The sequence below is a fragment of the Coregonus lavaretus genome (assembly GCF_964263955.1).
Source record: "Coregonus lavaretus genome assembly, chromosome: 13".
NCBI classification, from domain to species: Eukaryota; Metazoa; Chordata; class Actinopteri; order Salmoniformes; family Salmonidae; genus Coregonus; species Coregonus lavaretus.
In genome coordinates, this window is record NC_140000.1 from 36,709,880 (window position 1) to 36,853,459 (window position 143,580).

Here is a 143,580-nt window from a genome sequence, read left to right on the forward strand (position 1 = left end):
ACGAATGAGTTCTGTCATTTCAGCCACCCATGCAGGCTTTTCCGGCTCCGGGCTGCTCTGCCCCCCAGCTCGCACAGAGGGTCTGTCTCCCTGCACCCCCACCAAAGCCCCAGCTGAAGCCCCAGCCCACACCAGCTCCCTCTCCAAAGCCATCTCCAAGGCTACCTGCAATGACTCAGGATGAGCCAGCTGGGTCTGTATGTGCAGCTCCGTAGGAGAGAGCGCCTGTATGAACTGGTCCCATGCTAGCTCGCTCTGCACGGAGGGGGGCATGTGAGCATATGCCCGCCGAGAGAGGCTCTCAATGTCATTAGCTAGCACCCGTAGAGGCTCTCCAGGCTGCCTGCGTCTATTACTCAGTTCGGAGCGCAGTAGCCCGGGCTGTACACACTGTCCACAGCGCCTCCTCAGTGCTCCCACTAAAGCACCATAATCACGTCTGTCCTCGGGGCTAATCAATATCAAACAGGCCAGAGCTTCATCCGTGAGGCATAAAGCCAACTGCAGTGCCCTATCTTCATCCGACCACCCCCTAAAATGAGCTAACAGTTCAAACTGAGCATGAAAAGCTTCCCAATCCGCCTTACCGGAATACTTCGGGGTCTTAACGGATACGGACGCAGCCGGGAACTGGGCGCCGCCATGTTTGTTTACATCCTGAGCCCCAGATTCCTCGTCCCGCCGCGTCGACGTCACCCCTTCGGTCCGCCCACCAGAATCCGCGCGAAACACAGTCGACGAAGCACTCATGCCCGCTTCTGCCGCCATCACTCTAACGTCCTCCCTCAAGCGGCCTCTGGGCTCCGATGCCCTGGCGATCTCCTCAGCGAGAACCCCCGACGTCCATGCACACGCACCTCCTTGGCCATAATCGTCCCCTACCTCCACCTTCACTTTCGGATTCCCTCGAAGCATCTTCAACCCCCGTTCTCACCTACGGTAGCTAGCCACAGAAGTCAGCTAGCTAGCTGGCTAACTTTTATCAACGTTTTTACTTCTGACACCAATGTGATGACCTGACTAGATCATAAAAGAACAACTGTCCAGACAGAGGATTGAGTTTACGAATGGACGGTTTATTAAACCAACTTTACACAGGCTACTGTTTGGCCGTAGCCCACGCCAAATAAATGAAAGATAACCCACAAGCCAATCGTGACCTTCTCTTGTGAAGCCCAGACGTAAAAAGAGAGAGAACAAAGGCTGAACCTGGTCTTAACTTCCAATGCTCCATCCCCCTGCCCAACCCCCCTCCACGCCACTCCGCCAACCGCCAGGATGCCCGGCATCAGAACATTCCAGGCATTCCCGTGATTGGCAGATAGCAGGTTGATTGACATGTCGGACCCCGCGAACACTGGGTACTGGTAGGTACAACACAACCATCTACTAGCCTAACACATAACACACAGCTGTCTGTGCGGGTCGCTACAATACCAACAATTGTTTAATATAATTTCAAAATGGTCTGAGAAGAACAACATTGGCAGGGCAATTCAAGCATAGCGAATATTGAATGTTGTGAAAATTCTGTGCAACTTCCAGCTCGCTTTTACTGTGAGCACTGAGGCTATACCCACTCTAAGTTACAGTTTTAACAGTGACCAAGTAGGTTACTGTGGCTATTTGATCATAATGTAGGCCTACCAGAGTGGCCTACCATCAAAAACAATGGAGAAAATGTATCCCATAACATTTTAACATGGAAATAGCTGTTCTATCATTCAGCCTACATGAGACTTTTGAAAAAAAACATTCAGGGCTTGACATTAACCTGTTTATCCACTTCTCCTTCAGACAAGGTGACTGATTTTTTTGTTTGATGCAAGAAACCACTTTACAAAATACAATGCATTATTATTCCCATACCATTATTACAGAGAATCAAACAAATTATGCTACCCTCTGCCTATTGGCTACTTAGCTTATTCAATCCAGTCTCCAAATACAACACTGCCCCTTTAAGACAAAAAAAAAGCTATTTACCTGACTTGCTTTTCAAAGATAGAAATGTCTAGAAGTCTAGAAATGTACACGTCTTGTGCTCTTGTAAGACGCAATCACTCCCCTATTTCTGACTACAAATTATCTATAACTGGGCTGATAACTCACTAACTAGCAAAGGATATGAACAAAATGTGCACATGTGGCTACATGCAGCTCTTGCTTTGATCTCAAAACAAGCACATCTACTCAAAGCTATAAACACAGTCCAGTTCAAAGTAAATGGCACAGATCCATATATGGCTATGGTCTATTTGCATAAGGCCTACTGCAACTCTGATTGGTTATGCCGCACAGGTCTAGGTAGAGTATGGGCTGTCATGCGCAATAGAATCCTACTCTGATGAGTTCTGCCTACAACAAAATCTCTTGTGTAGTTTGTTTTATTTCGGTATGTTGCATTGAAAGTGACTAATATTGTGTTGATTAGATCACAATTGCCACAGTAAAGGGAAACGTTGATAGTGTTAACTAACAGGCAAAACTCTAGAAAGTTCAATCTTGTGCTTCTCTCCATGGACTGATAGTTCTTCTGCGCTCTGCGCGTAGTCCTGGGGAGCTTCGCAGCAGTCTCGGGACTACTGCGCACCACAGCTTAGAGGGAACATTGGTGACCACTGCCATAGAGCTTTGGCTGTGGAGGCATTGCCAATCAGTATAGGGCCTGTGATTCTTTGAACATTTTGGGGGGCGATTAAACATCAGAGCCATATTCAATGAAGAGAAGCGATGTGGGCAGAGGGGATTTGCACATGGAGCTTGGCAAAAGGGGGCATGATTTGTTGACAAAATTATAATCCTAACCCAACCTTCATTTACATTGGCTATGTTGTAAAAATGTATGGGAAAAAACGTAGTTTTTGGTCTTAATTTAAGGTTAGGGTTAAGCATTAGGGTTAGCAGTGGGGTTAAGGTTCGGGTTAGGTTTAATCAGATTTGTACATCTTTGTGGCTGTGCCAGCTAGTGACCACTCCTCATAGCTGCCTCCAGAACCATGATAAAAAACGCTAACCTGCTTTTGACCACGGCCCATAGGACTGCAGACCGAGAATGGCTATTTTCAAGACTCCTGAGACAAAGGGGACTGATCCAACCTAGAGGGAGAGGGTCATAGAAAGAACTGGAGGTCTAGTTTTTATGTTTCAGCCAGTTGAAATGCCTTCATGGAGATTTCAGCCTATTGTCAGCTTCCTGGAAAAACCTTGCATTGAAAGTAATAATTTCCCTGCATAGGCTGCAAAAGTTTCTTGGCTCTAGGATAAATTGGTCATTCAAAACACCATGTGACCTTTCAAGACTATATGGCATTAGATCTTGTCGTGTATTGAGATTATGACGTTGTTAATGTTTTAAGTGGAACCAGAGAGGACGTTAATTTTAGTATCAAGAGGGAATGTTTTAGTGTAACGCCACATACAACAGACAGGAAGTGTGTTGTGGACAGGGGAGACTGGTGATTGGCCAGAAGAGGGAGCCCATCTTTTTGCATTGTTTATAAGTAGGGGTTAAACGATGAAAGGGCAGAGCGGCCATTCTGAGGCGTCGCTCTCCGGATGTCATGACATCTGTCACTTATGCTGTAACCGTGGGATATTAATAAAAGCCTCTAAAACACGGTGCAGCCTAAGCGGACTCTTTGTTGACAGCAATAATTGCCACCATTCACCCGATACGACAAATGGCGCCCAACGTGGGGCTGGTCTGCATCTCCCCTTTGTTTCATTCAGCCGCCAGGCTAACTCACTTTGAAGCCATGGCCAGACAAGGGTGAGTTTTTCTTACCGCTTTGGAGCTTGTTAGATTGGATCCTGCTTGTGTACACTGGAGGGGTGTACCATACGACCGTGCCTCGTGTGGCGTTATTGCGGTCGACTAGAGTCTGTTATAATATATTCCATGGGTAAACGGCAGGTAATTGGAATTTTAGAGCATAAAACGGTAGGAATTAAGTATTGAAGGTGTACAATTAAGGCAGATATGCGCATTCATTAGGGCACTGTACCGCTTAAAGACCCCAGGGGGGCCATTTTAGATAATGGGCCGACAAATCCGCTTACACGATAGAATGTGCAAGACGGTGGGTTTTTTAAAGGAAAACTCGGATTAATGAAATGTATCTGATTGTGATTATTGCTTGACTTTCGTCCGACGGGGGGTTTGCATGGGTGTAATTTCTCGGTGAATTGTCATTAAGTCCACGGTAGCACAAAATGGTAGGGAAATATGTTAAAAGGAATAAGGGCAGTGCAGGATGTTTATTTGTGTGGTAGGCCGCAGTTAGCTAAAGGCTAAGGCTAATGTTAATGCTAAATGCTGGAGTGTGGGTCATGCCACATTATACATAGCGGCTAATGCTAAATGCTAATGCTAATTGTGTTGCGTGCTACATGCTAACGTATCCTTAGAGGTCCTATTGCAATAGGATAAGCCTCTTAAACTTGTTTGTGTGTGTGTAGAATTCAAAGTTCTACGCAAATGTGAGCTCTGTTATGTGTAATTGTGTGAGTATAAGGTATAAAATAGTGAAGCTGTAGCGTAATGCTATCGTTCTATTGTTTGGGAATCGTATCATTGGATGCATTTGCGCATGCGTTTAATTTTATGACACTACACTACAAAACATGGGAGTTGTAGTTTATGGCACGAGATTAGGACACGTTTTGGGTTACGGTACTAAACTACAACACGTTTTTGCTAATGGGTCATATTTCTGTTGGGGGCTGCAGGAAGACAGAGAAACACACAGACAAAGATATATTTGGACACGAGTCTTCTAGTTGTAAAGCGGCGGTTGGTTAAAGATGAAACTTGGTTTGTGACGTATTGAATTGATAAATGAGAGAGATATATTGACGGATTATAATAAATTGAATTTGAAGACGATTAAAATTAAATAAAATGTTTTTGAGCGATCGATAATTAGTTCTGAGTTTAGTCTTAGAGTGAATAATGGGTGAACGAAGGAATGTTGAATATGGTTGAGATAACTCAGTGATTGCATTAACTACTAAAATCTTTTCCTGTGTCTCTGTTCTTCTGTCATATGAGAGGAACGATAAGCGAGAGGAGAGAGAGAGGAGATACAGGAAGTGCGTGATGTAGCGTCTCGTGACGCGGCAGAGGATCAAGTCAAAAAGGTTTTGAGACTGGTCTGGTTACAAAATATTTGATGTTATGACAATTTCACATAAGCTTGGCAAACTGATTCATTAAAAATTGCATTTTGGAGGCTATGTGCATCACTTGGGTTAATTACAGATGTGTTGGGAATCAAGGACTGACATTATTCTGTAAAATTAAAATAAGGGTTTATGGGAATTGTAGTGTTGAAGGGTTAGAGGCTTTGTTTTTGGGATTGCTTTGAAGTTGACTAACTTACATTTGCATTTGATGGGTTGTGGTAAGATAGCCACCACTAATTGATAAATTGGTGACATAGGATATAGGAATAAAAATTGGTTTTAATTATTCATGATTTTTAATTGATTTATTAAAAAAAAAAAAAATGGGTTATATTAATAATTGAAGGGGGGAAGCCATAGGCTATATAGTCTAAAATAAAATAATTCACGATAAAGGAATATAAAAGGGTTGTTACAATGGGGAGAAAGGACAGCAAGGCTATAAAAGTCAGTACACCGGTTGATATAGTACAAAATGGTAATCCTTTAGTTAAGAGTAGTGCTAGGTTATCCGGCAAATGAAACAAAAGTTGCCCTTCATTCTCAAACAAAAACTGATAAAAGATTCCAGCGATAAGATAAACAACGGTATAGAGAAGGCGACAGAAAAACTAATGGCAGAAGTTAGTACACCTTTCTCACATACGGATTCAGCGAAAAGACACCCACCTTACGAGAAGAAAGTAGAGCTTAGGGATGTTTATCCTCAGCTTCCAGGGATCATCCAGGAGGGTGATTGTTGCATCAGAGATGAAGATGAATAATAGATAGAGGACAAGCAGAAACGACAATGAAGATGAATCCAAAACTCCAGAAGGAAGAAAATGAGATGTCTGAAAGAGAAGAGTGAGGTTAAGGAAGAAGATGATGAAGATCAGAGTGATTGAGAAGAGATCATGGGTGGATATGACTCTGTGATCAGAAGGAAGTTGGCAAGAGAGGAAAGAAGAAGGATACTAGAGATTTGATCTCTGATGGAAGTTGAAGGAAGAAGGATACAAGAGATTCGAGTTCAGATGAAGACAGCGAGAAAGAGGAGACTGAAGGTGCTGTGTATTTAAAAGGAGTTTATCCTACAAGGACTGGCACAGAGGAAAAGTAAGAAGATGATGGAAGATGATATTTCGAGGACAGAACTTAGAATATAAGCTGTTGAAGAATCCTGATATGTCAACAACAAAGAACAGGACGAAGAAACTCTCAGAAAACTCAATCATACAACTGGTGGAGAAGAGAAGCTTTGGTTATGACGAATCAGAGTGAACCAAATCAACAATCACTGTTACAGCTTCAACTGAACAATATCAAATACAATTGTACCAGCCAAGGGGGGTACCAGGTGTTCCATATCCACAGACAGTTTCTGGACAGACACAGAATTGGAGAGGAAGAGGACGAGAAGGCTTAGAAGGAGGAGGAAGATTTCAGCTACACTTCCAGCAACTTTCAGAAGACTGTTATAATTATGGACAGGTTGGTTACTTTACCTGTGATTGCAATGGGCCAGGAGGAAACAACAGAGAACATTTTTAAGGAAGATACAGGGGCCAGTCAAGATCACCTGTTCTCAGGTGAACCCTAAGGATTCTAGAGCCTAGAAGATACGAAGGGGGGTGTCAGCTGATAGCACCGATTTAGAGAAGAAGATAAAATATCTAACAGTTGAAGTAAAACCAGAGGACTATGAGAAGTGATGGTGAATAGTGGAAAAACTTATCTGTGTTCAGCCTAAAGAGGTTAAACATCTCACTATGTAAAATGAACTAATTAGGATAGGGATTTGAGGTAGTAAAACAGTTAATTACTCTTAGGGAACCAATTGAGCTATGCTATAAAAAATCAAGGAGAAATTAAAATAGACATACTAATATTAGAAGATACTGTTATTGCAGTGTTGGGAAGAGATGCATTGTTTAAATTGAATTGTACAATAAGATGTACACTAAACGGATGTCTGGTAGAAGATTTTAAAAATTAGGGTTTTTGGGAATCATATTTGCTTAAAAAGATAATATCATAGGAAGGATGATAATCTATTAGACTGCCTATTAGACAATCTGTCTGGAAAATAAAGTTAAAAGGGGTGACTGTTATTCTGGGTTACATTCTTACACCAAGAGATTTCAGGCTAGGAATAAAAGGTGTTTAGTCGTTTGCCAAGTCTGTGTGTAAAGAAGTCAGAAGCAGGGGGACTTTCCCAATCACATATCCTAAAAATTGGTGGTAAAGGGATTTTGTGAATAAATCAGTGGGAAAAGGTTTTTAAAGGTTAGGAGAAAAGATTAGATTAAAATAAGTTAGGAGAACTAGGTTGAAGGAACTCTAAGACAGTAAGCTAAGTTTCAAAGTTAGTAGTAAGAGAGAGAACAATGGTGAAGGACACTTTAGAGTAGGAAGATCAAGGTAATTGTAGGTGTATTTTTTATAATCAAAAGTTTGAAAGTTAGGGTTTAGAGTAGGAAGAGAGAGTGAATGTAAGTTACATTTACGTCATTTGACACTAGTGGTGATAGATGGAAGTACAAGCAAAGAGTTCACCAATTTTAGGGAAAATACTTATTGGGGTTAGGATGGGGACGTTCCTCCCACATGGAGAGATAATTATGGAGAAGAAGTATTGTTATCAGGACCAAGAGTAGAAGCTGTTGCACCTAATCAAAGGAGGTATAGTTTGGAAAAGGGTTATGAGTGACTGTTCACTTATGTTGCGTAATGATAAGAGAAGATTAGGGAGAATATGTGTACTTATCTAGTGCAAGCATTAAAATTTGTTCCGGTTAAGAATTATTGGTTAAAAGGCTATGTAATTCATAAAGTAACGCTTATAATGGAAGAGTTGAGGTCTGTTGTAGCCTCCACAGTCATTGAGGGAGTTCAGGAGGAGTAGATTACAGTAGCCACTCCAACAGTAAATAATACACAGAGGATATCGGGAACTTTCGCACTAGAAGTAGTTAAGAGTGTTAATACATCAACTAAGTCAACTACTTTAATGGTAACTGTGGAAAGGGATTAATGATACGATGGCAATAGCAAATGTAGGAAGTATGACACCGACAACAACTTTTCTGAAATTAAAGGGGGTAGCAAGAAGGACTCGGGTTTATGGTACGAATTGGAGAGTGCTGTCAATGATAGTACGAATAGGGTTAAAATAGGAGAGCAGATAGTAGTAGAGAGAATATAGATTCATCTGAAATAGTGAAGGATACTATCATGGTGGTACAGGATGAGGTCTTTGATTTTAATGACAGACAAGGAGAGGTATCTGATCAGTACCGCTCGTTAGGGAAGAGAGAAACTAAATGCATGTGGTTTGATTCTTCTGTTGTGAAAATTAAAGATAGCAGGTAGGAATCTTTGGTTCCAACAGCTCATTCTGTAATATCAGTGAGGAATCTTGAGGGTCCATGTCTGTTGAGAATTCCAGCAACAAACATGTTAGAGACGGTCGCTCGACCTCTATCAAGTGTGTGTGTCAGTATTATGCTTTGTCATGACTGTGGTATCAGCAACAATCAGTAACAGATAAAATAATGTCGTTGTCAAAACATTTGTTTAAGCCTAGGTTTAAGTGTTCTTGGGTTAAGTGAATGAACTTGTGTGCATTTGTTAGATGGGAAGAAAAATCAGGTAACAGCGAGCCCTGAAGCGTTTGAGGTGTAACCATTGAGGGCTAAAAGTTGTTTGGTTCTAATAAAACATATGAGGTAAGGGGTATGTTTATGGGAATATCAGATTGTGATGATTATATGATGACTTTAGATAAGCACGAACATAAGGTTAGAGAGGACAAATATAATGTAACGTTTTATGTACCAGGTAGTAGGAACAGCAGGACTTTGATGGTTAAAAGATCAGCTTTTGCCTGTCAATATAACTATTGGGAATTTTAGAGATATTTTGAGGGTTTGTGGTGATAAAGCATATATATTCTTACCCTATGGATGGATAGGATGTTGTTACATGTCAACGTTGAAGCTTCCATATGAGGCTTTTACCATTAAAATAGGGGTAGCACCGGACACAGAAATCTGAAGCTAGGTTTGAAATTGGATGAAAAGAGGCATGGCTACATGTCATAGTCTTCAAGCCTATCATTGAAGGATAAATCTAAGGGAGAAGGGGGGACTTTTTCCATGGTATGGTGTAACATTTGGGAAGATCCTATTGATAATGTTAGTTATACTTTGAGTCCAGATAGTTCAGATATTATCACTAGGGTTATATATGCATTAAAGAATATAAGGGATGCATTTGGTATATCTGAAGGAGCTGGAAGTCAGCGAAGACTTGGTTGCAAGATCAGGTAGGCCAGTAGGGGCAGTGATGGGTTACATTTTAATTGCAGCTTTGATAGCACTGTGTGTGAGGTTTGTAATTTGTTACTGACCTTTGAGAAAGCTATGATATTGAGATAGGTTGGAGAGTGATGCCTGGAGACAACACTCAGATGCCGGTGTTGACTGTTCCTGATCTGGATGAAGATGGACAAGTGGAACTGAATGGATAAATATCATTTTTGATCATTTGATCATTTTTCATTTTTTTTTTTTTTTTCAATATTAGGGTGATTTTGGTATGATTTTATGAATCAAAGGGGGGAAAGGGTTAATGTGATTCATACATCATTTATATATCATTTTTATATTCTTAGTTGATATTGATGGTCAATTTGAAAGTGTTGTTTTGCAAAAGATACTGTTTGGTCTTTCCTTTTCTTCCAGAAGCATTTGGGGGAACATGTGGAGATTGAAATACTCAAACAAGGACAATATGAAGGGACAATATGACTGGAGGAGATGAAACAAGGAGGGGTGGAAAGATTCCGATTCCATCATCAACAGTCCATTGGAAGAGGAGACTACGGGGAGATGAAGTGTAGTGGACTACATTCCAGTGTCTGCAATGAAATATAGACATGTGTAATACATAATTTGTGTCATAGCCTTAGGGATAAATTTTTGTAGAAGGATATTTGATGTTATTGAATACATGTGGGGATCTTAGATGTTTTTGTTTATTTCGGTGATGCTTAGGGACAGGGAGTCTAGGCAGGGAGAGGTCCACTATAGGGTCCAATGGGTTGACCAGCCTTAGAGTGGATATTTTTTGGATAGGATTTTGTTTGCAGGGGCTTACATGTGTATTTAATTGCATCATAGTTTCAAATGCATTTACATTGTTTATGAGTTTATCAGGAGTACCGAGGTGGTTGCCTGGGGCAGAGGGACCGTGAGAGAATTTTACTGTCTTGATTGATGGATGGATATCTGAAAAGATGGCTGCCGGACAGTTTTTCGCTCTTACACTCCATAAAGATTTGTTCATATTTCATAGTAATGTATTCACACTCCATAAAGATTTGTTCATATTTCATAGTAATGTATTCACACTTCATAAACAGTTATTCATATTTCATAGAAAGGTATTTACACTCTAGAGAATAATGTTTTTTGGTTTAATGTTAAAGATACTCAATAAGATAAATTGTTACTTGTCATAATCCTATTCTGTTTGTTTTCGAGACTTTTAGTTCGTCTCGAAGGGGGGATATGTCGTGTATTGAGATTATGACGTTGTTAATGTTTTAAGTGGAACCAGAGAGGACGTTAATTTTAGTATCAAGAGGGAATGTTTTAGTGTAACGCCACATACAACAGACAGGAAGTGTGTTGTGGACAGGGGAGACTGGTGATTGGCCAGAAGAGGGAGCCCATCTTTTTGCATTGTTTATAAGTAGGGGTTAAACGATGAAAGGGCAGAGCGGCCATTCTGAGGCGTCGCTCTCCGGATGTCATGACATCTGTCACTTATGCTGTAACCGTGGGATATTAATAAAAGCCTCTAAAACACGGTGCAGCCTAAGCGGACTCTTTGTTGACAGCAATAATTGCCACCATTCACCCGATACGACAATCTGAAAACATTATTATTCGTATTATTTTGAGAAAAACATATTTTTCCATGAAGCCGACTCTATGTTGTGAGTTATTTCTATAGATTGTTATTCTCAGAGCTTTGTTAGTGGAATGGACTAGGTTCAATAGGTTCAAATTACTGTCCGCATGTGATATTATCAATTAGATCCAGTTAGCATGGTAATCAAAGGATGACATGCGCTCCATACTGCCCACAGGAGTATGCTTATACATCTACATATTTACACATGTCATCCTCCCACACTCGGTGAAGGGTCACACACTGACAATGTTATTCCTCACACACTTGCATGCACACATACACACTCACTCACTCTCTCTCTCTCGCTCTCTCCCTCTTTCTCTCACACAAACACACACAGAAATGTACAGGAGCCCCTTTCACCCACACACCCACGGGTGCTAGGATAGTCCACGATAGTGACATGCGAGCTTGATCACAGTGTACTTTGTAATTTACAGGTAGGAAGCCGTCCCTGGCAGTGAGAGGTGAGAGGAGACTCGGTGAAGGGTGAAAGTCAGCGTAACTCGGCCAGAAGACAAAAACAAAACATGATAAAAGAACATAATTTCTCAGTGTTGCATTTGTGTTGCTTCTCTGTCGATGCTGAATGAATGCTTAGTAGAGACACAATTAGAAGCCCAGAGGCTCTTTCAATAGCCACAATGCCTATGGGGTCTGGCACCATAGCCTACCATAATGGTTTGGAGATTAATGTGAATCAATGAAAGGTAATAAGGTAACAGCAACCCCCCAGTCTCCCCTGTTTTTAATTCATTATACTCCGTCAACATATCTCTCTCATTTATTTAAATTGTGACGTCACACCAAAACATTCCCTTTTGATACTAACATAAACAACATTCCATTTCTTCATGAAAAACATTTAACAAAGACATAATCTTCATATACGATATTCCCCCCTTCGAGACGAACTAAGTCTCGAAAACAAACAGAATAGGATTATGACCAGTAACAATTTATCTTATTGAGTATCTTTAACATTAAACCAAAAACATTCTCCTCTAGAGTGTAAATACCTTTCTATGAAATATGAACAACTGTTTATGAAGTGTGAATACATTACTATGAAATATGAACAAATCTCTATGGAGTGTAAGAGCGAAAAACTGTCCGGCAACCTTCCATCCATCAATCAAGACAGTAAAATTCTCTCACGGTCCCTCTGCCCCAGGCAACCACCTCGGTACTCCAGATAACCTCATAAACAATGTAAATGCATTTGAAACTATGATGCAATTAAATACACATGTAAGCCCCTGCAAACAAAATCCTATCCAAAAACATCCACTTGTAAGGCTGGTCAACCCATTGGACCCTACAGTGAACCTCTCCCTGCCTAAATTCCCTGTCCCTAAACATCACCGAAATAAACAAAAACATCTAAGATCCTCACATGTATTCAATAACATCAAATATCCTTCTACAAAAATTAATCCCTAAGAATATGACACAATTATGTATTACACATGTCTATATTTCATTGCAGACACTGGAATGTAGTCCACTACACTTCATCTCCCCGTAGTCTCCTCTTCCAATGGATTTGTTGATGATGGAATCGGAATCTTTCCACACCCTCCTTGTTTCATCTCCTCCAGTCATATTGTCCCTTCATATTGTCCCTGTTTGAGTATTTCAATCTCCATATGTTCCCCAAATGCTTCTGAAAGAAAAGGAAAGACCAAACAGTATCTTTTGCAAAACAACACTTTCAAATTGACCATCAATATCAACTAAGAATATAAAAATGATATATAAATGATGTATGAATCACATTAACCTCTTCCCCCCTTGATTCATAAAATCATACCAACATCACCCTAATATTGAAAAAAAAAAAAAAAAAAAAATTTGAAAAATCATCAAATAATCAAAAATGATATTTATCCATTCCATCTTCATCCAGATCAGGAACAGTCAACACCAGCATCTGAGTGTTGTCTCCAGGCATCACTCTCCAACCTATCTCAATATCATAGCTTTCTCAAAGGTCAGTAACAAATTACAAACATCACACACAGTGTTATCAAAGCTGCCATTAAATGTAACCCATCACTGCCCCTACTGGCCTACCTGATCTTGCAACCAAGTCTTCTCAGATCTCCCAAACGCATCCCTTATATTCTTCAATGCATATATAACCCTAGTGATAATATCTGAACTATCTGGACTCAAAGTATAACTAACCTTATGTTACACCATACCATGGAAAAAGTCCCCCCTTCTCCCTTAGATTTATCCTTCAATGATAGGCTTGAAGACTATGACATGTAGCCATGTCTCTTTTCATCCAATTTCAAATATAGCTTCAGATTTCTGTGTCCGGTGCTACCCCTCTTATAATGGTAAAAACCTCATATGGAAGCTTCAACGTTGACATGTAACAACATCCTGTCTATCCATAGGGTAAGAATATATATGCTTTATCACCACAAACCCTCCAAATATCTCTAAAATTCCCCATAGTCACATTGTCAGGCAAAAGCTAATCTTTTAACCATCAAAGTCCTGCTGTTCTTACTACCTGGTACATAAAAAGTAACATATTTCTCATTACTACCCTTAAGATCATGCATACCCAAAGTTATCATATAACATCACAATCTGATATTCCCATAAACATACCCCTTACCTCATATGTTTTATTAGAACAAAACAACTTTTAGCCCTCAATGGTTACACCTCAAATGCTTCAGTTACGCTGTTACCTGATTTTTCTTTACCATCCAACAAATTCACACAAGTTAATTCACTTAACCTAATAACACCTAACCCTAGGCTTAAACAAATGTTTTGACAACGACATTATTTTATCTGTTACTGATTGTTGTTGCTACCACAGTCATGACAAAGCATAAGATCGACACATACTTGATAGAGGTCGAGCGACCGTCTCTAACATGTTTGACTGGAATTCTCAACAGACATGGACCCTCAAGATTCCTCACTGATCTTACAAAATGAGTTAACCGCTGGAACCAAAGATTCCTACCTGGCCATCTATCTCTAATTTTCACAACAGAAGAATCAAACTACATGCATTTAGTTTTTCTCCTCCCTACATTAAAATCAAAGACCTCATCCTGTACCTCCATGATAGTATCATTCACTATTTCAGATGAATCTATATTGTCTCTACCACTATCTGCTCTCCTATTTTAACCCTATTCGTACTATCCTTGACAGCACTCTCCAACCGTAACATAACCCCTGAGTCCTTCTTGCTACCCCCTTTAATTTCAGAAAAGTTGTTGTCGGTGTCATACTTCCTACATTTGCTATTGCCATCGTATCATTAATCCCTTCCAAAGTTACCATTAAAGTATTTGATGTAGTTGATGTATTAACACTCTTCACTACCGATATCCTCTGTGTATTATTCACTGTTGGAGTGGCTACTGTAATCTACTCCTCCTGAACTCCCTCAATGACTGTGGAGGCTACAACAGACCTCAACTCTTCCATTATAAGCGTTACTTTATGAATTACATAGCCTTTTAACCAATAATTCTTAACCGGAACAAATTCTAATGCTTGCACTAGATAAGTACACATATATTCTCCCTGACCTTTCTCTGTAACATTACGCAACATAAGTGAACAGTCACTCCTAACCCTCTTCCAAACTATACCTCCTTTGATTAGGTGCAACAGCTTCTACTCTTGGTCCTGATAACAATACTTCTTCTCCATAATTATCTCTCCATGTGGGAGGAACGTCCCCATCCTAACCCTAATAAGTATTTTTCCTAAAATTGGTGAGCTATTGGTTCCCTTATAATCAAATGCGATATATTTCTGGCTTTAATAACTATCAATGTTGAAAGAGTTAAATTGCTTCTCACTGTTGTTTTAATAGACTGACGTGTTAATGTCCTTATTGTTACTTAATCCATTTTCCAAAGATTTGAAGTCTTTGCTTGTACTTCCATCTATCACCACTAGTGTCACTTTTTCCCAACTCTCAGTCCTATCTCTAATCCCTGACTTTCAAACTTTTGATTATAAAAAATACACCTATAATTACCTTGATCTCCCTGCTGGAACTGTAAATATAGATACTCAATCTTCTCTTATCATTCAGCAACACATACTTTCTCAATGCATCTGCTCCTAACAGATCTAAACTCCTACCATATCTTCCCACTAAACTCTAAAATGTCCTTCCCCACTGTTCTCTCTCTCTTACTACTAACTTTGAAACTTAGCTTACTGTCTTAGAGTTCCTTCAACCTAGTTCTCCTAACTTATTTTAATCTAATCTTTTTCTCCTAACCTTTAAAAACCTTTTCCACTGATTTATTCACAAAATCCCTTTACCACCAAATTTTTAGAATATGTGATTGGGAAAGTCCCCACCTGCTTCTGACTTTTTTTACACAGACTTGGCAAACGACTAAACACCTTTTAGCCTAGCCTGAAATCTCTTGGTGTAAGAATGTAACCCAGAATAACAGTCACCCCTTTTAACTTTTTTCAGACAGATTGTCTAATAGGCAGTCTAATAGATTATCATCCTTCCTATGATATTATCTTTTTAAGCAAATGATTCCCAAAAACCCTACTTTTTTAAAAATCTTCTACCAGACAGTCGTCTAGTGTACATCTTATTGTACAGTTCACTTTACACAATGCATCTCTTCCCAATAATGCAATAGGTACTAATATTAGTATGTCTATTTTGATTTCTCTTTGAGTTCTATAGCAGAGCTCAATTGGTTCCTTAAGAGTAATTAGCTGTTTACTACCTCCAATCCCTATCCTAATTAGTTAATTTTACATAGTGAGATGTTTAACCTCTTTAGGCTGAACACAGATACGTTTTTACACTATTCACTATCACTTCTCATAGTCCTCTGGTTTTACTTCAATTGTTAGCTATTTTCTCTTCTTCTCTAATCGATGCTATCAGCTGACACCCCCCTCGTATCTTCTAGGCACTCTAGAATCTTTAGGGTTCACCTGGAGAACAGGTGATCTTGAATTGCCCCTGTATCTTCATTAAAAATGTTCTCTGTTTTTCCTCCTGACTTGTTGCACTCACAGGTAAAGTACCCAATCTGTCCACAATTATAACAGTCTTCTGAAAGTTGCTGGAAGTGTAGCTGAAATCTTCCTCCTCCTTCTAAGCCTTCTCGTCCTCTTCCTCTCCAATTCTGTGTCTGTCCAGAAACTGGCTGTGGATATGGAACATTTGGTACCCCCCTTGGCTGGTACAATTGCATTTGATATTGTTCAGTTGAAGCTGTAACAGTGATTGTTGATTTGGTTCACTCTGATTCTTCATAACCAAAGCTTCTCTTCTCCACCAGTTGTATGATTGAGTTTTCTCAGAGTTTCTTCGTCCTGTTCTTTCTTGCTGTTGACATATCAGGATTCTTCAAAAGCTTATATTCTAAGTTCTGTCCTCAAAATATCATCTTCCATCATCTTCTTCAGCATCTTTGCCTCAATGTATTCTTCTTCTCCTCCAATTCTTGGGATTAAAAATGTTCTCAGCAGGTTTTCTCCTTCTCTCTTCAACGTCTCGAGCTGTTCCTCTAGCTCTCTTACCTCTCCCAAAGTCCTCGCTTCCTCCAGGCCTGATAAGCCTCGGTCTATATCTCCTTCTATTTCTTCTGTGCCAGTCCTTGTAGGATAAAATCCTCTTGAACATAAAGCACCTTTAATCTCCAAATCTTCATCGCTTTCTTCATCTTTGCTTTCATCAGAGATCAAATCTCGTGTATCCTTCTTCCTTCAACTTCCATCAGAGATCAAATCTCTAGTATCCTTCTTCTTTCCTCTCTTGCCAACTTCCTTCTGATCACAGAGTCATATCCACCCATGCATGACCTCTTCTCAATCACTCTCATCTTCATCATCCTCGTCTTTTTTAACCTCACTCTTCTCTTCCAGACATCTAATTTCCTTCCTTCTGGAGTTTTGGATTCATCTTTATCGTCGTTTCTGCTTGTCCTCTATCTATTAATCGTTCATCTCCATCTCTGATGCAACAATCACCCTCCTGGATGATCCCTGGAAGCTGAGGATAAACATCCCTAAGCTCTCCTTCCCTTCTCATAAGATGGGTGTCATTTTGCTGAATCCGTATGTGAGAAAGGTGTACTAACTTCTGCCATTAGTTTTCCTAACACTACTTTCTAACACTACTTTAGTTAAAGGATTACTATTTTTTTTCCCTATATCAATCGGTGTAATCACCTTCATCTAGCCTTGCTGTCCTTTCTCCCCATTGTAACAACCCTTTTATATTCCTTTATTATGAATTATCTTATTTTAGACTATATAGCCTATGGCTTCCCCCCTCTAATTATTAATATAAACCTAACAACTCCGTTGTTTATCTTATCGCTGGAATCTTTTATCAGTTTTTGTTTGAGAATGAAGGGCAACTTTTGTTTCATTTGCCGGATAACCTAGCACTACTCTTAACTAAAGGATTACCATTTTGTACTATATCAACCGGTGTACTGACTTTTATAGCCTTGCTGTCCTTTCTCCCCATTGTAACAACCCTTTTATATTCCTTTATCGTGAATTATTTTATTTTAGACTATATAGCCTATGGCTTCCCCCCTTCAATTATTAATATAACCCTTTTTTTTTTTTTTTTATAAATCAATTAAAAATCATGAATAATTAAAACCAATTTTTATTCCTATATCCTATGTCACCAATTTATCAATTAGTGTTGTCTATCTTACCACAACCCATCAAATGCAAATGTAAGTTAGTCAACTTCAAAGCAATCCCCAAAAACAAAGCCTTCTAACCTTACAACCCTTTGATTTTTATAAATCCCATTGTTTAATATGCACCCAAATATCTTAAATTTACAGAATAATGTCAGTCCTTGATTCCCAACACAATTCCAATCAAACCCCAGTGATGCACAGAGCCTCCAAAATGCAATTTTTAATGAAATAGTATTTGCCAAGCCTATGTGAAATGGTCATAACATCAAATATTTTGTAAGGGATGATTTTGTGAACTAGCCTGATATCTGATCCTCTGCCGCGTCACGTGATGTCACGTCAGCACTTCCTGTATCTCCTCTCTCTCTCTCTCCTGTCTCTCATATGACAAGGGAACAAAGACACAGAAACAGATTTTAGTAGTTAATGCAATCACTGAGTATTTCCAACCATTCAATATTCATTCGTTCTACATTATTCACTCTAAGACTAAACTCAGAACTAAATAGATCGCTCAAAAACATTTTTATTTTATTTTAATCCGTCTTTAATTTAATTCATTATACTCCGTCAACATATCTCTCTCATTTATCAATTCAATAGGTCACAAAACAAGTTTCATCTTTAACCAACCGCCGTTTAAACTAGAATACTCGTGTCAAAATATATCTTCTCTTTGTTTCCTCGTCTGTGTCTATTTCTCTCCCTGCGACACGCAGCCCCCCAGAAATATGACACGTTACCCACAATCCCGTTTTTGTAGTTTTACTATACCCTCGTGTTGTAGTTTAGTGCCGTAAACCAAAACGTGTCCTAATCTCGTGCCATAAACTCCCTCTTTCTGTAGTGTAGTGTCGCAAAATTAAACGCATGCGCAAATGCATTCAATGATACGATTCCCAAACACTAGACCGATAGCATTACGCTACAGCTTCACTATTTTATACCTTATACTCAGACAATTACACATAACAGAACTCACATTTGCGTAGAACTCTGAATTCCACCCACATACAAACAAATTTAAGAGGCTTTAATCCATCGCAATGGCCCTCTAAGGATATCCGTTAGCATGTAGCACGCAACACAATTAGCCTTAGCATTTAGCATTAGCCGCTATGTACCATGTAGCATGAAACCCAATCCCATTTAGCATTAACATTAGCCTTAGCCTTTAGCTAACTGCGGCCTACCACACAAACAAACATCCTGCACTGCCCTATTTATTTTAACATATTTATCCTACCGTTTTTGCTACCGTGGATTAATGACCATTACACCGAGAAATCAAACCCAATCAAACCCCCCGTCGGACGAGAGTCGAGTCATAATCACAATCAGATAAATCCCATCAAACCGAGTTTTCTTTAAAACCCACCGAATGCACATTCTATCGTGCACGCGGATTTGCCGGCCCATCATTTTCTAAATGGCCCCCCCGGGGTCTTAAGCGGTACAGTGCCCTAATGAATGCGCATATCTGTTTTAATTGTACACCTTCAATACTTAATTCCTACCGTTTTATGCTCTAAAATTCCAATTATCTGCCGTTTCCAATGGAATAACATTTTAGGCAGCCTCCTAGTCGACAGCAACAACGCCACCCGAGGCACGGTCGTATGGTACATCTCTCCAGTGTACACAAGTCGTATCCAATCTAACAAGCTCCAAAGCGGTAAGGAAAACTCACCCTTATCTGGCCATGCTTCAAAGCGAGTTAGCCTGGCGGCTGAATGAAACACAGGAGAGGTGCAGACCAGCCCCACGCTGGGCGCCATTTGTCGTATCGGGTGAATGGTGGCAATTATTGCTGTCAACAAAGAGTCCGCTCAAGCTGCACCGTGTTAGAGGCTTTTATTAAAATCACGAGGTTACAGCATAAGTTACAGACCCGCGGTGCCTGGAGAACGGCGTCCCAGTTTGTCATGGCCGTTCTGCCCTTTCTGTAGTCTAGCCCCTATTTATAAACAATGCAAAAAGATGCTCCCTCTTCTGGCCAATCACCAGTCTCCCCTGTCTACAACACACTTCCTGTCTGTTGTATGTGACGTCACACCAAAACATTCCCTTTTGATACTAACATAAACAACATTCCATTTCTTCATGAAAAACATTTAACAAAGACATAATCTTCATATACGATACAACAATTCTCTGCAGCATTGAAGGTCCCCAAGAACCAAATGGAAGTAGTTTGGAACCACCTAGACTTTTCCTAGAGCTGGCCGCCCGGCCAAACTGAGCAATCGGGGGAGAAGGGCCTTGGTCAGAGAGGTGACCAAGAACCCGATGGTCACTCTGACAGAGCTCCAGAGTTCCTCTGTGGAGATGAGATGGGAAAACCTTTGTAGTATCTGAGGAATTATGACTTTGCTAACGTTTTCAAAATGGTATCTGAGAGGATGTTTATTCAGCTTGGAGGGAGCATCTGGGGAGCAGTTTTGTGGGGACACCCCATAGAACAGAGGAAGTCTGTTGTGTGGAGACAGGTCATTGGTCTGTATGGGAAACCACCCACAGCATGGTAAAGATTATAAATACTTGGTTGAGACAAAGGAGATCAGAACAAACATATTATTTTGGGTCGCTGTTTTTCAGATGCTGCAGACGTCTGTAAACTTATGCTGAAATCTTGTGATATAAATAAAACTTTATAATCAAAGTACAGTGTAAGCGGACTCCTTGGTCTCACAGCAAAGATTAGCATTATTCTTTATAAACAACAGAAATGGCGGCGAGGAACGTTTGGGACGTGATGCGTCTCTCTAGTGTTCCATTCATGTGCTGCGAAGTGACTCCCGCTCAAGACGCCGGCTCATAAGGTGAGATTTCTCACAATTTTGTGCGCGGGTTGATTCGCTTGCTTATGGGTGTGTGCGCTGGAGAGATGTACCGTTTAAAGGACTTATGTGTGCAGATGTTGCTGTTATTTGCTGTGGGATAGGAGTCTGTTCTAAAAATTCTAAATTTGTTTGCGCTGGTAAAACAACGCAAACAGGGGGGGAGTGTCTATAACTATTGAAGAATAGAGGGAATAAGGTCAGGAACTAGGGTAAATGTGTACAAATTAGAACTGTTGCGAATCTATGGAAAGCCCTCTTAAGGAGGCGATCCTTAGGATGGGCCAAAAATCCTAAAAACACGTTAGGTGTATTTAGGTGAGTCCAGGGGACTTGAGGCTGTGGTATATATATTCGGTTGTAAGTTACCTCTCAACATGTGGTTGACGAATTATATGATTGATGTGACCGCTCATTGAATTTCCGCGGACCTCGTGGTAGCACAAATTTAGAACAAAGGAATTATACGGCGCAATGGAGGTAACATGCTACATGCTACATGCTACATGCTACATGCTGCATGCTACCTTAGGGGTCCATAGGAATGGATTAAGCCTCTTAAACTGTGTGTAGAATAGAGTAGGATTTGTGTCCTATGGTTTGTGAGCTCTGTTAAGTGTTATTGTTTGTCTATGAGGGGTAAAAGAGAGGAGGTATAGCGGGATTGTTAACTTTCTGTTGTCTGGCTTGGAGAGAGCTGGGAGAGAGCTCCATCCACCCTGAACTCGTATTGGTGTATGAACTACGCATGCGCGTGATTTTATGACTCTAGAGTTACGTAAGGGCAAATGTGCCACTCCTCTGCGGGTGTCACGGTTTCGGCCAAGGCTGCTCCTCCTCCTTGTTCGGGCAGGCTTCGGCGGTCGTCGTCTCCGGAGTACTAGCTGCCACCGTTCTATGTTTCGATGTTCGTTTGGTTTGGTCTGTTTGTACACCTGTTCCTTGTTAGTGTTGATTATGTGCCCTATAAGTTCTCTTAGGTTTTGTCATGTGTTGTGTGTAATTGTTTCGTGTCAGCTAGGCATCAGTTTGTTCTCTCTCGTTTTGTTTTTGTTTTGAGAGAGTGTCCGCACTGTGTGCGCAGTTTGGGTTACGCACTGTTCCCTGTGTGCGTAATTGTTTCGCTTGCCCTCCGGCTGGGATTTTGCCGTGTGTCACGCCCTGGCTCTGGGGACTATGTTATGTTGAGCCAGGGTATGTAAGTCTATGTTTGTATATCTATGTGGGCCTGAGTGACTCCCAATCAGAGGCAACGAGTGTCAGCTGGTTGTCTCTGATTGGGAGCCATATTTAACTATCGGTCTTTTCACTTTGTGTTGTGGTTTCTTGTTCCGTTAAGGTTTGTACGTGTTGTAACCTTAGATGTCACGCATCGTTGGTTATTGTTTTGATCGTGTGATCAGTTAATAAATATATATTATGTTCACCTTCAACGCTGCGCATTGGTCCTCTCTCGTAGACGAGCGTGACAGAAGAAACCACCAGAACTGGACCAAGCAGCCTAGTGAGGAGCAGAGTAGGTGGACTTGGCAACAGTGGAGGCAGAGCTTCGACTGGGTCAAGCCGAATGAGGAGCTGAATGACGGAGATTGGAAGCAGAGGAGCGAGAGGTGGGCGAGAATTATCGAGGCCTGGCCCACGGGGAAGAGAGACTCCCAGAAATTTTTTAGGGGGGGGCTCACGACGTCGGACCAGCAGGAGGCCGCGATAGAGCGGCCCAGTGGGTTGCCAGAGGAGGCCGCCAGGTTACGGGGGCCACTGGTCGAAGAGGGGATGGAGGATGTAGAGGCACGGCGAGAGGTACTGGCGTGTGTTGCCAGTCCGGTCCGGCCCGTTCCAGATCCCGGTGTAGGGCCAGTGGTGTGTGTCCCCAGTACGGTCCGGTCTATTCCTGCTCCCCACACCAAGTCTGTGGTGCGCGTCGCCAGCCCAGTCCGGCCCATCCAAGCTCCCCGCACCAAGCCAGTGGTGTGCGTCGTCAGTCCGGCACGGCCCGTGCCTGCTCTCCGCACCAAGTCTGTGGTGCGTTTCGTCAGCCCTGTCCGGCCCGTTCCTGCTCTCCGCACCAAGTCTGTGGTGCGCGTCGCCAGCCCAGTCCGGCCCATCCAAGCTCCCCGCACCAAGTCAGGGGTGCGCTTCGTCAGCCCGGTCCGGCCCGTTCCTGCTCCCCGCACCAAGTCAGTGGTGTGCTTCGTCAGCCCAGTCCGGCCTGTCCCTGCTCCACGCACCAAGCCTACGGTGTGCGTCGTCAGCCTGGTAAGGCCCGTTCCTCCTCCACGCACCAAGCCAGGGGTGCGCGTCGTCAGTCCAGCACAACCCGTGCCTGGGTCATGTCCGGAGCCGGATCCGCCGCCGAGGCGGAGTGCCCACCCGGTCCCTCCCCTGTTGTGGTTGTTTGGCGCGGTCGGAGTCCGCGCCTTTGGGGGGGGGTACTGTCACGCCCTGGCTCTGGGGACTATGTTATGTTGAGCCAGGGTATGTAAGTCTATGTTTGTATATCTATGTGGGCCTGAGTGACTCCCAATCAGAGGCAACGAGTGTCAGCTGGTTGTCTCTGATTGGGAGCCATATTTAACTATCGGTCTTTTCACTTTGTGTTGTGGTTTCTTGTTCCGTTAAGGTTTGTTCGTGTTGTAACCTTAGACGTCACGCATCGTTGGTTATTGTTTTGATCGTGTGATCAGTTAATAAATATATATTATGTTCACCTTCAACGCTGCGCATTGGTCCTCTCTTGTAGACGAGCGTGACACCGTGAGTCTTTTGTATTTGTTTGATCCTCACTAAAGACTGTTGAAGAGCCTCTGCACCACATCTACGCTCAGCCCTTGACAGCGGGGAGACGCAGACAAAGAGAGAGAAGATTTAGAGACTAATAGTGTATTCTGGTTGTTAAATCGGCTGTTGTTTGAAGATTAAACTGTTTTCTTGAGACCTATCGAATTGATAAACTAGAGATATGTCGACGGATTAAAAATAAATAAAATAAAATGTTATTGAGCTATTTATAATATTCCTGAGTTAAGTTGTTTGCTTATTTCTTAGCGCGAATGTGAACGGAGGAGTATTGAATGGTTGAAATAACTCAGTGTGTGCATAAAATACTAAATTCTTGTCTGTTCTTTGTTATTCTGTCATATGAGAGACGAGAGGGAGGAGACAGAGAGAGAGCGGAAGTGCTGACGTGTACATCACGCGACAGAGTCTGCTGCAACAGGATCCAGTCAAACTGAGGCCAGGACTGTTCTATTTACAAAACTTACCTTCCCTTATAGGATATTTTGTGTGCCTAGCATATTTGATGTTATGACAATTTGACAAGGACTTGGCAACAGACTGATCAATTGATGTAATTGCATATTGGAGTTTTTGTGAATGAGTTGGTTTGATTAGAGTTGTGTTGGGAATCGAGTACTGACATTATTCTGTAAAATTAAGGTCATTGGGTGCTTATTAAGCAATTGGTTTATGAGTACTGTAGTGTTGCTGGATTATAGGTATTTTCTTTTTTGGATTGCTCTGAAGTTGACTACTTTCCTTTACTTTTCCTGATCGGATGTGGTAAGATTGCCACTAATTAATAAATTGGTAAAATAAATAAAAATAAATAAATAAATATTGATTGATTAATTGTTTAATAAAAATATATATATATATATATATATATTATTTAATATTTTTTTGATTATTCATAAATTGATTAATTAATTGTTTAATTTCAATAAATAAAAGATAATTGATAAACTAGAGATATTAATAATTAAAGGAAGGAAACTATAAGCTATATAGTCTAAAATAATAAAATAATTCACAATAAAGGAATATAAAACAGTTGTTACAATGGGGAAAAAGGACATCAGGACTATGAAGGTAATTACACCTGTTGATATAGTACAAAATAGTAATCCTCTAGTTAATGGTAATGCAAGGTTATATGGAAAATGGAATAAACGTTGGCCTGACATTGAACAACCATGGCCAGTGGAAGGGACTCTTAACCCTGACGTCATCAACATAATGAAAGTGCTTCTGTCAATTCATAAAGCAGAACAAAAGAAAGGGAAAAAAGGGAACAACGTAAAGAAAAGAGACAAAGAGAGCAGGGTGTTCTTAAGTTGTTTGAAAATGAAGGATAAAAACTGATAAAAGATACCAACGATAAAAGAAACAAAGGTATATAGAAAATTGTAAATGCAGTGAAGGTGACAGAAAAACTAATGACAGAAGTCAGTACACCTTTCTCACATACGGATTCAGCAAAAAGACCCCCACCTTATGAGAAAGAAGTAGAGTTTAAGGACGTCTATCCTCAGCTTCCAGTGATCATTCAGGAGGGTGATTATTGCATCAGAGATGAAGATGAACGAATAATAGAGAGAGGACAAGCAGAAACGACCATAAAAATGAATCCAAACTCCAGAAGTAAGAAAAAACCGAGATGTCTGGAAACTAAGGGTGGAATGAGGTTCAGGAGGATGGAACTTGATGATGATGATGATGATGATCAGAGTGATTCAGAAGAGATCATGGGTGGATATGACCCTGTGATCAGACTGAGGTTGGCCAGAGCGGAAAGAAGGGCTGATGGATGTTTGAAGAAGAAGAATACAAGAGATTCGAGTTCTGATGAAAGAAAAGATGGAGACAGCGATGAAGATTTGGAGATTAAAGGTGCTTCATATTCAAGAGGATTTTATCCTACAATGACTAGCACAGAAGAAATAGAACGAGATATAGACCGATGCGTATCATGCCTGGATAAAGCGAATAATTTAGAAGAAGTAAGAGAACTGGAAGAACAACTCAAGAACCTGAAGATACAGAAGAAAAAACTGCTGAAAAAAGGATCCCAAGAATTGGAGAAGAGGTATACATTAAGGCCAAGACAAGGGAGCACCAGTAAGAAGATGATGCCAGTGATCATTCGAGGACAAAACTTAGAATATAAGCCTTTGCAAAATACCTATATGTCAGATATACTTGAGAAGCTGCCTACTCTTCAAGATGGAGCCTATCCTTGGATTTCAAAATTGGAAGAAATTACGGTGGGAACACAGTCTGCCATAGGAGACATTAAGAGACTTTTGGCTAATCTCCTTGGGATTCCAGGTATGGAAGACATTTTTCAGAGAGCGGGACTCAATAGATATGTGGGGACTGCAGTGAATGATCCTGAATTGTTGGCTGCAAGTAGGAATCGTCTGTGGAGAGCACTGAAAGATACGTTTCCAACAAATGTGCATCTTGATAACATTCTGATTGACCCACTAGGACAACAAGAAAATCCGAGAGCCTATGTGTCAAGAGTCCATCAAGTGTGGAGAAATATTACTGGAAATGATCCAGATGTGAGTCAAATTGAGCAGTCAATTTTGAGAGCTAAACTGCAGATGGGACTGCCCTCACCAGTAAGGAGCAAACTGGCAGAGGTGGTTGGACTTGGAAGCATGACAAAAGGCGTCTATACAGATCATATAGCGTGTTATAATTGTGGACAGGTTGGTCACTTTGCCCGTGAGTGCAATGGGCCAGGAGGAAACATCAGAGGGAATTTCAGAGGAAGATACAGGGGTCAGTCAAGATCATCTGGAGGACCGGTGAACCCCTATAGGGGCCCGGAGCAAGGATTCTAGGGGTGCCCAGAAGATCCGAAAGGGGGGTGTCAGCTGGTAGCATCAGGACCGGAAAAATATCCAACAATTGAGGTGAAAATAAACAACCGACCATTGGAAGTGATGGCGGATAGCGGAGCTGCTTTTACCTGTGTTCGGCCTGAAGATGCTACACATCTCCCTATGTCCAATTAACTCATTAGGACAATCGGATTCGAGGGAGTAAAACAGCTGATTCCTCTTACTGAACCAATTGAGCTCTGCTATAAAAATCAAAAAAATTACAATACCCATACTGGTATCAGAACATACACCTATTGCATTGTTGGGAAGAGATGCATTGTGTAAGTTGAACTGTACAATAAGATGTACACCAGACGGCTGTCTGGTAGAAGTGCCAAAGGAAAAGGTTTACCAATTGTTGATGATGACAGAGATGGATTCGTCTTCAGTATTCTGGATTGGAAATCTCAGTGAAGATTTTTTGAAGCAGGCTAAGATATGGGAGAAATTTATTGTGGCAAATATGCCAGATGCGAGGCTTCCGGAATATCCATTTCATTGTACGCTCAAGTATTTTAAGAATGCTGCCCAACCAGACTCAGAGGAATGGTTGAGTCATCAACCAAATAATGTTCAACTTAGCTCATGTTGCATTATTTTAGGACCACAAGGAGCAGCTATGAAGATAAACACAGACGATTATCTGAATAAAGAATTTGAGATTGAGAAGAGTGTGCCACATGTGACCTTGTTGGTTTTGGAAGGCTATGAGCAGAAGCAAATAGGAGAAATGATGACAGAAGCAGATAAAGCTGTTTTCAGACCGATGAAAGAGAATTTGGCGATTTGGAGGAGTGAAGATCAACGATTTCTCAAAATAATGATTTCGGCTCAAGGACAAGGAGAGGCACAAGCTGTAAGGATGACACATGAATCTATTTGCAGTGTGCAGATGAATTCAGACCCTATGAAAGAGAAGATGTTGGAACAAGTTCCTGAATGTTTGTGGTCTCAACACAGTACCGATATTGGACTTGTGAAATCAGCTCAACCGGTGAAAGTTGAACTTCGACCAGGAGCCAGACCTCCTTGGAAGAATCAGTATCCATTGAAAGATGAAGCAATCCAAGGGATTGAACCACAAATTGAAGGACTTTTGAAAGCAGGTGTTTTAAGGACAACAAAAAATCCTCAGAGTAACACACCTTTGTTGCCTGTGGAAAAACCAGATGGAATTTATCGTGTGGTTCATGATTTGAGAGCGGTGAATGAGGTAGTTACTGACTTTCCAGCAGAAGTGCCAGACCTGCATACCTTGTTAGCCCAAATTCCTCCTGATGCGACACATTTTACGGTGTTAGACTTATGCGGTGCATTTTTTAGTGTTCCACTTAGTGTAGAAAGTCAGGGTTTATTTGGGTTCACATATAAGGGACAATTCTATGAGTATAGTCGTTTGGCACAGAGGTACAAGCATAGTCATATCTTCAATAAAGTACTGAAGGATGATTTGGTAGGGATAGATCAGATATTGCAAAGCATTGTCATTCAGTACGTAGATGATATAATAATTTGCTCACAAAATAAAGAAACATGTCATAGAGACTCAATTAAATTGCTACAGGTATTGGCAGAAAAGGGGCATAAGGTTTCACAGAAAAAGTTGCAATATTGCCAGGAGAGGGTTGTTTATTTGGGTCAGAAAATAACGCATGGACACAGAAGCATTTCGGAAAGTCAATTGGAAGCTATTCGTAAGGCTCCGAAGCCTAGAACTGTCAGGGAGATGATGACATTTCTTGGTATTGCTGGTTATTCCTCAGCTTGGGTGGAGAGCTATACTAGTTTGATGGGACCTTTGAGAGCTATGGTTAAGGATACTGGAAGTGGACAACTCCATAGCAATCTTTCCTGGACACCGGAAGGCCATGTGGCATTTGAAACGATCAAACAGAGGTTGCAGGAGGCACCTGCACTTACACTACCAGACTACTCTAATAACTTTTTGCTATATGTGTCTACTTCTACTGGAGGTAGATATGCATGTGCAGTTCTTTGTCAGCCGACAGGCACAGGGACGAATCCTCAGCCTATTTCCTACTACTCTACTGCCTATTCAGAAGTAGAACTAGGGCTACCACTGTGCTACAGAGCAATGGTGGGAGTATATTTAATGTATGACAAAGCATCATCGGTTACGATGGGTTACCCAGTAACAATTCTTACCCATCATAGTCTCAGAAATCTTCTGAACTATGGGAAATATACATTGACTATGCCTAGGCTCAGAGACTATCATAGGCTCTTAGAGCAGGAAGATGTCACCCTAGTGAGGTGTGATACGGTAAATCCAGCTGAGAATTTGCCAACTTCAGAGGATGGTGAGTCACATGATTGTGTCCAAGAAGCAGAGAAATACTCAAGGCTTAGATCAGATTTGCAAGCCTTTCCATTACGTGAGGCAGACCTGGAGTATTGGACTGATGGGTCTTGTTAGCGTGTGGGAGATAAATTGTGTGCTGGCTATGCAGTAGTTAAAGCCCAAGGAACTGGATTTGTTGTTGAAAAGGCTGAAGTAATACCACAGCCTGCGTCTGCACAACTTGCTGAACTTGTGGGGCTAACAGAAGCATGTTTGTTAGCAGAAGGAAAGCGAGTGACGATATACACTGATTCAGCATATGCACATAGTGTATGTCATTTGTTTGGGGCAGTATGGAAAGGTTGAGGGTTTAAGAAAGCGGATGGTTCTCCGATACAACATCAGGCGCAAATAATGGAACTGTTGCAGGCTATGATGAAGCCTAAAGAGATAGCGATAGCTAAGTGCGCAGCTCATAAAACAGATGTGTCAAAAGTCACACAAGGGAACAAAGCTGCTGATGAAGCTGCAAAAGCCGTCACAGGAGCGGACAAATTGGGCAAGGTTTTTCTGGTCACTCATGGAGTGGACTTGGAAGACAAAATTACGCTTAAGGATGTGATTTTGATGCAGGAAGCTGCTTCTATGATTGACAAACAGTTGTGGCTAGACCGAGGGGCGGTCAAAGATGCTACTGGTCTTTAGAGAAACCATGAGGGGTTGATAGTAGCGCCTCTAGACCTCTTAGGTCTGATGATTCAGGAAGCACATGGGTTAGCGCATGTTGCAAGTGGGGAGGTTAGGAGAAAGATCACAAAGGAGTATGGTTTTTGGGCACCATATTTGCTTGAACAGATTGACTATATAATAGGAAGGTGCACAATCTGTCTGAAAAATAATGTTCGCAGGGGTGTGACTGTTCTTCCTGGTTACATTCCTACACTAGAGGTCCTATGCGTGAGTTGGTTATTGACTTTGTTGATATGATAAAACCAGTTGATTCGGAAAAGATACATGTTGGTGGTTGTAGATAGATTTTCACGATGGCCGGAGGCCTGTCCAACCAAGCGAAAGGATGCTCAATCGGTTGCCAAGTTCTTGTGTAAAGAAGTCATAAGCAGGTGGGGATTACCCGATCGAATATCCTCAGATAATGGGAAGGAATTTGTGGATAAATCAGTGAAATTGATGTTGCAAAAATTGGGAATTAAGCAACGTCTTGGAGCAGTTTATCACCCACAAAGTCAAGGGATTTGTGAAAAAATGAACGGTGTCTTGAAAAATCGCATAGTCAAAATTTGTCAGCATACGGGTCTAAACTGGATAGCGGCGCTTCCTTTAGCATTAATGGTGTGTCGCTCAAGTGAGTTGCGTGATCTACGTATGACACCCCATGAATTGGTAACAGGAAGAAGGATGCCTACGCCTTATGCGTTGCTGAATGATGAGAGAAGAATGAAGATTGAGGGTGATTGCAGTATCTATGTTTACAATTCCCAGCAGGAAGATCAAGGTGATTATAAGTGTATTTTTTATAATCAACAGTTTGAAAGTGAGGGATTAGAGGTGGGACTGAGAGTTAATGTAGTGACACTAGTGGTGATGGATGGAAATACAAGTAAAGAGTTCAAAGCCTTAGGGAGAATGGATGAATTAACAACAATGACATCAACACTTCAGCCTATTATAACAACAGTGAGAAGCAATTTAACTCTTTCAACATTGACAATTATTAAAGCTATAAATATATCACATTTGATTACAAGGGAGCCAATCGCTCCAGCACCAATTTTAGAGGAAAAGACTGCCATTAGGGTTAGGATGGGTGGTACAGCTCATCTTCCTTGTAGATGTGAGAGATGGAGTGGGGGTGGTGACGTTCCTCCCACATGGAGAGATAAATATGGAGATGAAGTGTTGTTATCAGGACCAGAAGTAGAAGCTGTGCCCCCTAGTCAAAGGAAGTATATTTTGTACAACGATATGAAGTGGAAGAGGGTTATAAGTGATTGCTCACTTCTTTTGCGTAATGTTACATGGAAAGATCAGGGAGAATATATGTGTACTTATTTAGTGCAAGCATTAAAGTTTGTTCCGGCTAAGAATTATTGGTTAAAAGGCAATGTAACTCGTAAGGTGACGCTTATGATGGAAGATTTGAAGTCTGTTGAAGCTTCCACAGTCACCAAAGGAGTTCAGGAGAAGTATATTACAGTAGCCACTCCAACAGTAAATACTACACAGAGGATATCTGTAACTTTCCCACTGGAAATAGTTAAGAGTGTTAATACATCAACTAAAGCAACTATTTTAATAGTAACTTTGAAAGAGATTAATGGTACGACGGCAATAACAAATGTAGGAAATATGACACAGACACCAACAACAACTTTTCTGAAACTAAAGGATGTAGCAAGAGTGACTCAGGAGTTTATGATACGGATGGAGAGTGCTGTCAATGGTAGTAAGGATAGTGTTGAGATAGGAGAGCAGATGGTAGTCGAGAATGATGCAGATTCATCTGAAATAGTGCAGGATACTATCATGGAGGTACAGGATGAGTTCTTTGATTTTAATGAAAGACAAGAAGATATATTTGATCAGTACCGCTCGTTAGGGAAGAGAGAAACTAAATGGAAGGCATATGGATTTGATTCTTCTGTTTTGCAAATTAAAGATGGATGGGCAGGTAGGAATCTTTGGTTCCAGCAGTTAACTCATTCTGTAAGATCAGTGAGGAATCTTGAGGGTCCATGTCTGTTGAGAATTCCAGCACCAGGCACATGGGGTTCTATTTTAGAGACGGTTGCTAAACCTTTATCAAGTACGTGTCAATCTTATGCTTTATCATGGCTGTTGTATCAGCAACAATCATTAACAGATACAATAATGTCGTTGTCGAAACATTTGTTTAGGCCTAGGTTTAAGTGTTCTTGGTTAAATGAAATACCCTATGTGAATTTGTTAGATGGGAAGGAAAATCAGTTAACAGCGACTCCTGAAGCATTGGAGGTGAAACCAGTGAGGGCTAAAAGCTGTTTTTGTTCTAATAAAACATATGATGGAAAGGGTATGTTTATGGGAATATCAGATTGTGATGATTATATGATGACTTTGGGTAAGCATGAACATAAGGTTAGTAATGAGAACTATAATGTAACTTTTTATGTTCCAGTTAGTAAGAAGAGCAGGACTTTGATGGTGAAAGATCAGCTTTTGCCTGGTAATGTGACTATTGGGAATTTTAGAGATATTTGGTGGGTTTGTGGTGATAAAGCGTATATATTCTTACCCTATGGATGGACAGGATGTTGTTACATGTCGACGTTGAAGCTTCCATATGAGGTTTTTACCATTGAAAGAGGGGAAGCACCGGACACAGATAAATCTGAGTCTAGGTTTGGAAATAGGGTGAAAAGGGACATGGCGGAATTTCATAGTCTGGAAGCCTACCATTGGAGGATAAGTCTAGGAGAGAAGTGGGGACTGGGACTTTTTCCATGGTATGGTGTAACATTTTTGGCAGATCATATTGATAACATTACCTATACTTTGCAGGGTTTTGCAAATGAAACGATAAGAGTGTTTAACCTTCTGTCGAATACTCAAAGAAGTCACAGACTGACGCTGTTGAAACATGACATGGCTCTTGACTATATTTTAGCAAAACAAGGTGACTTATGTTTGGCTATGAATTTGACGGGGGATGATTGTTATACTTTGATCCCAGATAGTTCCGATAATATCACTAGTGTTATAGATGCATTGAAGAATATAAGGGATGCGTTTGGTAGATCTGAAGGAGCTGGATGGTCAGCAAAGGCTTGGTTGCAAGATCAGTTAGGCCCAGTGGGAGCAGTGATGGTTCAGATTTTAGTAGCAGCTCTGATAGCGTTGTGTGTGATGTTTTGCTTTTGTACTTTGTTACTGACCTTTGCGAAGGCTATGATATTGAGATGGGTTGGAGTTGTGATGCCTGGAGACAACACTCAGATGCCGTTGTTGACTGTTACTGATCTAACACATCGTCGAAGACCGAACCAACTACTCGAACACAACTACTCTAACAGAGTCGGAGTTCTTGTCTATGACCATGCTTGTAGATGAGCTAGCTAAACAAATAAGTAGCCTAAAAGAGTATATGGCTTCTCTCATCAGTACTTCACTGGCATCTCTCCAAACTTCCATTGACGACTTTCGAGAAACAGTCAACACGTTTGGGCGAAGCCTCACTACACTAGAAGGTTTCTCTACTGACAACACCGAGACGATTGCCGAGCTAGAAGCAGCTGTATCTCATATGAAAACAGCCAACACAGCTCTACTTTCCAAGGTAGATTCGTTGGAGAATTATACCAGAAGGGAAAACATTCGGATCGTTGGCGTCATGGAGTGAATTGAGACTGGAGTCAACCCTGTGACACAGTTGTGCGGTGCGGGAGCGTGGCGTGGAGCGTGCCCCTAACACAACCCATGGGCGAAGTCTTGACTAACAGAAGCATTTTATTTGGCTATTTGCGTTTGTTAAAGCCAATGGAGGATGTACAGTGTGGGAAAAAAGTATTTGATCCCCTGCTGATTTTGTACGTTTGCCCATTGAGAAATAAATAATCAGTCTATAATTTTAATAGTAGGTTTATTTGAACAGTGAGAGACGGAATAACAACAAAAAAAATCCAGAAAAACGCATGGCATAAATTGTATAAATTGATTAGCATTTTAATGAGGGAAATAAGTATTTGACCCCCTCTCAATCAGAAAGATTTCTGGCTCCCAGGTGTCTTTTATACAGGTAACGAGCTGAGATTAGGAGCACACTCTTAAAGGGAGTGCTCCTAATCTCAGCTTGTTACCTGTATAAAAGACACCTGTCCACAGAAGCAATCCATCAATCAGATTCCAAACTCTCCACCATGGCCAAGACCAAAGAGCTCTCCAAGGATGTCAGGGACAAGATTGTAGACCTACACAAGGCTGGAATGGGCTACAAGACCATCGCCAAGCAGCTTGGTGAGAAGAACTGTCAATCTCCCTCGGCCTGGGGCTCCATGCAAGATCTCACCTCGTGGAGTTGCAATGATCATGAGAACAGTGAGGAATCAACCCAGAACTACACAGGATGATCTTGTCAATGATCTCAAGGCAGCTGGGACCATAGTCACCAAGAAAACAATTGGTAACACACTACGCCGTGAAGGACTGAAATCCTGCAGCACCCGCAAGGTCCCCCTGCTCAAGAAAGCACATATACAGGACAATCTGAAGTTTGCCAATGAACATCTGAATGATTCAGAGGAGAACTGGGTGAAAGTGTTGTGGTCAGATGAGACCAAAATCGAGCTCTTTGACATCAACTCAACTCACCGTGTTTGGAGGAGGAGGAATGCTGCCTATGACCCCAAGAACACCATCCCCACCGTCAAACATGGAGGTGGAAACATTATGCTTTGGGGGTGTTTTTCTGCTAAGGGGACAGGACAACTTCACCACATCAAAGGGACGATGGACGGGGCCATGTATCGTCAAATCTTGGGTGAGAACCTCCTTCCCTCAGCCAGGGCATTGAAAATGGGTCGTGGATGGGTATTCCAGCATGACACTGACCCAAAACACACGGCCAAGGCAACAAAGGAGTGGCTCAAGAAGAAGCACATTAAGGTCCTGGTGTGGCCTAGCCAGTCTCCAGACCTTAATCCCATAGAAAATCTGTGGAGGGAGCTGAAGGTTCGAGTTGCCAAACGTCAGCCTCAAAACCTTAATGACTTGGAGAAGATCTGCAAAGAGGAGTGGGACAAAATCCCTCCTGAGATGTGTGCAAACCTGGTGGCCAACTACAAGAAACGTCTGACCTCTGTGATTGCCAACAAGGGTTTTGCCACCAAGTACTAAGTCATGTTTTGCAGAGGGGTCAAATACTTATTTCCATCATTAAAATGCAAATCAATTTATAACATTTTTTACATGCGTTTTTCTGGATTTTTGTTGTTGTTATTCTGTCTCTCACTGTTCAAATAAACCTACCATAAAAATTATAGACTGATCATGTCTTTGTCAGTGGGCAAACGTACAAAATCAGCAGGGGATCAATTACTTAATTCCCTCACTGTAACTAATCGACTATTGAGTGACACTGTTCATATTTGAGTACAAACAATTTTAAACTGGCATTGTAAATAATTATGTTATTAATTGGGAGCCCTCTTGTGTAGGGTAAGTTAACCGGGAGTTTGACCCTATTTGGGGAAGCCTGCAGTCCACCCTAGAGGCGAGCATAGGACAGTGTTATTTTGTACTGTGTTTATTTTGTTGTGTTATTTTTAGGGTTTTATGTCAGGGGGAGTGGGGACGTTGTTTGCCTTCAGTATTTTGCCCAACTTTTCGGTACATGCTTTTTCTTTTGTCACAGGATATGATTGGTGGTCTTATACAGGGTTTTCATCTCTATTCCAGTAATAATTTAGTAATCTCAACTTTTAATGACTGACAATTCAGATATTGGGGTGGTAGTTGGGGGGTCAGCTATTAGGTTTACAAGCTGGAACGTCAAGACAATGAACGGCCCGGTTAAACGGGCTAGAGTATTTGCTCATCTTCAGAATAAAAAAACTGATATAGCATTCTTTCAAGAAACACATCTGTGTACAGCAGATCATGGTAGACTCCGTAAAGCTTGGGTAGGACAAATGTTCCATTCAAAATTCAATGCTAATGCAAGGAGAACAGCAATACCTCTTCATAAGAAAGTACAATTTACTGCTGCTGATATAATATCGGATCCACTGGGACGTTTTGTTATGGTATCTGGTTCCTTTTTCCCAGTGACAAAGAATTTTCTTTATTTTCACAAGTGCACCACTCCTATTCTAGAATAGACTACTTTTTCATAGATAAAGCCCTTCTCCCCTCTGTTAAGAAAGTAGAATACTCTGCCATTGTTATTAGTGACCATGCTCCTCTGTCACTCGACCTCTCATTCTCATTGAACTAAACAGATCGCCCCCCATGGAGACTTAACTCATCTACACTTTCAAACAATTCATTCTGCACCATTCTATTGAATGCAATTGATGTCTTTATTGAGACAAATAAAACAGAATTGATCTCTCCATCTACACTTTGGGAAACACTTAAAGTTGTTCTTAGAGGCGAAATAATTTCCTGTTCCTCTCTTCTCAATAAACAATGGAAAATTAAACAACAACAGCTGATCGACGCAATTCTGGAATTAGACCAACAATACTTCGCCTCTCCATCACAAGAACTTTACAAAGAAAGGCTGAGTCTTCAATCTCAGTACAATTTACTATCCACAGATAAGGCTGAGCAGCAGCTACTCCGCGCACACGGTTTTGTTTACGAACATGGAGAAAAGGCTGGTCGACTTCTAGCTCATCAACTCAAGTGCAAATCTGCCTCGCAGCTGATCCCTCAAATTCACAATACCTCGGGTGTCTTAAAAGTTAGTCCCACTGAAATCAATAATACTTTCAAAAAAACATATTCAGATCTTTACACGTCAGAATCACCTGAAGATAATTCAATTATGAATGATTTTCTTGACAACTTGGAAACTCCTACCATTACTACAGAGAAGAGAGAGGAAATTGATCAACCTTCGCAGATTATTAATTCAATTACAGCAATGCAAAGTGGGAAATCTCCTGGCCCAGATGGCTACCCAATCGAATTCTACAATACGTTTTCTGCCAAACTGGCCCCACTCCTGCTTGAAATGTTTTACCCCAAACCAGGGTGTTTTACCCCAAACCCTGACAGAGGCGTCGATCACACTTTTGTTAAAACCCGGAAAAGATGCATCTGAGTGTGGCTCATACAGACCGATCTCACTTTTCAATGCAGATGTTAAAATATTAGCGAAATTGTGTGGTGTCTCAAAATATGTTGCTAATTATGCTGTGATGATAAGAATTCCGCTGACGCTGTACTTTGATTATAAAGGTTTATTCCATCAAAGGATTCCAGCATCAATTTACAGACATCTGCAGATATCTGGAGAATAACCGGCTCCAATCTGTAATATGTTATTCTCCCCGTCCTTTGTTCAAAACATGGTATTTATCCTAAGTAACATAAGATGGGTGGTTTTTGACAGACCAATCCCCGGCTTTCACATATCTCCAAATGTCCTCTATTCCAAGAAGCCTATGTAGCAATGCTTTTCCAAATGCTTCAGCAAAGCAGAGTAAAGTTCATCTATTACACCATTTGCAAATGTCAGCAAAATCAATAGACCTTCAGACCCTACATATTTCCCCAATTCGAGACTAATTAAGTCTCAAAAACAAAAATAATAGAATTATGACAAATAACAATTTTTGTTCTTGAGTAACTTCAGCAATAAACCATAATTTATGGAGAGTAAACACATGTTTATATAGACACATTTTTGTATGGGGTGTAAATAAATTGTTATGGAATGTAAATAAATTGTTATGGAGTGTAAGAGCGAAAAACCTGTCTGGCAGCTTTCATTCCAACTATCCATCAATCAATCAAGACAGGAAAATTCTCTCACGGCCCCTCTGCCCCAGGCGACCACCTAAGTACTCCAGATCAATTCATAAATCTTTATCAATGCATTTTAAGCTATGATGCAATTGAATACACATGAAAACCTCAGTAAACTAAATACAATCAAAAATGTCCACATTCAGGCTGGTCGACCCATCGGACCCTCCTGTGGATTCTCTCTGTCCCTGCCTAGACCCAATATCCCTAAGCTTCAAAGAAATAAACAAAAACATCTGAGGTCCCCACATGTACCCAACAACAGAAAATATCATTCTTCAAAAATTAATACAGAAAGAATATGACACAAATTATGTATTACGCATGCAAATATGTCTATATATCATTGCAGACACTGGAATGTAGTCCACTACACTTAATCTCCTCAGTAGTGTCGACTTCCAATGAAACGTCGATGATGGAATCTGAACATTTCCACACCTTCCTTGTTCCACTTCCTCCAGTCCATTCATATTGTCCATGTTTGAGTATTTGAATCCCCTCTACACATTCCCATATACTTCTGGAAGAAAAGAAAACACCAACCAGTATATTTTGCAAAACAACACATGCAAATTAAAACATCAATATCAACAATAATATAAGAATGATATATAAAATGATATATAAGATGAATCACATTCCATTTCCCCCTTTGATTCATAAGAAAATACTAAATATCACAATAATATAATTATCCCACAATCAGATATTCAAAATTTCCTAGAGTTATTTCAACCCTAGTTTTCATAACATTTTAGTCTGACTTTTTCCCCATTTTTTTTTCAAAAACCATTTCACTGATTTATCCACAAAACTCCTTCCCATTTTCTGAGGATATTAAATCGGGAAATTCCCACCTGCTTACGACTTCTTTACACAAGAACTTTGCAACCGACTGAACATCTTTTAGCTTAGTTGGACATTTTATGCACCTCTTGGTGTAGGAATGTAATCAAGAATAACAGTCACACCCCTGCAAACATTATTTTTCAGACAGATTATGCACCTGCCTATGACATAGTCAACCTGTTAAAGCAAATATGGTTCCCAAAAACCATACTCCTTTGTGATCTTTCTCCTAATCTCCCCCTTGCAACATTAGCTAACCCATAGCTTCCTAAATCCTCAGACCTAATAGGTCTAGAGGCGCTACTATCAACCCCTCATGGTTTCTCCCAAAACAACAATTGATTGCTACTCTAAGGATTTTATCATTGTCTTCAAAACACCTGCTTTTGAAAGTCCTTCAATTTATGGTTCAATCCCTTGGATTGCTTCATCTTTCAATGGATACTGATTCTTCCAAGGAGGTCTCGCTCCAAAAAATCTTTCAATCCAAAAATTTCCAATCCAGAATACTGAAGAAGAATCCATCTCTGTCATCATCAACAATTGGTAAACATTTTCCTTTGGCACTTCTACCAGATAGCCGTCTGGTGTACATCTAATTGTACAATTCAACTTCCACAATGCATCTCTTCCCAACAATGCAATAGGTTTATGTTGTGATACCAGTATGGGTATTGTAATTTTCTGATTTTCATAGCAGAGCTCAATTGGTCCCTTAAGAGTAATCAAATGTTTCACTCCCTCAAATCCCTATCCTAATTAGTTGATTTGACATAGTGAGATGTGTAACCTCTTCAGGCTGAACACAGATAAAAGCAGTTCTGCTATCCACCATCACTTCCAATGGTCGTTTGTTTATTTTCACCTCAATTGTTGGATCTTTTTCCCCTAACTGGTGCTACCAGCTGACACCCCCCTTTCGGATCTTCTAGGCACCCCTAGAATCCTTTCTCCTTGTCCCTATAAGGGTTCACCTATCCTCCAGATGATCTTCACTTGCTCCTGTATCTTCCTCTGAAATTCCCTCTTGTGTTTCCTCCTGGCCCATTACACTCACAGGCAAAGTGACCAACCTGTCCACAATTATAACACACTTCTGAAGATTGCTGGAAGTATGGCTTAAATCTTCCTCCTCTTCCTCTTCCTAAGCCTTCTCGTCCTCTTCCTCTCCAATTCTGTCTCTGTCCAGAAACTGGCTGTAGATATGAAACAACTGGTACCGCTATTGGTGGCTGGTACAATTGCGGTTGGAACTGGTTCGGTTGAAGCTGTGGCAGTGATTGTTGATTTGGTGCACACTGATTCTGCATAACCAAAGCTTGTTTCTTCTCCTTCTTATTCTCCACCTGTTGTATTTGATTGAGTTTTCTGAGAGTTTACAGTTTACATTCAGGACTCCTGAGTGGCGCAGTGGTCTAAGGCACTGCATCGCAGTGCTAACTGTGCCACTAGAGATCCTGGTTCGAATCCAGGCTCTGTCGCAGCCGGCCGCGACCGGGAGACTCATGGGCGGCGCACAATTGGCCCAGCGTTGTCCAGGGTAGGGGAGGGAATGGCCGGCAGGGATGTAGCTCAGTTGATAGAGCATGGCGTTTGCAACGCCAGGGTTGTCGGTTCGATTCCCACGGGGGGCCAGTATAAAAAAAAGATGTATTCACTAACTGTAAGTCGCTCTGGATAAGAGCGTCTGCTAAATGACTAAAATGTAAAAATGTAAATGTAGTTTAGCTCTCAAAATTGACTGCTCAATTTGACTCACATCTGGATCATTTCCGGTAATATTTCTCCACACTTGATGAACTCTTGACACATAGGCTCTCAGATTTTCTTGTTGTCCTAGTGGGTCAATCAGAATGTTGTCAGGATGCACATTTGTTGGAAACGTAACTTTCAGTGCTCTCCACAGCCTATTTTTACTTGCAGCCAACAATTCAGGGTCATTCACTGCAGTCCCCACATATCTATGAAGTCCCGCTCTCTGAAAAATGTCTTCCATATCTGGAATCCCAAGGAGATTAGCCAAAAGTCTCTTAATATCTCCTATGGCTGACTGTGTTCCCACCGTAATTTCTTCCAACTTTGAAATCCAAGGATATGCTCCATCTTGAAGAGTAGACAGCTTCTCAAGTATATCTGACATATCGGTATTCTTCAAAGGCTTATATTCTAGGTTCTGTCCTTGAAATATCATCTGGCATCATCTTCTTACTTGTGCTCTCCTTCCTTGGCCTCAATGTATTATTCTTCTCCAATTCTTGGGATCCTTTTCTCAGCAGCTTTTTTTTTCTTCTGTATCTTCAGCTTCTTGAGTTGTTCTTCCAGTTCTTTTACTTCTTCTAAATTATTCCCCTTATCCAGGCATGATACGCATCAGTCTATATCTCTTTCTATTTCTTCTGTGCTAATCATTGTAGGATAAAATCCTCTTGAATATGAAGCACCTTTAATCTCCAAATCTTCATCGCTTTCTCCATCTTCACTTTCATCAGAGATCGAATCTCTAGTATCCTTCTTCTTCCTTCAACTTCCATCACCCCTTCTTTCCTCTCTTGCCAACTTCCTTCAGATCACAGAGTCATATCCACCCATGATCTCTTCTCAATCACTCTGATCATCATCATCATCATCATCTTCAAGTTCCATCCTCCTGAACCTCACTCCACCCTTAGTTTCCAGACATCTCGTTTTCTTCCTACTTTTGGAGTTTGGATTCATCTTTATGGTCGTTTTTGCTTTTCCTCTCTCTATTATTCAAGCACTTTCATCATGTTGATGACGTCAGGGTTAAGAGTCCCTTCCACTAGCCATGGTTGTTCAATGTCATGCCAACGTTTATTCCCTTTTCCAGATAACCTTGCACTACCATTAACTAAAGGATTACTATTTTCTACTACATCAACAGGAGTAATTACTTTCATAGTTTTTATGTCCTTTTTCCCCATTGTAACAACTCTTTTATATGTTTCCCTCCTTTTTTTTGTTGATATTTTTTGTGTGATTCAAAATAATTAATCAATCAATCAATTAATTTATTAATTAATTAATTAATTAATGAATCAATCAATCGATTTATTCATCAATTTATGTATTTTATCAATTTATTTTATTTTACCAACTTATTGATTAGTGGCAATCTTACCACATCCGATCAGGAAAAGTAAATGAAAGTAGTCAACTTCAGAGCAACCCAAAAAAATTAAGACCTCTAATCCAGCAACACTACAGCACTCACAAACCCATTGCTTAATAAGCACCCAATGACCTTAATTTTACAGAATAATGTCAGTGCTCGATTTCCCCCTCAACTCTAATCAAACCCACTCATGCACAAAAACTCCAAAATGCAATTCTTAATTACATCAATTGATCAGTCTGTTGCCAAGTCCTTGTCAAATTGTCACAACATCAAATATGCTAGGCACACAAAATATCCTCTATGGGAAGGTAAGTTTTGTAAATAGAACAGTACTAGCCTTGATTTGACTTGATCCGTTGCAGCACACTCTGTCGCATGATGCACTCGTCAGCACTTCCTCTCTCTCTCTGTCTCCTCCTTCTTATCGTCTCTCATATCACAGAAGAACAAAGAACAGACAAGAATTTAGTATTTTATGCACTACCTATGTTCACATTGGCGCTAAGAAACAGCTTAACTCAGGAATATTATAAATAGCTCTATAACATTTTATTTTATTTATTTTATTATTTTTTATTTTTAATCCGTCAACATACAGTGGGGAAAAAAAGTATTTAGTCAGCCACCAATTGTGCAAGTTCTCCCACTTAAAAAGATGAGAGAGTCCTGTAATTTTCATCATAGGTACACGTCAACTATGACAGACAAAATGAGGGGAAAAAATCCAGAAAATCACATTGTAGGATTTTTTATGAATTTATTTGCAAATTATGGTGGAAAATAAGTATTTGGTCAATAACAAAAGTTTCTCAATACTTTGTTATATACGCTTTGTTGGCAATGACACAGGTCAAACGTTTTCTGTAAGTCTTCACAAGGTTTTCACACACTGTTGCTGGTATTTTGGCCCATTCCTCCATGCAGATCTCCTCTAGAGCAGTGATGTTTTGGGGCTGTCGCTGGGCAACACGGACTTTCAACTCCCTCCAAAGATATTCTATGGGGTTGAGATCTGGAGACTGGCTAGGCCACTCCAGGACCTTGAAATGCTTCTTACGAAGCCACTCCTTCGTTGCCCGGGCGGTGTGTTTGGGATCATTGTCATGCTGAAAGATCCAGTCACGTTTCATCTTCAATGCCCTTGCTGATGGAAGGAGGTTTTCACTCAAAATCTCACGATACATGGCCCCATTCATTCTTTCCTTTACACGGATCAGTCGTCCTGGTCCCTTTGCAGAAAAACAGCCCCAAAGCATGACGTTTCCACCCCCATGCTTCACAGTAGGTATGGTGTTCTTTGGATGCAACTCAGCATTCTTTGTCCTCCAAACACGACAAGTTGAGTTTTTACCAAAAAGTTCTATTTTGGTTTCATCTGACCATATGACATTCTCCCAATCCTCTTCTGGATCATCCAAATGCACTCTAGCAAACTTCAGACGGGCCTGGACATGTACTGGCTTAAGCAGGGGGACACGTCTGGCACTGCAGGATTTGAGTCCCTGGCGGCGTAGTGTGTTACTGATGGTAGGCTTTGTTACTTTGGTCCCAGCTCTCTGCAGGTCATTCACTAGGTCCCCCCGTGTGGTTCTGGGATTTTTGCTCACTGTTCTTGTGATCATTAAAACAGGTAACGAGTGGAGGACAGAGGAGCCTCTTAAAGAAAAAGTTACAGGTCTGTGAGAGCCAGAAATCTTGCTTGTTTGTAGGTGACCAAATACTTATTTTCCACCATAATTTGCAAATAAATTCATTAAAAATCCTACAATGTGATTTTCTGGATTTTTTTTCTCAATTTGTCTGTCATAGTTGACGTGTACCTATGATGAAAATTACAGGCCTCTCTCATCTTTTTAAGTGGGAGAACTTGCACAATTGGTGGCTGACTAAATACTTTTTTTCCCCACTGTATCTCTCATTTATCAATTCAATAGATCTCAACAAATAGTTTCATCGTTAAGCAACAGCCGATTTAACAAACAGAATAATTTAATCGTATGTAAGTCTCCATCTCCCTCTCTGTCTGCTCTGAGTCTGCGTCTCCCAACAGCTCAGTGCAGGCAGAGAGTGGCACATTTGCTCTACGTATCTCTAAGCTCATAAAATCACACGCCTGTGCAGTTCATTCACCAGTGCGATTTCAGAGTGGAGAGAGCTCTCAAGCAGCTCTCTCCAAGTCTAAACAACAGAGTAGACAGACCCGCTGTCGCTCCGTTCTCTCCCCCCATAGACAAACAGTAACACTTAACAGAGCTCACAACCCAACACAAAAAACAGAACACAAATCCTACTCTCTTCTACACACACACACATACAGTTTAAGAGGCTTATTTCCGTTCCTACGGACCTCTAAGCATGCTACTATCATCGCGCCATTTTTTCCTTTGTTCCTACATTTTTGCTACCTCGAGTTCGCGGACATCCAATGAGCGGTTACATCAAACATATAATTCGTCAACTATAAGTTGAGCGGTAACTTGCAATCTAATGTATATACCACAACCCACAGTCCCCGGGACTGACCTAAATTCACCTAATGCGCTTTTAGGATTTTCGGCCCATCCTAATGATCGCCTCGTTTGAGGGCTTTCCATAGATTCGCGATGCCCTAATTTGTATACATTTTCCTTAGTTCCTGGCCTTTCCTTCCTTGTATTCTTTTTGAATTTTATTCCAGCAAAATATCCTTATAGACACTCCCCCCTGTTTGCGTTGTTACCAGCGCAAACAAATTTAGAAATGTAGAACGGACTCCTACCCCACAGCAAATAACAGCAGTTTTCTCACTACTTTGGGCACTGGTTAGTTAGTGTGTCTGTGTGTGTGTGTTGAATGACACCGTTAAGAACTTGCGTGTGTGAGAAAACACGCAAGTTCTTAACGGTGTCATTCAACGCACACACACAGACACACTAACTAACCAGTGCCCAAAGTAGTGAGAAAACTCACCATTATCTGCCGGACTCTGGAGCGAGAGTCAGCTCGGTGCCCATAAATGGAAGCTGAGAAAAGACGCAACACGACCCAAATCCTCGTCGCCATTCTGTGGTGTCTCAAAATATGTTGCTAATTATGCTGTGATGATAAGAATTCCGCTGACGCTGTACTTTGATTATAAAGGTTTATTCCATCAAAGGATTCCAGCATCAATTTACAGACATCTGCAGATATCTGGAGAATAACCGGCTCCAATCTGTAATATGTTATTCTCCCCGTCCTTTGTTCAAAACATGGTATTTATCCAATGTAACATAAGATGGGTGGTTTTTGACAGACCAACCCCCGGCTTTCACATATCTCCAAATGTCCTCTATTCCAAGAAGCCTATGTAGCAATGCTTTTCCAAATGCTTCAGCAAAGCAGAGTAAAGTTCATCTATTACACCATTTGCAAATGTCAGCAAAATCAATAGACCTTCAGACCCTACAATTGCTTGCCTCTCGAATAGAGTTCACTATGACAGACATCATATCGACTGATCAGACAGGGTTTATTAAGGGTCGCCACTCCTTTTCTAACATTCGACGTCTGCTTAATGTCATACACTCTCCTGCATCTTCGGACGTTCCTGAAGTAGTTATCTCTTTAGATGCGGAGAAGGCATTTGACAGGGTAGAATGGGAATATTTATTTTCTGTACTGGGAAAATTTGGCTTTGGTGCAAACTTCATTTCCTGGGTCCGACTGTTGTACTCATCACCCAAGGCATCAGTACTTACAAACAGACTTCGTTCACAGTATTTCCCATTATCAAGGGCCACACGCCAGGGATGTCCAATGTCCCCTCTGTTATTTGCCCTGGCAATAGAACCCCTTTCTATTATGCTAAAGGACAGACCCTCAATACATGGTATCTACAGATGGGGACTGGAACACAAAGTTTCCTTGTATGCAGATGATTTGCTTTTATATATATCAGACCCTGAAGCGTGTGTCCCTGAGGTAGTGGACCTACTGCGTAGGTTTGGTGTGTTTTCGGGGTATAAATTGAATTGCTTCCCTCATGGTTTTATTGCTTTTCCGAGTAAAGTTTGTTATTTACTCAGTTCTGTGTCCTGCGCCTGACTCCGTCCTACCGCTGCACACTGACACCTGACAGAATCACGCACCACCTATGGAGTCAGCAGGTGCACCCAGTCCTCCGGTACCGGTGGAGGAGCGCGTCCAGCAGCACGCGACAATGCTCCACAATCTGGGCACAGTGATGGATCGCGCGCTGCACACCATGGAGCGATGGAAAGAGAGGGTTTTCCCACACCCCCATCAACTTCACCTCAACCCACACCGCTGTCCACCCCTCCGTCACCTGGACCCAGTGGGATTCGGCTCTCGCTCCCGAAGGCCTATGATGGGATGGCTGCCGGGTGCCAGGGGTTCCTGCTCCAGGTGGAGTGTCCGCCCTCATCTCCTGTTTGTCGGGGAAAGCGCTGGAGTGGGCCAACAGCGAATGGGGCGGGCTAGACGCTACGTTGGTTCAATACGAGGATTTCACCCGCCGTTTCCAGGCGGTCTTCGATCATCCGCCTGAGGGGAGAGCGACGGGGGAACGCTTGTTCCATCTCTGACAAGGGAAGAGGAGCGCACAGGACTTCGTACTGGACTTCCGGACCCTGGCTGCCAGCGCGGGATGGAATGAGAGGGCCCTGATCGACCATTACCGGTGCAGTCTACGGGAGGACGTTCGGTGGGAACTGGCCTGCAGGGACACCACCCTTACACTCGACCAGCTGGTCGATTTATCCATCCGGCTGGATAACCTGTTGGCCACCCGCGGACACTCGGATTGGGGTCCGTCCATTCCATCTCCCAGCACTTCCGCGTCTACACCAATGGAGCTCGGAGGTGTTGCTCGTAGGGTGACCGGAGGGGGGGCCGTTTCCTGCACCACCTGTGGCCGCAGAGGGCACACTGCTGGTCGGTGCTGGGGAGGTTCCCCAGGGAGTCGAGGCAGCAGTCAGGGCACTGGTGGATCATCCCAGGTGAGTAGGCACCCGACTCACCCAGAGCTCCCTGTTGCGCACATGTATGTCTGTGTAAAGTTTCCTGAGTTTTCCCCGCATTCCCAGCATAATGCGCTAGTAGATTCAGACGCAGCTGGGAACTTTATTGACCGTGCATTTGCACTTAGATTAGGGATCCCTATTGTTCCTGTTGATGTGCCCTTTCCTGTACATGCCTTAGATAGTCGTCCTTTAGGATCGGGCCTGATTAGGGAGGTCACAGCTCCACTAGGAATGATAACGCAGGAGGGTCATGAGGAGAGTATTAGTCTCTTCCTGATCGATTCTCCTGCGTTTCCTGTGGTGTTGGGGCTTCACTGGTTGGCCCATCATGACCCCACTATTTCGTGGCAACAGAGGGCTCTGAAGGGATGGTCACGTCAGTGCTCAGGGAGGTGTGTAGGTGTTTCCATAGGTGCAACTTCGGTGGAAAGTCCAAACCAGGTCTCCCCCATGCACACTCCCCCCGAATATGCCGATTTGGCTCTCGCCTTCTGTAAAAAGAAGGCGACTCAATTACCACCCCATCGACGGGGGGATTGTGCGATAAATCTCCAGGTAGACGCAACACTTCCCAGGAGTCACGTGTATCCTCTGTCACAGGAGGAGACGGCGGCTATGGAAACATATGTCTCCGAATCTCTGGGACAGGGATACATTCGGCCTTCCACTTCACCTGCCTCCTCGAGTTTCTTTTTTGTGAAGAAGAAGAAGGATGGAGGTTTACACCCGTGCATTGACTATCGGGGCATAAATCAGATCACAGTGAAGTACAGTTACCCGTTGCCTCTCATAGCCAGTGTGATCGAGTCATTGCACGGGGCGCGCTTCTTCACAAAATTGGATCTCAGGAGTGCGTACAACCTGGTGCGTATCCAGGAGGGGGATGAGTGGAAGACGGCATTTAGTACCACCTCTGGGCACTATGAGTACCTCGTCATGTCGTATGGGTTGATGAATGCTCCATCAGTCTTCCAATCCTTTGTCGATAAGATCTTCAGGGACCTGCACGGGCAGGGTGTAGTGGTGTATATAGATGACATTCTCATATACTCCGCTAAACACGCCGAGCATGTGTCCCTGGTGCGCAAGGTGCTTGGTCGACTGTTGGAGCAAGCACCTTGCGCACCAAGGACACATGCTCGGCGTACACAAGGCTGAGAAATGTATGTTCTTTCAACAGTCCGTCTCCTTCCTAGGGTACCGCCTGTCCGTGTCAGGGGTGGAGATGGAAAATGACCGCATTTCAGCCGTGCGTAATTGGCCGACTCCAACCATGGTAAAGGAGGTGCAGTGGTTCTTAGGGTTTTCCAACTACTACCAGAGGAACCCTCGCCAGGCACGGTGGGCCATGTTTTTCACCCGTTATGTTTTCACCCTATCCTACAGACCAGGTTCCCAGAACGCTAAGGCAGACGCTCTGTCCCAGATGTATGACACAGAGGAGCGGTCCACGGATCCCACTCCCATACATCCGGCTTCTTGCCTGGTGGCACCGGTGGTATGGGAGGTTGACGCGGATCTCCAGCGGGCGTTACGCACGGAGCCCACTCCCACCCAGTGTCCAGTTGTGCGTCTGTACGTTCCGTTGGATGTCCGCGATCGATTGATCTGTTGGGCTCACACGTCACCCTCCTCTGGTCATCCTGGCATCGGTCAGACAGTGCGCTGTCTTAGTGGCACACTTTAGCTAAGGACGTGAGGGTTTATGTTTCCTCCTGCTCGGTGTGCACTCAGTGCAAGGCACCTAGACACCTGCCCAGAGGGAAATTACAACCCCTACTCGTTCCACAACGGCTGTGGTCACACCTATCGGTGGACTTCGTGACGGATCTTCCTCCGTCACAAGGTAACACCACGATCCTGGTCGTTGTGGATCGGTTTTCTAAGTCCTGCCGTCTCCTTCCTTTGCCCGGTCTCCCTACGGCCCTACAGACTGCGGAGTCCCTGTTTACCCACGTCTTCCGGCACTACGGGGTGCCTGAGGATATAGTGTCTGATCGGGGTCCCCAGTTCACATCGAGGGTCTGGAGGGCGTTCATGGAACGTCTGGGGGTCTCGGTCAGCCTGACCTCAGGTTTTCACCCCGAGAGTAATGGGCAGGTGGAGAGAGTCAACCAGGATGTGGGTAGGTTTCTGCGGTCCTATTGCCAGGACCGGCCGGGGGAGTGGGCGACTTTCATCCCCTGGGCAGAGATGGCCCAAAACTCCCTCCGCCACTCCTCCACTAACATGTCTCCATTTCAGTGTGTACTAGGGTATCAGCCGGTCCTGGCACCGTGGCATCAGAGCCAGATCGAGGCACCTGCGGTGGATGAATGGTTTCGGCACTCGGAGGAGACCTGGGACGCTGCCCATGAGCGCCTGCAACGGGCCATCAGGCGACAGAAGGCGAGCGCCGACCGCCACCGCAGTGGGTATGGCTCTCGACCCGAAACCTGCCCCAGAGCCTGCCCTGCCGGAAGCTGGGTCCGTGGTTTGTGGGGCCATTTAAAGTCCTGAGGAGACTGAACGAGGTTTGTTATAGGTTACAGCTCCCCCCTGATTACCGTATTAACCCCTCGTTCCATGTGTCTCTCCTCAGGCCGGTGGTGGCTGGTCCGCTCCAACAGTCTGAGGTACGGGAGGTTCCTCCGCCCCCGCTGGACATCGAGGGGGCCCCGGCGTATACTGTGCGAGCCATCATGGACTCAAGGCGTCGGGCGAGGGGCCTTCAGTACCTCGTGGAGTGGGAGGGGTACGGTCCGGAGGAGAGATGCTGGGTGGAGGACATCCTGGATCCTTCCTTACGGCAGGAGTTTCACCGTCTCCACCCGGATCGTCCTGTGTCTCGTCCTCTGGGTTGTTCCTGAGGCCGGGGTACGTGCGCTGCTGGAGCCGCGCGTCAAGGGGGGGGGTACTGTCATGACTTCCGCCGAAGTTGGTGCCTCTCCTTGTGCGGGCGGCTATCGGCGGTCATCGTCACCGGTCTTCTAGCTGCCACCGATCTACGTTTCCTTTTCTATGTTGTTTTGTCTTGATTGTACACACCTGGTTCCCTATTTAACCCTCTGCTTCCCTCATGGTTTTGTGCGTGATTGTTCTTTGTTTGGTGTTATGCACTGCTGTGAGCATTTGTATTTCCCTGCGTGGAAATTAGATTTATTGCTTTTCCGAGTAAAGTTTGTTATTTACTCAGTTCTGTGTCCTGCGCCTGACTCCGTCCTACCGCTGCACACTGACACCTGACATTTAGCTGGTAAAGTGAATTGTATCAAGATGAATGTATTGCCCAGATTTCTGTATTTGTACCAAAGTCTTTTTTCACTTCAGTGGATAGCTTATATCTTTTTTATGGGGCGGTGGGAATCCAAGAATATGTAAAGTATTCCTCCAGAGAGATAGAACACACAGAGGACTAGCCCTTCCTAACTTTATGTATTATTACTGGGCAGCAAATATACAAAAGATTGTTTACTGGCTTCACACCCCAGAAACTGACTGGTGTCAAACAGAAGCCAACTCCTCTTTCTCCTCCTCATTGTCAGCTTTAGTCACCTCCAATCTCCTTCTTTCAGCTTCGCGCTACACATCCAATTGTTGTCAATACTCTTAAAATGTGGACTCAATTCCGTCAACATTTTAAACTCTGTGATTTCTCTATTCAAGGTCCTATATGTAATAATGACCTCTTCCTTCCAGTCAAACTGGATTCAGCTTTCAGGCTGTGGCAGAGGAATGGCCTTACTAAGTTTAATGACCTTCATATTGATGGCACCTTTGCCAATTTCGAAGACCTCACTATCAAACTTTATCTACCCCATTCAAGTTTATTTATGTATTTCCAAATCCGCCAGTTTATTCACACTCAAAGCCCAACCTTTCCAATTCTATCACCCGGATCGGATCTGGATGCCCTTTTTAAGACACCCTTTCAACTAAAGGGACTCATATCCCATATTTCTGAGATAATCATGTCCCTTGATAACCCGTCACTCAATAAAATCAGATCTGAGTGGGAAAGGGAACTTGGTGGAGAGATCTCTGATGAAGTCTGGAATGGTACCTTACTTAGGGTAAATGGAAGCTCCTCTTGTGCCTGGCTCAGCCTTATACTGTTTAAGGTACTTCACCGTATCCATTTCAGTAAGGCCAGATTGTCCAAATTCTACCCAAATATTGATGGTACATGTGACAGGTGTAAAGGCTCCTTGGGGGACTTGACCCACATGTTCTGGGCCTGTCCCTGTCTGGCAGATTATTGGTCCACTATATTTAAACACTTTCTGAAGCATTTGATATAAAGTTGCAGCCTAGTGCAGAAATGGCTATTTTTGGAGTACCAAACAACAATCCTTCTCTGACAAATGGACAGTTGGATGCCATTGCCTTTGCCTCCCTGTTAGCCCGCAGAAGGATTTTATTGGATTGGAAATCTATCAATCCTCCCTTAGCCTCTCTTTGGCTCAAAGATCTGATGCTGTTCCTAAAATTAGAAAAAATTAAGTATACCATTCGAGGGTCAACCAACTCATTCTATTCCACCTGGGACCCGATGATATCCTATTTTGAACAGCTCCAAACACTTCCTCCAGATTAGTACTCTTGGCCCCACCCCCGCCCCTTGAGATTACTACCATAGGCCTATAAGATCACCTAATCACCTGAAATTGTTAGGCTATTACATTTTTGCTTGTATTGAAGTAACATTGCTGCATACTTTTGTTTTGTTTTCTGACATGTACCTCAATGACTTTCCCTTTCTTTTAAAATGTGTTTGGAGGCATTCTGGGGGGGGGGGGCGGGGGGGGCGGTCAAAGGGGGTCAAAAAGGGGAAAAATGTACAATGTCTTTAAATGTTATCTTTCATTCATTGTGAATAAAATAAAATAAAAAAGGAGTGGCTTCGGGACAAGTCTCTGAATGTCCTTGAGTGGCCCAGCCAGAGCCCGGACTTGAACCTGATCGAACATCTCTGGAGAGACCTGAAAATAGTTGTGCATCCAACCCTGACAGAGCTTGAGAGGATCTGCAAAGAAGAATGGGAGAAACTCCCCAAATACAGGTGTGCCAAGCTCGTGGCATCATACCCAAGAAGACTTGAGGCTGTAATCGCTGCCAAAAGTGCTTCAACAAAGTACTGAGTAAAAGGTCTGAATACTTATGTAAATGTCATATTTCAGTTTTTTTTTCTTATACATTTGCTAAGATTTCTGGAAAACTGTTTTTGCATTGTTGTTATGGGGTATTGTGTGTAGATTGATGAGGGGGAAAAAACATTTAATCAATTTTAGAATAAGGCTGTAACGTAACAAAATGTGGAAAAAGTCAAGGGGTCTGAATACTTTCCGAATGCACTTTAACATTTGTCATGCCATGAAAAGAGGTACGGTTCTCAGAATCCGCATTTTAGAAAACATTTCCTTGAACTATGCATCAGTATTATTCTCACAGAGGAAAGAAACACTGACTTACAATGTACTGAGATAGCAGCTTTTTCCTGTGTGTCCTTGGAGGGATGGATAGGACAATGATATATGAGTGTAGGGAACAAGTGTGACTGTGTGGGGAGAGTGTGTGAGCGATCTAGAGATTCTTAGATAAAGAGAGAGAGAAAGAGAGGAAAGAAAAGATAGGCTGGGACCTGCTGACGTAGCTCCTCCACACGTCCGCATATGTTCTGTCTAGAGACTCAGGATGTGTGTGTGTGTGCATGCATGCGATGTGTGTGACTATGCGTGACAATAAGTGAGGTTTACAATAAATGACCTCAAAGCCCACACAATGGGGCCCAAGGAGACGTATGCTGTATGCATGGATGATTAATAAGCAGCTAATAAGCAGCAGAGGACAGAAGGGTTGACAAAAATGTGTGTGCGCGTGCGTGCATTCATGTATCTCTGTCTTTCTGTGTCTATGTTGTGTGTCATTGTGTGCCTACAGTATGTGTTTACAGCCGCATTACTTAATATTCACCAAGTTCCTTTTCATTTGATGCCTCTGTCCCCTGAGAGACTCTTCCAGAAGACCTCACTGAAAGTGTTCAGAAATGTAAAGATCCTGGGTTTATCCCAACAGGGCTGGCTCTTCCCCCTCCCTTCTCCCTTCATCCATCATTCTTCTCAAACAGGGCATTAAACATTACAGGAACCTGCATAAGATGTAAAACGGAGACTTGTTTTTATTTAACCTTATTGGCAGTATTGACAACAACATAAAAAAGACGGACCTCTTTAGGTTGTGTGGTTCCGGCTACTTCTCGTAATTGAATTCCGAATGGTGGTTTCGGGCTGGAAGAGGCACAGAGAGGAAGATCAGTACTGTTCTGAATTTAGAGAGGTACTGTATGTTGTGCTGTAATGGCCATAGACATTATTAGAGTGGACTATATTACGATATTTATAAAATAGATAGACCTATAGTTCAAACTTCAAAGTTATAGTCTGCCATTTGACATTTCGAGGGCATGGGACTATAAGGTTCTATTTGAATTTTCTACCAAATTTAGTTATTGACATAGCCTTGTTCTGTTCAATGTTGTCTACCTATAAATTACTATAAATACCCCAATTCATGTTAAGTTACAAGATACAAATTGCTGACACCATTCAAACCAATGAGGGTTCGGTGAATGTGAATGAAAGTGAATGTGGTAGAAGTACTAACTACATAAGTAGAAGGAAAGGGAGATGGATTACCAATAATATTGCACCAATCATACACTTGAAAGGTTAGATGTTTTGAAGTATAAGAAGAAAGGACATTTCTGTAGTGGAAATTAAAGGTCCCTTTGAGAATCCCAAACCGCTTTTTTTAGTGGGGACATATTATACGCCACTTTTGGCAACATCTCCCCCCTTTACCACACTAAAAGTATTTTATTGCTAATTTGAGCAGTAACTGCCTGGTGGAAGCAATAACTACAGATATTTTAAAAAGTGTTAAAATTACAATGAGAGCGTACTTTCACTTCCATCTGTGTATGAATCATAATCTGGACCCAGGCCCAGTGCTGGTGATGGTGATGTTGTTAAAAGCCTGATAAAAGCTTTTTGTTCCAGCATTATGATACATTCACAGCTGAATGTTTCCCATCCAATTAGGCACTGATTGCCTTATTACCCGGCATTATGGCAAATAGAGGAGCCAAACGTGAGGCGAGAGTGGCTGTCAGCCTATACTGTCAGAGAGAGAGAGAGAAAAGGAGCCATGGGAGGTGCTATAGAACATAGAAGGCATCTGTTGATAGCTCATGAAACAACATGAAACAGTATTGGTCCTGAGTGTTTACGTAGGGATCGATGCATGGGGTTTGTATGAATGTGAAAAAATATAGAAAAAGCTCCTGGGGTTTTTGTGTGGAGTGTTTCGTGCTTTTGTCTCATCAGAGATGTTGGTTTCAAGGCAGGAAATGACTGGAAAGTCGGCCTCCCGCGGTGTGTATATTGGTGTGTGTGTGCTTGTGTGTGTGGATACATGCATGCGTGTGGGTGCTTCTTCTTTGCACATATAAACTACATGACCAAAAGGATATGGACAACTGCTCATCGAACATCTCATTCCAAAACCATGGGCATTAATATGGAGTTGGTCCTCCCTTTGCTGCTATAATAGCCTCCACTCTTCTGGGAAGGCTTTCCACTAGATGTTGGAACATTGCTGCGGGGACTTGCTTCCATTCAGCCACAAGAGCATTAATGAGGTCGGGCACTGATGTTGAGCGATTAGGCCTGGATCGCAGTCGGCGTTCCAATTCTTCCCAAAGGTGTTCGATGGAGTTGAGGTCAGGGCTCTATGCAGGTCAGTCAAGTTCTTCCACACCGATCTCGACAAACCATTTCTGTATGGACCTCGCTTTGTGCACTGGGGAAAGGGCCTTCCACAAACTGTTGCCACAAAGTTGGAAGCATCTGCTAAAGCATATTCGTCCGTCGGACTGCCAGATGGTGAAGCGTGATTCATCACTCCAGAGAACGCATTTCCACTGCTCCAGAGTCCAAGGGCGGCGAGCTTTACACCACCCCAGCCACTTGGCATTGCGCATGGTGATCTTAGGCTTGTGTGCGGCTGCTCGGCCATGGAAACCAATTTCATGAAGCTCCCGACGGTGCCGGTGCCATGTTGAATGTCACTGAGCTCTTCAGTAAGGCCATTCTACTGCCAATGTTTGTCTGTGGAGATTGCATGGCGGTGTGCTCGATTTTATACACCTGTCAGCAACGGGTGTGGCTGAAATAGCCGAATCCACTCATTTGAAGGGCTGTCCACATACTTTTGTATAAATAATGTATGTTTGTATGTGGTTCGGTGTGCGTCACTGGAGGTTGAAGGGCACCTTAATTGTGGAGGACGGGCTCGTGGTAATGGCTGCAGTGGAATAAGTGGAATGGTATCAAATGGTTTCCATCTGTTGGATGCCATTCCATTCGCTCTGTTCCAGCTATATGAGCCGTCCTCCCCTCAGCAGCCTCCACTGGTGTGCGTGTATGTGTGCGTCTTCTGCACGTGTGTGTCTGTGGGTGGGTGTGATTGTGCTGTGTCTCCTTGTTAATGTGATTACACAGAGTGTTCTGTTCTAGTAGACAACAGATCCTTCATGGATCAGTTGAAAATGTATTTTATTAGGGCCATGACTGTGGCCACTATCTTTTACTGCCTATTTTAGGGGGCTGTTAGCCCCTCTCCCTCCCGTTCTTGCTTCCTCTGAGTGGATGCCTGAGCTGGATGTCTCCCCTCTGACATTGTCTGCTCCAAAACACTTATGTGTTCTGTCTTTATATCCCCCATAAAAGATACAGGGAACAAATATGCTCGAGACACCTTCCCTTTTCCTCTTTATTCATCTCTTACCATTAAGTATGTGTGTGTGTTTGTGTGTGTGTTTATGCATCAGAGTGTGACTCTGTTCATATTAAAAAGGTATGGGGTGATTGAGGACATAGATCCCCCCTCAAGTGTAATGTTCTTGCTTTGTTCTTCCCCATCCTTAATCTTCCTCTACCTTCATCCTTTCTCCAACCCTCATCTCTCCCTCTCCTCCTTTGTCACTATTCCCTTGTCCTCTCCTTCTGTTCTCTCCACCATAATCCACTACACCATCGTCCTTTCTTTCCTACTCTCCTGTTCTCTTTCACCTCCACCAACCATCTCTCCTTTCCTTCCCTACTCACCCGCCTCCTCCTTTCCACAGGTGGTCAAATTGGGACTTCTCTCTCTGGTGGATCAGAGCCAGCTGAACCCTCTAACATGCCCCTTTCTCCCCCCATAACCCACCTCCCCTGCTGGGCTGAGTGCTGGCTGGTCTTGAATCCCCTAGTCTGCTGTCACTTGTTCCACGTGTGTTGTGCTGATGGCCTGCTTCCCCCTGATACCTGATAGGAACATCACTCATCAGCACTAGAAGGGATTTCAAACAGAGACTACTCATTCAAAGGCTTTAATACACATTAAAGGGCTCAGGTGTGGATATAAGGTTAAGACTAGAACTGAACACCCCGTTTTAATGTAATTGAGTCATTACAAGTAAACACCCGCCACCAGCTCAAGAGTTCAAACGGCACCTCAGTAGAAACAGTTGCAATACAGTTACAATATAAAAAACATTGTTTTTTTATGGATGAGATATCATAGAAATCTTCTGAATTGTCATCCTAAGTGCCTTTCTTGTCGTTTTACTGTCTCAGCATAAATGTCAGTCACTCGGCTGAAAGGAAATCTGGGCTGTGTATTGAGTGTCCTCCATCATTCTCTGCTGAAGGGCCCTCTGAAGAACATCAAACCCATTCAGAGAAATACTGTAGAAATGGTCCAGGAGGGATTCTTACCATAACATGACCATCATCATCATAATTGCTGTTGTCTTTGATGTAAAATACAGGAGATCTGTATGCACACTGAGAATGCTCACCGTTTGAAAGCAAAGTAGTTTAGATAAGCAAGGAGCTTTTCCGATTGAATGTAATGTCTAATGCTGTTATGCACTAAATGTCTGAATGTTTCTCAGATGTGGAAAAACAACTCAAATTTAGAGAGAGTGGGTGCATGTAAAAGCAGTGCGTGTGTGTGTGTGTGTGTGTGTGTGTGTGTGTGTGTGTGTGTGTGTGTGTGACCTTTTATAAATCATTCACTTTGCAGGGTTATTTATTCTGTCTGAGATTATTGATTTGGTGAGGAGTGAGCTTGACAGGTTAAAAGCAGTCTCTATCCCCCTCCCTCTCGCTCTCGCTCTCTTTCTCCTTCTTTATTTTCAGTCTGCTATTAGTCGGCTCATATTAGGAGAGCCATTGTGTGAAAATCAAAACTCTCACCAAGGAGCTTTATATTTAGACACTGTCGACAGGAACAATGACAAAAGGCAGCATTTATTGTGAACAGCATGATTCTCTCCCATCTGAGCAGTGTGTGGTTTTCACTTGACTTCACTTTACAGTCTAGACTAAAATAATTCCTTATTATACCACCACGGCACTTCACATAAGAGATGTAACACTTCCTGATATGAGTGTGAGGAGAACAATAAGTTTAACATATCCTGTAAAGTTTGTGAAGGGGGAGAGAAAAAGAGGAACATAGATAAAGATAAAGAGTGGGCCAGAGGGAAGGATGAAAGAGAGGAAGAAATAGGGGAGAGAGGGGGACCAAGAGAGGGGTGACAGAGAGAGAGCACCAGAGAGAGAGAGAGAGAGAGAGAGCGCGCGAGAGAGAGAGAGAGAGAGAGAGAGAGAGAGAGAGAGAGAGAGAGAGAGAGAGAGAGAGAGAGAGAGAGAGAGAGAGAGAGAGGGAGGGAGGGAGGGCGATAGAGAGGGATGAGCAGACAGGCTAACAGAGGGCTATGGTATCAGCAGAGTTCCTGGCAGGGCTTAGCTTTCATTAAAGAGGAATTACATTAATAAGCCTGGCTCTGGCCTGCCACTGGAGGAATTCATTACATTTAGACTGTGTTTGCAAATACCACCTGATCTAACATCTGTTAAAAGAGGACAGGCTGTCCCCAACCAGCTCTAGGCCTATAAACACTCACTAAAGAGTTCGCTACCAACCACAAATGTTACATAGCTGTGCTCAGGATAAATTAACAGTCACAGTCAATCTACTACAATGGCTGGAGTCTACCAGCTGCATACCACCCTGCATCCCAATGCTGTCTCTGAAGCTAAGCTAATATTTAGATATTTAGATATAAGGCTCTCGGGCAGTTGTTCTCTTACTAAGCCTTCATCGCCCCTCTAGAAGTGTTGATGTTCCTCTTGTGTAACTCCTCTGGGTTATCCCTTCCAGGTCAAGCCTAAGGTCTGCGTCCCAAATGGCACCCTGTTCCCTATATAGTGCATTGCTTTTGGTCAAAAGTAGTGCAGTACGTAGGGAATTGGGGGGCATTTGTAACGTAGCCAAGGTCTAAGCCTCCATTGACCTCATTGACCCATGACTTCATTACAACAACTAGACCACTTCTGTGCAGATGACCATCTCCTTGAATGCAGTGGGAAAATTAGGTTTTTAAGTCAAGGAGATTGGAGTTGATTTAACCGGCATGTGAGTCTAGGGTACTGTAGGGGTACTCAAATCCGAGCCCAAAATACTTCCGATTTTATTTTCTCCCTGGTAGTTAATAAGTGATTGATTGACCTCACTCAGTAGGGCTGAGCGATTAATGCTTTTTGAGATCGGTTCGGTTTCGGTTCGATTATAAAAAAAACAATCACAAATATTAAATGCATGATGAAATTATGACATTACAAGGATTTTAGAGCTTTTTAATGGAAATTCCAAAGCCAAGATGTGTGAACATTCAATTGCCAAAACATACAAAATATTGACTCTGTCAGGTCCACATTGGGTAGACATCAATAGGAAATTACTATTAAATAATACAATATTTCAGTTGTATATATTACTTAGTTTTATTTGATGACTTTATTATTTTGTATTCCTTAAAGTCATCATCTCATCTCTGTTCAGGCAGTAGCAGTCAGCCAGCCAGTTATCTATGTTCTCCCCATACTGTACTGTCTTTAGTCATCCTATTTAGCTAGCCTGCCTAAGTATGCTGCAGAGCTGTCTGACAAAATCATTTTACTAATTCTTCAAAATAGATAAGGCATACTTTCACAAACTGTCTCTGTCCCGCTCGTCGTTGTGTGGTATAGGCTACATTTCTCTCTCATGCAGTCTATGTGGTCCGGGTGTATCTAACCTAACACAGGGTTTCCCAAACTCGGCCCTGGGGCCCCACCTGGGTGCATGTTTAGTTTTTTGCCCTAACACTACACAGCTGATTCGAATAACCAACTTATCATCAACCTTTGATTATTTGAATCAGCTGTGTAGTGCTAGGGCAAAAACCAAAACTTGCACCCAGGACCAAGTTTAGGAAACCCTGACCTAACGTACTGTATCAGGCGTAAAAGTGTATCCGTCCAGAGATCTGTATATAATGACGAGATGTTCATATCTCCGCCCTAATAATGGATGTTGTTTTCCCAAAGGCGGGGAGGAAGGCGACAAGCTTAGATCCAAAATAAGCACATAGAAACGCAATGGGATTATTTTTGACAGATTTTGGCAAAAGTGAAACCTCTTGCTTCGTCCTCTCTGACCCGTCTCTTTCCGAGCCAGAAAAAAACAGGTGCAATTGATTATGGTCATTATAGTTACCGTATTTTCCGCACTATAAGGCGCACTTAAAAGCCTTTAATTTTCTCAAAAAACGACAGTGCGCCTTATAATCCGGAGCGCCTTATATATGGATCAATTGGTTAATTGGTTGATCCATGCTGGTTGTACACGCCGCTCAAGGCACTCTGTCAAAATGTTTCAGTATGAAAAACCAATAAAAACAATTTAATAATAATGAAATGTTTCAGTACGACTGGTAAACTACAAAGCCGCACCGCTTGCAGCATTACGGCTACCGTTGTCAGTAAACACTGGTACTGTGCTTACTCACAGTCCCACACCACTTGTCTGTGTATAAAGACCCCAAAATGGCAGCTTTCAAGAGACACGCTTACGACGCAGAGTTCAAGCTCAAGGCTGTCGGTCACGCAGTAGAATATGGGAATAGAGCAGCAGCGAGAGAATTCAACATTAATGAATCAATGGGCTGATATATCAGTCTCAACTGTGGTCCAAGCTTTCACGAAGGCAGGAATAATCTCTAAACTGCCAGGCAACAGCAGCGACACTGACTCGGATAATGACGAGAGGGAGCCGGGCAGGTTGGATGCCGTAGTCGCCCAACTGTTCAATTCGGACACTGAAGAAGAAGAATTCGAGGGATTCGTGGATGGGGAATGAACTGAAAAAGTGAGCTTTACGTGTTATACGTAACTGAACAATGTTGAGTTATGCACTAACGTTTGATTTAGTGGTATCAGACTGTTTCTTTTACTACGTGTTTACTGAATCAGGGAAAAGTTCCCCTCCACGTTTGGGAGAAGAGTGAGCAAGGCTGGGAGATATTGTTAATATGCACATTAACGTTTGAACAACGTTACCATGGGAGTGAACGGAGTTGTCAGAACGCTTAATCCAGGCTCTGTCGTAGCTGGCCGCGACCGGGAGACCCATGGGGCGGCGCACAATTGGCCCAGCGTCGTCCAGGGTAGGGGAGGGAATTGCCGGCAGGGATGTAGCTCAGTTGGTAGAGCATGGTGTTTGCAACACCAGGGCTGTGGGTTCAATTCCCACGGGGGTATAAAAAAGAATGTATGCACTAACTGTAAATCGCTCTGGATAAGAGTGTCTGCTAAATGACTAAAATGTAAAATGTAAATGTTAATAAAGTTTGACTTTATCTGACTGTTTGTTGACATTCCCTTTAGCACAGCTCCATCTAGTGGATGCATAACGCAACCCCAGTCAATCGTTTGACTATTTTCTATTCTATGCGCCTTATAATCCGGTGCGCCCTATATATGAAAACAGTTCTAAAATAAACCAGTCATTGAAGGTGCTCCTTATAATCCGGTGCGCCTTATAGTGCGGAAAATACGGTACTAAACATGTTTCTGCACTGAACTAGGTTGAATATTTGCTTTATGAAAACTCCCTTCAGCCCAGCGTCCCACAAGGTTCTTGACTTGATTTCTCTCCTGAGAAATGGCACGTTGGCCTCACAAAAAACCCAGAACCAAATGGAATTTAAGTAATTGAACCGACTTCAGTCAATTAGTTGTTTAATAGCTTTATCGCTTCACACTACCAGACAGTCCGCTCACCGGGTGTCCCAGGACTAAATCAGGCCCTGACTAGAGAAGAAGAATGAAAATCAGTACTCTTTCTTACCTCGAGGACCGGATTTCAGAAAAGGTGGTGTAATATACTGTATTTGTGCAATAGTGCAACTCCTTACTCTACCACAGGGGACACTAGTGAGACCCTGTTGCTTATCGACTGGGACAGTAGAAGATAAATCTCCTATATATGTAACAATGTATATATCATGGAGCAATGATTTCCATGGTCCATTTAGGGCAGCCTGGAACCACCCCCCCGCCCTGCCTGCTCCGTCCATTAGCCCTCTTCCAAACAGTTGTAATATTGACAAACCCATAAAGAGGTGCTTGTGCCTGTCAATCGCTCCCCCAAGCCAATCTATTTAGCTGTGAGTGATGTGAGTGTACAAGCAACCCCCCATCGTGTCAGCCATTAAAACTGATCAGGTTCGACAGCACGCTAACTAAATGGCCCGATGTTTGTGTGTTTGTGTGCGTGTGTGCCACAGGAGGTTGGTGGCACCTTAATTGGGGAGAACGGGCTCGTGGTAATGACTGTAGCGGAATCAATGGAATGGTATCAAATACATCAAACACATGGTTTCCAGGTGTTTGATGCCATTCCATTTGTTCCATTCAGGCCATTATTATGAGCCGTTCTCCCCTCAGCAGCCTCCACTGGTGTGTGCGCGTGCATGTGTTGTGACTTTTGTGTGCTTAATGCTTATTGTGTGCTATTATGAGTGGGTGTGTGTTTGTGTTCATGGCAGCGTAAAAAAAGTTGAAGCGCTGTCCCCAACGCACCACTGAGTCGCCAGTTGGACAGGATCTCCTGGAACAGAAGGCCTCTCTATTTCTCTCTCTGCCTCTCTCTCTCTCTCTCTCTCTCGCTCTCTCTCTCTCTGCATCTCTCTCTCGGTCTCTCTGCGTCTCTCTCTCTGTCTCTCTGCGTCTCTCTCTCTCTCTCTCTCTCTCTCTCTCTCTCTCTCTCTCTCTCTCTCTCTCTCTCTCTCTCTCTCTCTCTCTCTCTCTCTCTCTCTCTCTCTCTCTCTCTCTCCTCCCTGGGCTTTTGTTTCAGTATTCCATCCCTGTGTTCACCCTGCATCAGCCACACATGCCTAGACAAAGAGCTGTGACACACACCTGCTTCTGTGTCTCTCCCTGCCATGTTTGATTGCTCAAAGAGCAGCCCAGTCTACGGTATAATCATCTAATCAGCTAGCAGCAGCGTGGAGTGATTGCATTCCCAATCAGTTAACCCTCTCCCTCTCTCTGATGCACTGATACGTATACGAACAACACGAGAAATGGAATGGAATGTCATGGATTGTGTTTTCTTGTCTCCGGGATTGGATTGGTCTTTTTACTGATAGAAGTATTAAAGTAAACAGTGGATATAGGGGCTAAGAACATAGACAGAATAACACATTCTGTTATCGCTGCGAGACTTGGAATGGTATGGGATTATTTTTGGACCACTTTGTTTCACGCACCATGTGGTACAGTTGGACGGTTATGACTTTGGGGAAGTAAACTGTTGGCAGGACTGATATCTGCAGGTGAAACGGCAGGTGTTGTTTTTACCCAAATATAAAAGTAAAAATACGCTCCCCGAACACTGGGCAAAGAGATCACAGTCATCCTCATACATCAGAGAGAGAGAGAGAGAGAGAGAGAGAGAGAGAGGAAACAAAAACCATTAGGGACAACTGGAAACTTTTAGAAGAGCGAGAGACGAAGAGAGATGAAGCACTGAAAAGTAACCTTTTCAGCAAAGTTGGTAGTGACAACCTCATCTCTTTGAGACTGAACCAGAATGAAGTATGGACAAAAGGAAGCGAGAGGGAATGAAAAGAAAAAGGGTTAAGATACTTGATAATTTAGGAAGACTTAACCATGCGTGTCCTGTCTAGCCATACAGCGTTCACGGCGCGTAAGCATGAGTAATTCATCTGCCTATAGTTTAAACAGAGTCAGGTACTTAGGGTTTCAGGACAGAAGGGTTTCTGCGTAAAAGGGTCATAAGCAAAGTTTTCAGCAGACCAAGGTTGGCTAACCTTTGGCGATTTTATTCAGAATCACTCATACGTGTAAGAGATTATTCCTCTCCATTAAACGCTGGCGGACACTGAGTAGGGTGATGGTGGTCTCGCATTAAAACCCACTTCATATGAAGAATGAAGGCTGGCGGGCCGATATGTAACCATTAACTAAACATTTTTACAGTCTACTCTGACTCATTAAACTCCCAATGCGCCATATATGGAGCGATCTTCCATCTTCGTTTTCTACCCAATTGGAGACCAGTATAGAGCCAGTATAGACATAATCTGTCCAATGGTGAAAGGGCAGGTGATAATGGTCATAGATGGAGGTGTGAATCATTTAACCGTGCCAGAGATCAGTTCTGCCTGGGTTAGGATGACAGACCTTTCATCACTCAACTGACAAGTGTGCAGTTTGTCTCTATTGCAAAACACACATAAAACACACGGGCACACACACACACACACACACACACACACACACACACACACACACACACACACACACACACACACACACAGGAACACACACACACACACACAATCTCATGCACACACACACACCCATAAAAACAAAAAATATATGTGATGTGCCAGATGTGGGTGGGAGAAGCGTGGCAGGGTTGACCTCCTGTTATAGATGAAGATGGCAGCAGTAAGTCACAGGATAGGATGACACACCATGAGTCAAGCTAGAGAGGATTAAGAGGGGTGATGACTGATTGCAACCGGGGGAGAAACTGTCTGATTAGAACTCTCTATGAGGCCATATTAGAGCCTTCTATAGGGACTACTTAAGGGAGATGGTGTGTGTGTGTGTGTGTGTGAGTGATGGAAGGGGGTGATAAATAACCTAACACTCAAGAGATTACAGAGGCACTGGTGTAATTTGCCCGTAACTATTTTGGATTGCAGATATGCATCCCTATTGATAGAAGTGGATGGTTGAAACTTTTGTAAATATCCCTTTGGAGTCTCAAAGAGATTGTTTTATTTTTTAATTAGTGCTGTTGTGTTGTGGAAGTGTTCCAGGAGGAACTAGAGATGTGAATGTCTTATCTATGAAACAATCAAAAATAATCCAGGACCAATTTTGAAAATGTTATCAAGTAATAGGCCATCGACCAGGAAGATATTGGTTATTTAATTTGATTGGCAAGGAGCTCTATTCAACCACTGATCCAGATGTCTCAGGTTAAGGCAAAATTGCATCATCTGAGAAAACTAGAATCAATAGCACCCACTGCAGTTCCTTTTTGTTTCACATTGTAACATTTGATGAATCAGTCATTAGAAAAAGAGCAATAACAGTACAAGATCTTTACTCCAGAAACTTCTGAACAGGTCTAGAGCTCCGTAGCAGCAATACAGTAAGAGGCTTAATCCACTTTGTTGTGACTTCACCTCACCATGGAAACCTGCTGTGGATTGAGGTGGACTGGGAAACCAAACCACACGCCAGCCTTCATACAGTTTACATTAGGCTACATTTTCTCCCCTGTGAACTTGGAAGAAGCCATATGGGGACCTTCTATACCCCTCCCACCCTTACAAATGAGCAATCAGTTCTGTGGCTCCTCCAATTTAGCCAATTTGGCTCCAATATTGATTCTAAACACCCCCTCATCACAATGACTCTTTCTTGTCACTTCAGGATATGGGGGTAACTGTCATCGAAAACGACAAGCTGATTCACTCACTGATTGGGACAATAATCATCTACAAGCTTCTAAGAAGCCTGAAACATTGCCAGTGTCCTGGAAACACTTATGCACTTTCGTTCCTTCCTCTGAGTGACACATTCGCTCCATCACTGTCTGGGAAACTCTCCACTTGGAGGTCACAGCGAGGTCAATGGGAGATGCGACTAGGTGACGCACTGCTAATAGCCAAGTGTACGGAGGCTCCTCTGCCATATAAATATAATTACTAACATGGGGATCCTCATTCAAGTCAATTTGACCATTCTAGTAATGATATACTAAACAAAAATATAAATGCAACATGCTGTTAGGCCTACTGCTGCTAGGTAGCTCTCTCTCTGCTCTCCCCCTCCCCTCTGTCTGTCCTTGATTGCAGGAGTGAAGTCTGGTGTGCGGGAGTCAGGGTTCCAGCTGCAGCTCATTCACCATAATCACCTCAGCCTTTAAGACCCGGTCAAACTTGCCACTCATCGTCAGATCATAGTCAAGACGACCATGTTAGTCTCGCTGTCGACTCAACCTGTTTGTTTTCGCTCTTTGTGTTTTTGGCCTGTTCTATTTACTTTTCTCCTGTGCCACAGATTATTGGAACCTGACTCCTGCCTCCGCTTCACTCCTGCCACCACCATCCTGCTTTCCACTACCGGACCTCCCTTTTGGACTCACCACGGACACTAGGACATTACGGTACCACACCTGCCCTGACCTGGATCTGTTACCCTCCCTGTAACCTGGACTTGCTCTTCCCCTATTATTGGAAACCTGGACTAATTGAACATTGTAAATAAACCTGTTAAACCTTCTCTGGCTTGGTGTAGTTGTCTGCATTTGGGTTCAAATCCAGTTAAATCATGACAGTATGATCTGACCAACATGAACCCAGCAGACAGTAGCTCGGATACCACCCCAGAGTGCACTCAAATTCGGACTGCCATAGCCAATCAGGGCATTTTACTTGGCCAACATGATACCCTGTTTAAGACTATTGCTGAGAACAGTCAGGTGCTGCTTAATCAGGTTCAATTACTCACCAATCAAGTGTCTGCCCTTACTACCCAAGTTAATAATGCACCCCTCGGGCATGGCATACAAACTGCTCCTTTTCCTGCTCCACCTGTTTTTCCTACCCCTTCAGCCCAGATCAGAGAGCCTTTTGTTCCTGCTCCAGAGCGCTATGACGGGAACATGGGAACCTGTGGTGATTTTTTGACTCAATGCTCGTTAGTGTTTGAACAACAGCCCCTCACCTACGCCTCAGAAAGAGCCCGTATTGCCTACCTTATCAACTCTACTAGCGGTTCCGCTCGTGCCTGGGGATCCGCGGTCTGGGAGAGTCAGTCGGACATTTGCAACGCTTACGTTGCCTTCACCACTGAGATGAGGAAGGTTTTTGACCACCCCGTACGTGGCAAGGAGGCTGCGAAACGGTTGTTTTCTCTTCGGCAGGGTGCTCGCAGTGTGGCGGAGATGGCAGTGGAGTTTCGGACTTTAGCGGCAGTGAGTGGTTGGAATGACGAGGCATTACAAGGAGTGTTCATCAATGCTTTGTCTGAGACTTTAAAAGATGAATTGGTGTCATATGATGAATCGCCTACGCTGGATAATCTTATTTCACTCACCATCAGGTTGGATAATCGGATTCGGGAGCGCCGCCGGGAGAGGAGTGTTAGTTCCAAGCAACCTGTCTGTCGTCAACAAACTCCTCCCCGCATCTTCCCTACGGAGAAAGCCGTGTCTTCCCGAGTCGATACGAGGAGCACTGAACCCAAAGCCATGGAGGTGGGTCGTGCACGGTTGTCCTCAGAGGAGCGTGCACGTCGTATTCAGGCTCGGGTCTGCCTGTATTGTGGAGAAGCTGGTCATTTCGTTCCTTCCTGCCCAGTTCGTCCGGGAAAAGGGCCGGCTCATCATTATTGGGAGAAGTTTTGGTGAGCCGAGCAGCGGATTCTTCCTCTTCTCCCCGCATTCTGCTCCAGGCATCCCTCCAGTGGCAGTCCCAGAATTTCTCTGTTAGTGCGCTGGTTGACTCTGGTGCCGATGAAAGCTTTTTGGATAGAGAGTGGGCTCAACAAATGGATTTGGAGACTGTTCCTATGGACTGTCCGCTGCAGGCTAAGGGTCTAAATGGACAATTGTTGACCCGTATTACTCATCAGACTGTTCCTGTTTGTCTCAGAGTGTCGGGTAATCATCAGGAGAACATTCAATTCCATATAATCGACTGCCCACAGACCCCCCTGGTCCTTGGTATCCCCTGGCTCATAAGACACAATCCACACATTGATTGGGTGACAGGTAGAATTGTTTCATGGAGCACATTTTGTCATGTGAATTGTTTGTGTTCTGCTCAGACCCCTGCCAGCACTGTGCCTCAACCTCCACTGGAGTCCATGGATCTTTCTGCTGTCCCTGACGTGTATCATGACCTGGCATCCGTTTTCTGCAAACACAGAGCTACTTCTCTTCGTCCTCACCGGCCTTACGACTGCGCCATTGACCTCCAGCCAGGAGCCCCGCTCCCCAGCAGTCGCCTGTACAATCTCTCCCGCCCGGAGACGGAGGCTATGGAGAACTACATTCGGGACTCCTTGGCGGCAGGTATTATTCGTCCTTCCTCGTCACCTGTAGGAGCGGGATTCTTTTTTGTTGCTAAGAAGGATGACCCTCAGACCCTGTATTGATTTCCGTGGACTTAACAACATCACCATTAAGAACAAATATTATCTGCCATTAATTAATTCTGCTTTTCCCCTCCTTCATGGTGCAACTATCTTTACCAAACTGGATCTACGAAATGCGTATCACCTGGTGCGCATTCGTAAAGGTGATGAATGGAAGACTGCCTTCAACACACCCTTGGGACATTTTGAGTATCTAGTTATGCCTTTTGGGTTGTCCAATGCCCCTGCTGTTTTTCAGGCACTAGTCAATGATGTCCTTCGGGACATGTTGAATCGGTTTGTTTTTGTCTATCTGGATGATATCTTGATTTTCTCAGAGTCCTCCCAGGAACATGAACTGCATGTGCGCCAGGTGTTGCAAAGGTTGTTGGAGAACAAACTGTTTGTGAAGATGGAGAAATGTGAATTTCATGTGTCTGAGACCTCTTTTTTGGGTTACATCATAGCTCAGGGGGAGTTGCGGATGGACCCAGCTAAGATGACTGTAAGTCGCTTTGGATAAAAGCGTCTGCTAAATGGCATATTATATATTATTATATATCTCTGCTGTCACGGACTGGCCAGCCCCCTCCACCCGCAAACAACTTCAACGATTCCTGGGGTTTGCGAACTTCTACAGGAGGTTCATCAAGGACTACAGCCGCATTGCGGCGCCACTCACCGCTCTCACCTCCATCTCACGACCGTTCGCTTGGAATGAAGGGGCCGAATCAGCGTTCGAAGAACTGAAACATCGCTTCGCCTCGGCTCCCATTCTGATGCAGCCGGACCCCGACCGCCAGTTTGTCGTGGAGGTGGATGCATCCGACACTGGGGTAGGTGCGGTGTTGTCACAACGTTCTCCTGAAGATAACAAACTGAATCCCTGTGCTTTTCTTTCAAGGAAACTTTCTCAGGCAGAGAGGAATTATGATGTTGGCAATCGTGAACTGCTTGCCGTTAAGCTGGCTCTCGAGGAGTGGCGACATTGGTTGGAGGGGGCGGAACAACCCTTCATCGTTTGGACAGATCATAAGAATCTGGCTTACATCCAGTCAGCGAAGCAGCTCAACCCCCGTCAAGCCAGGTGGGCACTATTTTTTGGGAGATTCAATTTTTCTCTGTCTTACCGTCCTGGGTCACGCAACGTCAAGCCTGACGCCCTGTCTCGTGTTCATTCGGCTGTTGATACTGGTAGTAACCCTGAACCCATCTTGCCTCCTACCTGCAGTATTGCGGCCATCACATGTGACATCGACGGGATTGTTAGACAGGCTCAACATCATCAAGCTGACCCTGGGAGGGGTCCTCCTAACCGGTTGTTTGTCCCTGAGTCTGCTCGCTCCCAGGTACTTCAGTGGGCTCACTCGTCTCCCCTTACCTGTCACCCTGGAGTTTCGCGGACCCTTGACTTTGTGCGACGGAAGTTCTGGTGGCCCACGATGGAGGCGGACACTCGAGCCTTCATTGCTGCTTGTACGGTATGTGCACGAAGTAAGAACTCCACCCAGGCCAGCGCTGGTCATCTACGACCTCTACCTATACCCAGCCGGCCCTGGTCGCACATTGCTATGGATTTTGTCACTGGACTTCCCCCCTCGTCTGGAAAGACTGTCATTCTTACTGTGATTGATCGTTTTTCTAAGTTCGCTCATTTTTTGGCCCTACCTAAACTGCCCACTGCCAGAGAGACGGCTGATATTTTGGTTGAACATGTGTTCCGCTCTCATGGTCTACCCACGGATATTGTCTCTGACAGGGGTCCCCAGTTTGTCTCCCAGGTATGGAAAGCTTTCTGTAAAGCTTTGGGCATCACATCCAGCCTGTCCTCTGGATATCACCCCCAGACCAACGGGCAAGCCGAGAGAGCGAACCAGGAGATGGAGACCGCTCTCCGCTGTGTCACAGGGTCTAACCCTGGGTCATGGAGCTCCATGCTCCCCTGGGTGGAATATGCTCATAACACCTTGACTAACGCTTCCTCTGGTTTGTCTCCCTTTCTGTGTGCTCTGGGTTATCAACCTCCCCTGTTCCCTTCTCAAGAGAGGGAACTGGCGGTACCCTCGGTGCAGTCCCACATGCGCCGCTGCTTCAAGGTCTGGAGGAAGGCCAGGGTAGCTCTGTCCCGAGCTTCGGCGTACATGCAGAGGCAAGCCAACCGTCACCGGTCCCAGGCTCCCGGTTACTCTCCTGGTCAAGAGGTATGGCTTAAGTCACGTGACCTTCCATTGAAAGTGGAGTCTAAGAAGATGGCGCCTCGTTTTATAGGACCGTTCAAGATACTGTCTATTGTTAACCCCTGCGCGGTTAAGCTACAGCTTCCTGCCTCCCTAGGGGTTCATTCCACCTTTCATGTTTCCCAGATTAAGCCTGTGTCGGTTAGCCCTCTGTGCCCGCCCTCTCGTCCCCCTCCTCCGCCCAGGATCGTGGGTGGGGGTCCGGTCTACACTGTCCGGCGACTTCTGGATGTTCGCCGCCGGGGTCGTGGTTTCCAGTACCTGGTGGATTGGGAGGGTTATGGTCCTGAGGAACGTTCCTGGGTGCCCAGGAGCTTCATTGTGGATCCTGCTCTGGTCCGTGAGTTTCATAGGTTACATCCTGATAAACCCTGTCGGCCGCCAGGTGGCGTCCGTAGAGGGGGGGGGGGGGGGTACTGTTAGGCCTACTGCTGCTAGGTAGCTCTCTCTCTGCTCTCCCCCTCCCCTCTGTCTGTCCTTGATTGCAGGAGTGAAGTCTGGTGTGCGGGAGTCAGGGTTCCAGCTGCAGCTCATTCACCATAATCACCTCAGCCTTTAAGACCCGGTCAAACTTGCCACTCATCGTCAGATCATAGTCAAGACGACCATGTTAGTCTCGCTGTCGACTCAACCTGTTTGTTTTCGCTCTTTGTGTTTTTGGCCTGTTCTATTTACTTTTCTCCTGTGCCACAGATTATTGGAACCTGACTCCTGCCTCCGCTTCACTCCTGCCACCACCATCCTGCTTTCCACTACCGGACCTCCCTTTTGGACTCACCACGGACACTAGGACATTACGGTACCACACCTGCCCTGACCTGGATCTGTTACCCTCCCTGTAACCTGGACTTGCTCTTCCCCTATTATTGGAAACCTGGACTAATTGAACATTGTAAATAAACCTGTTAAACCTTCTCTGGCTTGGTGTAGTTGTCTGCATTTGGGTTCAAATCCAGTTAAATCATGACACATGCAACAATTTCAAAGATTTGACTGAGTTACAGTTCATATAAGGAAATCAGTCAATTGAAATAAATTCCTTAGGCCATAATCTATGGATTTCACATGACTGGGCAGGGGCGCAGCCATTGGTGGGCCTGAGAGGTCATAGGCCCACCCACTTGGGAGCTAGGCCCATCCACTGGGGAGCCAGGCCCAGCCAATCAAAATGAGTTTTTCTCCACAAAAGGGCTTTATTACAGACAGAAATATGCCTCAGCAGGTGAAGAAGCCGGATGTGGAGGTCCTGGGCTGGCGTGGTTACACGTGGTCTGCGGTTGTGAGGCCGGTTGGACGTACTGCCAAATTCTCTAAAACGACGTTGGTAGAGAAACAAACATTCAAATCTCTGGCAACAGCTCTGGTGGACATTCCTGCAGTCAGCATGCCAATTGCACACTCCCTCAAAACTTGAGACATCTGTGGTATTGTGTTTTGTGACACAACTTCACATTTTAGAATAGCCTTTTATTGTCCCCAGCACAAGGTGAACCTGTGTAATGATCATGCTGTTTAATCAGCTTCTTGATATGCCACACCTGCCAGGTGTATGGATTATCTTGGCAAAGGAGAAATGCTCACTAACAGGGATGTAAACAAATGTTTGCCAAAAAATTTAGAGAAATAAGCTTTTTGTGCGTATGGATAATTTCTGGGATCTTTTATTTCAGCTAATGAAACATGGGACCAACACTTTACATGTTGCGTTTATATTTTTGTTTAGTATATTTCTATGCTTCGGAATCTGGCTTTGGTGACATTTGGCTGCCTGTGCTAATGCTGTCTCTCAGTGGGAGTGTCTGGGTGGGTAATGAGAGCCATTTATCTGACAGAGCACAGCCTGCTGTTCTGATGGGGCCCTGTGACAAGAGAGAGAGAGCATCATCAGACTAAGAAAAAGAGGAGCCTGTCATTTCCAATTTGTTTGATAGCTAAAGTGCCAATGCAGTGAATTGCCATGGCACGTCTCACATTTTTTGGACAATATCTACACTAATGCTCTGTGTTACAATAGAGTATTGCCATTGATCCGTCTATGAAAAAACAGTGGCACTCTCTGGAGGTCATTCGCCCCTGTGTTGTTGTCTGGTGGTCAATGCTGTGATTCAAGTAGAGTCTTTGACTGACATAAGTAGATACTTTGTAGATATTTATTTTTTTATTATACTAAATTAGGGTAGTTACATTTCACATAAATGCCAGCCTTTGTCCCTTGGGTTACAGTACATTGCTTTGAATGATCATTCATGTAATTTCAGAGCGGCTTTTGACTGAGCTGCCATATCATGTCATCATGCTCACAGCTCTGTCTATTGTGAGATGTGGGCTCCCCCTTGTGGTAACTATACTAATAGACTCACAGCATGAGCTTTACTGGGGCTCACTGACTTAGTAGTTTGAACAGGCAGCAATAGAATTCTGTAAGGAGAAGAGAAAGCTCATTGTTATGTTGTATGTTAGACACATCAGAATAGTCTACTACCTATCAAACTGTGGTGAGGCGATACATTTTCATCCCTCTAATTAGAGAGATGGGAGGTAAGGGGGCTGGTGGGCATATATTTTTTATATTTTAGTCATTTAGCAAACACTCTTATCCAGAGCGACTTCCAGTTACTGAGTGCATACATTTTTTCATACTGGCCCCCCGTGGGAATCGAACCCACAACCCCGGCGTTGCAAACGCCATGCTCTACCAACTGAGCTACACGGGACCATGGCATGCCCCCTTACCTCAGGGCCAGTGTCTGGCCATCAATCCCTCTCCCTGTTACCAGAGTAGCCAACTGTAACAGAATCCACTCTATTGTCTGGGCTCAGCATTGGTTCACTCATCCCTGACTGCAGACCAACTCTCCTTGCCCACCTGTGGCAGCCAGGTAAAAGTAAGCTGATCTGCCCATTTGTGAAAAGCAGGACTTAATATGATATTAATCTAGCAGGTGAATGATTAATGACATTAGGCCATAGCCTCATAGCCAACAGGGGCAAAGGTCTGAGTGTCTGGTGGATGACTTCACATTAATAATTTAGTTACTTATCATTTAGACAGTGTGTGTTGAAAGGGGGGAGGGGCATGTGGAGGGCACGTTGGCCAACCTGGCAATATCCATCTCAAACTCCAGTGGCACAAGTTTCCAAAACCATGCTTTTATTTTACACATTCTATTTAGCAGCTTAGACGATTTTCGTCTTCACAAAATAGGATGAATACACAATAAAACCAGTGCAGGTGTTGGTGGTGTGTCTGTATTGTCAGTTGGGTCCTGTGTGATCCGGTGGGCACCATCACGCCACGGTGTCTGAGGTGGCGGCGTGAGGGAAGATGCCGTTCTTGCGGAAGAAGCTCTCTTTCACAATGGCGTTGAGTGCGTACATTGGGATGTAGGCCTTGTTCATGTCACCGGCATTCAGAGGGGAACAGAGCAGGGACAGTTACCATGACAACCGGAGATAAGACATGGAATGTAGTAGATATAAAAGCTGGGCAGGACCATGATGTCACCCCCTGAGTAGTTTTTCTACTGTATGCCCCATTGCATGTGCTGTGCCATTTCATTTTGGCTATTTCAAAGTAGAAAACATTTAAACATTCCAAATCCATGATGAGTGGTTTTATCATGTTGCTAGAATGCCTGTTTAATTGGTTAATCAACAATTAAGCCTAATAATTTAAAATAAGATTTTTTTATTTTTTTTACCCAGACCCCATCCATACTGCCAGTTGCTGGTTATAGGGTAGAGGGACTTGACCTCAGGATCCTTGCGCTTCCTAATGAGGAGGTATTTGTAGCGTCCAGTCTCCTCGTCCGAAAAGCCATCATATAGCACATCCCGAGTCTCTCCCAAAACCGTCCGCATCACATCGATAAGGACCTTCGCATCTCTACTTTTGACCTGCGCCCCTTCTCTGGTCAGCGTTTTCACCGGTTTGGCTTCACGTTGATGTTCGTTGATTTGTGGCAGTTTCATCCCTCGTTTTTCACCCACCTTTTTGCAGAGTTTATGCCATGTTAATGATATCTGAGCGAGAGTGACTAATCAATGGGGTCCCCCTGGAGGTCAGGCCCCTGGCCACGTGCCCTGCGTGCCCGGTCGGTATTCAGCCATGATTACTACAAGTTTAGATACCTGGCTAGACTAATTTACCAATCTAAAAATGGTTAGCTGACATGGCTAATTGAGTGACGGCACAATCACATTTCGAACTTGCATCTTGTGTATTCATTTAGGGGGGCCCTAAATGTCACTTATGCCTGGAGCCAGTCCTGCGTCACACAATGACAAATATTTGATAATTTTCTTTATTAAAAGTGGATCATCAAATTATTAATCTGTCTTTAATAAATAGCAACTTGTTAAGTTTACTACACACAAATTACACTCTGTACAACTACTCTCCTATTGTGTCCTCTCCTCCATCACCAAGTGGTGCACATAAGCAATATGCAGGTGTAGTGACTACAATATTTCAACGTTTCTCTCAATCCTCTTGTCCTTCCAGATCAGTGGTGACAAAGGAAAGCAGGCAAAGAAAAGTAATGGTTTCAGAGAAATAGAGCACAGCCAGCAGCTCCTGTATGAGGCCCCACATCACACATTTTCTCATCTTCCTCCACTGCTCTTCCACTCATCTCTTGCCGTTGCCATGTGGGTCTCTGGTTGCACTGCCTGCGCTCTCGTCCCCGCCCCGGTTCAGTTCATGTCCTAGATTATTTAGGGCACAGAGACTCACCACGCAGCGCCTAAAAACAGTTGCCAAGAAGGACAGAGGAAACATTGATTTCACTTCAACGATGTACAGTTTAGTAATGCTTTTTGTCTTCCCTCCTTTAGAGATAAAGCGCCACCTACTGATCAAATGTATGATGAGTGACTGAATACACATACTTACACTGGAAGTTTTCTTTCAATTTTAAGGCACAGAGGACCATTGTACCTGTGTCCATGTGCAGTAGAGGGGAAATTAATTATTAATGACATATTGGAACATGTGCTAAAATAAAGGGTAAATGCCTGTTTATAATAATAGTATAAGAGAACTCACATAGGTAATGTTGAGTTGCTATCTGTCTCGTTCCAACTCTGCATTGGCTCCTCAGGCCTGTTGGCAAAAGAGCAACAACAGAGTTGAACTCCTAGTTTGTAAAAAGCTGCAACCAATGTGATAAAACGTGTTATTAAAAAGCTGTGTGCCGATTTAAGCTGTGTTGTGTCAGTGTCATTTTCTGCCTATCCCGTGGGGGTCTTTGGTCTTTCTGCAGGGCTGACGCCAGATTAGAGTTCATACAGGTGGGAAGGTAGCAGAGAGACACACTGCCTCTGTATTGAAAGGAGGGGAGTATCAGGTTAGAGGTCTCTAGTGGGTCCTGCTGGGTGGTCAGACATGCAGCAATGACCGTGTCGCTGCTGCTAAAGAAACAATTATGGTTATGTATATGCAATAGTGCTGTTGGACACACACACAACATTTGGACACATACACAACCGTTGGACACACACACAGGCTTGTGTGCTCAGTCAAATCATTCAATCGCATTGTACTTGCGTACATTTAAAAAAGAAAAAAGATTAGATATTTTAGAAAAATGTCTGTCAATCAATCAAAACTTGTTCTTTCACATCTGGTAAAACAAGATAGAAAAGAGTAAATCGCTAGTCAATAGTGTTTACACAGCTTCATGTGGAAAACAAGATTTAAATGAATCAATCGTGAATCAATAGTCTTTACACAGATAAAGTAAATCTGTTTGGCCCTCAGGGGACAAGGGGAGTTTGAAGAGCTGACCTACAATAATGGACTCATATTCTCGATAGGAAGTATCATTCTGTAATGATAGAACAAGACATTAAGATCACTTTATTGGTAAATTACACAACCGAAAATGTACTTCCACTTTTAACCCAACCCCTCCGAAAGACACACATACATGATTTTGGAGAGGTGCGGAGAGCTGCAACACTGGGCGCCCGGGGAGCTGTTGTGGGGGGTTAAGGGCACAATGGTAGGCAATGGCATCTAGGATTTGAGACCTGGGATTCAAACTGGCTCGCCTCTCTAACCACTAGGCTACCTGTCGCCCAACATGAGATGCAACGTAGCTGTTCTTTCTTCTAAATGGTTTACAACATTTGGTTTCAACACTATACAAATATAGACCCATAAATGTACTCACTGAAAAGGGAAGGGAATCTCTGTTTCATTCGACTGTGTCATTTGACATAAAGGGTCGGAAAGAGCAAAGCAGTCTGTTGGTCTCACTATTCTCACATTTAGTCAAACTCTTATTAGTTGTTAGTACTAGAACCCAACACTCACTCTGTAGCGTTGTCCACTGTGTCGTTGAGTTGAGGAAAAGTCTCATATTCATATTGTATAGAGGAAAGAAAATGCACATGCCTCACAGGTCACATCTCTATCCATCCATCCATTCATCCATACAACCTCTAATTTTCACAGGTAGATAGATGTCTTACCTCGTATCGTTCTGAGTGCTGTTGAAGGGGACTGGGAATCCAAAGACGTAGCCCAGGAGGATGACACCGAGAGACCAGGCAGGAATCATCTGTTCTCCGTAAGGGCTGTTAGGTCCGTGAAAAAATCCCCAGCGTCCAGAGACAGGTTAATTCTGGGAGAACCTCTTATATAGCCTACTGAGCTCTTGGCCAACCTTCCATATCTTTATAAAGTGCAGTTAGTAGAACAGAGCTGTGTTTGTGTGTTGGTGTTTGTCCCTGGTTCACTGAAGAACATGGGAGAGAATTGAAGGACACACGTCCAGCAAGAAGAATGATGAGGCCCGTCTCAAGGTTGTTCAAATATTTGCCAGTTGGTTCACAGCATCCGTGTGTGCAGGCCCTCACATACTGTAATAAGTCAGGGTCAGTCTCAGGGTCAGGCTTTAATCATGGGAACCACTCTGAGTCTGATTTATTGTCATACACTGGGCTTTAAGGTTTTTTTCATTTTTTTTCCAGTGATTGAAGCTTGTGAGCTTGTCCTTGGCTGCCACTGGCAGAGATGCTGGGAAGTACTTCACTTCTGCCTAAACTATGCAGTGAGTTGTTAAACAAATTTGGCTTTGTGAAGTGCGATTGTCTTCTAATATCAAACATTTAAGACAGTTGTGCTGGACTTGACACTATCATTAATAACTTACACAGGACAGGTTGGATAGAATAATTTATTTTCTATTATTTTACAGGTATAAGTTAAAACTGTCACAATCGCAATACATTACGACAGATAGTCATTTTGCAGCGCTCAACATATCGTTTTTTCAAGCTGTGAATTTTTTTGTGTGGATTTTCTGTTGATGAGATGTACAATATTATTCTCCAATCCACAGGATACATTTCACCAGATTATGAAATGCTACTTTACCGTTTTTTTAAAGATACACATAGGGCATGTTTCCATAAATTACAAATGTGAAGTTAAAACACAGTCATTGTCACATGCATGCTCTGAAAAATGACTATCCACAATTCTTTGCTGAGATTTCTTATGAAAGCATACTCTCCCCAAGGTTATGACAAAATGAAGCAAGCATTTGAAAAACAGACTGGATGAGACCACTACAAGATACAGTACCTGCGTAATACAACATGAATAACCCGGAAAGGCATAGACAACAAAACAATTCAACCATCAATGTGGTCAATGAATAGTAATACCATAATGTTCCAGGCAAAGGAATGATAAACTAAATATTACAACAAACAATTCAACATTGGGTCTGGAGAAAGTGCATTGCCAGGTGGATGGAGCAGGACCCTGGCAAGAGATGAGAGTGGGACTGTAGGGACCACATATGGACTCAGTCAATATGGATAACACATGAAACTGCCATCAGGCCAATTCATACTTTACAGCCTTCCATGGCATTACACAAGATAACACATTTAGGATCATGACAGTCTCCAAAGTCCCCCTCCTCCATCTCTGTCCCTGCCCAGACCATGGCCTTGCATCTTTGGGTACGTGTTGTGTGTTTATCTGAAGTCCTCAGCGGAGAACATGCCCTTAGCCCTGCGTAGGATGGAGTCCTTGGAGGCGTCGTACGGGTGCTCCTTGGAGGGGATCTCCAGCACTGCAGGGATGGACTCCATGTGCTGGTCGATGGCATGACGGATCATCTCTGCTATGAACTGGTTGATCAGGATGATTCCAATGTCATTGCGGGTCAGGAAACTCCTGGGGGGAGGGGGGGGGGGGGGGGATGACAGAAGTAAGTAAGTTAGAGAGACTACGACTGAACATTACAGTGCAGGCCTGTAAACACCAAACAACAAGGTATGTTGCCCAGCAGTAATGTATATGGATTGAAAGAGACACTAGTAGTATTTCAAGGTGTTATGATTCAAATCACATAACTAGGCCTAATGGAATACAGATATCACGATACCACCTACCTACAGATTGTAACACCAAATAATGTGATTTAACACCCCCCAAACACCCCCCCCCCCCCACAAAAAATAAAATAAAATGGTATCCATTATACTGGGAATTACAGGTTAGGTACTGTTTGGTGTAGCACAGATAATTTTCGACGTCTTCACCCTGTGTGAAAACAAGCTCACAATTCGTCTGCTTTTAGGTATTTATCTTCGATCTCAAAATTAGGTACATAGCTAGCTATAACTTACTTGAAGGTCTCCTCTATCTCTGCGATGCTTGTCTCCTTCTCGACCACCAAGAAATTCGGTTTACGATTTTTATTCAGCTCGCCAATGCCACCGAGTAGGAATCCGGTACACGTATCTTCATCACCAATGACGGCAATTAATTTACCTCGCCCAGCCATTATTCAATTATACAAGATAAAACAGCAAAAACAAGCGATGACTGGAATTTGTTTCTTCTCTGAATTACGAAGCTGTCAGCTGACCAGTACTTCCGCTTTTGGTGAGCGCTCGAGATGTCAGCTGTCACAAAACGCAGATAACGCCATCTGCTGGTCTATATAAAATAAAGAAATCATGAAATGGCGAGCAGGAAAAAAATTACTGTCTCTCAATGATAATGCAATACATTGAAGAGCTTTAAATTGTTTTATAAAATAAGTAGTGGTTTTGGTTTTATGCCTCACAAAGGATAAAATTATTTTATATCGGAATGACGTGACGTCACATCAGCTGATGAAGTCACGTGAAAAAAGAGAGGAAACACAGCAGATGGGCTTCCTCAACTGGCAAAACAAGTGAAAATGGCAAGTATAAACTATTATATTCTGCTTTACTATTCACAAAAGCAGAGTTGATGCAAAGTTAATTTCCTTTGCGCCTTAAACAGTTTGTGGTGGCAGAGAATTGTATCTCTCACACAGATCCTAACATGTGTCCATGCATGTCATTTGTTTGTGTTTTAGACTACTAGCGCTCTAACACAGGGTCTGGAGAGGATCCCTGATCAACTGGGGTATTTGGTGATCAGTGAGGATGGCGTATTGGCGGTATGTTCACACAAACATGCGTACCTATATGTCCTGCCCTGTTAGCAGCTTAGATAAAGCCCAGGTTGTAGCACGCCTATCCTAAACTCCATCTCATTCCCAACTGACTCCCTGTTACCCCCCTCTCTCAGTCTGCGGGGGAACTGGAGAATGACGAGCACACAGCTGGGGTCATAATGCAGATGGTGCGGACCGCGTGTCGCTTCAGACTGCAGGGTGCTGCTGAGCCACCCTTCAAACGCATGTCAGGTAAGTCAGACAACACACACCTGGGACATGGGGTCAGTCGCAAACACAGTATTGCTGCTCCCAACATACCGCTCTAACCAGACCTCCCTGTGTTCTCTTTCTTCACAGTCATGCTCGAGGACTATGTGTACACAGTGACCGTGTCTGGTCAGAAGGTGTTTGTGGTGAAACGTCAGAACAACCAGAGGGAACCTGTGGTGGTGTAGAAGCGTGTAGTGGAGATGGGTTGGGAGGACGAGGGAAACCACTCCAATCCACGCACTCACACAGGACAGGGACTCCGTAATCCACTGAACTGTTCCATTCCTAGTTCTATAAGGTTTCAGAAGAAAGCACAAATTAAGTTATATTGAACAAAAATATATATGCAACAATTTCAAAGATTTTACTGAGTTAAAGTTCATAGAAGTAAATCAGTCAATTGAAATAAATTAGGCCCTAATCTATGGATTTCACATGAGTGCGGCCTGGGAGGGCATAGGCCCACCCACTTGGGAGCCAGGTTCACCTACTGGGGAGCCAGGCCCAGCCAATCAGAATTAGTTTTTCCCTAAAAAAGGGCTTTATTACAGACAAATACTCCTCAGCACCCCCCATCCCCCTACTCAGACGATCCCGCAGGTGAAGAAGCTGGATGTGGAGGTTCTGGGCTGACGTGGTCTGTGGTTGTGAGGCCGGTTGGATGTACTGCCAAATTCTCTAAAACGACGTTGGTAGAGAAATTAACATTAAATTATCTGGCAACAGCTATGTTGGACATTCCTGCAGTCAGCCTGCCAATTGCAGGCTCCCTCAAAACTGGAGACATCTGTGGCATCCAGTTGTGACATAACTCCACATTTTAGAGAGGCCTTTTATTGTCCCCAGCATAAGGTGCACCTGTGTAATGATCACGCTATTTAATCAGCTTCTTGATATGCCACACCTGTCAGGTGGATGGATTATCTTGGCAAAGGAGAAATGCTCACTAACAGGGATATAAACACATTTGTGCACAAAATTTTAGAGAAATAAGCTTTTTGTGCGTATGGAAAATGTATGACGATCTTTTATTTCAGCTCATGTAAAGTTTATATTTTTGTTCAGTATAGATATTGAAGAGTTCACATTGAATGGGCCAAAATAGGCATATCAAACTGCATGTGTAATCTTAATTGGTAACTTTGGTTGCAATGAGAAATGGAACAGAAAAGTGCTGTGGTCTATTAGTCCCTACAGTATGTGATGGTAATGAAGTGTCGGTTTGTGTGTGGCAGGTAGACTGGAATTCAATCTATTCAGTTTATATTATCTGTGCACTTGCTATTTAGTTTGAATGCTCCCCAACAACCCAGCAGGGTTTTGTTTAACATACTGAATGTTGCAGATATAAATACCATGGATAGAGCTGATATCTTTAAATACTCAACATGTCAGAGGCATGTCTGTTCTTCTTAATACATTTATATGTATTAATGTCGTGCCCTATTGAATGTGGCTTGATGGAAGTTGATATTGTTAGGGTAACTCTGTGCTGGTTTTTTTCTAACCTGTACTAAGTGTCATGAGTGTGCAATGTTGCTATCAGTACTAATGAATATACACATGCAATGACTGTTTTATCGTGAGCTATTGTCTTTGCATGTTAAATTGTCTGGAAGATTTTGGGCCTTCTCTAAATAAAATACCTTGGTTTGACTATCTCAAAGAAAGCTTTGCTTATAAACATCCACATGCTTTGAACTTGTTTATAAATGCCTTTTTAAAGTTGCACTATGCTGAAATCGTTCTGCCATTTCCTGGTTGCTAAAATTCTAATAGTTTGCCAAATTTCAGTTTGTGACAAAACACAAGTATAGTGTAGAGAATCATTGTAGCATCTAAACTAAATATTTTTTCAGTTGTTTGAAGCTGTTGTACAAAACCGAGAGTAAAAGATGCAAAAAACTAAATGGAAGGGGAAGCATAGAAATAGCGCACATAGAACAAATCTACTGCTTTTTAGACTTGCATTCGATGAATGAGCTCTATAACTGAATTTGGTTAGGTCGCCCAAAAAGTTACATATTGCAGCTTTAAAGCAAGTCATAATGTAAACAATGAATATCTAAGTAGGATTTTAATCTGAAGATTAAGTGGGAGCACTTCTGAAGGGAATGTAAAGACATGGGCATGGAACTGTTTTTCTAAGCACTTTAAAGCAGCTTACTTTCCTAACTACACAATTTTTTTCTGCAAGATGCAATTCACTTTTCATAAAGTATCCGGTTTTGATAAACCTAATTAAAGAATCCACTCTCTTTGCTTAAAATGTACAAACTAAAACTGAACAGCTTGTTTAGGCTAAGAAACATCCCCAACTATTTGAACCATGGCCGCATCTCAAGATTCTCCATTCCTTCATGACCAACTATGTCCCACCTCGCCCACTCAGAAAAGAGAACTGACAATGTTTTAAGAGTTAAGAAAAGAAAAAGGAAAACATATTTTATTGCATCATAATGGCCATTGAAATGACTGAAGGTCCTGCACTCTTCACATTGTTTAGGAATGGAACTGGCCTTCAGGTTCAGCTCTCTGGAATGACTCAGTCAGGGGAGGCCAGAGGGGTTTTGCACCCAAACCCCCCCGATCCCATACAAACTCCAGGTATCAAAATGCCCACCCAACAAAACCTATTGGCCCACCGTTCCATTCCACAACGATCAATTTCAGCACACAACCATCATGTGAATCTATTTGTTGTTATGTTGTTTTTTAAACATGCAACTTAAAACAATTTTACTGTTGAGGAAGTTGGGTGGCATAAAGATATAAACAGTCTAAGAAACATCTACAGGTATGACAATAATGGGAATAAAAGGGAAGAATGATGAAAAAAGGTTTCAGAACAGGAACTGATTGCAAAGTCCATAACTGCAAGTTCTACCAGACAAACACACTGATAATTTAAAAAGTTGCAGTTTTTTTCCATTGATGAAATGCTCAGCCTGCGCCCCTTCTACTCTCGCTCGCGTGTTCAGATCTCTTGTTCACTCCGGTCCTGCGATTTCTCCATTCTTTAGCGTTTCGACAGCTCGTTGGATAGCCAGTCCAGTCCTTCGTATAGCCCAGTGCCCTGGGTAGCACAGGTAGCCTGGACATGCCACTGGAAGGAGAGCGACATGAGTTGCAGTAAATAAAAGCCAGTAATGTCATACTTATGAATAACTCTGCATAGCCACAATGTATATTACATGGACTACATGTTTATCTGGTCAGAAATACATTTTACTGTACAACTCTTTGGAAGTTCAAGTGTGTGTGTGAGAAAGAGAGAGATACTCACAACTCTGCTGCGCAAGCTCTGCAGGCCCAGTTTGTCTGTGAGGTCGCTCACTGCCATAGCGTTGGGCAGGTCCTGTTTGTTTGCAAACACCAGCAACACTGCCTCCCTCAACTCATCCTCCTGCAGCTGTAAAGAGAGAGATAAATAAATGAGAGAAATTGGTAGGGAGAACAAGGGGAGGGAAAACATTTATGCAAGCGGTCAATGGGAAACCATAGGCCACAAAAGGCTGTGTGTGTCAACACAGATGAATGATCACAGTCACAATGGCAACTATATAAATAACACCATTATTTACTATTGAATTACTATTTATTTGCCCATGTCAACCATGAGCTCAGTTTTAGGATCCTTTTCACAGAAATACTGTAAATGCCAACACAAAAAGCATACTGTACCTTGACCAAAAACAACAGTATCTTATAATTAGACATGTATGCAACACTTACCATTTTAGACAGCTCCTCTGCCGACTCTGCTACTCTCTCTCTGTCGTTGCTGTCCACTACGAAGATAAGGCCCTGTGAGGTCAAGGTTCAAAGGTCAGGCTACTGTTGTTATGTATTTTGTCTACTGTACATATTAACCTAGCTTTTTAGATAAACAAGAGTCCTTTTGACAGGGACCATTCTGACACCTATTGATTCTAGCACTATTTGTATAGTTGAATTAAGATCTCAAAGATATGCTATGATGACATCACTGATGTCACAGGTGTGTGTCATACCTGTGTGTTCTGGAAGTAGTGCCTCCAGAGGGGGCGGATCTTGTCCTGACCGCCCACATCCCACACGGTGAAGCAAATGTTCTTGTACTCAACAGTCTCCACGTTAAAACCTACTCAGTCACCGAAGAGCGAGAGAGAGCATCAGCAACAGGAATTCACACCGAGACTAGATCCAGAATCACAAGTCTGACCTCTACCAGCATAAACAGCTCCGATCTAGATCACTATGGTAGAAATAAGGTTCTGTATAAATTATAGGCTAATTAAAACCAATTTGCAATAGGAGTAAAGTACTGCCTGTGTAGCTCAAGTTGAAAATGAAAAATGATGGAAATGTTACCCTATTCTGTCCATCTGATCTCAGGTGGGACAAACCATTATTTTTTTCCCTACTTATTTTGTCTAGGAGTTTAGACACTTATCAACCAATCTGCTCCATAAAAAGAGCCCCCTCACCCAGCAAGCACTAACAGCTCTGGAGCATGGAGGCATTGCAGCCATCTACTGTTCTTTGTCCCAGAACAATTGTCATGCAATGCTTAAAAACCATTTAGCTCCAGTTCTATCCCTCACTGTCATGTCCCAATAAATATATTTTTCTGAAATTTGACAGACTGAATTGTGTGTGGACCTTATTGTCAATTTCCATTAACATTAAACAGGGTAGGCCAACATCCCTGAACAATTGGACTTGATTACCATGGTGACACATCAAAGATTGGTCTCAGTGTATGTGTGTGTCATGCTAAGTCAGTCACCAGAACAAGACATCAAAATAAATCTTAATTTGCCCACAAGCTCCATGAGAAAGCAACTCCCCCATTTCAGATTACTGAGGAGATGCTTTTAAAGACAGTGCCAGGAGCTGAGAGGGCCCATGTTTTGTGTATGGTTGTGTACGCTAGAGATCTATCAATCTTTGGCTCTGATCATAGCCAGAGATGTTCTTACCAATGGTTGGAATAGTGGTTACAATCTCCCCCAGCTTCAGTTTATAGAGAATAGTGGTCTTTCCAGCAGCATCCAAACCAACTACAGAAGAAAAGAGTACTGTCAACAAACTTCCCAATCATAATAAACCCAGATAGGTTACTTATTTTCCATACAAAAAAATAAAAAAAAATCAAAAAAGCAAGACAAACATATTGTACTGTAACTGAAAAGAGATAGGTAGCTATTACAAGACAGGTCTGTCTCTGTGTCACCTCTGACAGCTAACAGAGGGGGTGCCTAGTTTCCCATTATCAGCTGTCAAACTGCAATGATTTGGACAACGTATACAAATATATAGGGTAACAACTGTGCCTTCAACTCAAATTAGGAGCAGCATCCACAACCCCAAAATCTGGAAGTAGTCTGGAAAAGCTATGGTAAGAGTGATGGACATGGGTCTAGATACTTTGTATTGAAAGCTAGAGACCCATTATAAAAAGTTAACTACAACTACAAACTTGTACAGACCTGAGATATGACGTAGCTAAGCCATTCGTTGGTATTAAGTGAACGAACTACCAGTAAATATTGTGCAATATCACAAATAGCTAGCCATCTTCCGCCTAAGACGGAGTGTTATCCTAGCTAGTCTGTTTTTACTCCGATTGCTCTCAAACGAGTAATGTTTACGTTACAAGACATATGGCAAGACAGGTGAACAGGTAGTTTACTATAACTAATATTTTTACAAAAAGCAAAGTACATCCCTGATATGGCAACTCCCTCCGACTAGGTAGCTAACGTTAGCTAGCAGCCACCTAGTTCCTTGGCCAGGTTGATAAGAGGATTGCTCACCCATAAGTATCCTCATCTGTTTTTTGCCAAAAAGCCTAGAAAATATCGACGAAATTGTTAGCCCCATGTTGTGAAAGAACTCCGCGTGACGATAATAAAATAGAAAACAAAAGCTGTTTATTGTAACCAGACAGAGAGAGTGGGTGCAGCTTTCCTTTCGCAGTCTTCTCAGATGCCACGTCCAGGCCAACGCGGAATAAATGACGTCAGCGCTTTCACATAACTTTATTCACAGACTCGCTCCTTCATTTTGCACAATGTAGCTATCGTTTATTGAGCTTTTCATTGTACAATGTATATAGTGTATAGTATCAAAATGTGCACAGAAGTAGTTTATTGAGAATGTTGAATACAGAGAATCTTCTCTGTATTTGACAGATAACCAATTATTTCGACCTTTGCAAGATGGCCGCTTTTACAGACTGCTTCTGGTGCTTTTTTTTTTTTACATAAAAAAAATCCCACTGTGAAGAACAGGAAATAGCTTGGGAAACCATCGTTTGTCGAGAAGTCGTATTCTGAAGGTGAGTTTACTTTAAATTTACGATATTGCACATTCTGATTATATTAGTGTAAATTTGATTATACATCGGTGTATCGAACTGTTTGTTGCAAATGGTATGCTGTCGAAGAGGGCGAGAGAGAGGTCTTTCGCGAAGACCATTCCAGATTGTTGTGTAACTTAGCATGACAACTAACGAACTATCAAGCTAGCTAGTTGCCGAATAATACATTATTATTTGCAACTTGTCTGTCCATGTCGGTTGAAATCTGTCTTGTAAAGTAAACAGACCAGTAGACAGCACTAACACAGAAGGTAACGTTACAGTGCTTCAGAAAGTATTCATACCCCTTGACTTATTACACATTTTGTTGTTACAGCCTGAATTCAAAATTGATTAAATATATATTTTTTCTCACCCTTCTACACACACTAACCCATAATGACAAAGTGAAAACATGTTTTTCGAAAATGTTTGCAAATATAATACAGAATACAGAAATATCTCATTTACATAAGTATTCACACCCCTTTGCTATGACACTCCAAATTGAACTCCGGAGCATCAAATTTCTTTTCATCATCCTTGAGATGTCACTACAACTTGACTGGAGTCCACCTGTGGCCAATTCAATTGTTTGGATATGATTTAGAAAGAAATACACCTGCCTAGGTACCACAGTTGACATTGCATGTCAGAGCAGAAACTATACCATGAAGTCCAACGAACTGTCCGTAGATCTCCGAGATAGAATTGTGATGAGGCATACTGTACCAGTCAAAAGTTTGGACACACCTACTCATTCCAGGGCTTTTCTTTATTTTTACTATTTTCTACATTGTAGAATAATAGTGAAGACATCAAAACCATGAAGTAACACATGGAATCATGTAGTAATCAAAAAAGTGTTAAACAAATTGTATATATTTTATATTTGAGATTATTCAAATAGCCACCCTTTGCCTTGATGACAGCTTTGCACACTCTTGGCATTCTCTCAACCAGCTTCACCTGGAATGCTGAGCACTTGTTGGCTACTTTTCCTACACTCTGCGGTCCGACTCATCCCAAACCATCTCAATTGGGTTGAGGTCGGGGGATTGTGGAGGCCAGGTCATCTGATGCAGCACTCCATCACTCTCCTTCTTGGTAAAATAGCCCTTACACAGCCTGGAGGTGTGTTGGGTCATTGTCCTATTAAAAAACAAATGATAGTCCCACTAAGCCCAAACCAGATGGGATGGCGTATCGCTGCAGAATGCTGTGGTAGCCATGCTGGTTAAGTGTGCCTTGAATTCTAAATAAATCACAGACGGTGTCACCAGCAAAGCACCCCCACATCATAACATCTCCTCCTCCATGCTTTACGGTGGGAAATACACATGCAGAGATAATCCGTTCACCCACACCGCGTCTCACAAAGACACAGCTGTTGGAACCAAAAATCTCACATTTGGACTCCAGACCAAAGGACACATTTCCACCGGTCTAAAGTCCATTGCTCGTGTTTCTTCGCCAAGGCAAGTCTCTTCTTCTTATTGGTGTCATTTAGTAGTGGTTTCTTTGCAGCAATTCGACCATGAAGGCCTGACTCACACAGTCCCCTCTGAACTGTTGATGTCTGTTACTTCAACTCTGTGAAGCATTTATTTGGGCTACAATTTCTGAGGCTGGTAACTCTAATGAACTTATCCTCTGCAGCGGTCCTCATGAGAGCCATTTTCATCATAGCGCTTGATGGTTTTTCGACTGCAGTTGAAGAAACTTTCAAAGTTCTTGAAATGTTCCGTATTGACTGACCTTCATGTCTTAAAGTAATGATGGACTGTCGTTTCTCTTTACTTATTTGAGCTGTTCTTGCCATAATATGGATTTGGTCTTTTACCAAATAGGGCTGTCTTCTGTATACCCCCCCCCCTACCTTGTCACAACACAACTGATTGGCTCAAACACATTAAGAAGAAAATACATTCCACAAATTAACTTTTTAAGAAGGCACACCTGTTAATTGAAATGCATTTTAGGTGACTACCTCATGAAGCTGGTTGAGAGAATGCCATGAGTGTGCAAAGCTGTCAAAGGCAAAGGGTGGCTATTTGAAGAATCTCAAATATAAAATATATTTTGATTTGTTTTTTGTTTACTACATGAATCCATATGTTTTTTCATAGTTTTGATGTCTTCACTAATATTCTACAATGTAAAAATAAAGAAAAACCCTTGAATGAGTAGGTGTCCAAACGTTTGACTGGTAGTGTATATCTGGGGAAGGGTATAAAACCATTTCTAGAGTGTTAAAAGTTTCCAAGAGCACAGTGGTCTCCATCATTGGGGAAATTGACAAAAATATGGAACTACCCAGACTCTGCCTAGAGCTGGCCGTCCAACCAAACTGAGCAACCAGGCAAGAAAGACCATGATCTGGGAGGTGACCAAGAACCCAATGACCACTCTGACAGAACTACAGCATTCATTTGCTGAGATGAGGGAACCTGCCAGAAGGACAACACTCTACAGCACTTCACCAATTGGGCTTTATGAAAGAGTGGCCAGACAGAAGCCACTCCTGAGAAAAAGGCACATGACAGAACGCCTGTAGTTTGCAAAAAGGCATGTGAAAGACTGAGATCATAAGGCAAAATATTATCTGGTCTGATGAGACACAAAGTAAACTCTTTGGCTTGAATGCAAAGCGCTATGTCTGGAGAAAACCAGTCACAACTCATCACCTGTCTAACACCATCCCTACCGTGAAGCATGGTGGTGGCAGCATCATGCTATGGGGATGCTTTTCAGTAGCAGGGACTGGGAGACTGATAAGGATAGAGGGAACAATGAATGGAGCCAAATACAGCCAAATCCTTGAAGAGAACCTGCTTCAGAGTGCAAATGATATTAGACTGGGGGAGAAGATTTACGTTCCAACAGGACAATGACCCCAAGCATACAGCCAAAGCAATGCTGGAATGGCTTCAGAACAAGAATGTGAAAGTCCTTGAGTGGCCCAGCCATAGCCCAGGCTTGAATGCCATTGAATATCTGTGGAAAGACCAGAAGATTGCTGTTAACCACTGCCCTAACTTAACAGAGCTTGAGAAAATCTGCAAGGAAGAATGGGAGAAAATCCCCCAAATCCAGATGTGCAAAGCTAATGGACATACCCAAGACAACTTAAAGCTGTAATCGCCGCCAAAGGTGTTTCTACTAAGTATTAATTCAGTGGTGTGAATACTTATGTAAATGAGATGTCTGTATTTTATTTTCAATAGATTTGCAAACATTTCACTTTGTCATTATGGGGTATTGTGTGTAGGGTGAGGGGAAAAAAAACCAATTTAATTCATTTTGAATTTGGGCTGTAACACAACAAAATGTGGAATAAGTCAAGGGGTATGAATACTTTCTGAAGGCAATGTATCTTTGGCACTAACGTTAGCTTGCTACTATTTTATGTTTTATGATGCTGTCTAACAATGGTTCCTCTTACTATATCCCATGCAGGGTTTTTGTTTGAGCCAGCAATCATGGATCCGAGATGAAAGTCAAGCAACTGAAAATAAAACCAAAAACCCACTGAGCCATGGAGAAGTTTGGGATGAGCTTTGTGGGTGGCCCCAGCAAGAAGGAGCTTGTGGACACCATAGAGACTCAGAGAAAGCAGTTGGTCCAGTATCAAACACGCTTCAAGGATGTGGTCAGGGCCTACAAGAGCCTGCTGAAGGAGAAGGAGGCTCTGGAGGCTAGTCTGAAGGTACTGACCGTCTCCCAGGAGGTAGACTTCAGCCAGCGTGGAGATGATGGCTCTGCCAGTGGCAGCTATATGACCTCTGACTTCCCAGATGATCACTGCTCCATGCACAGCGAGGACAGTCTGGACACAGCAGCCTCCGCTGACACTGCAGCCTCCGCTGACACTGCAGCCTCCGCTGACACTGCTACCAGCATTACCAGTGGGAGCACCAAGGGCGACCAGGCTGAAGAGGAGCAGGGTAGTAGCCCAGGAGAGATGGGGGCGACCGGGCCTGGAGGCCCCTCAGTGTCCCAGAGGTCTGAGGAGGCTAGTGGGTCAGAGAGCGGTATCAGCTCCAGCAGTAGTGGAGGGTCTGAGGTTCAGCAGCAACCAACACCCCCACCCACCTCTTCAATGGAGGCCGACCGGAGGGTCCTCCAGCTGAAGACCCAGCTGACCACCCTGACCAGCTCCCTGGCCACGGTCACGCAGGAAAAGTCCAGGATGGAGGCCAATTTCCAGGCCGACAAGCGGAAGATCAAACAGGAGATGGATGAGCTCCAAGGGAGGCTGGAGGAGGCCAGGAGGCAGCATGAAGCAGAGATCCACACCCTGCATGAGCAGCTGGTGGAGAGTAAGGCCCGGGTCATCACCCAGCAGCATGAGAGAGAACAGGAGCAGGGCGACCACGCCCTTATGCTCAGAGAGCTCCAGAAATTGCTGCAGGAGGAGAGAGGCCAGAGGCAGGATGCCGAGCTTCGGCTGGAGGATGCCAGGGAGGTCCTGCTGGAGGTCACACAGGCCGCAGATCGGAAGCATGATTATGAGGCCCGGCTAAAGGAGGTGACCCAGCAGAGGGAGGAGATGAGGAGGAGCCTGCAGGCTGCGGAGGCAGAGAGGAACAAGCCAGACCCACAGGTGGAGGAGCTGCAGCGGGAGCTGACGGCGCTAAAGAACCACTTTCAGCAGCAGATGCAGCATGAGATCAGAAAGGTATGGTAATGATTAGGAACACTGCAGGGTATATCCATTTGAATTCAATTACATTTTAACAGCATCCCATTTGATTTAAAGAACACTTTCCATGCATGTTTCCTCATGGAGAAGTGGTCAGAAAGTGACTTTTTGGACCTGAATGCCAAAACATTCAGGAGATAAAGATACTCAAAGTTGACCCATTTTCCATACAGACTATTCCATGGTAACGGATTTATGTATGCCAAACTAAAACCATTGATTTCAAAGTTTAACAAACCATACAACTCTATGCACAAGGACTACTTTGAACAATTTACACAGAATTTCACAAAAACACATTTACTGGAAGAACTTTGCAGATGCAAAGATTGGTAACAGAATTACAGTAAAATCTCCCTCAGTTTTTTATGCTACCACATTTTCCAAAAACTCTGTTAAATGTCCGCTCTGAATTAAGATTCAAAGATGTCTGCAGAAAGAATGGGGTTTCAGCAATGGCATGACACCTTGAGCTTAAAAACATTACTTTTGGTTATTGAACTACAGTAGGTGAAGTGGATTTACACCCGGTAACGGAATTACATCATGGGTCCCTGATCTGTACTGTCCAGAAATGCATAATTATGGTTATGAATATCGTTCTCTTCATGGTGATGTATCCTGAATAGGTACACAAAGGTAGAAATATGCAATATCTTTCTTTTGCACATTTGGGTATTATTCTACACACGGCTATTATTATAATGAGCTTTGCCCCCAAACAAGACCACATTTGGTTGGTCTTTACCAGACCGAATCTGAAACAATCATAGAAGTCTTATGTTTCACAAGTTTGGACATCACAGTAGAGTTCAGTAAAGTAGATATGTACAATAAAGTACATTATACTGTACTTTTCTTTACTGTGCTCTACTGTACTGTCCAAACTTGTGAAACATAGACGTCTATGATTGGTTCAGATTTGGTCCGGCCAGGGAGGACTGACCAAATTTCAACAACTTTTCAACGTCTGTGGATGTCTGGTGTTTACAGATTTGGTAACAGAATTACAAGTTTGAATCACTTAATAATTCATAAACAAACTTCATATCAGTAAAAACACTAACTAATTGAAAGGTATACCTTTATGAGGGAGAGAAATTAGAAAATATCTTAAAGATACAGTGCATTCGGAAAGTATTCAGACCCCCTCCCCTTTTCCACAATTTGTTACGTTACAGCCTTATTCTAAAATGGATTAAATGTAATGATTTTCCTCATCAATCTACACACAATACCCCATAATGACAAAGCGAAAAGAGGTGTTTTAGAAATTTGTGCAAATGTGTCCCCAAGAACACAGTGGCCTCCATCATTCTTAAATGAAATAAGTTTGGAACCACCAAGACTCTTCCTAGAGTTGGCCGGCCTGCCAAATTGAGCAATCGGGGGAGAAGGGCCTTGGTCAGGGAGGTGACCAAGAAGCCGATGGTCACTCTGGCAGAGCTCTAGAGTTCCTCTGTGGAGATGGGAGAATCTTCCGGAAGGACAATCATCTCTGCAGCACTCAACCAATCAGGCCTTTATGGTAGAGTGGCCAGATGGAAGCCACTCCTCAGTAAAAGGCACATGACAGCCCACTTGGAGTTTGCCAAAAGGCACCTAAAGGACTCTCAGACCATGAGAAACAAGATTCTCTGGTCTGATGAAACCAAGATTGAACTCTTTGGCCTGAATCCAAGCATCACATCTGGAGGAAACCTGGCACCATCCCTACGGTGAAGCATGGTGGTGGCAGCATCATGCTGTGGGGATGTTTTTCAGCGGCAGGGACTGGGAGACTAGTCAGGATCAAAGGAAAGAAGAACGGAGCAAAGTACAGAGAGATCCTTGATAAAAACCTGCTCCAGAGCGCTCAGACTGGGGCGAAGGTTAACCTTCCAACAGGACAACGACCCTAAGCACGCAGCCAAGACAATGCAGGAGTGGCTTCGGGACAAGTCCCTGAATGTTCTTGAGTGGCCCAGCCAGAGCCCGGATTTGAACCCTATCTAACATCTCTGGAGAGACCTGAAAATAGCTGTGCAGCGACACTCCCCATCCAACCTGACAGAGCTTGAGAGGATCTGCAGAGAAGAGTGGGAGAAACTCCCCAAATACAGGTGTGCCAAGCTTGTAGTGTCAAACCCAAGAAGACTCGATGCTGTAATCGCTGCCAAAGGTGCTTCAACAAAGTACTGAGTAAAGGGTCTGAATACTTATGTAAATGTAATATTTCCATTTTTTATTGTTAATAAATTAGCAAACATTTCTAAAAACCTGTTTTTGCTTTGTCATTATGGGGTATTGTGTGTAGATTGATGAGGGGGGAAAAAAACAATTTACCGGTAATCCATTTTAGAATAAGGCTGTAACGTAACAAAATGTGGAAAAAGTCGGGTTCTGAATACTTTCCGAATGCACTGTATATTTATATGATTTCAATAGGTTTCCTATGGAGGATTTAAAGTATATAATTTAAAACCGATATTCCCATTCAAGTCAACATTTTCTGATGTGTGGACCTCCAACCATCTTTGGGGTTCCATTTGAAAGTTGACATTAAAATTGTATTCCCATTTTAGAATATTTGTCAGCCAAAACTTGACACCCACCCTGTATTCAAGAGCATGTTGTCTCAACCGATGGCGGGCACAACACAAAAACCTTAGATGATGTAAAATAGGGTCTAAGCTACAGCATATGCAAATATGGAGAAAAAAAATGCGTTTACGTGTTATTATATAATTGACGTTTCAGTTTAAAAAATACACTTTTTATTAAAACAATATTTTCCCTAGAAATTATTAAATAGTTTCACAACCCTGTTTTGTAAGCTTTTAAATTATATATTTTCCAGTGATGAAGACATGGATGTCTCATTGTATGGTGGGGGGTATGCAAAATAGGTCAACTTTGAGCACCTATATCGCTTGAATGTTTTGGCATTCTGTTTCAAAAGTCACTTTCTGAGCACTTCTACAATAGCTTGATAAAACGTAAATGCCATAGTAGAGAATAACATGGCATTTATAAGGACATTTGTTTTTCAGGGAGAGGAAGAAAGAACACAATACATGTACTGTTGTCTTCCATTGTCCATTTGTGTCTCATGGCTGTCATGTGCCTGTCATCTCTCTATCTGCAGGCGTCGCAGGCAGAGGAGCGTCTGCAGGAGCAATCCCAGCTGGAGGAGGGCCGTGTGGCCAGCCTGGAGTTGCGGGTTTCTGAGCTGTCTGAGCTGCTTGGGGCCTGCGAGAAGGCCCGGCAGAGGGACCAGCAGAACGCCCACCGGCTGAGAGAGCGCATCCTGCAGCTGGACATGGAGAACAAGACCCTGGCCATCGCCGCTTCCACCCGGGGCTCCCCTCTGGACCTCAGCATGGACGAGGCTAACCTGGATGTGAATGTGCTGAAGGAGCGCCTGGAGAAGGTAAAGAGGCTTCTTCTGCTAGCCACACAGAGGAACCAACCAGAGCAGACCATGGAGATAGAGAAGCTGGCTGAGATGGAGGGGCAGCTGGGGCTGGGTCAGGGAACGGGCAGTGGGGGGGAGTCGTCAGATGGGGAGAAGGCCTCGGCGCTCTACTACCAGCAGGAACTGCGGCAGCTGAAGGAGGAGTTTGAGCGCTACAAGGTGCGGGCGCAGGTGGTGCTGAAGAACAAGAACGCTAAAGACTGCAGCCTGGCCAAAGAGCTGGAGGAGGCCCGTGACCAGCTGGCTGAGCTCAAGGAGAAGTACATCAACCTGCGTATCCATGGCGACGAGGCGGAGGCCAAGCACCGCCGGGAGCTGGAGGAGTGTCAGCAGGGGATAGGGATGCTGCAGCAGGGTCATAAACAGGAGCTTGACCGGGCTGAGGCCCAGTACAGAGAGAGCCTCCTCAGGCTGGAGGGGGAACTGCACCGGCAGAGGGACCGCACCATGGGCCTGCTGCAAGAGAAGGACCAGGAGCTGGAGAAGCTAAAGTCTATCGGCTACAGTCTCACTGGTTACAGAGGTCACCACAGCGACGAAGGAGACACGGGGGCGGACTTCAGAGCGACCGCGGACTGCGGCAGCAACCACAGCAACAACGCCAACAACATGGATGACCCGGCGCAGGAGGAGAGTGACATCATCACCCAGGCGTTGCGGCTGGTGGGGCCCAACGAGCCCACGCTCCTCCTGTACGCCGAGCAGCTGGCGAGAAAGGAGGTGGAGATCGGCTCGCTGCGGCGGCAGAAGCACCGGCTGGAGGAGGACGTGCACCAGCTGCAGGGGAGGCTCATCGCCAACGGGGAGCGCTACGATGAGGAGGTGGCTGAGCTCCGGGGCCAGCTGGACAAACGGCACAGGGACCAGGGCAGGGAGGGGGCCAACCTGGAGTACCTCAAGAACGTAATCTACAAGTTCCTCACCCTTCAGGACACCAGGGGGCGTCAGCAGACCCTCACAGCCATACTGACCATCCTGCACTTCAGCCCCCAGGAGAAGCAGGCGGTGGTCAAACAGCACCAGAACCAGGCGTGGTGGACGGCAGGGATGAGGTAATGATGATGGAGGAGAAGAGTTCAGCGCCTCACTCTGTAAATAATGAGAGCTCATTTGAAACATTCCTCCGACAGTCAAAGTGTTGTTTAGTTTTCCTGAATAAAGTATATTTATTTTGGTGTGTTGTTTTCCCAGGAGTGTGGTGTCAAATGAAATGGCAACCAACATTTGAGCTTTGACAATGTTTATTACGTTTGATTTTCCTCAAGACTTTATTCAAAATGATTGCTTTCTGTGTGAAAGAAGCACACAAAACATTGGATTTCGAAATCTAATGAGTGGATATAGAAGTGTGGGTTTGTTTTTGTATTTGCCACTATGTGAAGCATAGTTTAGGAATATTTGGTTGTTTTGATTCTTTGATAAGATAAAATGAGGCTCACATCTGTGTTTCCAAAGTTTCTGTCAAAAGAAGGTAACCAAATATTGACCGACAGAATCTGTTAACTTTTCGATAACAAACCTCAGTCTTTATGACCTGTGTGAGAGTTGTTTTTCTCTTTACAACACTGGTTATCTCTCTTCATAGCGACTGTATTTCTGCCTGCTTGAAGGGCAAATCTCACCGGTACACATGAAAACATGAAATGACCCCGGGAATCAATAGAACATGCAGAAATACAATAACATTCTAAATGGGTGAATCTTTGTTTGCATCAGTAGCTTTAAAGAGATTCTTCAGGATTTTGGCAATGAAGCCCTTTATCTACTTCCCTAGAGTCAGATGGAATCAATGTTTATGTCTCTGTGTGCAGTTTGAAGGAAGTTGCTAACTAGCGTTAGCGCAATGACTGGAAGTCTATGGTGACTGCTATTAGATCCAGTCATCACGCTAACACTAGTTAGCATTGGCTCGCTAAACTAACTTCCTTCATAAAGTCATAAAAATGGTATCCATGAGTTAATCTGACTCTGGGGAAGTAGATAAAGTATCCCTTTAATGCTAGCGCTCCTGTATGTGTTGTACATAATTGTATGATAATCTGAGGGCTAAAAAACTGAATACTTTGGTTGGTAATTACAGTTTAGTATACCGTTTTATTGTGTGGATAATACAATGCTTATTGTTGAAACGCATATTTTTGATTCCCTCTTAACATAAAGATTAAAAAATAAATCAGCGATTCTCTAAACGTGTGGGTGCATGGATGTATCACAGCCTTTGAGTTATCATTCAGCACAGTTGTCTCCAACTTTTTTATTAGTAACACTAACAGTATATTTGCATCAGAAACCATTTAAAAAAAATTGTATCTAAAAAAAAAACTAGGTTATTATAAATAAATTAACACCAGGATGATCAATACTCTTATCTGCAAACTGCAGTTTACTGCTTCCCAAGTGACCAAATGCCTTTACAGTACTTCACAAAACAAACTGAAGAAAAAGTATTTAAGTACCACATACAGTGGGGAAAAAAAGTATTTAGTCAGCCACCAATTGTGCAAGTTCTCCCACTTAAAAAGATGAGAGGCCTGTAATTTTCATCATAGGTACACGTCAACTATGACAGACAAATTGAGAGAAAAAATTCCAGAAAATCACATTGTAGGATTTTTAATGAATTTACTTGCAAATTATGGTGGAAAATAAGTATTTGGTCACCTACAAACAAGCAAGATTTCTGGCTCTCACAGACCTGTAACTTCTTCTTTAAGAGGCTCCTCTGTCCTCCACTCGTTACCTGTATTAATGGCACCTGTTTGAACTTGTTATCAGTATAAAAGACACCTGTCTACAAACTCAAACAGTCACACTCCAAACTCCACTATGGCCAAGACCAAAGAGCTGTCAAAGGACACCAGAAACAAAATTGTAGACCTGCACCAGGCTGGGAAGACTGAATCTGCAATAGGTAAGCAGCTTGGTTTGAAGAAATCAACTGTGGGAGCAATTATTAGGAAATGGAAGACATACAAGACCACTGATAATCTCCCTCGATCTGGGGCTCCACGCAAGATCTCACCCCGTGGGGTCAAAATGATCACAAGAACGGTGAGCAAAAATCCCAGAACCACACGGGGGGACCTAGTGAATGACCTGCAGAGAGCTGGGACCAAAGTAACAAACGCCTACCATCAGTAACACACTACGCCGCCAGGGACTCAAAACCTGCAGTGCCAGACGTGTCCCCCTGCTTAAGCCAGTACATGTCCAGGCCTGTCTGAAGTTAGCTAGAGTGCATTTGGATGATCCAGAAGAGGATTGGGAGAATGTCATATGGTCAGATGAAACCAAAATAGAACTTTTTGGTAAACACTCAACTCGTCGTGTTTGGAGGACAAAGAATGCTGAGTTGCATTCAAAGAAACCATACCTACTGTGAAGCATGGGGGTGGAAACATCATGCTTTGGGGCTGTTTTTCTGCAAAGGGACCAGGACGACTGATCCGTGTAAAGGAAAGAATGAATGGGGCCATGTATCGTGAGATTTTGAGTGAAAACCTCCTTCCATCAGCAAGGGCATTGAAGATGAAACGTGGCTGGGTCTTTCAGCATGACAATGATCCCAAACACACCGCCCGGGCAACGAAGGAGTGGCTTCGTAAGAAGCATTTCAAGGTCCTGGAGTGGCCTAGCCAGTCTCCAGATCTCAACCCCATAGAAAATCTTTGGAGGGAGTTGAAAGTCTGTGTTGCCCAGCGACAGCCCCAAAACATCACTGCTCTAGAGGAGATCTGCATGGAGGAATGGGCCAAAATACCAGCAACAGTGTGTGAAAACCTTGTGAAGACTTACAGAAAACGTTTGACCTGTGTCATTGCCAACAAAGGGTATATAACAAAGTATTGAGAAACTTTTGTTATTGACCAAATACTTATTTTCCACCATAATTTGCTAATAAATTCATTAAAAATCCTACAATGTGATTTTCTGGATTTTTTTCCCCTCATTTTGTCTGTCATAGTTGACGTGTACCTATGATGAAAATTACAGGCCTCTCATCTTTTTAAGTGGGAGAACTTGCACAATTGGTGGCTGACTAAATATTTTTTTCCCCACTGTATACAGTACCTACTTGAGAAACAATAGGGTTGCGTTTACGCAGGCAGCCCAATTCTGATCTTTTTTCCACTAATTGGTATTTTGACCAATCACATCAGATCTTTTCACATCAGATCTTTTTCAGAGCTGATCTGATTGGTCTAAAGTAAAAAAAAGTTTTAAAAATGATCAGAATTGGACTGCCTATATAAACGCAGGCCTAGTAGACAGACAAAAGGGAGTACAGTGAGTGAGGCAGAAGCTCTGATCAGCTGCATTGGTTTTACATTCACTGGTAACCTGAAATATTAGGATTGGTTGTAGTTTAGGAAAGATGTTAGCTGATGGATGAATATCTTAGCTGAATTAGCTTGGAGCGGCTTTGGCTAGGACTGGCACTGTCAACTTTGTTAAAAAACCCTGCACATACACCACAAGAGATAATGTGTGTATTACATGTGTTTTATGCACTCATTGACCACTATAACGTTAAAGAAATAAGCTCAGTTTCAGCCATGTCTACTGTGCACCAAGTATACAAAAGTATGTGGACACCCGCTCGTCAAACATTTCATTCCAAAATCACGGCCATTAATATGGAGTTGGTCCCCCCTTTGCTGGTATAACAGCCTCCACTCTTCTGGGAAGGCTTTCCACTAGATGTTGGAAAATTGCTGCAGGGACTTGCTTCCATTCAGCCACAAGAGCATTAGTGAGGTCAGGCACTGATGTTGGCCGATTAGGCCTGGCTCGCACTCGGCGTTCATCCAAAAGGTGTTCGATGGGGTTGAGCTCAGGGCTCTGTGCAGGCCAGTTAAGTTATTCCACACCGATCCTGACAAACCATTTCTGTATGGACCTTGCTTTGTGCACGGGGACATTGTCATGCTGAAACAGGAAAGGGCCTTCCCCAAACTGTTACCACATAGTTGGAAGCACAGAATCGTCTAGAAAGTCATTGTATGCTGTAGCATTAAGATTTCCCTTCACTGGAACTAAGCAGCCCAGCCCGAACCATGAAAAACAGCCCCAGACCATTATTCCTCCTCCACCAAACTTTACAGTTGGCACTATGCATTGGGGAAGGTAGCGTTCTCCTGGCATCCGCCAAACACAGATTCGTCCGTCGGACTGCCAGATGGTGAAGTGTGATTCATCACTCCAGAGAACGCGTTTACACTGCTCCTGAGTCCAATGGCGGTGAGCTTTGCACCACTCCTGCCGACGCTTGGCATTGTGAATGGTGATCTTAGGCTTGTGTGTGGCTGTTCGGCCATGGAAACCCATTTCATGAAGCTCCCAACGAACAGTTCTTGTGCTGACGTTGCTTCCAGAGGCAGTTTAGAACTCGGTAGTGAGTGTTGCAACCGAGGACAGACGATTTTTACGCGCTTCAGCACTCGGCGGTCCCATTCTGTGAGCTTGTCTATCCTACCACTTTGCGGCTGAGCCGTTGTTCCTCCTAGACGTTTCCACTTCACAATAACAGCACTTACAGATGACCGGGGCAGCTCTAGCACGGCAGAAATTTGACGAACTGACTAGTTGGAAAGTTGGCATCCTATGACTGGGCCACATTGAAAGTCACTGAGCTCTTCAGTAAGGGCCATTTTACTGCCAATGTTTGTCTATGGAGATTGCATGGCTGTGTGCTCGGTTTTATACACCTGTCAGCAATGGGTGTGGCTGAAATAGCCGAATCCACTAATTTGAAGGGGTGTCCACATACCTTTGTACATACATATAACCCTAAACTGAAATCTGGAATCTAAGACTTTGTAACCTGGATATTTAGAGGTGTTTCAATGTAGTGTGATTTGTTTGTGCTTGATCAATAGAAAATACTGAGACTGATGAAAGCCTCAATGTAGTCACTTAAATGTAATTCACCCCTTTTATGAGTTTTATGAGTTTTAAACTCATCAAAATAAAAAGGTGCATATGCTAGTTATATTTTACACTAACAACTATGCATGTTACATCTGAATAGCTGGAATTGAGCAAAAGGCTATACTCAAACATGTCCCTCTCCACAGGTATATGCTTCAATCCCTCTAGTAACAATCAGGATACTTAGTGAAGGCATAATCTCATAAAGCCTACATTTCAACTACTCTATTCCCCTTAACTTAAATTAAATTAAAACGTAATGTTATTGTCATGATGAAACATAGCTATGTTTCTTATATTACCTAAACTTCTAGTTTGCTACATTCTAAATCGTCATTATCTTACTCAGAGGGGGTAGTGGTTTGGGTGATGGCAATACTTTTAGTTTCAGGTTTTTAAAAGACTAAAAACAAAACATTATTCAGTGTCAGTTTCTGTATCTATTCAGCAGTGTATCAGTGTTAGCGTCAGTATCTGTGTAGTACAGTCTGCAGGTCCTCTGGTAGAGAGCTGATGACAGTCTGGAGGTATCCCTCTAATTTCTCCAGCACCCCTTCTTTCACTGGGAGCTGCTGCTTGCCAGCCTTCATCTGGAGTGGGGGAGACAGACAGAGACTATAGTTTGCAATGGTTTGTGGCACAGAATTATTTTCTTAAACTAAATATAGCATGTTACAAACGGCACCCGTTGAGGTGAGTATGATGGGTTCTACAGACCAGTTTCTCTCTCAGTTTCAAAACCAGGTCCACGATCTCCACCTCTGACTTGTCTTTGGTCCAACCCAGCAGGTCCTGGGTGAGCAGATCATTAACAAAACATTAAACTAAATCAAGTCTTATGGGTAGGGAAAGGACTCCTAACTGAAGTAAAGTCAGTGGAGTCGTGTGGTTGAGTTTATTGGTCACATGATGCTCTGTAAGTAGAGTTAAACTAATGTCTTTAGGTGTGAGTGAACAAGGCTGTGGGGATCAACTCACAGCATCACAGACGACCTCTAGGTGGAGACATTCTAGTTTCTGGGTCATCTCTCTGTGTCGCAGGCGATACCAGCCATCGAAGTTGGGGGACCTGAAGAATTTCCTACAAGGCCATACATCGAAGTACAATGCATTATGAATGATTTGTTTAGAAAAACATGCCACAACAAGATACAATAGTTAGAAATGACAGGTGAGGTGGCAGGTGGACAGACTCACCTGTACAGGCCCACCCAATCCCCTTTGAGCACAGAGGTGAGCCGAGGTCCAGCGTGCTCCAGAGTCCCCATGAACTCCTCCTGACTGAAGGGACGGATCTGAGGAGGGGTCTGAAACACACACACACACACACACACACGTTATTACCATATTCAAACATAGTTTCAACATACCATAGAAACAGGTTTGTTATCAATATCACCCACCTTCCAAGGAGTCACAGACCTCTGCAGAGGCATCAGGCTGGCCAGGTAGCGTTCCTTGGGAAGACAGACAGAAAGACAAGTGAGACACACAGCATGCGGCAGGACAGAGAGACAAATAGTCTATATAGGGATGGGATGTACAGTACCAGTCAAAAGTTTGGACACACCTACTCATTCCAGGGTTTTTCTTTATTTTTACTATTTTCTACATTGTAGAATAATAGCGAAGACATCAAAACTATGAAATAACACATATGGAATCATGTAGTAAGCAAAAAAGTGTTAAACAAATCCATATACAGTTGAAGTCTGAAGTTTACATACACTTAGGTTGGAGTCATTAAAACTAGTTTTTCAACCACTCCACAAATTTCTTGTTAACAAACTATAGTTTTGGCAAGTCAGTTAGGACATCTACTTTGTGCATGACACAAGTAATTTTTCCAACAATTGTTTACAGACAGATTATTTCACTTATAATTCACTGTATCACAATTCCAGTGGGTCAGAAGTTTACATACACTAAGTTGACTGTGCCTTTAAACATCTTGGAAAATTCCAGAAAATGATGTCATGACTTTAGAAGCTTCTGATAGGCTAATTGACATCATTTGAGTCAATTGGAGGTGTACCTGTGGATGTATTTCAAGGCCTACCTTCAAACTCAGTGCCTCTTTGCTTGACATCATGGGAAAATCAAAAGAAATCAGCCAAGACCTCAGAAAAAAAATTGTAGACCTCCACAAGTCTGGTTCATCCTTGGGAGCAATTTCCAAACGCCTGAAGGTACCACGTTCATCTGTACAAACAATAGTACGCAAGTATAAACACCATGGGACCACGCAGCCGTCATACCGCTCAGGAAGGAGACGCGTTCTGTCTCCGAGAGATGAACGTACTTTAGTGCGAAAAGTGCAAATCAATCCCAGAACAACAGCAAAGGACCTTGTGAAGATTCTGGAGGAAACAGGTACAAAAGTATGTATATCCACAGTAAAACGAGTCCTATATCGACATAACCTGAAAGGCCGCTCAGCAATTAAGAAGCCACTGCTCCAAAACCGCCATAAAAAAGCCAGACTACGGTTTGCAACTGCACATGGGGACAAAGATCGTACTTTTTGGAGAAATGTCCTCTGGTGTGATGAAACAAAAATAGAACTGTTGGGCCATAATGACCATTGTTATGTTTGGAGGAAAAAGGGGGTTGCTTGCAAGCCGAAGAACACCATCCCAACTGTGAAGCACGGGGGTGGCAGCATCATGCTGTGGGGGTGCTTTGCTGCAGGAGGGACTGGTGCACTTCACAAAATAGATGGCATCATGAGGAAGGAGAATTATGTGGATATATTGAAGCAACATCTCAAGACATCAGTCAGGAAGTTAAAGCTTGGTCGCAAATGGGTCTTCCAAATGGACAATGACCCCAAGCATACTTCCAAAGTTGTGGCAAAATGGCTTAAGGACAACAAAGTCAAGGTATTGGAGTAGCCATCACAAAGCCATGACCTCAATCCTATAGAGAATTTGTGGGCAGAACTGAAAAAGCGTGTGCGAGCAAGGAGGCCTACAAACCTGACTCAGTTACACCAGCTCTGTCAGGAGGAATGGGCCAACATTCACCCAACTTATTGTGGGAAGCTTGTGGAAGGCTACCTGAAACGTTTGACCCAAGTTAAACAATTTAAAGGCAATGCTACCAAATACTAATTGAGTGTATGTAACCTTCTGACCCACTGGGAATGTGATGAAAGAAATAAAAGCTGAAATAAATAATTCTCTCCACTATTATACTGACATTTCACATTCTTAAAATAAAGTGGTGATCCTAACTGACCTAAGACAGGGAATTTTTACTAGGATTAAATGTCAGGAATTGTGAAAAACTGAGTTTAAATGTATTTGGCTAAGGTGTATGTAAACTTCCAACTTCAACTGTATATTATATATTTGAGATTCTTCTAATAGCCACCCTTTGCCTTGATGACAGCTTTGCACACTCTTGGCATTCTTTCAACCAGCTTCACCTGGAATGCTTTCCCAACAGTCTTGAAGGAGTTCCCACATATGCTGAGCACTTGTTGGCTGCTTTTCCTTCACTCTGCCGTCCGACTCATCCCAAACCATCTCAATTGGGTGGAGGTTGAGGGATTGTGGAGGCCAGGTCATCTGATGCAGCACTCCATCACTCTCCTTCTTGGTAAAATTGACCTTACACAGCCTGGAGCTGTGTTGGGTCATTGTCCTGTTGAAAAACAAATGATAGTCCCACTAAGCCCAAACCAGATGGCGTATCACTGCAGAATGCTGTGGTAGCCATGCTGGTTAAGTGTGCCTTGAATTCTAAATAAATCACAGACGATGTCACCAGCAAAGCACCCCCACGCCATAACACCTCCTCCTCCATGCTTTACGGTGGGAAATACACAAGCGGAGATCATCCGTTCACCCACACCGTGTCTCACAAAGACACAGCGGTTGGAACCACAAATCTCAAATTTGGACTCCAGACCACAGGACAAATTTCCACTGGTCTAATGTCCATTGCTCGTGTTTCTTGGCCCAAGCAAGTCTCTTCTTCTTATTGGTGTCCTTTAGTAGTGGTTTCTTTGCAGCAATTCGACCATGAAGGCCTGATTCACACAGTCTCTGAACAGTTCATGTTGAGATGTGTCTGTTACTTGAACTCTGTGAAGCATTTATTTGGGCTGCAATTTCTGAGGCTGGTTAACTCTAATGAACTTATCCTCTGTAGCAGAGGTAACTCTGGGTCTTCTATTCTTGTGGCGGTCTTCATGAGAGCCAGTTTCATCATAGCCCTTGATGGTTTTTGCGACTGCACTTGAAGAAACTTTAAAAGTTCTTGAAATGTTCGATATTGACTGACCTTCATGTCTTAAAGTAATGATGGACTGTTGTTTCCTTTTGCTTATTTGAGCTGTTCTTGCCATAATATGGATTTGGTCTTTTACCAAATAGGGTTGTCTTCTGTATACCCCCCCTACCTTGTCACAACACAACTGATTGGCTCAAACACATTAAGAAGGAAAGTAATTCCACAAATTAACTTTTAAGAAGGCCCACCTGTTAATTTAAATGCATTCCAGGTGACTATCTCATGAAGCTGGTTGAGAAAATGCCAAGAGTGTGCAAAGCTGTCATCAAGGCAAATGGTGGCTATTTGAAGAATCTCAAATATACAATTTGTTTAACACTTTTTTGGTTACTACATGATTCCATATGTGTTATTTCATAGTTTTGATGTCTTCACTATTATTCTACAATGTAAAAAATAGTAAAAATAAAGAAAAACCCTTGAATGAGTAGGTGTGTCAAAACGTTTGACTGGTAGTGTATGTGGCAGGGAAGGCAGTCCTCTCACCAGTGGGATGATGAAGCTCTGGGTGAGTTCTAATAGATGTCTCCTCAAGATGGCACTCTGCACCTCAGATGGCCTCTTCCTCTGGATCCCCTTTAGGAGTCTTTTGATGAGGGACTTGTCTTTTTGAAGGAATGTTTTATGTGCTGTGTAGATACCTACAGGTAGGGAGAACATATTCTTACACACTAATAACTTACTCTCTCAAACTATGTTGGCTCCATAATTCCAGATGTTTTACCTGGTTTAGTGTCCAGTGTTTTCAGCTTGGCTAGTTTCTTCACCTTCACCTGCTTAGGCAGATCACCTGACATCTTGAGTTCTCCAAGGCGTATAATGTGGGGCCAGGACTGGAAGGTCTTTATGAAGAAGGGATTGGTGACCCCCAGAATCACATTGGGACTGGAGAGGAGAGAGAAAGGGAGCAGAGTGAGTTGAGTTGCCCCTCGGGTATAAACACAGTATTTAGAGTAAGCCCTACTCACGGTGCCTGTGTCCTAGTGGTATACTCCTTAAACTCAGTGTCGTGTATGGTGAAGTAGGGCCTGTAGTCACAGCAATACCGCAGTGGAGCAATCGAGCTATAGGAAGGGAGAAAAAATAATTTCATTCTACAAACTCACTGAGTTACATTGAGTTGCGTTACATACACGTGAAGCTAAATGTCATACATATTTTGGCATATTTTCATGCATTTTCTGTTTACCTCACTAGGGCCAGCACGGTTTCCGAGGAGACAGTGGGAGAGGGTGCCATGACGACCACGGGCTCCCCGAGTAGCATGAGCTCCCAGAGCATCTGCAGGTGGATCAGGAAGGACTGGAAACACCTGGACAGGTCAGAGGGCAAAGGTCAGTTCATATACGATGGATGCTGCTTTCACTAATACAATGTATCCTCAAATTAAACTGAAAATACAGCTAAGTTCAAGCCATGTAATTTACACAAATACATAAACAGATACATAACTACTTACAGTATATGATGTTTAGATTTTCACTTACTTGAAGAGGTCAAGCTCATGTATGGTCGGTAGCATCATAGGGGCTGGTAGAAGATTCTGGTTATAACAGGAACATACTTTTTTAGATTAATAATCCTCTAGCGATACCTATCAACTAACATCAATTTTACTAACATCATGGAGAAGTCGTATTTCCATGGGCATGTAGCCATTACATAAAAACCTATACCAACCTCCTTTTGTGCCTGTTTCACCGGGCTTCCCCCTGGTTTGTCATTTTTGGATGGGATCCTGACCTGCATGACCACGCCCATTACAGGCAGGTTGAGTGTCAGCCCTGGCACCGGAGATTGCCATTGGTCAATCTCGTTGCACACTGCATGGTGGGAGAGTGAGAAAGAAAAGGTTAGGGAAGTAGAGTCAAGACTGTACCATAGAGCCCCAGGTAACTATAATGGGAGACTAATTAGAAATAAGATATACAAGAAGTTATCTCCCCACCTGCTTCAAGGCAAGGCTCCAACTTCTCAAAATACTCTGGAGCTATGATCTGCAGCAGGGACTGAAAGAGGTGGACATATGGTAGTCTGGACACCAGGACAAGAGACTAGAGAGTGAAAGAGAAAGACAGGAGAGAGAATGAAAGAGAAAACCAAATGTGAATACATTGTGGTTCTGATGACGAATCAGATCTGTAACATAAGCTTCTCACCTTCTGAAAGTAGCCTCTTTTGACAGCGGCATCCTTGACTTGTCTGAAGTAGACATAGCCATAGAAATGGGCCAGCTCTCGCTGAGGGAGAAAGGGAAAGGGTGAGAGATGAGAATAATCAAGTTATTGCAATGACAGAAGATTAGTGGTGGCTGACATGATATTCCACTCCAGTCACTGATTTCAGATTAGCTGTCCCTACCAAAGAACCAACCATAGCCCTAAAAGGTAAGCTACCAAACTGTTCCTGGCTTAGACCAGTTGTTCAGTCAGACCACAGTAAAGGACCGATGACACACTCCCAATCCCAAATCGACCCCTAAGAGTAAGCCCTACACCCTATGCACTTGTGGAGATGTGAGAGAATTTGGTTGATATAAGCAATATGGTGAAACTTTCACCTAGCCTATCAGAGGGCAACGTGGAGCTATTACCCTATTGCTTACACCTGTCAAATCCAATCAGATCTCCACAAGTGTGATTTGGGATTGGGCCAGACAGAGGGCTCACCTGTAGTGTGACAGGTGCGTCTCTGCTGTAAGCGTCCTCCTCTCCGAACCAGGAGCCCCTGCGGCCCACAGACTGACGCAGTCTGAAGCTGAACTGGGTGTCCCCAAGGCATCCTGGGAAACACATCACACAGGTCATGTGACTGATATAGATTTTTGGCCCAATCCCAAATCAACCCCCTAGACTTGTGGAGATCTGAGTGGATTTGACAAGTGTAAGCAATACGGCAGGGATCATCAACTAGATTCAGCCACGGGCCGATCTTTTCTTCAGCAGATGGTCAGAGGGCCGGAATATAATACAAATAATTTGTAGACTGTAAATTGACTGCACAAAGCCCAAACAGATATAATATTAGACTAAAACATAATCATTTCAAACGTAGCTTACATTTGTATACGATCACATGTATCTATCTACTATGCGTGGTAATACTTTGGAACAGATTTCCTAAATTAAAATCACTTGGAGCTGATTTGCTGGTGTTTTTACAGTCTTTTGTGTCCAGCAATAAAAATATATATTTTTTCAAACTATTTTTGTTTTTGCTCAGAAAGCTTGGGGGGCCAAATAAGATCACCCCCATGGGCCACCAGTTGGGAACCCTGCATTTACATTTTAGTCATTTAGCAGACGCTCTTATCCAGAGCGACTTACAGTTAGTGAATACATCTTTTTTTATACTGGCCCCCCGTGGGAATCGAACCCACAACCCTGGCGTTGCAAACGCCATGCTCTATCAACTGAGCTACATCCCTGCCGGCCATTCCCTCCCCTACCCTGGACGACGCTGGGCCAATTGTGCGCCGCCCATGAGTCTCCCGGTCGCGGCCGGCTGCGACAGAGCCTGGATATAGCCTGCAATATGGTAATAGTTCCAACTTCTGATATGATAGGTGGAAGTTTCACCATATTGCTAAAATCCATCAATTCATGTCAGATCTCCACAAGTGCATAGTGCCTAGAGTCCTGGATCGATTTGGGGTTGGGCCTCTGACTCTGACTGTATTGTATTTTGTGATAATGTGATGACAGATTGTGTAATCTCATTCACTAACCTGAGTAAGAGTCAGGGAAGGACAGGTAGCAAATGCTGGTTTTCTGGAGTTTAAAAGAGAGGAAGCACAATCAGGGACATACAAAATTATTGACTCATTGACAGGCAACTAGCTTGTTATGTATGGGGGGCATCACAAAAAGTATGAGCATAAATTCATTTCATACCTCCTTCTCAGTGAGTTTCACATCGTGGGGGTACACAAGCTGGAATAGAGGAGAAAGTGCCAGTATGTCAAGATGTCACTATTCCACACATGCGCCAGCTGGTCAGATTATGAAACACATGAGAGGTTGGATCTGGTTATGTGGATCATGTTGATTTCTTTCTGCGAGCAAACAACACTTTGTACACATGAACAACATTAGCACGCTAGCTAGCTAGAACGGATGTCAGATGTGATGTCAACAACACCTGCTAGGGTTGCTACACTACAGTAGTACACTGCAACCCACAATACCTCTATGGCTTGGCCGAGCTCGAGGTCGAAGGTAACGACGCAGACACACTCCAGCCACGACGAGAACCGGGCCCATGGCAAACGCGATTCTGTATTCTCTGCCGCATTCTTCGACTCAACAAGACAAGATTCGGAGCTGTCAAACGGGTCCATCACGACTCAGAGGTGCATTTTCTCATTGTCCCGAATGATTGTGTTGCCCTGTCCGCTATTTACTTCGTGACATGAAAGCAAGACGCTGCGCCCTCCAGTGAGAAGGGCTTGAAATTACAGCTGAATCCCCCTGTCCTGTAGTTACAGTAGATAGTTGTTCTGATAAAAGCTAAAAACAAGTGCTATTCAAAGACTGCTTTGAAATCTACATCATTTTTCATATGATTAAAATGTTTCCCCGACGTGTTTATTAACGCAAAGAAATAGATCGTTGAAAGGGAACGTAAATATACCAGCTCATTCTAGTATGGAGTTGTTTGATGATTCATTTTAAAAGAAACTGAACACATTCAGCTCCAGAGTAAACTACAACTCCCACAATGCATGCAGGGCGCTGTCACATGGTTGTGCGGTGAGCGGTGTTGTATGTAGTTACTGCAAGTTTTTTTGCGTACTCGCTTCATGATCCTGGACCGAATATGGCTTCAGCTACAGACCCCTGCTCCTTTTCCTCCTTCTCCAAGTGCGTTACCAAACACCTGAATCTCACCTATCATGTGGATTTTGACAGCCATATCCTCAAAGCTAAGGTCGCGCTCACCGTGGAGGTTTTAGTGGATCATTTCACGTCTTTGGTACAGTATTCATCTAATTTCTCAATCTTGTTAGCCAGCAAGCTAGTAAACTAGCTAGCGAAGTTAATTAATTCTTGCTAGCAAATGCAACTGAATTTGACCTGGGAAAAGCCTTGTTTCAGTACTCCTTGTTTCAGTTCTAAGCCTTGTTTCAGTACACCTGTTTCAGTTCACCGCTACAAAGCATTTGGTTGAGTTTATCAGAAACGCAACGTATCACACACTGCTGCAAGACAAACTGTGATTTGAATATCACTCATTGCAAATCTGATCAAACCTGATCACATTCAGGAATGATATGTAGCTAGCCATATGTGCTTTATGACACTGTTCTGTTCTGCTCAGTGACAGTAAGACTAGGACTTTGACAGGTCGAGCTGGCATATGATACCAGGCGTGTGAACTTAAGATCTGAGTTCAGACAGTTTCTCACATGTGTGTTTCTCACAGCAGGTGTAGAAAATGTAGTCAGCCTCTAAGGGCCAGGTAGAGATAGAATTATGTATTTTTTATGGTGACAGATGTTTTACAGTCACAATCTGGGGGAAGTTGGAGGTTGTGGTTCTTGTAGTTGCTGACACACATGACTTTGTCACAATTTTGCTTTATAACTGTTGGTAACCCAAACTTCTTTCTTTCTTTCTTTCTTTCTTTCTTTCTTTCTTTCTTTCTTTTTTTCTTTCTTTCTTTCTTTCTTTCTTTCCTCTCTCTCTCTCCTTCCTACCATCAGACCCTTGACACGAAGGACCTGAAGGTCTCCAAGGTAACAGCCAATGGACAGGCAGCAAAGTTCACTTTGGGACCCAAGCACAGGTTCATGGGAACCCCTCTGGAGATCACACTGCCCTTTGACCTCTCCAGGTAACCACACCCCTATGTCTCACTCTCACACCTTAGGGGCCTGTTCAGGAAGATGTAATGTTATAGAACGTTCCGATATAAATTAATTGTGTAGAACAGAAATGATTTTGTCATTATAGAATAGGGAATAGTGTCTGCTCTATTCATTCCATTTCTATCTGTAACGTTCAGAACACTGCACATCACTGATTGCACCCCAGGTAACTCAACCCTCAGAGATTGAACTGATGGATACTGGTTTAGGTGTAATATTTAGTGTGTGTGTTTGTTTGTCAGGGGTCAGCATGTGATCGTGGAGGTGACTTATGAGACGGCTCCTAGTGCTTCTGCACTGCAGTGGCTCACTCCTGAACAGACTGCTGGGAAGAAATACCCCTACCTCTTCAGCCAGTGCCAGGTAACACACACACACACACACACACACACACACACACACACACACTGTGTGAGTTTATGGACATGCACAAACATGAAAAGTCTTATTTTTCGGTAGGGCTCGTTCTCACTCAACAAAAGACTATGAACAGTACTTTTATGGTAAAAGTAGTTGCAAACTGGCATCACAATGGAACATTTTCACAATGGATGCCAGTCTTGCTTAACGGTCATTTTAACTGTAAAATTAGTTGCAAGACTGTCTCAAAAGACACTTTCCCAACCCCCTGTTCTGCAACATCTGGCCAGTGGTATTCTAGTCATGCACAGAATCCTCTTCTGCTCTTTGAAGTTCTTACCAGAAGAAAGATTTCATAATTTGATTGACTCCCGAGTGGCGCAGTGGTCTAAGGCACTGCATCACAGTGATAGCTGTGCCACTAGAGATCCTGGTTCGAGTCCAGCCTCTGTCACAGCCGGCCGCGACCGGGAGTTCCATGGGCGGCGCACAATTGATCCAGCGTCGTCCAAGGTAGGGGAGGGTTTGGCCGGCAGGGATGTGGATTCGTTTCCCACGGGGGGCCAGTATAAAAAATAAAATAAAATAAAAAATATATGCATTCACTAACTGTAAGTCGCTCTGGATAAGAGCGTCTGCTAAATGACCAAAATGTAAATGTAAAATAACCTGTGCCAAGTGAGATTACCTTTGCCCCTGCCTTCTTTCTCTATTATATATCCCTCTCTTCCTCTAATCCCTCTTTTTCGTGTATCACCTGTGTGTCCAAAGGTGCAGTGTTGGGCTGCAGCACTGATAAACTTTATGAGAGGATCATTGGCTCCTCTGTCGCTGATATTGATATTACTACATATTATTACACTCAATATTACTTTGTTTACTTCAATTAATTATATTTGTCCCCTCTTGGAGATAAATCCAGATTAGGTGGTTGATGTGATAATGTGCTTCAAACAATTATACTTTATTTATCTATTAATTATTGCAATAATGGAGCTGGTCGGGCATGCACGTCTGAGGTTTACGCCAGAGAGCTGGAATGACACGAGGAGTACAGAAACCTTATATAGGCAAGTCATCTTATGCAAGCATGTAGAAAACTCTTGATCTTGGTGTGTGTATGTGCTGGACAATGAGACGAAACTGGGGTACAGGATGCAGACTAGCTGTGAAAAAGGTTGTCTCATTCAGAGAACAATAGGTGCTAAAACAACAGGAAATGTCCCCAGACATAGTTCCTCAAAATTGCTCCTTGACCCGAGCAAGCAAGCGTCTTTCGCTGTCTGCCTAGATGATGTGGGTCTTGACACCCACACTAGCAGGAAACCATAGTTCTCACTAAAGATCAGCTTTAATATTGCAGATAGATTGTAACTTCCATCAATGTAATGGTCTGCATCACTTCCAATCCCCCATATGTTTTTTTCTCTCTCACAAATATATATATATATATATATATATATATATATATATATACACTACCGTTCAAAAGTTTGGGGTCACTTAGAAATGTCCTTGTTTTCGAAAGAAAAGCATATTTTTTTGTCCATTTAAAATAACATCAAATTGATCAGAAATACAGTGTAGACGTTGTTAATGTTGTAAATGGCTATTGTAGCTGGAAACGGCTGATTTCTAATGCAATATCTACATAGGCGTACAGAGGCCCATTATCAGCAACCATCAGTCCTGTGTTCCAATGGCACGTTGTGTTTGCTAATCCAAGTTTATCATTTTAAAAGGCTAATTGATCATTAGAAAAAAGAAGAAAGATTTCATAATTTGATCATAACCTGTGCCAAGTGAGGTTACCTTTGCCCCTGCCTTCTTTCTCTATTATATATCCCTCTCTTCCTCTAATCCCTCTTTTTTTGTGTATCACCTGTGTGTCCAAAGGTGCAGTGTTGGGCTGCAGCACTGATAAACTTTATGAGAGGACCTTGATCATTGGCTCATCTGTCGCTGATATTGATATTACTACATATTACACTCAATATTACTTTGTTTACTTCAATTAATTATATTTGCGGTAATGCTGCAATTATTTGGTTGTAATTTTGGGTAGAGCGGACATTTCCATATGTTTTTGTTAGCTGCATGTGCGACATAACTCCACCAGTCCTACCTATGATATCATTTACGAAGATTATACCTTTAAAAAAATTTTTTTTATCAATTAGTATATTTGAGTTAAACCATAATATTTGTTGCATTATTTGTTCTGTCGTTTCTGGAGGATTAAATTGAAATTGCAACCAACTTTCTATAGCTTGTTTTAGAAATAGTGATATTTGGGAGATTATTTCCTTTTCAAATAACTTAAAGTGAGAGGTTGTAATCTGAATAAAGGGAAAAAGGCCATTCTTGAACATGGGGTGAGACAATCTTACTAATTTGCTAGAAAACCAGTTCGGATTTAAGTATAACTTTTGTATGACTGAAGCTTTTAGTGATAGGTCTAATGCTTTAATATTTAATCATTTCTATCCTCCGAATTCATATTCATTATATAAATAGGCCCGTTTAATTTTGTCTGGCTTGCCGTTCCAAATAAAATGGAATGTTTTTTTCTCATATAATTTAAAAACTGTTCGCTAGGCGTAGGCAAAACCATAAGCAAATAGGTAAACTGGGATAATACTAAAGAGTTAATCAGGGTGATTTTTCCACAAATAGACAGGTATTTACCTTTCCATGGTAGCAAGATCTTATCTATTTTTGCTAACTTTCTATTAACATTTATTGGAGTGAGATCATTTATTTCATTTGGGATATGTATTCCGAGTATATCCACATCACCATCAGACCATTTTATTGGTAAACTACATGGTAATGTAAAATTGTATTTTTTAGTGATCCGATACGTAATATAGTACATTTATCATAATTTGGTTGTAATCCAGAGAGGTTAGAAAACGTATCTAGATCCTCTATGAGGCTGTGGAGGAATTGAGGCTGTCGTGGCCTCCCGAGTGGCGCAGTGGTCTAAGGCACTGCATTGCAGTGCTAGCTGTGCCACTAGAGATCCTGGTTCGTATCCAGGCTCTGTCGTAGCCGGCCGCGACCGGGAGACCCATGGGGCGGCGCACAATTGGCCCAGCGTCGTCCAGGGTAGGGGAGGGAATGGCCGGCAGGGATGTAGCTCAGTTGGTAGAGCAAGGCGTTTGCAACGCCAGGGTTGTGGGTTCGATTCCCACGGGGGGCCAGTATGAAAAATGTATGCACTCACTAACTGTAAGTCGCTCTGGATAAGAACGTCTGCTAAATGACTAAAATCTTTTTTTTTTTATGTAAATGTAATTCAAGTTGTGGATTTAAAAGAAAACATATATAAACTCCAGTCGTACTTTATCAAATGCCTTTTTAAAGTCTGCTATGAATAGCAGGCCTGGTTTCCCAGATTTTTCATAGTGTTCTATTGTTTCCAGTACTTGCCTTATATTATCTCCAATGTATTGTCCATATAAAAAACCTGTCTGATTAGAATGAATAATATCAAAAAATACCTTTTAAATTATTTTCGCTATACATTTTGCTAGAATGTTTGCATCACAACACTGAAGTGTAAAGGGCCTCCAATTTTTTAAATGGACTGGATCTTTATATTTCCCACTTGTATCCTGTTTCAGTAATAATGCAATCAGACCTTCTTCTTGAGTGTCTGATAATCTACCATTTACATAGGAGTGGTTAAAACATGCTAATAACGGTCCTCTGAATATATCAAAAAAGGTTTGGTATACCTCGACTGGTATGCCATCCAACCCTGGAGTTTTCCCGGACTTAAAGTCTTTATTTGCATCCAGAAGTTCCTCCTCTGTAATTTCACCTTCACATGAGTCTTTCTGTATGGCTGTTAATTTTACATTATCAAAAGAAAAACAATCCCTACAATTAGCTTCAGTTAGAGGAGAGGGAGGCGCCTGAAACGAAAACATATGCTTAAAGTACTTTGCTTCCTCCTTCAAAATATAATTTGGTAAATCATGGGTGACTCTGTCATTTGTAACCAGTTTCAGTAAATTCTTTTTGGTATAATTTCTATGTTGAAGATTAAAAAAGAATTTGGTGCATTTTTCCCAATATTCCATCCAGTTTGCTTTATTTTTATAATATATTACACTTTTTTTATTTATTTTTATTTCACCTTTATTTAACCAGGTAAGCCAGTTGAGAACAGGTTCTCATTTACAACTGCGACCTGGCCAAGATAAAGCAAAGTAGTGCAATAAAAACAACACAGAGTTACATATGGGGTAAAAAAAAACATAAAGTCAGAAATACAACAGAAAATATATATACAGTGTGTGCAAATGTAGCAAGTTATGGAGGTAAGGCAATAAATAGGCTATAGTGCAGAATAATTACAATAGTATTAACACTGGAATGCTAGATGTGCAAGAGATTATGTGCAAATAGAGATACTGGGGTGCAAAAGTTGATCTTTCTTGAATAAGTTTCTCCATTTCTTTTTGTTTTTCCTCTAATTTATTCTGAACCTCTATGTTACAGTTCTTATTGCTATCTATCTGTTCTATTTCCTTTGTTAGTATGGACTCTTTTGACCTAAATTGCTTTTGTTTTCGAGATGAGTACTGAATTGCATGGCCTCTAAAGGCACATTTAAAAGTGTCCCATACAATAAGGGGATTTGCTGTACCTATGTTATGTTGGAAAAAATCTGTTATAAATTCCTCTGTCCTAGTTAAAAACAAGTTATCATCCAATAGGCTTTGATTAAATTTCCAATATCCTCGCCCACGTGGAAATTCAATAAGAGTAATGTATATGCCAATTATATGATGGTCCGACCACATTCTGTCCCTGCCAGTTCTTGGCTGTGAGCGCAGACATCATGTACATACTTCCCTAAAACTAGGTTCCTATGCTACACATCCACAGAATGGTTAGAAACAGGCCCATACCCATGCACGCACAATCCCATCTCATATGACCTAGTTATATCAAGAATCTCAAAGTTAATGCCTAAGCAACTAGGTTTAAAGAAAGATATTCTAGTACACAAGCATGATAAAGGTTTAACAGAAATGTCCATCACACAGGCCAACCATTGCAGGAGCATGGTACCCTGCCAGGATACCCCCGCTATGAAACACACCTACTATGCCCAGGTGTCTGTCCCCAAGGAGCTGGTAGCTGTGATGAGTGCTGTACGGGACGGACAGGAGCCTGATCCCCAGGACAGCAGCCGGGTCATCTACCGCTTCAGACAACCAGTCAGTGTCTCTATTCTCTATCACTGTTTCTATCCATCTCTCCATCCAACCATCCATTGTCATCCATAGCTTAATGCAGTCAGTCTTGCTTTTTGGCCTGACTGTTCAAGGTACAGTGCTGCCAAAGTAGCTGCTGATCAAGCAATAATGAGTTAATTAGAAGGAATGATTAGATGAAACAGCCAGATAACAAAAGGAACTGTCGTAGCACGCCTGCAATCTGAATGAAATGCATAGTCAGAGACTGGTGTTGGAGCAGGTACATGGCTGTGTGTGTCTGACCGCTGTGTTTGATTTATTTCACCATTGTTGACCTTTGACACCTCCCAGGTGCCCATGCCCTCTTACCTCATTGCCATCGTGGTTGGAGCTCTGGAGAGCAGGTACACACACACACCCATACATATAACTATTGCCCTGTTTTCCTACTCATTATTTTAAATGAATAAATGATCAGTGAAATATTAGTAACAAATGTTTGTTTGTTGTTTACAAGAGAGATTGGGCCCAGGTCTCGTGTTTGGTCAGAGAAGGAGTTTGTGGACAAGGCAGCATTTGAGTTCTCAGAGGTGAGTTTATCAGTATTTACTGTATCTGTTTGGTACGTAGGTTATTTGTCTGTCCCACTCATCTTACATCAGCAGAGTTTAATATTGAAATGTCAGCTTTGCCTAAATGTGTATGTGACCCTCTCAGACAGAGACCATGTTGAAGACAGCTGAGGACCTTGCGGGGCCGTATGTGTGGGGCCAGTATGACATCCTGGTCCTGCCCCCCTCCTTCCCGTATGGCGGCATGGAGAACCCCTGCCTTACTTTTGCCACCCCCACACTGCTGGTGAGACACCTTACACACATCACTATACCAAATCCCCCTGCCTGTTTATTTTTTGTAACATTCCTTTGTTCCTATGTTTATCTTAAAGGCTGGAGACAGATCCTTGTCCAATGTAAGTAAACACAGTTCACAGGTGTACGTGTCTTCTCAAGTATGTTTATATCTGTGTATGGGTGTGTTAACCTGTGTCCTCCTGTTTCTCTCTCCAGGTCATAGCCCATGAGATCTCTCACAGCTGGACTGGCAACCTGGTGACCAACAAGACCTGGGAGCACTTCTGGTACAACACAGAGAAAACATACTATCAATGTCTTTTCTCACTTGAATGAATGGGAATGCTATCATGTTAATTGGTCAAATTAGCCATAACTGAGTATCAGCCAAATGGGATGGAGAGATTGAGAGAAGGAGAGATAGAAAAGGAAGATCGCTTTCTGGAGTTAATTAGTGTCTGTGCCCCTTCCTCCTCCAGGCTGAATGAGGGTCACACGGTGTACCTTGAGAGAATGATTGGCAGGTCTATGGAGAGTGAACAGTTCAGACAGTTCAAGGCCATGGGCGGCTGGAAGGACCTGCAGGAATCGGTGAGAGAACACACACGCATGCATGAGTACACTGTAACACCCTTGTACACACAGGAGTACACTTAAGCCTCACATTGTCAGTTTGAAGTGACTCAAATTTTTCCAGAGTTTGATCAGCCAAAAAGCACATGGAATCGGATATTTCAAGTCACATTTCAAACCACCTTTCGTAGGTGATTTGAAGTCAGATATACATCTGATTCCTGGCCATGCAACTTGTATGTAAACGGTCAAATCGGATTAATTTGTTCTCAAGTGGTTTTTATTTGGCATATCTTGTTGCTTGCTAGCTACAGTTTGACTACAGTTTGACAAGAACATGTGGTGTTCAAATTAGTGAATGTGCTAGAGAGCCAAATGGCTACCTAGCTAGCTAGTTGACTGCTGTGGCTAACCAAAAAGGACTTGTTTTGAAAGTTAGATCATCTTATCATTTGAGGCTTTAAATGTGTTCTAACACTATGATTTTGATCATTCAAAGCAACTGGGAAATGTCCATGGCAGGCTTTGTTGTCACCTTAGCTTGCTACATAACTTCTGAGTGATAGGAAGCACAAGCACCACCACCAATCAGCCTACAACACTGTGCACACACCCTTCGTTACAATGACAGCTAGCGTAGAAGTGAGCAAATGACTGCTGTCTGAACACACAAAAATACAATTTGGTCACTTGTAACTTGCTGTTTGGACAGTCAGTATTCCAAAACGGCCAGCAGTGTGATCATTGAGGCCAGCAGTGTGAACAAGGCTAAAGTAATGTGTCCGACTTCACTGAAAGATAAGCCACTTACCTGTTCATTTCTACCTGTGTGTGTCTGCGTGCGTGCGTGTGCAACTGTGTATGCCCGACCTTATCTGATCTGTTACCTCTGTCTCCCAGGTGAACACGTTTGGGGCCAACAACCCTCTGACCAACCTGGTTCCCAACATGAATGAGGTAGACCCTGATGATGCCTTCTCCTCTGTCCCCTACGAGAAGGGTTTCGCTCTTCTCTACCACCTGGAGGAGCTCATGGGAGGACCTGGTGAGAGACGCACACATACACAGTTGCATTTCATTCAGTAAAAAAAAAATACACCAAATTATTGAAGTCGCTTGCGTCATGTAATTGGCTGTGTCTCTTACAGAGGTGTTTATGGGTTTTGTGAAGTCATACATCCAGCTGTTTGCTTACAGCAGCGTCACTACTGAGGAGTGGAAGAACTACCTCTTCACCTACTTTAAGAACAAGGTACAGTAACCACCACTCTCCACCTAACCAAGTTGCTATCAAAGCCCGTTGCTGTGGCTCTTGAACTTCTCTCTGTTTCACCTTTACTGCTCCCTATCCGATCTCAGGTGGACATCCTGAATAAGGTGGACTGGAACGCCTGGATGCACACCCCTGGGATGCCCCCCGTCAAACCACAGTGGGTTTACCTTACCTAACCATTTCACTTGAGAATCACTCACCTGGCTGGCTGTTACACCTTTGAGCCACACTACTGTTATTTTGTGGGTCAGTTGTTTAGCTGTGTCACTGTTTACCTGTCCACTCAATCTGAGGTGTGTGTTAAATCGTTGCCACCCTCCTCCCCCAGATACGACACCACCATGGCAGACGCCTGTATCGCACTGTGTAAGAGATGGGTGAAGGTGAGGATGCATGCTCCACATTGATAATGTGTATGTTATAGAACCTCATGATGATAGAACATAGCATTTTTAGAAGTATTACAGTATGTTAATTTCTCTCTCCCTCTCTAGACCAAAGAGGGGGATCTGGGGAATTTCAATGAGGTGGATGTGAAGACTCTCTCCACCCACCAGCTCATAGAGTTCCTGTCTCTGCTCCTGCAAGAGGTAGACACGCCTCACTGTCACTCACCTGGTCATCATAGCAACCTTCCATAAGCCATGTGATCGTTCTATCCGAATCCAAAGCAGACCAATGACAGTATCTTCCCCCCCCTAGGAGCCCCTCCCCCTCAGCCATGTGAAGAGGATGCAGGAAGTGTACCAACTCAACGCCTTCATCAATGCAGAGATCCGCTTCAGGTGAGTTCCTGTTCTGGAGTCCCATCATGCAGTATGTACAGGCAAAGTGTTTGTCTGTGTATCATTGTCTCCCACTGTTGGCTCCCTTCTTCCAGGTGGCTGCGACTGTGTGTCAAGTCCAAGTGGGAGGATGCCGTTCCCATGGCGCTGAAGATGGCGACCGAGCAGGGGAGGATGAAGTTCACACGGCCACTCTTCAAGTAACCAACGGCGCCACAATCTGAGAGACAATCTCTGTTATTAGATGCCATGCGTTGTTGTGCTTTCTGGATACAATTATTTCTAGGCAGCATCTTGTTAAAAACATGATGAGTCCTATTCTCTTACTTACAGACCCTTTGTGCGTGTGTTCTACCTAATCCCTGTCTTTCTCCCTCCCTTCTTTTAGAGAGGTGTATAACTTTGATAAGTATCGTGAGGAGGCGGTGCGTGTGTTCATAGCCAACCGGGCAGCCATGCACCCGGTAACGGCCAATCTGGTCGCCAAGGATCTGAAGGTGGACACCGGCAAGAGCACCTGATTCTTCTAATTGGAATCCCAACGGAAGCACTCCGAGACCGGCATTATTACCGGGACACACCCCCCCCCCCCCCCCCCCCCCATTGCCCAAAACGACCGGAGAAATCTAGAGAGAAGCTTCCAGTCACACCCCCCACCTTTTATAACTGTCTCTACTTTGCTCGACAGCTATTCAGAATTGGCTTGTTTCTGTTTGTTTTACATTAAGGTTTGTGATTCGTCAAGCAGAGTTGGGGTCAATTCAGAATTTCTGAATTGAATTGAATTCAAACAATGAATTTGAATTTGCCACAGGAAGCAGAATTTGAATTGAAGGATGTATAATTTAATTCAAACCAATTAAACTAAGCCATGAAAGTCTATTCATTTGACAAATATTTTATAAAAAAGCTTATGCCACTTATTAATGCAAAGAATACACATACCATTTCAAATATTATGGCTCTATTCGATAAGATCTGTTTTAGCAGACATCCGCATAGCGGTTGTTTTGACAACGGAGGTGGAACTGTTAGATCTGTCAAATCCACAACTGACTCCCGGCATTATACCTAAAGCGGACATTGCCATTGGCTGCACGGCGTCACATTAACAGAAATCCCATGATGCCTTGTTTACAAGTTGAACACTGGAATGTGAGATGTAATCTACACCTCGATTAGGATGATAGAAATCCTCATTATTTTGTTTAATGATTTTTCAATTTGAGCATAAATATTTCTATATAGCCTACACTTTCTAGTTCTGAACTTCTAATGCAAGTGAGACTATCGTCGGTTAACGCTTGATCTGATTGAATATAGGCTTTAGTTTGATTATAACTCAAACCAGTATTTTTCTTTGTCATGAGATGTTAGCTTATTCCCTTTGATACTAGTGTTTGATCTAATGCATTCTGGGAAATATATTTGGATATTTAAAAACATTAAAGGAATTATTATAGAGAATGAGTGTTAAAAATGAAATGTTTCCTTATGCTACATGGTATTGGTAACCATACAAGATGTCAAAATAAACATTTTTATGGTGATGTGTAGAATCTGCAACTCAATTCAGAATTGACCCCAACCCTGACATCGAGGTATTCATCTCAGGGCAAACGTGAGCGATGTGGATGGGTAGCCAGGGAATGGCCTTGGTACGTTAAATACTTTTGCAAGACAACATATTTGCCTGCCGCTCCTGGGAACCCTGTACATATGTGAGGGCTGTTGGGGCCCTGTTTCAGCTCCAGATGACAAAACCTGCACATACTCTGAGGGTTGCAGGTTTGCCAACTTCCTTTTGGTAATTCATTTTAATCAGAGAAATATCCAATAAACCAAACTGTTGCTTTAACTGTGAATGTACTTTATTGCACACAATCCTCAATTAAAATGGAATATCCATAAAATAAACAAGGTCTAATGTGTGTGTGAGAGGGAGGCATGTTTTTCAACTCAGAAAAAAGCACACAGAATTTCCTCAAACTGTACACATTAAGCAATAGTCGTTTACAATATTATCAATCACACTTTGATTTGATAGATATTTAGAGTCATTATGTAGATATTGATCATGGATATGTAGGCATATATATATCCAATCCTCAAATAAAATGGGAGTATACATAAAATTAAGTATTTACATCGGGTCTAATGTATGTGTGTGAGAGGGAGGCATGTTTTTCAATTCAGAAAAAAAGCACACAGAATTTCCTCAAACTGTACATATTAAGCAATAGTCTTATACAATACTATCAATCACACTTGGATAGATATTTACAGTCATTATGTAGATATTGAGAATGGATATGTAGGAGTAGATATCTCCAATCCTAAAATAGAATGGATGCAAACATAAAATAAACAAGTAATTACAACTTATTTACATTGTGGATAATGTGTGTGTATGTTGTGTTTTATTTTTCCGTGTCAGCCACCCATCTCTGCTTTGTCAGTCTTGATATGCCCAGTGTATGCACTTCTGGGTGAGGCTGTCAGGCAGTGGAGGAGTGCATGGCAGATCTGAAAGAGAGATGCACAAAGTGACAGTATGTACAGCTCAACAACATGTCTGTGTGCACATCTGTTGGTATGAGTGAGCATATGCAATATAATTCTTAATGACCTGTATCCATCTGGGAATCCTCAAAAGTGTCTCCCTTCACGGCCAGTGTAGTAGGAACTGGTGCAGCCGGTAAATTAAATACCACAGCAGAGGACTGCTGTGACCTGCTGGGGGTGGCAGATCTAAAAGAGAGAGGCACAATTTGACAATAATCATACAACTAAACAGACTGAATGAGTGTAAGGCCTAGATTCAATCAGATCAAGCGTTAACCGGCAATAGCCGACACCCGCATAGCTGATGTTTTGGAGGTGTCTGAGGTGTTACTGTGTTGGATCTGTCAAATCGGTAAGCAGCTGCTCTTGATCATTGTCACGAAACTACACCGTCCTACTTGCATTACAAATTCAGTACGAGAAAGTGTAGGCTATATAGAAATAATGACGCTCAAATTCATCATTAAACAAAATAATGGACTTCTATCAGCCTAATCCAGGTGTAGATTACATCTCACATTCATGTTTTCAAATTTGTAAACGGCTGCATGAGATTTCATGTAATGCGACTCCATGCAGCCAATGGCAATGTCAGCTTTAGGTATAATGCCAGGAGCCGGTTGTGGATTTGACAGCTCTAACACAGTTCCACATCAGACACAGCCAAAACCTGGACCACATCACACTGCTTTAGGTCTACTAGCCTCTGGAAGCTCCAGCGTGCCACTCCAGGCATGGAACAGATTGGGGCTGGGGTTAGTTGGTTATACCTGGAGTACTTCTCCTGTCTTATCCAGTGTCCTGTGTGAATTTAAGTATGCTCTCTCTAATTCTCTCGTTCTCTCTTTCTCTCTGAGAACCTGAGCCCTAGGACCATACGTCAGGACTACCGGGCATGATGACACCTTGCTGTCCCCAGTCCGCCTGGCCTTGCTGCTATTCCAGTTTCAACTGTTCTGCCTGCGGTTACGAAACCCCTACCTGTCCCAGACCTGCTGTTTTCAACTCTTAATGATCGGCTATGAAAAGCCAACTGAGAGACCTGAGCCCTAGGACCATACGTCGGGACTACCGGCCGTGGTGACTCCTTGCTGTCCCCAGTCCGCCTGGCCTTGCTGCTATTCCAGTTTCAACTGTTCTGCCTGCGGTTATGGAACCCCTACCTGTCCCAGACCTGCTGTTTTCAACTCTTAATGATCGGCTATGAAAAGCCAACTGAGATTTATTCCTGATTATTATTTGACCATGCTTGTCACTTATGAACATTTTTGAACATCTTGGCATGGTTCTGTTATAATCTTCACCCGGCACAGCCAGAAGAGGACTGGCCACCCCTCATAGCCTGGTTCCTCTCTAGGTTTCTTCCTAGGTTTTCGCCTTTCTAGGGAGTTTTTCCTAGCCACCGTGCTTCTACACCTGCATTACTAGCTGTTTGGGGTTTTAGGCTGGGTTTCTGTACAGCACTTCGAGATATTAGCTGATGTAAGAAGGGCTATATAAAATAAAATTGATTGATTGATTGATTGGTGGAAACGAGCCTGGTTGGCAGATCTGAAAGATAGGCACAATATTATTTTAATGACAAAGCCTTGACTACACACTAACCTAAACAGAACAGACTATGGGAGGCGCACAGTAGTACATAGAGTCATGACTACATGGAACTTCATTCCACATCAAGTAAATCATGCAAGCATTAAAATTAGATTTTAAAAATAGATAAAAATACACCTTATGGAACAGCGGGGACTGTGAAAAGGCACAGACACATGCATACACACGATAACATACGCACAGTACACACACATACACATGGATTTTGTGTTGTAGATATGTGGTAGTAGAGTAATGGCCTGAGGGCACACACTTGTGTTGTGAATGTATTGTAATGTTTTTACAATTATATAACTGCCTTAATTTTGCTTTACCCGAGGAAGAGTGGGGATCCATAATAAATACAATGCAAAAAATTAATTAAGTTTGTGTGTGTGTTTATTTTACAACCACGCAGCATACTTCATTTTCCTAACTGCTCATTGTACTTGCCCTTGCAATCTGATGTGTGTGTGTGTGTGTGTGTGTGTTCTGTGTTATTATGACTTCGAAGTGTCAACCTGACCACATCCTTGTAGTAGGACATTCAGTGATTAGCCGTGTACAGTAAAAAGGATATCAAATATTCAGATCTGGATTGACAAGTAGGCTAAATTATGTGAAGTTACAAAACCTCTAGGGCTTAGTTTCCACTCAAGTTAAATAAAGGATGCAGGACATGAGCTCTAGGACCATGCCTCAGGACTACCTGGCCTGATGACTCCTGGCTGTCCCTGTCCCCAGTCCACCTGGTTGTGCTGCTGATCCATTCTCTGCTGTTTCTATCTGTGGCTATGGAACCCTGACCTGCTCAGGGCTCACCGGAGGTGCTACCTTGTCCCAGACCTGCTGTCTCAACCTCTAAATGCTCAGCTATCTTCATAGCTGAGCATTTAGAGGTTGAGACAGCAGGTCCGGTAGAGAGAGACAGGATCAAACAGCAGGTCTGGGACAAGGTAGCACCTCCGGTGAGCCCTGAGCAGGTCAGGGTTCCATAGCCACAAAGAGTTGTAGGTTCAAAACACCTGTTTTGTGTGGATTTCTTCAATTCTCAATGTCAAAAATACAGAGGGAAGGAGTCTGTGGCTCTGGCCCCCAAAAGTACAGGGTTGTAGGCATGAACCCAGGTGCCTGCTCTAGAGCATCGTTGGATAATGAGGACATTACTGGTCAATTACTCCTGAGGTGCTGAACTTTTTCACCCTCTATTACCACTGTGATTATGAACGTTTAAACATCTTGAAGAACGATCTGGCCTAATGCTTGTCAACGTTTTCGAAACCAAGGAATTTACTCTCTTCGCCTCCACTTATTACTCCCATCCAGCCAACACCACTGCCCCCCATCCAATCAGCCATCATTGTGTGGCAGAACTACCTCAGGTGGCCTTGACTCAATGACCAGTAAAGTCCTCATTATCCAACCATGCTCCAGAGCAGGCACCTGGGTTCATGCCTACAACCCTGTACTTTTGGGGGCCAGAGCCACAGACTCCTTCCCTCTGTATTTTTGACATTGAGAATTGAAGAAATCCACACAAAACAGGTGTTTTGAACCTACAACTCTTTGGCTACAAGGCAGGGATTTAACCCCAGAGTCAATCCAGGAATAGTTATTTCCATATATTTGACATTAGCAGAAACAAAAGCACAGGTAATGAGACTTAAACCCACAACCTCTTGGCTTCATGGCAAATACTTAACCCCAGAGCCATAAACTCCTTCACATACTGTATCTTGCCACACCCCTTTATATCAAATCAAATCAAATTGTATTTGTCACATACACGTGTTTAGCAGATGTTATTGCGGGTGTAGCGAAATGCTTGTGCTTCTAGCTCTGACAGTGCAGTAATATCTAACAAGTAATATCTAACAATTTCACAACATATACAAGTGGCAGGTTCAGAAAGTAGTGAAAAAGTTGATAGTAATCTCAGCAGCTATTTCTGACTGAACACAAAATCCACACCTGTGCAGGAGGCAGACTGCATGAAAGTTCCCCTCCCTCCCTAGCTCACTGGAATCCCACCCCCAGGTCTCCCTCCCTTCCTGTCCCCCTTATCATCTCAAATGTTCAAACATGACAACATGATGTCAGAATGTCTTTATTATCCAATGTATGAAGTAAAATATAATTAATGTAATATTAAAAGGTTTTAAAAAAGTAGTATTGTTTCGTTTTACATAATATACATTTTTCAAAAATGTTAATAAATAACAATACAAATAATTCAAACATGCCACATATTGCCATAACAACAGCCTGGGTGAGTATAGAGAGCATAGAGCCATCAGTCTTAGAGGCCCATCAGTCAGTGAGTCAGGGATGTAGCAAGATGGGTGTAGCAGTGGGGATTGGGGAAACATCTCCAATCCTAAAAATGGATCATCCAGACACAGTCCCGCCTTGATCCTGGTCATGACGTTGTATCAGAGGGGAAGTGACCTCACAACCATGACCCTGATCGTAGCTTTAGAGGGGAAGTGACGTGTGTGTCTGTGCTTAGGCCCAGTTGTGCAGGCCCAGGCCCTGGGATAGAGCTCAGGCCCAGCTGTGCAGGCCCAGGCCCCGGGATAGAGCTCAGGCCCAGTTGTGCAGGCCCAGGCCCCGGGATAGAGCTCAGGCCCAGTTGTGCAGGCCCAGGCCCCGGGACAGCATGATGGCCTCCAGGTCTCTGTCCTCCTGGCTCTCCTGCAGCCGCTGCTCCTCCAGCAGAGACACCAGAGCATCTCTCTGCTCCACCACCTCCAACATCTCCCCCAGGATTAGCTTCTCCTCAGCCAGCTCTGCCTCACCCTTCAGGTGGTCTGAGAGAGAAGGAGAGAGGGAGTGAGAGAAGGCTGAAAACAGAGAATCTATTAAGAGCATTATGGTACAGTATGACATTTGTGTGTGTGTGTGTGTGTGTGTGTGTGTGTGTGTGTGCGTGTGTGCGTGTGTGTGTGTGTGTGTGTGTGTGTGTGTGTGTGTGTGTACATACCATCTACGGCCATCCTCTCTCTGAGCTCCTGTTGAAGACGGCTCTGTCTGTCCTCCAACTCCAGCTCCCGAGCACTGAGGGAGAGACAGTCACCATGGAGACCACATCAGTCCAAAGTGTGGAGCTCAGAGGGGGTCAAAGGTCAGATAGATACTCACAATATCATGAGTTCTGACTCATAGCGCATCAGACAGTTCTTCTGCTGGACCAGCTTGAACCACTGCTGCATCAGAGCTGGGTCATCCTGCATGCCCATGACTAAATGAGAGAGAGGAAGATGGAAAGAGAGGGAGGGAGGGAGGGAGGGGGAAGGGGGACAGAGAAAGAGAGATAGAGAGAAGGAGAGGAACCAGGGGTTAGATTGGAGGGTAGGATAATGAATAGTAGGAGGGAATCACAGGAGGTTGGCGGCACCTTAATTGGGGAGAACAGGCTCGTGGTAATAATAATATAATATCATAATAATATAATATGCAATTTAGCAGACGCTTTTATCCAAAGCGACTTACAGTCATGTGTGCATACATTTTTACGTATGGGTGGTCCCGGGGATCGAACCCATTACCCTGGCGTTACAAGCGCCATGCTCTACCAATTGAGCTAGAGGACCACATGACTGGAGCGGAATAAGTGGAATGGCATCAAATACATCAAACACATGGTTTCCAGGTGTTTGATGCCATTCCATCTGCTCCGTTCTTGCCATTATTATGAGCCGTTCTTTCCTCAGCAGCCTCCACTGGAGGGAATACAGCATTGTATGTGAGGTACATACCTCCCAGGTGTAAGTCCAGCTCTTCATTGTCATTCGACTCTCCCCAGTAGTCTATAATGAGAACATACCAGGGAGATGACCACATGACCACACGTACACGGATCATTTGCTTAGTCAAACTAACTAAGAGTAATATAGGTAAAACAAACCATGATGTCAAACAGTTGTGTAAATAGTGTTTGTTAACCTGCTTCCCCTCTCAAGGCCTTCTCCACAGCCACACCCCTCTCCTCCAGCTGCCTCTGCTTCTCCTCCACCTGCTCCAACTGCCTTTGGATCATCTGACACGTGCAAATTGTATACACTCAAGCCCTGTTTATACCTGATTCTAACATGCATTATTTGTCCTGATCTTATCCACATTCTGATTGGCCCACATTTTCAGACAGGTGTAGATGATTAAAATATGCATTGTGATCTGATTGTGATCTTCCTGACCACCTCCGGAGGTAGTCAGGCACGCATTGGCTGTGTTTACACAGGCAGACGAATTCTGATATTTTTCCTCTAATTTGTCTTTTGACCAATCAGATCAGCTCTTTTGCCAATAATTGGGCAAAATATCAGAATGGGTCTGCCTGTGTAAATGCAGCCATGGTGTCTGGATATCTAGAAGTGTAGACGGATCTGGACAGTGAAATCATTTAAATAATTACTATCCCGCCTTCTAAAATAATTGACAGGTGGCACCATTGACTTATGGCATCAATATAAATAAATAAATAAAGAATAGCTGTCAAATAATTTGCATACAGGGAGGGACCAGGGAATCTGGTCACAAAGCGGACACAGTGGACGGATATAAGATATTTTAAAACCATGACTTGACATATTTCTGAAAATGTGGGCACAATCAGAATGTGGACAAGATCAGGACAAAAGATGCATGTTAACGCCATCTACAACATCAATGAGGCTTTAAACAAATCATACGCACTCACACAAATTCTACACACACAGACATACATTATAAACCTGCATCCTACCTGGGCTCTGTGCAGTCTCTTGAGTTGCTCCTGTTTGGCCAGTTTGCGTGCTGCTCTCTGTACTCTGCGTGTTAACCTGGCATCTAGCTGCTCCTCCTCTGGGTCTCTGTCTCTGTGGAACATGGCCTCTGACACATCCAGGCTGGACGGGTCCTTCAGGTCCTTCATGTGCACCAGTACCCCCACCACCTCCGTAGGGCACGATGATTTCCGCTGTGTATCCATATGGCAGGACCTGTCCCACTCCTTCTCCTTCCCCACGTGCCTCTGTAGGAGAGAGAGAATCAGCAGGCTACACACATACATAGCATGCGCTCACACACACACACACCATTAAGATTTGACCATAGCAGCAAATTCTTAGTATACACACTACTGAGGTTTAGGGATGATAAGGACGCAGCACAGAGCACAGAAAGGCTTGATGCAGCCAATGGGAATGTTCACACTACCTTAATGGCATATGCCCTCTTAAAGGCCAGGGCATGAGGCACATATGCAGACTTGGAAAGATGAAGACCAAAAAACAATCAAAATAGGGCACACAATATATAGTATGTATAGTTCACACAAAACGTCCTCTAATCGGAACTTACAAACTATTTATTACAGCTATAAACGACCCATCTACACATTGGGAAAAGCGTAACCTCTCTCAGTAACTCTACTGTAACTATCTCTAACTAGACTAGGACACAGCAGCCTTCATTCTACTGCCACAAAGTAGTATACCTCCCCTTCCTCCTTCTCCTCCTCCTCCTCCTCCTCAATGGTTTCCTTCTGAAGGTCTGACGCTAGGTCAAACAGCTCCAGACGAAGCTAAAAACATTCATCCATTAAAACATTTACCTGAGCCTCTGAAGACAGGAGATGATATAGTAACCAACAAAGACCAGATATCCCCTAACACATATGACATCAGCCTCCTATGGTGTGAATGAATTTCCTCCAAACAATCGCTGTACATTTTTCATTGCTGGCATACACAGAGTTGTAGAGCTGAACAGAGGTCTGTAGTGACATCACTGACTCCCACAGTCAGAGCTGTAGTGTAATGACAACCTGCTGCTCTAAGATCAGTGGTAGTGTTAGTAGTGATGTTCTTACGTTGGCCTTGGGGTTCATGGAGCATCTCTCCATCACAACAGAACAGGTGATGTCTGACTCCTCCGGCTCCGACCAGCTCTGGCGCTCCCTGAACTTCACACCTGCACAAACACAGAGGTTCACCATAGGAAATCACTATACCAGATCACCAGTGTGTGTGTGTGTGTGTGTGTGTGTGTGTGTTACCTCTTCTCTCTGCAGAAGTTTTCCTCCTGCCCTGCTCTTTGGGGGCTGGAGCTGTTGTCGTATTGGGAAGGGAAGTCCTGCCCTTCTTCTTCCTGTCACTCTTATAGCCAGAGATGACAGCTCTCCACAGGCCCAGGGGTCCACCCTCTCCTATGCCCGCTTCAGGCACACTCTGGCTGGGGGGCTGGTTGTCCCTGCGGTCCTTACGTGGAGGGAAGAGGGAGCCCCCCTGGAGTTGTGTGAGGAGGAGGGGGGGCAGGCTCTCTGTGAGTCTGCGGGGGTCCAGACCACCCCTGCTCTTCCCTGGGAAAGGCTCCTTTCCTAGGGGGATCTTCGTGTCCTCCCAGCCCACCCCCATGGCTGCTCTCTCTATCTCCCTCCTCCTCTCCATCTCCCTCTTCCTCCCAATCTCTCTCTCGTCTCTGGGCACTGCCTTAAGGGGCTTCAGAGGGGACAAGGGGGGGCTGATGTCCTCTAAGGGGTCTATTACTTCATCCTTACACAGCTGCTCCCCAAGAGACCCCGCCCCAACAGACCCCCCTCCAACAGATCCCCCCGCAACAGACCTCCTTCCCCCACCCACGTCCCACGGTTTCAGTTTCTTGCCCCCGACCCCCCGCACAACAGCCGACGCCATGATAGGTGCGGGGGCAAATCGAGGGGCGGGGCGAGGGGCGGGGCTTTGAGGTGATTCCGCCTCCACAGAAGGGCGGGGCAGGCTATCCCAGCATGCCCTGAGCTGGGCGGGGGGAGGGATGCAGGGAGGGGTGAGAGGATCCGAGGTAGAGGTGGTGGAGCTCCCGCCCACACCGATCCCCGAACTACTGCTGGGGTCACGCACCCTCTCCCTCTCCTTCCCCCCTTTCTCCCTCTCCTCTCGCTCTTTTCTCTCCTTCCTTTCTTTCTTCTCTTTCTCCTCCCCATCCTCCTCTCCCTCGTCCAGACCAGGGGAGCAGCCTGAGGTGGTGGAGGAGTTGGGGGAGGAGTAGGTAAAGACAGAGGAATCTGGAATTGAGACAGAGGATGTGGGTGTGGGTGCATGTGACGGTAAGGGTGTGGGTGTGAATGGTGTTGAGGCAGTGGCTGGAGTGGAGAAGGTGATATTGGGTACGCTGGTGGGGCTGTGTGGACTATGTGTGTTGGGTGTTGTCGAGTCAGGCAGTTGTATGTCAGGCGTGTGTGTGTCAGGCGTGAGTGTGTCTGGAGAGTGTGTGTCTAGAGAGTGTGTGTCTAGAGAGTGTGTGTCAGGCGTGAGTGTGTCTGGAGAGTGTGTGTCTGGAGAGTGTGTGTCTAGAGAGTGTGTGTCTAGAGAGTGTGTGTCTGGAGAGTGTGTGTCTGGAGAGTGTGTGTCTGGAGAGTGTGTGCTCTGCTGCCACTCGTCCAACGAGGCTACCTCTTCAGCGGTGAGGGGAGATGATCTTTCCTCTGAGAGAGAGAGAGAAAGGGAGGGGGAAAGAGAGTGGGAGGGAGGGGAAGTAAAGTGAAAGTCAGAATCCCTACTGAGAAAACTAGATAGCAACCTCCTGTGTCTTACAGAAAATATTGCTTGTGAGCCACAGTTGGCATTGAGCTAGAGTAGGTGTTACGTTTTTTTTGGTAGTTATTTGGCAACACCGTAGACTTGATGAGGCAAAGGATATTTGTAGTAAGGTTAGAGCCATTAGACAGTGGTGCAAGAATCCCTTGTGTAAGTCCATGGGGTGCAATAGGTGGGGAAGTTAAGGTGGGGAAGTTACTGTTGGGACATTTTGGCCTACTAGTGTGCCATTATGCTCAATGACACAACAAAACATGCAAAATAGTTAGTAACAAAAGAAGTACCATACTAAAAATGTTAAACATGTTTTGTTAGCTTTCTCTCCTGTGGCGGTGCTACCTGTCTCCTCCACCTCTTCTAGAGGGAGGAGCCACAGACCTGAGTGACGCTCCCTCTCCCACGGACAGTACTCCCCTTCTACCAGCAGGGGGAGACACACCAGATAGACAGACGAACAGGGAGGGAGGGCACACAGACACAAATACAGAGAGAAAGAGGGTTGAGAGACCAGAACAGAGAACAAAAGAGAGGAAAGGAAAGGAAACTAGTCTAAAAACAAATATTTCTGACTGACAGCACATAGAGAGACACATATAGGAAAACAGAGAAAAAGGCACAATTACCATCACTTGATAACTCCTCCTCCTCCTCCTCATCATCATCTTCATCAACTTCTCCTTCCTCCTCTCCTTCTTCTGTCTCTTCTTCCTCTTCTCTCTCTCCTCTGAGGCGTGCGTGTAGTTCCATGGCCTTCCTCCAGGAGTCTCTAGCCAGGTCATTGGTTAGAGCCCGCTGCCTCTCCCCCTCCTCCTCCATCTCTGACTCCGAACTATGAGGAGAGAGGAGAGCAATTAGTGTGTGTGTGTCCGTGTCTGTAAGTGTGTGTACAAGAGAAAAGGGGGAGAGAGAAAGAGGGGGAGAGACAGAGGACACGCTAGATAGAAATAAAGATAAATGTTTGTTTTTGTAATGCTGACCTGGAGCCCTCGTTGCTCTTGTCCTGCAACGGGCTGCGCTTGTGATTGGCCTTCTTCTCCTCTGTCACCAGCAGACTGAGGTTGTAATTGGCCAGCGTCTCTTCTGGCACCTCCTCCGGCTCATCTGTTAGCTGCTCAGTCTCCAGGCTCCCCAGGCTCACACGGTAGTTCTCTAGCTCTATACGTTCTGGCGTGCCGCGCACGCGCTTAGCCAAGCCACACTCCCTCTCAATCAGCGATGCCACTGAGCGCACACACGCACACATACACACACACACATACACACACACACACACATAGAAGCTTTACCAAGCCGGACCCACTCCCAACCAGAGACGCCACTGAGACACACACACCAGACACACACACACAGACACACACTTAGCCAAAGTCAATGTCACATTCTTTGCACACTCAGGACATTCTTTACACACTCAGCGGCGTCACTAAGAAACACATTCTGTGCACAAACACACACACACACGTCACAAGCATTACGACTGAAAACACACACATGACAGATACATGAACCTCTTGGCTTACCTGAAGACCTGCGATCTGCTGTCACCACAGTTACTGAGGAGCGAGGGTTAGTGGACAGAGCAGCTGGGGATTCCTGGTAAGGAGGGAGCAAAGGAGGGGTCAAAGAAAAAATAGTATTTTACCCCAAAGAATTCCAAGGATCAGTGTATTGATCTACAGAAAACCTCATACATACAGTACGTAACATATTCTCCTCAAAACAATATAATATACAGAGAGAGAGAGAGAGAGCTCGTCAATTAAATGAAACCTTAATTGCTATGTCTAAACAAATATCAGGAATTAGATGAAAACCCAGGTCAGCCAAGAGCTTCCATTTAGCCAGAGTACGAGGGGTAAGGCAGAAGTCCTTACCAGGAGGGTCCGCTGAGAGGGGGTCCGTTCGTAGGGGGTTGGGGGCTGGTCGGAGGTAGGAGGGGCTGGTCTCTTCCTCTGGACCGGCCCAACCAGACGGAGGTCATAGTGCGGCTTACAGTAGAACTTCCCTACACACAGAACCAATGTGTTAGAACACTATACATAGAACCGCTCTACACACAGAATCCCAGCAGTTTTAGAACCTCACTACACTAAGAATTGCAGCTTTAGAACCGCACTACAGAGAGATCTGCAGCTCCCATGCATCTTAAAGAAGAACTTTAAACAAAAACTAAGTGTTATCTAACTACAGTAGAACTACTGAGAAAACAGTGTTATAAAACTTACAAGTCTCATCTTATTTACATTTCCACACAAAAACAGTGTCCCTAGATCTTGAGGAAAAGCTACATCTCTCAGCTTCCCGGAAAGGAATGGCGAGAATTAAATAGAGTTGTGTCTTACAGTGTGACTCCTCCATTGAAAACAGTGCCGGTCTACAGAATAACAGGAAGACACACTCGATCTGGTCCCTACACTGACAGACCACTTCATATATAGTCTACCCTACACACAATCCTCTCCTGCCTCACACTCAAACGACTATCACGTGACACCTCATCCCTGATTGGTTGAAGGGTTTGAATTAAACTTAGAGATCAGCGCCTGACATGACATCACTGACATATTTTATATCTGTCCCCCCCTCCATTTACAAACACACAGCACATCTCTAAGAGATACAATACACACAGTCACACGCACGCAAGCAGGCATGCACACACACACACACCATAGCCTTTTGTGGGCCCTAAGGGAGATTTGGTTGGGGGGCCACCCCCACTTCGTGGGCAAAACATTTTGGTGGCCCTCCTATTGACGGCGGAGAGAAACATTTAAGTTTTACATTTCATTTCCTGCAGTTCTACCATTTTGCGATGGGGCAGAGAGAAAATATTGCAATTCTACAGCATATTGTACATTTTGCCATGGGGTGGAGAGAAATGTTTGCAGTTTTAAAGTTTATTTCCTGCAATTCTACACATTTTGCCATGACTTATGCCATGTTAATGATATCTGAGTGAGAGTGACTAACAAAATCAATGGGGGCGCCCTGGAGGTCAGGGTCCCTTGCATGCACGGTCGGTATTCGGCTTTGATTACTACAAGTTTAGATAGCTGGCTAGACTAACTTACCAATGTAAAAAATTGTTAGCTGACATGGCTAATTGAGTGACTGTCAGTGACTGACATAACAAGAGAAAAACTGCTGATGCACAACCACATTTTTTACTTGCACCTTCTGTATTCTACAGTAATTTGAGACCCCTACACACACACACACACACACACGCACACACACACACACATACACACACACGCACACACACACACACACACACACAGACGCACAATCAAATATAAACATCCACACAGTCAGTCCAGGGAGCCCCAGGCCCCAACGGTGCAGTAAGCAACACACTGAGTTTGTGTTCATCATGTGTTAACTGAGTTGGTCTCTGGTCTGCTGATAACCTGGAAGCCTTACAAAGTGATCAGGCGGTGTAACATAAACCCTGAGGGCAGATTGGAGCAATCAGTGTAAAATCAGAATGATTGAGTGTCACTGACCCTCATAAACTGGAGGTCAGAGTTGTATTCAAGATTACACAACAAGTTGTGGTAGAGCATATCAAAAGTTGTGGTAGTGTTTCAGTGCCAAGACCATGCTGGGCTGGTAGTGGTATTTTCAGTGTGTGTGTGGTAGGGCAGCCCTTGTCATTCATTAGAGTTACCCACTTTTAACTCTTTGGTGCTCAGTGACACCCTCTCCCTGCCCTCACCCCCCCAGGACTCTCCCCTTTCTCCATAGACCTGGTCTCACTCTCATCCCTCCCTCTCAAGGGCTCACCGTTAGGCCGGTCGTAGGCGTAGGAGGCCAGGCGGAGGGTGGAGCTGCAGTGGTCACACTGGAAGCAGCTCCGGTGGAAGAACAGTCCCTCAGCACTGAGTCTCTCCATCACGTACACACGCTTACTGCAGAAGAAACACACGTCACTGGCTCCTCCTGGCCCTGGCCCCGCCCCCGCCAACACAGAGCGAACGCCAGCCTAAGAGGGAGGGGGTAGGGGAGAAAGAGAGAATAAGCTGTAATACATGGATCACCTCACTTCAGAGTTAGCCTACTACTATAGAGGTTACTGGGCAATTCCACAGTAACGGAATTGCGCTGAGACTCAGATTTTTCACTTAAAATATATGCCAAACATTGATTTCAAAGTTGAACAAACCATACAACTCTATGCACAATGACTACTTTTAACAATTTACACTGATGTTGCAAAAACACATTTACTAGAAGAACTGTGCAGATGCAAAGTTTGGTAACATAACTATGGTAAAATCGCCCTAAATGTTTTGTGTCCACGTTTTTCAAAAATGGTTCAATATCTGTTAAATTAAGATTCAATGATGTCTGCAGAAAGAATCAGGTGTCAGCTATGACATGACACATTGAGTTTGAAAAAATCTATTTGGGTTATTGAACTACAGTAAATGAAGTGGATTTACACCCGGTAACAGAATTGCGGTAACGGAATTTCATCATGGGTCCCTGATCTGTACTACACAGAAATGCATAATTATGGATATGAATGTCATTCTCTTTATCGTGAGGTATCCTAAATAGGTACACAAAAGATATAAACATGGTGTGGATTACTGGGAGCCAGGAGGGGCTCAGCTCCCCTGAATGGGACATTACCTCCGCTAAATGCAACAAAAGTCTCTAAGTAATAGTAATTTAACTATTCTCCTATTTGTTAAAAATGTAGTGGTAAATATGTTTGACTGTGGTAAATATGAAATAAATGCTTCTGTCATGGTTTAAACCATGTATTTCTATGTGGCTGCACTGTCCACTCAGTAGGGCTGAATTTCAGCCTCAGCTGAGGCCCTTTACGCATATTTTCCTTTGTACTTCCTAATTTTTGCCATTTGTTTGCCATGCGTCCTTGATAAAACATTGCCTTTATTCCAATGCATTAGATTTCTCAGTTGATTTATACTTGTTTGATTTTGTCAGTCAGCTGTTTAGAGAACTCATTGTTTTGTTTTTCAGGTGCACGCGGGTACTGGTGTTCTCCGTGCCATCCGTGGCCAGAAGTAGTAGACCATTTAGCTTTATTATTTTCTGTCAATAATAATTGTCTTTCCTGGATCACCTGATGATGGTCGACAATATCACTAGACAACTAGCCTATAGCTAGACACCAATGCGCATCCAATCCATCCAACAAGTATACGTTACTGACAGTAGGCCTATAGTTGACTCTTTCTGTTAGAAGCATTCGATTTTGCAATGGCATAGGACTACATTATTTTGGATTTGTGTGCCCATGAGAACTGTTTTCACGGCGAAACATAATGAAATGTTACGTAGGCATAGTTACACATACAGTGTATTTTCAGAGATCTCAAAGATCCATGATTCATACAGGGTTGAAGTTCAATGTTCTAATTCAATTGTTAAATGCTTAAAAATGACAAATAACACTGTCATTAATGTAAGGAAAGAAAGGTAGTGTTTTATGTCACACGATCTGTGAAGACTCGAAGCATTAACTCATGAATTATGGACAACTCATGAACTAGGGTGTAAAACATAATTTGATTCAACTCATGTATTATATTGAATGTAGGCTACCTATTCGGCGTGTGTTCCTGTGTTTAAAATTGCCTTGGCTGAGATGGTAGGCTACTGGCGGTGGTGTAGGCCTAGTGGAGGGTAAACGCCTTTTTCTGACAAATGCATTGAAAGTATAGGGAGCGTTTCTTTTTTTCACCGCTACCGGCAATCAGAGTTTACTCACCTATTTTTGGCTACAAAAAATGTCAATTTGTCAGCAAGATGCATCAATTAATGTAGGCCTAATCAATGACAATCTCTGAATGTCATTAGGCAGACTTTTTGTATTTTTGTAACAGATGTCTATTTCAATTCATCAATGGGCATATATATGCAGTTTGGATGCTGGGATTATTTAGGAGTGGAGGAACATGCACAGGTAGCCTACTTTTCTAAGTGATTTGTTTGACAATCAAATGAAAATACCAGGGGCGCAACTTTGGTTTTAGAAGTGGGGGGGACATATATATATATATGTTTTCAGTCAGATAAACACTCCAAACAGCCTACCCGACCGCTCGGATGCGTCCGCATGGTCCTAAAGCACACCATTGCCTCGGTTTGTATCACATTTCAATGATAAAACTGGGGGGGGGAACAAAAATGCAATTTGTGGGGCTTGCAGGAAGCCTAGCGATTAAGAGAGCTTGGCCAGTAACCAAAAGGTCATTGGTCCGAATCCCGAGCCGACTAGGTGAACATCTGTCGATGTGCCCTTGAGCAAGGCACTTAACCCAAATTGCTAATTTAAGTCACTCTGGATAAGAGCGTCTGCTAAATGACTCAAATGTAAATGTTAACCCAACTGTGGTTTGTGACTACTATGGTTTCCCATTGCAGCCAACTCAATTGCGGAAAATCCATTACAGATTTTTCGGAAATACCATTACCGATTGATTTACTGATCCTGAATTGATATCAGTAAAAACCAGTGGTGGAAAAAGTACCCAATTGTCATACTTGAGTAAAAGTAAAGATACCTTATTAGAAAATGTTTTAAGTAAAAGTGAAAGTCACCCAGTAAAATTATACTTGAGTAAAAGTCTAAACGTATTTGGTTTTAAATATACTTAAGTATCAAAAGTAAATGTAATTGCTAAAATATACTTAAGTATCAAAAGTAAAAGTACAAATCATTTCAAATTCCTTATACTAAGCAAATCAGATCACACAATTTTCTTGTTTTTTATTTACTGATAGCCAGAGGCACACTCCAACACTCAGTCATAATTTACAAACGAACCATTTGTGTTTAGTGAGTCCACCAGATCAGAGGCCGTAGGGATGACAAGAGACGTTCTCTTGATAAGTGTGTGAACTGGACCATTTTCCTGTCCTGTTAAGCATTCAAAATGTAACAAGTCCTTTCGGGTGTCAGGGAAAATGTATGGAGTAAAAAGTACATCATGTTCTTCAGGAATGTACTGAAGTAAAAGTAAAAGTTTTGTAAAATTGACTGTGTCCATAACATTTATATAGTATATATAAGCTGGAAGTAGAGGCCTAAGCATTGTTGTTCACTAATTTACTCCAATTAGGGAAGGGGTGGTGGGGTTGGAAAGTAATAAAGGGATATATATTTTTTTAAAGGATATGTATATATATCTATGTATATGTATTTATATGTATGTATGTGTGTGTGTATGTATGTATATATATATATATATATATATATATATATATATATATATATATATATATATATTGCGAGAGAAAAAAAACATATGGGGGATTGGAAGTGAAGCAGACAATTACATTGATGGAAGTTACAATCTATCTGCAATATTAAAACTGATCTACCCCCTAAAAAAAATTTTTAAAAATAAAAGTAAAGGTTTTCAAAAATATAAATAGTAAAGTAACGTACAGATACCCCCAAAAACTACTTAAGTGGTACTTTAAAGTATTTCTACTTAAGTATTTTACACAACTGGTTAAAAAAAACTATAACTAATTGATAGGTATACCTTTACTTGTTAGTTCTGTGAGCTTTCAATTTCCTCCCTCCTCATGAGGTAGAGAAATTAGAAGATGTCTTCAAGATATGTGGGTTTTTGGTACGGAATTTCACAGCACAAGGCAATGTTTCTTAAACTTACAGAAATGTATCCAAAACTAAATATAAGTGTTGATATTAGTTGGCAGGGGTCTTTACTTCAACCGGATTGTGTTTTGATACATTTATAATACCTTTTAAGACTTTTTCCTGGTAGATGTTTTCTAAGACCCCTTTTCCATCTGTTTGTCCAGAAATCAAAGCCTTCGCTTATTCAAATTTTTTTGGATGGAAAACGGTTGAAAAATGTATATATGCCTTAATTACAAAAAGAATTGACTCTTAGCTTTCATTTGACATCCAATTTGACATGCTCCTATGAACTTCACATGTTGGTGCTCATGGGTCCTTTCACATGGAAATGACCTACTTCAGAACCAGCCTAGGTAGGGTATAATCCAATGCTGGATGAGTTTCGGCCTAACGACAGTATTAGTGTGGGTGAGTTCAAATCGACTCAAATAGATTCTTACCGATTCCTTCCTATTAGGAGTGTGCTGGGGTGACGATGACTCCTGACTTTGAACCTGATTGGATATCTGTTCAGCCAATGAGCTAACTCCCCCTGTGTACATCTGAACGTATTTCTAAAAGATAGCAGGAGAAAAGAGAGACAAGATGAGGACGAAGGACAGAACAAACAGTAAACACACACAGAGACACACTCACTAGGGATGACACAATCGGAGCCACAAACAGAGAGTTTTGATGTTGTGTTATGGATGTGGAAATGGAACACAAAGCTAGGTCAAAGTTCTAGAAACATCAATCCCCTACTGGATAACCTTCTTTCTGTTGCAGTGTAATCATTGTCCAAAATAATCAATATAAACGTTATCACTAGGCCCTTATCCCACACCAATCAAACTTAATTTGTAGGCAAAACAGTGAGGTGTCCGAGGAAAGAAAACTGTGCAAACATTAACAAAAACCATTCACAGGCCTCTGATCTTTCTAATCTTAAAAGGGAAAATTTCAGTTGCAGCGTTGTCACATGCCACATGCCCTGCAGTAAGTTATACAAATATACTTTCTTAAAGCCCAAACAAGATGCACTCTGACAGTTCAGTTCAGTTTTCTCCTCTTTCTCTGAAACAATAGTTGTTTATATGATTTACAGCATCATTTAGCACTCTGACACTGCCCTGAGGCCGACAGATTGAACTCAATGACTATAGGTCAAGTTGTAGCCCACTCATGGTCCACACTAGCCCACTAATGGACTAATGGGGCCTAATGTTACTCCTTATAGTCCAAGGATCTTACATGTTCTGTTTAAAGGCGAATTGTCTCTGGAAGCCAAAACAGCCAAATACTCCATCTAAATGTGAATCAATTCTCAATTGTGGTAAGGTTCTAGAAACACAAATCCCTCTCATATCACATCGATCTTATTTCACAAATGCAAAATACACAATTACTGTACACTGTTTTAACCGGTTTTAACACAGTTGCAACCAACAGCATTTTTCAATGAGAACACGTTTGTGGCGTCTGTCTTCAGTTTACACACAGTTGTTCGGAGACGCAGATAGCTAATTAGCACAGGTAGTCCACTCTGTTTTCTGTAAACAAACGCTGTAACATGGAAATGGCTGTCTGAGAACACTAACCCTAAAAGGTGTCTAAGTAATTTAACTAAAAAAAAATATATATATATTCATTATTGTTTATATGAAAGACAGGTTCCATATGTCTCCAAAACCGTACCGCAAGCAATGCGTGTTAATGTTTAGAGCAAGCCTCGGGGCTATACTATCTTCAATAGTGTCTATGAATGGGGTAGGTCCACACTAGGGGTATGGTTAACGCTTTGACCGTGGGCAACTCTTACTGCCAACATTCACCATGTATCTGTCAAGATCTGACAGTTGGTCTTTTGTGTCCTGAAGATATATCAGGGAACCACTGAGGTAGCCGAGAAGAGTCCTCAAAAGTCATCACACCAATGACACACATTAGTCTACAGATAGCTACTGGGAACTTGGGAAGTCTATGAACATTTATGGGTGGCATGGGACATCAGTACTAGTCTACATGCCATCTGGTCTATACATTACATTACCCAGATTCCTCTGGGGTGGCGTACCTGCTCCCCCCTGCTGGGCAGGGTGTGACATTTGACCTTTTCCTTGTACTTGAAACTCATCTGCTCCTGCTGCTGCGTGCGCTTCTTCTGGGGTTAGATGGTTTAGACGGCATAATGTGAGTGGGTGGTTGAGGTAGCGAAATAGTGAAATACTGTGAAATCTAGGGAACTAAAGCTAAGAAAGAACTATGACAAAATGCCACGCGACTGAACTACACAGCACACAATCATGCACCCCCATGTGGTGACACAGAGAGATACAGCTATATAACTCTGCAGTCCTCTAAGAGTCAAAGGTGGAGAGGCTTACTATTTTTACCTGTTTCCAGGTGGTAGCGGAGGCCATAGGGGCTGGCTGGGCCTGGGGATCAGGGGATGCTGGAGGATGTGGAAGCGTGGGCATGGAGTCCCCCTGGTGGTCAGTTAGTAGAGGGCGTGAGGGCTGTGGAGCCGGGAAGGCCATGGCTACCTTTATACCATACTACAACCACAGCTTTAAGCATATAGGGCCTAGGTCAAGAGCTACCACTGCTAACCCTAACCACCAGTTAATCTTAACCCATATTACTGCAACCATAGCTGCTCCCTCCAACCAAATTACAGTGAGGGAAAAAAGTATTTGATCCCCTGCTGATTTTGTACATTTGCCCACTGACAAAGAAATGATCAGTCTATAATTTTAATGGTAGGTTTATTTGAACAGTGAGAGACAGAATAACAACAAAATAATCCAGAAAAACGCATGTCAAGAAAATGTTATAAATTGATTTGCATTTTAATGAGGGAAATAAGTATTTGACCCCCTCTCAATCAGAAAGATTTCTGGCTCCCAGATGTCTTTTATACAGGTAACGAGCTGAGATTAGGAGCACACTCTTAAAACGGAGTGCTCCTAATCTCAGTTTGTTACCTGTATAAAAGACACCTGTCCACAGAAGCAATCAATCAATCAGATTCCAAACTCTCCACCATGGCCAAGACCAAAGAGCTCTCCAAGGATGTCAGGGACAAGATTGTAGACCTACACAAGGCTGGAATGGGCTACAAGACCATCGCCAAGCAGCTTGGTGAGAAGGTGACAACAGTTGGTGCGATTATTCGCAAATGGAAGAAACACAAAGGAACTGTCAATCTCCCTCAGCCTGGGGCTCCATGCAAGATCTCACCTTGTGGAGTTGCAATGATCATGAGAACGGTGAGGAATCAGCCCAGAACTACACGGGAGGATCATGTCAATGATCTCAAGGCAGCTGGGACCATAGTCACCAAGAAAACAATTGGTAACACACTACGCCGTGAAGGACTGAAATCCTGCAGCTCCCGCAAGGTCCCCCTACTCAAGAAAGCACATATACAGGGCCGTCTGAAGTTTGCCAATGAACTTCTGAATGATTCAGAGGAGAACTGGGTGAAAGTGTTGTGGTCAGATGAGACCAAAATCGAGCTCTTTGGCATCAACTCAACTCGCTGTGTTTGGAGGAGGAGGAATGCTGCCTATGACCCCAAGAACACCATCCCCACCGTCAAACATGGAGGTGGAAACATTATGCTTTGGGGGTGTTTTTCTGCTAAGGGGACAGGACAACTTTACCGCATCAAAGGGACGATGGACGGGGCCATGTACCGTCAAATCTTGGGTGAGAACCTCCTTCCCTCAGCCAGGGCATTGAAAATGGGTCGTGGATGGGTATTCCAGCATGACAATGACCCAAAACACACGGCCAAGGTAACAAAGGAGTGGCTAGTGAAGAAGCACATTAAGGTCCTGGAGTGGCCTAGCCAGTCTCCAGACCTTAATCCCATAGAAAATCTGTGGAGGGAGCTGAAGGTTCGAGTTGCCAAACGTCAGCCTCGAAACCTTAATGACTTGGAGAAGATCTGCAAAGAGGAGTGGGACAAAATCCCTCCTGAGATGTGTGCAAACCTGGTGGCCAACTACAAGAAACATCTGACCTCTGTGATTGCCAACAAGGGTTTTGCCACCAAGTACTAAGTCATGTTTTGCAGAGGGGTCAAATACTTATTTCCCTCATTAAAATGCAAATCAATTTATAACATTTTTGACATGCGTTTTTCTGGATTTTTTTTGTTGTTATTCTGTCACTCACTGTTCAAATAAACCTACCATTAAAATTATAGACTGATCATTTCTTTGTCAGTGGGCAAACGTACAAAATCAGCAGGGGATCAAATACTTTTTTCCCTCACTGTAACCCTTACCTACTGCTCCAAGGCTCAGTGAGTCCCATTGGCCCTGACCCAAAATGCCCATCACAGTGCAGCTAATCTGGCTTATCCTCTGAAACCTCAAAGGAAGTCAGTCAGTCAGCTCACACATGGAGGATCTAAACTACCAACAGCTATTGATGACAGACCCGTGCTGTACAAGTTCCTTTATTCAGATTAAAAGCACAGATTTTAAATAAGAGTATTTTTCAGAATGTTGAGACTTTGAGCGAGGGAAAACACTCTTAGTAACACCTGAAAACTCTTAGCAGCTAGGAGTTCTGAATTCCATCCCATCTCACCTGTCTGCGTAGAGCTGCAGCTGGCGTGGAGGAGGGGCAAGGGGCGTTCTCCTCAAACTTGGCCAGCAGCTGATTGGCCATCGAGCGCACTCTGCTCTGGCTTGCTCCACCCACAGAGCACAGGGCAGCCTCTTCCTGCGGAAGGCAGAATGGTGGAGAGTTTGACCCATGTCACTTTAAGGCCAAAGATGTTGTATTGCTGTTCTAACGTCTAACATATTATTGCATGTCATCTCATTAATTTAGTCAAAGAACTACTGGCAGTTACAATTTCGGTTACCTACAGTGAGGGGAAAAAGTATTTCATCCCCTGCTGATTTTGTAAGTTTGCCCACTGACAAATAAATGATCAGTCTATAATTTTAATGGTAGGTTTATTTGAACAGTGAGAGACAGAATAACAACAACAAAATCCAGAAAAACGCATGTCAAAAATGGTATAAATTGATTTGCATTTTAATGAGGGAAATAAGTATTTGACCCCCTCTCAATCAGAAAGATTTCTGGCTCCCAGGTGTCTTTTATACAGGTAACGAGCTGAGATTAGGAGCACACTCTTAAAGGGAGTGCTCCTAATCTCAGTTTGTTACCTGTATAAAAGACACCTGTCCACAGAAGCAATCAATCAATCAGATTCCAAACTCTCCACCATGGCCAAGACCAAAGAGCTCTCCAAGGATGTCAGGGACAAGATTGTAGACCTACACAAGGCTGGAATGGGCTACAAGACCATCGCCAAGCAGCTTGGTGAGAAGGTGACAACAGTTGGTGCGATTATTCGCAAATGGAAGAAACACAAAGGAACTGTCAATCACCTTGGCCTGGGGCTCCATGCAAGATCTCACTTCGTGGAGTTGCAATGATCATGAGAACGGTGAGGAATCAGCCCAGAACTACACGGGAGGTTCTTGTCAATGATCTCAAGGCAGCTGGGACCATAGTCACCAAGAAAACAATTGGTAACACACTACGCCGTGAAGGACTGAAATCCTGCAGCGCCCGCAAGGTCCCCCTGCTCAAGAAAGCACATATACAGGCCCGTCTGAAGTTTGCCAATGAACATCTGAATGATTCAGAGGAGAACTGGGTGAAAGTGTTGTGGTCAGATGAGACCAAAATCGAGCTCTTTGGCATCAACTGAACTCGCCATGTTTGGAAGAGGAGGAATGCTGCCTATGACCCCAAGAACAC

The 143,580-nt window shown here is 43.2% G+C and overlaps 8 protein-coding genes across 10 annotated transcripts in view; 3 read left to right on the forward strand and 5 right to left on the reverse strand.

The window, feature by feature from the left end:
- Positions 1-72,156: 72,156 nt before the first annotated feature.
- On the reverse strand, positions 72,157-75,686 carry LOC311139490 (uncharacterized protein). 2 transcript variants are annotated; one of them, XR_014614089.1, is made up of 5 exons: positions 75,504-75,686; positions 74,074-74,130; positions 73,921-73,965; positions 72,728-73,771; positions 72,157-72,416 (listed from the first exon to the last, which is right to left on the reverse strand). XR_014614089.1 is itself a non-coding variant. In XM_084174373.1 (4 exons), exons 1-4 carry the CDS (start codon positions 75,590-75,592, stop codon positions 73,657-73,659), a joined length of 306 nt encoding a protein of 101 aa, XP_084030499.1. In that variant the 5' UTR covers positions 75,593-75,675; the 3' UTR covers positions 72,157-73,656. The 2 variants fall into 2 exon arrangements, 1 of the variants encoding a protein (XP_084030499.1); XM_084174373.1 differs by having other exon boundaries at positions 72,157-73,771; positions 75,504-75,675.
- Positions 75,687-76,192: 506 nt separating this feature from the next.
- LOC311139612 (V-type proton ATPase subunit F) lies at positions 76,193-77,924 on the reverse strand. The gene is made up of 2 exons (XM_084174523.1): positions 77,679-77,924; positions 76,193-77,223 (listed from the first exon to the last, which is right to left on the reverse strand). Exons 1-2 carry the CDS (start codon positions 77,834-77,836, stop codon positions 77,022-77,024), a joined length of 360 nt encoding a protein of 119 aa, XP_084030649.1. The 5' UTR covers positions 77,837-77,924; the 3' UTR covers positions 76,193-77,021.
- Positions 77,925-77,993: 69 nt separating this feature from the next.
- On the forward strand, positions 77,994-80,413 carry LOC311139878 (ragulator complex protein LAMTOR4). Its single transcript, XM_084174869.1, has 4 exons — positions 77,994-78,241; positions 78,401-78,484; positions 78,616-78,733; positions 78,842-80,413. The coding sequence occupies exons 1-4, from the start codon at positions 78,239-78,241 to the stop codon at positions 78,937-78,939; spliced, it is 303 nt and encodes a 100-aa protein (XP_084030995.1). The 5' UTR covers positions 77,994-78,238; the 3' UTR covers positions 78,940-80,413.
- A 760-nt stretch (positions 80,414-81,173) lies between these two features.
- On the reverse strand, positions 81,174-84,747 carry LOC311139877 (ADP-ribosylation factor 4). Its single transcript, XM_084174868.1, has 6 exons — positions 84,556-84,747; positions 83,719-83,799; positions 82,768-82,877; positions 82,490-82,561; positions 82,041-82,166; positions 81,174-81,860 (listed from the first exon to the last, which is right to left on the reverse strand). The coding sequence occupies exons 1-6, from the start codon at positions 84,620-84,622 to the stop codon at positions 81,774-81,776; spliced, it is 543 nt and encodes a 180-aa protein (XP_084030994.1). The 5' UTR covers positions 84,623-84,747; the 3' UTR covers positions 81,174-81,773.
- A 266-nt stretch (positions 84,748-85,013) lies between these two features.
- On the forward strand, positions 85,014-95,548 carry LOC311139876 (GRIP and coiled-coil domain-containing protein 1-like). Its single transcript, XM_084174867.1, has 3 exons — positions 85,014-85,079; positions 88,560-89,781; positions 92,933-95,548. Exons 2-3 carry the CDS (start codon positions 88,639-88,641, stop codon positions 94,316-94,318), a joined length of 2,529 nt encoding a protein of 842 aa, XP_084030993.1. The 5' UTR covers positions 85,014-85,079; positions 88,560-88,638; the 3' UTR covers positions 94,319-95,548.
- A 4,028-nt stretch (positions 95,549-99,576) lies between these two features.
- LOC311139880 (protein DENND6B-like) lies at positions 99,577-107,831 on the reverse strand (the record flags this gene model as incomplete). The annotated part of the gene is made up of 17 exons (XM_084174872.1): positions 99,577-99,783; positions 99,911-99,985; positions 100,172-100,274; positions 100,391-100,500; positions 100,597-100,650; positions 103,979-104,133; positions 104,217-104,377; positions 104,461-104,556; positions 104,682-104,804; positions 104,980-105,035; positions 105,173-105,315; positions 105,441-105,546; positions 105,652-105,732; positions 106,162-106,274; positions 107,220-107,262; positions 107,386-107,424; positions 107,679-107,831. 17 exons carry the CDS (start codon positions 107,829-107,831, stop codon positions 99,661-99,663), a joined length of 1,734 nt encoding a protein of 577 aa, XP_084030998.1. The 3' UTR covers positions 99,577-99,660.
- LOC311139879 (leukotriene A-4 hydrolase-like) lies at positions 107,762-120,328 on the forward strand. 2 transcript variants are annotated; one of them, XM_084174871.1, is made up of 18 exons: positions 107,762-107,843; positions 109,197-109,327; positions 109,604-109,724; positions 114,785-114,958; positions 115,289-115,341; positions 115,455-115,527; positions 115,655-115,795; positions 115,884-115,907; positions 116,005-116,075; positions 116,268-116,379; positions 117,262-117,406; positions 117,510-117,613; positions 117,721-117,791; positions 117,963-118,017; positions 118,129-118,224; positions 118,337-118,419; positions 118,515-118,619; positions 118,808-120,328. In XM_084174871.1, exons 2-18 carry the CDS (start codon positions 109,284-109,286, stop codon positions 118,938-118,940), a joined length of 1,605 nt encoding a protein of 534 aa, XP_084030997.1. In that variant the 5' UTR covers positions 107,762-107,843; positions 109,197-109,283; the 3' UTR covers positions 118,941-120,328. The 2 variants fall into 2 exon arrangements, with proteins under 2 accessions (XP_084030997.1, XP_084030996.1); XM_084174870.1 differs by lacking the exon at positions 107,762-107,843 and adding an exon at positions 108,244-108,466.
- A 4,341-nt stretch (positions 120,329-124,669) lies between these two features.
- Positions 124,670-143,580, reverse strand: part of LOC311140026 (protein-methionine sulfoxide oxidase mical3b-like) — a gene marked incomplete at its 5' end in the record, with an annotated part of 21,523 nt that continues 2,612 nt past the window's right edge. The window contains 15 exons of the mRNA XM_084174996.1: positions 124,670-125,387; positions 125,561-125,634; positions 125,719-125,818; positions 126,336-126,386; positions 126,523-126,616; positions 127,322-127,588; positions 128,429-128,529; positions 128,615-130,039; positions 130,775-130,980; positions 131,129-131,372; positions 131,672-131,744; positions 132,026-132,156; positions 133,941-134,139; positions 138,246-138,359; positions 142,390-142,524. Coding sequence (XP_084031122.1) covers positions 125,200-125,387; positions 125,561-125,634; positions 125,719-125,818; positions 126,336-126,386; positions 126,523-126,616; positions 127,322-127,588; positions 128,429-128,529; positions 128,615-130,039; positions 130,775-130,980; positions 131,129-131,372; positions 131,672-131,744; positions 132,026-132,156; positions 133,941-134,139; positions 138,246-138,359; positions 142,390-142,524 — 3,402 coding nt within the window. The remainder of the gene's footprint in view (positions 125,388-125,560; positions 125,635-125,718; positions 125,819-126,335; positions 126,387-126,522; positions 126,617-127,321; positions 127,589-128,428; positions 128,530-128,614; positions 130,040-130,774; positions 130,981-131,128; positions 131,373-131,671; positions 131,745-132,025; positions 132,157-133,940; positions 134,140-138,245; positions 138,360-142,389; positions 142,525-143,580) is intronic.

Bases quoted from the DNA above. Each gene is read 5' to 3' on its own strand.
- LOC311139490 (XM_084174373.1), bottom strand. From the start codon at position 75,592: ATGATTCCTGCCTGGTCTCTCGGTGTCATCCTCCTGGGCTACGTCTTT. The intron at 74,131-75,503 runs GTAAGACATCTA...TTTTGCCAACAG, and splicing joins AGCACTCAGAACGATACGAG to GCCTGAGGAGCCAATGCAGA. The intron at 73,772-73,920 runs GTAAGTATGTGT...AACTGTTTTTAG, and splicing joins ATTGAAAGAAAACTTCCAGT to GCGCTGCGTGGTGAGTCTCT.
- LOC311139612 (XM_084174523.1), bottom strand. From the start codon at position 77,836: ATGGCTGGGCGAGGTAAATTAATTGCCGTCATTGGTGATGAAGATACG. The intron at 77,224-77,678 runs GTAAGTTATAGC...CCCTCCCCCCAG, and splicing joins GAGATAGAGGAGACCTTCAA to GAGTTTCCTGACCCGCAATG.
- LOC311139878 (XM_084174869.1), top strand. The intron at 78,485-78,615 runs GTATGTTCACAC...CCCCTCTCTCAG, and splicing joins GTGAGGATGGCGTATTGGCG to TCTGCGGGGGAACTGGAGAA. The intron at 78,734-78,841 runs GTAAGTCAGACA...CTTTCTTCACAG, and splicing joins ACCCTTCAAACGCATGTCAG to TCATGCTCGAGGACTATGTG.
- LOC311139877 (XM_084174868.1), bottom strand. From the start codon at position 84,622: ATGGGGCTAACAATTTCGTCGATATTTTCTAGGCTTTTTGGCAAAAAA. The intron at 83,800-84,555 runs GTGAGCAATCCT...TTTCTTCTGTAG, and splicing joins ACAGATGAGGATACTTATGG to TTGGTTTGGATGCTGCTGGA. The intron at 82,167-82,489 runs GTAAGTGTTGCA...CTCTCTTTACAG, and splicing joins CAGAGGAGCTGTCTAAAATG to CTGCAGGAGGATGAGTTGAG.
- LOC311139876 (XM_084174867.1), top strand. From the start codon at position 88,639: ATGGAGAAGTTTGGGATGAGCTTTGTGGGTGGCCCCAGCAAGAAGGAG. The intron at 89,782-92,932 runs GTATGGTAATGA...CTCTATCTGCAG, and splicing joins TGCAGCATGAGATCAGAAAG to GCGTCGCAGGCAGAGGAGCG.
- LOC311139879 (XM_084174870.1), top strand. From the start codon at position 108,311: ATGGCTTCAGCTACAGACCCCTGCTCCTTTTCCTCCTTCTCCAAGTGC. The intron at 108,467-109,196 runs GTACAGTATTCA...TCCTACCATCAG, and splicing joins TGGATCATTTCACGTCTTTG to ACCCTTGACACGAAGGACCT. The intron at 116,076-116,267 runs GTACAACACAGA...TTCCTCCTCCAG, and splicing joins AAGACCTGGGAGCACTTCTG to GCTGAATGAGGGTCACACGG.